The sequence below is a fragment of the Dysidea avara genome, chromosome 2, assembly GCF_963678975.1.
Source record: "Dysidea avara chromosome 2, odDysAvar1.4, whole genome shotgun sequence".
NCBI classification, from domain to species: Eukaryota; Metazoa; Porifera; class Demospongiae; order Dictyoceratida; family Dysideidae; genus Dysidea; species Dysidea avara.
The window spans coordinates 51,265,332-51,379,564 of NC_089273.1; the positions used below are offsets into that span (position 1 = coordinate 51,265,332).

Here is a 114,233-nt window from a genome sequence, read left to right on the forward strand (position 1 = left end):
AGGAAAAGGGGGGGATTATCAAGAATGGCCTCAGAGAATGCCTTATTTTTGCAAGAGAAAGGACACTTGATTTCTAAAACATGACACTTACAATAGACTAGACCATCTGGTGAGGCACATGAATGGAAATTCTGGATCCAAAATAAGGCCACATTGTATCACCATAAATTGTTCATGACAAGCTTGCATTTTTTCTGTGTTTGCTACCCTGGCAATATCTTCATGCTTGCACTCATACTGACATGCAGAGGATGTAAACTCAGGATAGCATATGTGACTGGGCCTGCGATAATAGGGCATGTGGGCACATGATTTTTGCCTACTTTTCACATTTTCATCACTCATAATGTTTTGTACCATTATACTATGGCATTGAAAATTTCACCTCTTAGTAAGCATTTAAGTGGCATCATGATGCAAGTTACAGAATGGAAATATACTTTTCCAGTACAGAGATATGACCTGTAGAGCAATGGGATGTAGTTTGCGCCCACATGCCCTGTTTTCGCAGGCCCGGTCACATATGACTTTGATCAGAGAAACAGATGGTTGCTAGTGTGCAAGGCTTCATGCAACTTGGATACTGTTATCCTTCCCGCACATTGGTCAAACCAAGCGTGACATTTACTCTGATCTCTTGTATGCTCCTCCACCATAACTGCTTGGTTAATGTGAAAGATACAGACCCATAAATATGCTCATATTTGGTCAAAAGGTAATTGTATGTCAGTTCCATTGCTCTTGGATCATGCAGGTCTGTTAAAGGTTTAGATAAAACCCCAAATTCTGTTTGTGGGACATACAAGTCATTATAATCTGCCATCAATCACAGCACAACTGCTTTACCAGGCTAATACCAGCCCTTGAGACATTTCGTTACGAGAAGTGGCTAAATCAGAATCAGTAGACTTGTAGGAATAGAAAGCAGCTTCTTACCTTTTGTAGTGGGCTCTCCACAACCTTCAGTGACAGCTTGCTTGCACTTATGCTTTGGTGTAATGAAATCTATTTACTGATTTCAGAAAAGGGGACACTTCGAAAAGTGCCGCTCTGTTTAGGCCATCATTATTATATTGCTTGTTTCCCGTCACCCAATGGAACAAAAAACTGATGTGGGTGGGAGGTGATTAATTGATTATACACTTGATTCTTGTTATTTCAGTCTCTGACTGCTCTATTAGAGTATCTTGAAAGCAGCTGCATGCAAGACTGTACACCCATGCACCTGGCTGAACAAGAGTGGAGGGTCTTCTACCCTTCTGCTATGTTTATATGCACAGCTAATGCATTTACCTTAAAGCTTAGTCACTCTGTGCCTCCTTCTATCATGAAATAGTTCATACATGTGATCTATAATCAAATAATTAAATTTGGTGCGGCTATCTAAAAATTGATGTGGGCGGTGACGGGAAACAAGGAATTTAATAATGATGGCCTTAACTGAAACCCCATACCTTCAGGGTAAGGAAAGGCATTAAGAATGAGGCTTTTGCAAGTGCTGTAAACAAGAACTATGGATCTACTGACAGTGCAAACACTATCAATGCACTCACCCATCCGTTTACAACTTGAATGAAATCCTCTTGACTTTTTATAAGATTTTAGTGCTGGTCACTGTAAAGTGCTAATAATAAGGCCACTCCAATTGGTAATTATGTTTCTGGTCCTTTGAAAATCAGTTTTAGGTGCAGGCGGGCGGAATTCAGCAACAAAACAACAAGGAAGTGACTGCTTAATTAGTTTGTTTTTTATTTACCTACTGTTCTATTAGAGTATATCGATCCGTACTATGCACTCTGCCCATTTCTTGCAGGTTTTCACTGATAAAATACAAATTATGACACTTAGATAGTTAGATTTAGCATACTTGTTGCAGCCCAATGTTTGTTTCTGAAATCCAGGTTTTTCAAAAAGCTGATGCGGGAATTTTACCCATGTATTTCTGAAATTTCACATTCTCCAAAAAAGGATGCGGGCGGTAGACCAGAAACATAATTACCAATTGGAGTGGCCTAATAATAAATAATAATTTTAGCTGCTCGTGTGTATAAAGACTGGGTGTCAGTTTGAGGTAGTTATATACATCTCCATACAGTACATCTGGACGTTCATGCCCACTCAATAACTAGCGTTTCATTAAGGACAACAAATCAGCTTCAATTTATCGAGGTATGGAGTAGCTAAACTTCTTGATCCCACTAGTCGCAAGCGCATCAGTTGGTGGTATGTGATGACTACCCCTTGTTGCTGTTAAACTGATATACTGTAGCTAGTACCCCCTGCAAATGGCAATGCGCGTCTTGTGAGAGCTAGACACTTAGAAATAATTACCACACCCCCTGCTCAAGCTCTATAGCGATACTAACAACAACCCGATTATGATAACAATACCTAACACAAATTATTTACCAACGCAAAATATATAATTTGCAAAAAATATAGTTCACAAAATAAAGCCCTAAAATTATTGAATATACCAAATGATTATATTGAATATACCAAATAATTCATTGCACATACCAAATAATTCATTGCACATACCAAATAATTCATTGCACATACCAAATAATTCATTGCACATATCAAATAATCATTTTGAAACAAATGGCCTACCATAGGTAACACTAATTATGGCCAAAATTAGTGACAGACTGAGAAGTGGCAGTTTGCACCAACTAATGTGCTATCTCTCTACAGAGTGATTTTTTCTATCTGATTTCTCTACAGCATGATTTAATCTTTCTATAGGGTGACTTGTTTCTAGCTGATTTCTCTATGGGGTGGATTGTCTCTAGCTGATCTTTCACAGGGTGACTTGTTTCTAGTCGAACTCTCTATAGGGTAACTTGATTTCTATTCAATCTCTCTACAGGGTAACTTGTTTCTAAGTAATCTTTCTGTGGGGTGATTCGTTTCAAATTGGTCTTTCCACAGGGTGATTACTGATCTTGCTACAATCAGCCTATATACCAAGAGATTTATTTGTAGATGAACTCTCCACAGGGTGACTTGAAATGTAGTTGGAAACCCTACAGGATGATTTGATCAAGCTGATTTCTCCACAAGGTGCCTTGTTTCCAGTTGATCTCTCTACAGCATGATTTGTTTCTAGCTGACTTGTTTCTAACTGAACTGTTTACAGGGTGACTTGATTCTATCTGATCTCTACAAGATGACTTATTTCTTTCTTTCTTATTTCTATGGGGTGATTTATTCAAGCTGATTCTTCTAAAGGATGATTTGAAATGTAGCTGATTTCACTACAGGATGCCTTGTTTCTAGCTAGCTTATCTCTACAGGGTGACTTCTTTCTGGCTGATTTCTCTATACAGGGTGACTTCCTTTCTGACTGTACTCTCTACAGGGTGACTTGCTTCTACCAGATTTCTCTACAAGGTGATCTGTTTTGAGTTGATCTTTCTACAGGGTGATTTGAAATGTAGCTGATCCCTTTACAGGGACCTCTCTACTGGGTGACTTCAAATGTAGTTGAACTCTGCAGTATAACTTGCTTCTAGCTGGTCTCTCTACTGAGCGATCTGTTTGTAGCTGAAATTTTCACAGGGTGGCTTATTTCTAGCTGTAACACAAAATGTAGCTGAACTTTCTATAGGGTGACTTGTTTCTACCTGAGACTCTGCAGAATGACTTAATTGCTTTCAGCAGAGCTCTCTAAAGGGTAACTTGTTTCTAGCTGCAGCTGATCTCTATACGGGGTGATGTTTTTCTACAGGGTGCCTTGATTCTAGCTGAACATTGTACAGGGTGATTTGTTTCTAGCTGATCTCTCTCTTTATGGTGACTTGCTTAAATAGCTGCACGAACTCTCTATCCATAGTGACTACAAAGCAGCTTGTTTCTACTGAACTCTGTATAGGCTGACTTGAAATGTAGCTGAATTCTCTGCAGGGTGATTTGCCTCTACAATTAGAGTAGCAATAATTGTCCTAAGAAACGTTTTATTGGCATATGTACAGACAACATTCAAGCTGAATTCTCATCCATAAACCAAGTTCTGAGACAAGCTGATTAAAAGATTCAGTGGATCTGCCTGTGTCAAATTCTACACTGCCAATTTTATCTTCAATGACAGATATGCGAACAGGAGTGCCCCTCCTAGAGGAACAGACAGTATGTTCATGAGATTTGTTATAAATACTGATTTTACAACAATTATACACCAATAAGTGCTATAATAATAGCTATTGTGATTAACAGTATCATGAGTATTTGTACATTTGTAGTATTATTTAGCAACTATTCCGAAAGGAAGACGTAGACAGGAAGTCCTAAACCAGGTCCAAAGGCAAAAAAGCTGGCAATCAGAGAAAAGTTCTAACCTATAACATATGCAAGAACCTATAGCACGCCATTATGTATAGTCAATGGTGACAGTCTATAACATGCAGTGTCATGTATTTGGATTCTCGCCTGGATTCTATATGTATACCATACATTATCTTCCCTACCTGTGCAACTCATGTGTATGCTAACTTGGGGATTGATGTTAATAGTTAAATCTTGGCCATACTGATTGACAGTGACAATCACCGGGGTAGCTCAGCTAACAGCAACTTAAGGAAAGTACCCTTGTACAGGACATAGATATACTATAACACCAGGTTAATATATCTATGGCCTGGGGTTAGTATATCTACGCACAGGCTAGGAATATTGGTGCCAACTTGTCATTTTGAAAAATAAAACCAGCTTGAAAACCTAATTCTTTGTACTAGAAACTCTTATTATGAGTCAGGTACAACATCGTAGCTAGCAAAGATTTAAAAAGTTAACATACAGGTAAAAAATCCATCCATTACCCAGAGGGATGGTTGGAAGTAGCTAGTGCATCACATACGTGGCCTCACTAGTGAGTCCCCATTGAAAACAATCAGTTCTGGCTTTTTAGGTACATAAATTTTCAATAACATCCTGGTATCAGTACTATATAATCATTTGTGACCGGGCCTGCGAAAACAGGGCATGTGGGCACAAACTACACTATGTCACTCTACAGGTCATATCTCAGTTCTGGAACAGAATATTTATATTTTGTTACTTGTATCAAGAGTTAATAATAGTAGGGAGGGAGAGTGTCTAACACTCAATAGGCCTGTATAAAATGAGCGCGTAGAGCACCCCGCTTATTATCGTATACCTTTGTAATTTCCTATAGTGTTGATGACCGCAATAAACACGTTATGTCACATTTTGTATGGCCTTGCAAAATCGATAGTTGGTGAGAAAGCAGTGATGCGAAGGTGGCTACTCCAGTGAGTGATGGGAGAACCAGAGAGAAATCGTTCATAACTTTCATCTGGCGGTTTTTCTTAGGTTGGGATTCTCCAGGCTGTGTTTCATCGGCGCCGCTTCTTTTCCTTGCCATTGCTTTCGTTTGACACTTCTTGGTTACTTCCGGCTCATCACTCCTTGACTGACGCCTCTTCTTGGGCGTTACCTCGGGACGTGGCTGAACGGTAGATTCGTGATGCAATTCTACCTGTGCTTCCGAGCGTGCTTCATCTCCGCTTTTCTTCATTGATCTTCTCTGACGCTTCTTCTTGCTAGGCTGAACTGTTTCTGCTTCAATTTCGGCCAGTACCGAGGGCTGTTCATCACAAATCGACATGTTTGATTGCACACGCTACCTCGCACGTTGCTCACGAGACTGATTCGTGAACAGCTAGTAGTATCGATAACGTCCTTCTGCGGCGTGCCTCATTTCACATCTCCCTTCATGCAATCAACATGTCTGGCCAAGAAGCCAGATTGTCTTACGCGCTCATTTTATACAGGCCTATTGAGCGTTAGACACTCTCCCTCCCTACTATTATTAACTCTTGCTTGTATCATAAAGCCAATTAAATTCTTACTAGATGCTCAAAATTGCATTGCCATACCATACTGGTACAAAATGTTATGAGTGATGAAAGTTTGAAAAAGTAGGCAAAAATCATGTGCCCACATGCCCTATTTTCGCAGGCCCGGTCACATTTGATGAATCATTGGAATCACTTGGAATCTTTTACAGAATTGAGGAATCAGTAGAATCAAATGGAATCAAGTGGAATCATAGGAATCTGGAGAATCTTAATGGAATCACACAGAATCTGAGGATTCCAAGGTAGGAATCGAGGAATTGCCAGGCTGATTCTGAATCACGTTGACCAAAAACTTAAAATTTTGACGTGGTGAATCCCTCGATGTTTATTCGACTGTAGTTAGAGGTGTCTTAAATTTAAGATAGGGTCCTAAAAGACTGCAAAATAAATCAGCAATTAGCATAGGAAACATTATTACCGATGAGCGCACGTATGGAAATTAACTCACCACTTTCCAGAAAACCTGCAAGTCATAATCCAGTAAAACTACTCCATATGTTTAATCACATATCAAAGATTGTCCCATGAAGCGCAAGAGTAAATGAATCAAACTTGAGAAATCGCTTATGGTAGCTCTCGCAAGAGAGGTGAAGTTCCAAGATTTGTACTGAAGAAACTTAATTGGCCAAAGAACTTGTGATAGCAAATCCAAGGTTGTAGAACTATCACGGTCTAAGATATAAGAGTAAAAAATAGACAACTCGTGCTAACGAGTATGCAAAGGAGAAGAATACAACGTTTTCAGCAAAATTTCATGTGATGTTACTAAAATATAGTAGGGATTGCTTACTTAGTAATACACTTATATAACAATATACCAAAGGTTTTGTTGTATTGCAAAGTTTTTTTTACAAAAGTATGGTTTTAAAGGTAGGTTTTAGGTGTGTATTTTATTAGAGTTAGTAGTTTGTGTAAGTAACTTACGGTAGTCACATGTCCTACTTTCCTTGGCAGCGTGACTCACCACCATGAATCTAGATTCTTATAGTACGTAGGGCTGAAAACAGCGAAAAAGTTTGATTAGTCTAATAGAATAGTCTAGCACTCCATAAAATATGTGCTCCAAAAGTGGTGTCAGTAAAGGGAAAACATCACTGCTACTGAGAGTCAAACTTCCACTCTTCAGATAAGATCTGTATCTCTTACCACTTTCTCAGCTGCTACAAACAACTGTAGAGACTTTAACTTTACACAGACATGTAACACCTATAATGTTTCCAATACAGTTTTAAAACTTGCCTGTTTTGAATGAATTGGTATTTCATTAAAAATGCTTCAAATTACATTTAAAATAATATGTGACCGGATTTGCAAAAAGGTACCTTTTTCACACACAAAATGTGACCCATTTTTTGAACTTTAAAGCTTCATAACATTTTGATCATGGCATATACTTGCTTGCAATTTTCACTGAATGTGGCTACAGTATCTGGCTACAATTTGATACTAAGAGCAAGTTAATCAGTGTAAGGAGTCAAGCGTTACATCATTTTGTTTGCTGGTATGTCAAATGCGTGGAAAAGGTACCTTTTTGCAAATCCGGTCACATATTATACTTGAGACATCATGAAAGCTAAAATAGTGGACTGCAGCTGTGCTATAGTGATGTGCGATATATCGAAAAAAATATCGATTTCGCGATAATTTTGTCGATATCGTTATCGTATCAATTTTCGATACTACCTTAGCAGATTTCGATATTTATCGAAAAGGTAATATTTTGCGATAATTATCGAAATATCGAAGAATATTTCGATAAATCTACAGTATTATTTTAGTGTGTGATTGCGCAATCACGCTAGAAATGAAGGTTGGTTCTGTACTATCTAGCCACTTTAAAAACTTGTCTGCCGGTTTTCTAGGTTTATTATTAGTTTTATGCAATATTTTGTGTGCAAATTGTATTTCAAGCATATTTATAAATATCGGCCGCCCACGCAATTACACCACCCACACAATTAAGAATTATCGAAAATCGTATCGAAATTTCGATATTTCCCCAATATCGTATCGATATAATATCGAAATAAAAATCCTGATATCGCACACCACTACTGTGCTACCCAGACCCCTGCTGCCACTGATTCTATACTCTGGTCAGCCCCCTCACCTCAGCTACATAATATGCCCTCTGCCACCAGTTTACCCAACTTGTAGCTAGATGCTATACTTCTGTTCCTATACGTATTTGTGAAATGGCAGAATTTCCTAGGAAGACCGTACCATCAGATTTGAGACATGAGCAATACAATCTTTGCCTCATGTCTGTTTACAGAGATGACTGATACAATCACTACATCATGCGTGGCACAAAACAATTAAAGCGATGCAATCTAATCATGATGCAATGCAATGTGCAAAATAGTTACCGTAATGTTATTAGTGACCTGCTGAGCAAAAATTAACCACCAAAATTTGCTATAAAAATTAACTGGGTATGTTATGCATGCCACATAAAAATTTTATGGACATTTTAATCACTTCAGTATGCAGTACAGCTCAAATAAAAAAAATAATATTAAAATAAATTTAATTAAAAAAAAAAAAACAAAAAAAAAAAATCGTGTTATTGGATTTGACTGTTCACAGAGAGTACAAATATCTTTGTTTCGTTTTCATACAACACAAGCATGCATGAAGTATGTACGTTTGGTTACGATGCAACAGAAACAGAATTTATCACCATCATTCCAGTGCTGAAATTCCCTTCTTCTTTGTACACACGGAAGAATACAGGAAAACCACTATACCTTGATGAATTTGCCACTTTATAGTCAGCAAATTGAGAAAAATCTCATCTTCGTAGCTTGTTTCAGTCACGAATTTAGAGTTACAAAGCGTTTGTAATCGATTTGCTGTATTTTTGCTATAAAATCAAATGTCTTGCTGCAAGAGGGTGTCACCTAGTACTCACTGTAGGTCAGTACATGACTCTTCACCAGGTAAAAATTTACTGTGACTTGTGACATAAAAAGTTTTCTTTGCATTTGCGCTTGTAACTTAGTATTAAAAATTCTTGGGTCATATATACTACCACTAGACACAACCACTATGCTACACATACAATAATACAAATTTACTGAGAGGCAACCTCCTTGTTCCCAACTTTTTCTATGGTCCCTAATCAAACTTAAAATTCCTAATTTCTTGTTTGTTTACTATTTTGTAGCATTATTATGACTGGTGAACCTGCATATACCACATAAAAAGAAAGAATGGTGCCAGAGTTAATGTTTTCATCTGAACGTGCGCCCCCACTATCAATTACTGACTCAAATGTGAAGTGGCCATTATGCTTCGCTTTCAGCTATGTTCAGCCCATTACACAGCACTACAAACACAAAAAGTGCGAGAAGTGCCTCTGCAATCAATCCAGTTACCAATTAAATCATTTACAAATGTAAGAATGCCATCATGTGCTATCACGACTAGGCTGTCAGCAAAAAGAACTGGAACACAAAGGAGGACAAAGGTAAGTCCATGATGTGTGTATTGCATGTACTGTGGTTTTCCAAAAGGCACCTCTACTCTGGCTGAAGCGATCTACTCTGGCTGAATCGGTTACCTAACCAATACTGCCAAGGTGCCAGGAAGTATTGTGAAGCTGGGTTTTGGGTGATATATTTTGGCCAGAAAAGCTCAAACCTCTGTGATCCCTAATAATCATACAGTAGTACCATACAGTATGATAAAAACCTATCAATCGATAAATCGAACTTACTGGTGTTCATGTACCTATCATTTTCAAGCCCCACCCCTTCGCACGCCTAGTGGGGATTTGACATCTACATCTTGCCCCACCTCTGGGCTTTTGACGGTGGCAGTTTGCTGAAACAAAAAAACCAAATCCCCAACAGAAAACTCTCTTTCGAGGTGGGGACATAGTGGGGTTTTGACAAGCTTCTTTAGTCCCAGTAAACTTACTGGGGAATTTGACACTAGATTTCGTATTTCCCCACCCCACCCGAGGGCATGACTTTGATAGTCGCATAATAGCCAGCTAATATGTACTCACTAGATTTTCCATCCGGTACAACCCTGAAAGGGTTTTACTCTTTTCACCACCTTTCATAACCCTTACGTAATATTAAGCTCAAAAGCATCCAGACTTCCTACTGTAGTTGTTGCTCTCTCTCTTCGACTTTAGGGCACGCATCTAGTAGTTGCCGCGAGTAGTCGACTTTAGGGGATGCGTCCAGTAGTTGCCGCGAGTAGTAGACTTTAGGGGAAGCGTCCAGTAGTTGCCACGAGTAGTAGACTTTAGGGGAAGCGTCTAGTAGCGTTAGCGTTAGGGTTAGGGTTAGAGTTCAGCTTTGGTTTCTTCTTCACCTTTAGGGTTAGGTTCTTCTTACTATATACAGCTTATTTCATTAGTCACATTTATAAGATACAAAAGAAGGGAAACAAGGGAGCTAGCAGCGGTAGCATAATCGGTAGCACACTGGACCATCGCACTGGGATCCTGGGTTCGATCCCCCTTCAAGACTGCAATTTTTTTTTCGCCTTTTTGGTTCACCGTTTTTCGTCTAAGTTTTGTAGGGTTATGAAATAGGGTGAAAAGAGTGATACCCAACACTGAAAGAGACGGCCATCACTGTTCACAAACATGTGTTTTCTACGAATTTTGTTATACGCAGAAATCCTACAACCTTTGCACTCCGGTAAGCTTAGAGAAAACACGTGATCACCACACAACCGTTGTAGCGGTGCGTTTCTCTGCGTATAGCTACAGTTGATTGTAAACTTCTTGAAAAAAATATAGCTATGCCTTACCGTGCCAGAGTGCGGTTTCCGTATAAGCCAGTAGCCATTAGAGACAGAATGTTATCCGTAACGCGGATAATAGGATTTTACTAGTAGACTACTAATAATTCTAACCACCTTGTCCTGTCTATATAGTCTATAGTGACTAACCTGTCTGTATAGTCTATAGTGTCTAACCTGTCTATATAGTCTATAGTGTCTAACCTGTCTACACAGTCTATAGTGACTAACCCATCTATACAGTCTATAATGACTAACCTGTCTATATAGTCTATAGTGACTAACCTGTCTATATAGTCTATAGTGACTAACCTACCTACACAGTCTATAGTGACTAACCTGTCTATAGCTATAGTCTATATGACTAACCTGTCTATATAGTCTATAGTAACTAACCTGTCTACACAGTCTATAGTGACTTACCTGTCTATAAAGTCCATAGTGACTAACCTGTCTATTTAGTCTATAGTAACTAACATGTCTACAGTGGCGGATCTAGGAATTTATAAAGGGGGTTTCCAGTTTAGAAGGTGGAGATATATATTGACATGAGATACGCAAACGTTTGCACTACATCGTCTGGTTTGGTAAGGTGAGACCAAAAAAAAAAAAAAAAAAAAAAAGGTCACAGCCTAGTAATAGTACATAAAATATATTAAAAACTTCCTACACACTACTTTAGTAGCTACTGTGACTGCTCTAATTACAGTATCTCGATCGAGACGCACGCCGCGATAATTAAAACATTTAATTGTTACGCAATCATTTTTCAAAGGGGGTTTCCGTGGAAACCAATGAAACCCCCCTGGATCCGCCACTGGTCTATATAGTCTATAGTGACTAACCTGTCTATATAGTCTAGAGTGACTAACCTGTCTACACAGTCTATAGTGACTAACCCATCTATACAGTCTATAGTGACTAACCTGTCATTAGTCTATAGTTACTAACCTGTCTATATAGTCTATAGTGTCTAACCTGTCTATATAGACTATAGTGACTAACCTGTCTATATAGTCTATAGTGTCTAACCTGTCTATATAGTCTATAGTGGCTAACCTGTCTATATAGTCTATAGTGACTAACCTGTCATTAGTCTATAGTTACTAACCTGTATTATATAGACTATAGTGACTAACCTGTCTATATAGTCTATAGTGACTAACCTGTCTATATAGTCTATAGTGACTAACCTGTCTATATAGTCTATAGTGGCTAACCAGTCTATAGCGACTAACCTGTCTATATAGTCTATATTGGCTAACCTGTCTGTATAGTCTATAGTGACTAACCTGTCTATGTAGTCTATAGTGGCTAACCTGACTATATAGTCCATAGTGACTAACGTGTCTAAATAGTCTATAGTGACTAACCTGTCTATATGGTTTATAGTGACTAACCTGTCTACATAGTCTATAGTGGCTAACCTTTCTATAGTCTATAGTGACTAACCTGTCTATAGTGTCTAATCTGTCTATAATACTAACCTGACTATACAGTCTACAGTGGCTAACCTGTCTAATATATAGTCTATAGTGTATGACTAACCTGTCTATATAGTCTATAGTGTCTAACCTTTCTATAGCTATAGTCTATATGACTAACCTGTCTATATAGTCTATAGTGACTAACCTGTCTACACAGTCTATAGTGACTAACCTGTCTATATAGTCTATAGTGGCTAACATGTCTATTTAGTCTATAGTAACTAACATGTCTATATAGTCTATAGTGACTAACCTGTCTTTATAGTCTATAGTGACTAACCTGTCTATATAGTCTATAGTGCCTAACCTGTCTATATATAGTCTACAGTGACTAACCTGTCTATATAACCTATAGTGACTAAAATGTCTATATAGTCTATAGTGTCTAACCTGTCTATACAGTCTATAGTGACTAACGTGTCTATATAGTCTATAGTATCTAACTTGTCTATATAGTCTATAGTGCCTAACCTGTCTATATAGTCTAACCTGTCTATATAGTCTATAGTGACTAACCTGTCTATATAGTCTATAGTGACTAACCTGTCTATATAGTCTATAGTGTCTAACCTGTCTATATAGTCTATAGTGACTAACCTGTCTATATACTATTAGTCTATAGTGTCTAACCTGTCTGTATAGTCTATAGTGACTAACCTGTCTATACAGTCTATAGTGACTAACCTGTCGATATAGTCTATAGTGACTAACCTGTCTATATAGTCTATAGTGACTAACCTGTCTATATAGCCTATATTGACTAACCTGTCTATATAGTCTATAGTGACTAACCTGTCAATATAGTCTATAGTGACTAACGTGTCTATATAGTCTATAGTGACTAACCTGTCTATATAGTCTATAGTGACTAACCTGTCTATATAGCCTATATTGACTAACCTGTCTATATGTGACCGAATTTGACAAAACAAGGCTTCCACACACATCCAGTTTTCTGACATTAACCAACTGTAACTTGACTATTCAGCAAGCTATTGACCTAAATGTTTCACACAATTCTTACATAGCATGGTAAATTACCAGGTTAAAGTTTGGCACTAATGGCATACTCCTATAATGAGTTATGGTGCTTCAAAGTTATAGAAGTGGATGTGTGTGGAAGCCTTGTTTTGTCAAATTCGGTCACATATAGTCTATAGTAACTAACCTGTCTATATAGCCTATATTGACTAACTTGTCTATATAGTCTATAGTGGCTAACCTGTCTATGTAGCCTATATTGACTAACCTGTCTATATAGTCTATAGTGACTAACGTGTCTATATAGTCTATAGTATCTAACTTGTCTATATAGTCTATAGTGCCTAACCTGTCTATATAGTCTAACCTGTCTATATAGTCTATAGTGACTAACCTGTCTATATAGTCTATAGTGACTAACCTGTCTATATAGCCTATATTGACTAACCTGTCTATATAGTCTATAGTGACTAACCTGTCTATATAGTCTATATAGTCTAAAGTGACTAACCTGTCCATATAGTCTATAGTGGCTAACCTGTCAATATAGTCTATAGTGACTAACCGGTCTATAGTGACTATCCTGTCTAAATACTCAATAGTGGCTAACATGTCTATAAAGTCTATAGTGCATAACCTGTATATATAGTCTATAGTGGCTAACCTGTCTATATAGTCTATAGTGACTGACCTGTCTATATAGTCTATAGTGACTAACCTATTTATATAGTCTATAGTGGCTAACCTGTCTATAGTGACTAACTTGTCTACACATTCTATAGTGACTAACGCATAACCTGTCTATAAAGTCTATAGTGACTAACCTGTTTATATAGTCTATAGTGTCTAACCTGTCTATATAGTCTATAGTGACTAACCTGTCTATATAGTCTATAGTGACTAACCTGTCTGTATAGTCTATTGTGTCTAACCTGTCTATATAGTCTATAGTGCCTAACCTGTCTATGTAGAGTGTTTAGACAGGTTAGCCATATAGACTATATAGACAGGTCTGTCACTATAGACTATATAGACTGATTAGTCACTTTAGACTGTATAGACAGGTTAGTCACTATAGACTATATAGACAGGTTAGTCACTATAGACTATATAGACAGGTTAGCAACTATAGACTATAATAGACACGTTAGTCACTATGGACTATATAGTCAGGTTAGCCACTATAGACTATATAGACAGGTTAGACACTATGGATTATATAGACAGGTTAGTCACTATAGACTATATAGACAGGTTAGGCACTATAGACTATATAGACAGGTTAGTCACTATAGACTATATAGACAGGTTAGCAACTATAGACTATATAGACACGTTAGTCACTATGGACTATATAGACAGGTTAGACACTATAGACTATATAGACAGGTTAGACACTATAGACTATATAGACAGGTTAGACACTATGGACTATATAGACAGGTTAGTCACTATAGACTATATAGACAGGTTAGGCACTATAGACTATATAGACAGGTCAGCCACTATAGACTATATAGGCAAGTTAGAAACTATAGACTATATAGACACTATAGACTATATAGACAGGTTAGCCATTATAGACTATTTAGACAGGTTTGCCACTATAGGCTATACAGACAGGTTAGTCACTGTAGACTATATAGACAGCTTAGCCACTATAGACTTTATAGACAGGTTAGCAACTATAGACTATATAGACACGTTTGTCACTATGGACTATATAGTCAGGTTAGCCACTATAGACTATATAGACAGGTTAAACACTATGGACTATATAGACAGGTTAGTCACTATAGACTATATAGACAGGTTAGGCACTATAGACTATATAGACAGGAGACTATATAGACAGGTTAGGCACTATAGATTATATAGACAGGTTAGCCACTATAGACTATATAGACAGGTTAGCAACTATAGACTATATAGACACATTAGACACTATAGACTATATAGACAGGTTAGTCACTATAGACTATATAGGCAAGTTAGAAAGTATAGACTATATAGACACTATAGACTATATAGACAGGTTAGCCACTATAGACTATATAGACAGGTTTGTCACTATAGACTATATAGACAGGTTAGGCACTATAGACTATATAGACAGGAGACTATATAGACAGGTTAGGCACTATAGATTATATAGACAGGTTAGCCACTATAGACTATATAGACAGGTTAGTCACTATAGACTATATAGGCAAGTTAGAAACTATAGACTATATAGCCACTATAGACTATATAGACAGGTTAGCCACTATAGACTATACAGACAGGTTTGTCACTATAGACTATATAGACAGGTTAGTCACTATAGACTATATAGACAGGTTAGGCACTATAGACTATATAGACAGGTCAGTCACTATAGACTATATAGACAGGCTAGACTGACACTATAGACTATATAGACAGGTTAGGCACTATAGATTATATAGACATGTAAGCCACTATAGACTATATAGACAGGTTAGCAACTATAGACTATATAGACACGTTATTCACTATGTACTATATAGTCAGGTGAGCCACTATAGACTATATAGACAGGTTAGACACTATAGACTATATAGACAGGCTAGACTGACACTATAGACTATATAGACAGGTTAGGCACTATAGATTATATAGACAGGTAAGCCACTATAGACTATATAGACAGGTTAGCAACTATAGACTATATAGACACGTTATTCACTATGTACTATATAGTCAGGTGAGCCACTATAGACTATATAGACAGGTTAGTCACTATAGACTATATAGACAGGCTAGACTGACACTATAGACTATATAGACAGGTTAGGCACTATAGATTATATAGACAGGGTAGCCACTATAGACTATATAGACAGGTTAGCAACTATAGACTATATAGACACGTTAGACACTATAGACTATATAGACAGGTTAGTCACTATAGACTATATAGACAGGTTAGCAACTATAGACTATATAGACACGTTATTCACTATGTACTATATAGTCAGGTTAGCCACTATAGACTATATAGACAGGTTAGACACTATGGACTATATAGACAGGTTAGTCACTATAGACTATATAGACAGGCTAGACTGACACTATAGACTATATAGACAGGTTAGGCACTATAGATTAATAGACAGGTTAGCCACTATAGACTATATAGACAGGTTAGCAACTATAGACTATATAGACACGTTAGACACTATAGACTATATAGACAGGTTAGTCACTATAGACTATATAGGCAAGTTAGAAACTATAGACTATATAGACAGGTTAGTCACTATAGACTATATAGACAGGTTAGACACTATGGACTATATAGACAGGTTAGTCACTATAGACTATATAGACAGGCTAGACTGACACTATAGACTATATAGACAGGTTAGGCACTATAGATTAATAGACAGGTTAGCCACTATAGACTATATAGACAGGTTAGCAACTATAGACTATATAGACACGTTAGACACTATAGACTATATAGACAGGTTAGTCACTATAGACTATATAGGCAAGTTAGAAACTATAGACTATATAGACAGGTTAGCCACTATAGACTATATAGACAGGTTAGTCACTATAGACTATATAGAGAGGCTAGACTGACACTATAGACTATATAGACAGGTTAGTCACTATAGACTATATAGGCAAGTTAGAAACTATAGACTATATAGACAGGTTTGTCACTATAGACTATATAGACAGGTTAGCCACTATAGACTATATAGACAGGTTTGTCACTATAGACTATATAGACAGGTTAGTCACTATAGACTATATAGACAGGCTAGACTGACACTATAGACTATATAGACAGGTTAGGCACTATAGATTATATAGACAGGTTAGCCACTATAGACTATATAGACAGGTTAGCAACTATAGACTATATAGACAGGTTAGTCACTATGTACTATATAGTCAGGTTAGCCACTATAGACTATATAGACAGGTTAGACACTATGGACTATATAGACAGGTTAGTCACTATAGACTATATAGACAGGCTAGACTGACACTATAGACTATATAGACAGGTTAGCCACTATAGACTATATAGACAGGTTAGCAACTATAGACTATATAGACACGTTAGACACTATAGACTATATAGACAGGTTAGTCACTATAGACTATATAGGCAAGTTAGAAACTATAGACTATATAGACAGGTTAGCCACTATAGACTATATAGACAGGTTAGTCACTATAGACTATATAGAGAGGCTAGACTGACACTATAGACTATATAGACAGGTTAGTCACTATAGACTATATAGGCAAGTTAGAAACTATAGACTATATAGACAGGTTTGTCACTATAGACTATATAGACAGGTTAGCCACTATAGACTATATAGACAGGTTTGTCACTATAGACTATATAGACAGGTTAGTCACTATAGACTATATAGACAGGTTAGACTGACACTATAGACTATATAGACAGGTTAGGCACTATAGATTATATAGACAGGTTAGCCACTATAGACTATATAGACAGGTTAGCAACTATAGACTATATAGACAGGTTAGTCACTATGTACTATATAGTCAGGTTAGCCACTATAGACTATATAGACAGGTTAGACACTATGGACTATATAGACAGGTTAGTCACTATAGACTATATAGACAGGCTAGACTGACACTATAGACTATATAGACAGGTTAGGCACTATAGATTATATAGACAGGTTAGCCACTATAGACTATATAGACAGGTTAGCAACTATAGACTATATAGACACGTTAGACACTATAGACTATATAGACAGGTTAGTCACTATAGACTATATAGGCAAGTTAGAAACTATAGACTATATAGACAGGTTAGCCACTATAGACTATATAGACAGGTTAGGCACTATAGATTATATAGACAGGTTAGCCACTATAGACTATATAGACAGGTTAGCAACTATAGACTATATAGACACGTTAGACACTATAGACTATATAGACAGGTTTGTCACTATAGACTATATAGACAGGTTAGTCACTATAGACTATATAGATAGGTTAGGCACTATAGACTATATAGATAGGTTAGTCACTATAGACTATATAGACAGGCTAGACTGACACTATAGACTATATAGACAGGTTAGGCACTATAGATTATATAGACAGGTTAGCCACTATAGACTATATAGACAGGTTAGCAACTATAGACTATATAGACACGTTAGTCACTATGGACTATATAGTCAGGTTAGCCACTATAGACTATATAGACAGGTTAGACACTATGGACTATATAGACAGGTTAGTCACTATAGACTATATAGACAGGTTAGTCACTATAGACTATATAGACAGGTTAGACACTATAGACCATATAGACAGGTTAGTCACTATAGACTATATAGACAGGTTAGACACTATAGACCATATAGACAGGTTAGACACTATAGACCATATAGACAGGTTAGACACTATAGACCATATAGACGGGTTAGTCACGATTGACCGATTAGTCCCCTATATGTCGGTTACTATAGCGCATTAATAAGAATTCCGTTTTTAGTAGTATATTAGTTCCGTGTTACGGATAACATCCTGTCTTTAACGCCATTTGTATAAGGCTGTTCATCCAGGCTGAGTCCATATGAGGTCATAATTTAAAGATCTACAAACCACATGCTACCTGCTTGCCACGCCGTCACTTTTATTCAGTAAGAATTATAAATGATTGGAATGGACTGACATGATTCAGTTAATGTAAATTCAACCAATTTGTTTAAGACGCACCTAGATAGATTTTATTATGATTACCAGTATGATATTGTATAGTTATTTTTGTACTAGTAGTAGGCATTCCAGTATCCGAGATTTTTTAATAAAAAAATTCTCCGTATATTCCCCAATAGAACCCTGGCACAAAATAACAACTCGTGTTTAACTTGGAATTGCTCCGTCGTCCGAGCTCCAATGAGTATGAAAATCGCTGTGGGGTTTGTCCACATGCTGATCATCATGAAAATCTTAGTTTTATCGTGCGCGTTACATATAAGTAAGTTTTGTGTTGTTTTGTAATCTTTTCAAGCCTTGTAATGTATGTAGAATACTTTAAAACTTTAAAAAATGTACGGTCGGGTGGAAGGTAGTCACTGGTGCTTACTTTAAAGTGCGTAGTTACTTCGCTCGGGTTAGCGATTTTCAGCTCCAGAGCATTTTTCTGGTGGCTGTGTCATCAGCTCAAAAGTATAAACCACTTCAAAGTAGGCACAACAATGCCATAATTGAAACCACAACTCCACCTTAGGTATTGTTGCATCATTGTGGCACCTCCACTTTAGTTGTTTGCTTTTATAAGTTGTTAACTTGATGTTTTTACTTACTTGAGATAGCCACTTGCCTATGGGTATACACCATTGTACTGACAAGTGTGCAGTAGGTGAAACATAATTGCTCACCACAAAGCATACAATGGTTGCTGAGATCCAATAAGATCTGAAGTTACTCTCATTACATGTACAAACTTGTAGCTAGAAGCAACTGCAGTTTCAAGATAGTCCAGATTACTAGATGGCTTCCTGATTCAATTGTGCCATTTTCCCTTTAAAATGTATGGGGAGCCCTGGAGAAAATTTTTACCTTTTTTCAATTTTTAAGCACTGTGCATGCCAAAGTAGCTAATTCCAACCCAACAAACTATATATTTCTGAGATCGGCAATCAATACTCTATCTATTGAGCATATAAAAAGCCCATTTTTCCAAATTTTAAAAATTGGGCTGGAATGCCTACTAGTAGTTTGATTGTTTAGATCTGGTTTTTACAGGCTTTGCCTTCTTACCTGTACCCCCAGTAATAATAAGCCCCTCATAAAAATAATTACGTAAATAGCCGACGTATAGCTCGATATATAGCTAGCTACGAGTCAGCATTATTATTAAAACCGGTAATATAGCGATTTTGTGACATCATGAAGAGCAAGAGCAGAAGTGAAAATAAGCCGACATTGTTTGTGGTATAGCTAATGTGTTCACTTGTATTACCAAGTATATAGCTGCTGAAAGTTAGTGTTTTTCCTGTTTCTTGTCTACCACTGGGAATAGTATGAACAGAACAAGGCTTGCAATTCTTACAAGTGACCAACATTAGGGCTTGGAAATTATTAGGTTCCGAGTACAACATAGTGTACTGCTGTTAGGCCATACAGGCAAACTTGATACTTGTTTCTCAACCATGGCATAGTGGGAGGGAGGTCATTTGTGACCGGATTTGTAAAAAGGTACCTTTTCCACACAGTTGATATACCAGCAAACAAAATGATGTAACACTTGACTCCTTATACTGATAAACTTGCTCTTAGTATCAAAATGTAGCCAGATACTGTAGCTACATTCCAGCATTGAACATTTCAAGCAATTATATGCCATGATCAAAAATTTTAGTAATGAAGCTTTAAAGCTCAAAAAATGAGTCAAATTGTGTTTGTGAAAAAGGTATCTCTTTGCAAAACCAGTCACATATTTTATATGTACACCTATCAATGCCAACCCTGTACTGCTCAGTATAGGCAGCTAGGGTGGTGATCAAGTGGGTATTTAACAGATTAAAGCAAATGCTATCTGCTGGAATACTGCCGCTACCTGTAAACTGACATTAAACCATTGCAAATTGGGAAAATTTATTGCAGTGGCCTACACCTGGCAGGATATTTTATTGGTAAATCTCACCTAGCCTGTGCTGGGGTTACAAATGATAGGTACATTATTCATTGTTAAGCACAATACTCACAAACCACTGCAAAAGCAGGTGGTTATCCACTATGCAGAAATCAAAATTATTAAAAAGCCAATATTGAATATTAACAAGCCAATATTGTACTGTACATATATGCACATATCCTTGTACATACAACATATGTATCCATTTTTGCTTAAAATAATTATATGCATGCCAAAATGATTTGGAGAGTAACAATGAGGTGAAAATTGAGAAAATTGTTTTAGTTTTTTGTAGAATGTATTAGCAAAAAGTGCAATGTCAGTAAATTTGATTCAGAAATATAGGTCACCTATTCTAATAGAACAGTCAGTGGATTGATTGACTGATTATTTTAAATCACAATACTCTGTATACTCAGCAAAGCTGTTCTTCCATACTGGAGTACACATAACATTACAAACACATACATAGCAACATTGTAATATAAAAAGCTACACACAAAATAAAAACTATTACAACTGTAACAAAAATAACAATAGGATATTTCTTTACTGCCAATAGGCTATTTCATTTTTATTAGCTTTGTAGGGATTCTTAATTGACAGCTGGAGTACGTTTTTGACCAAACACAACCTCAATAGACTGCTACATTTTAAAATTCTGTGGTTGTATAACCATACTATATGTAATAGTTATACCCCAGCTGTGAATGATTTCACTGATATATGTGACCGGGCCTGCGAAAACAGGGCATGTGGGCACAAACTACACCCAATCACTCTACAGGTGATATCTTAGTACTGGAAAAGTATATTTCCATTCTGTAACTTGCATCATGATGCCAATTAAATGCTTACTACACGCTGAAAATTGCAATGCCATAGCATAATGGTACTAAAAGTTATGAGTGATGAAAATGTGAAAAAGTAGGCAAAAATCATGTGCCCACATGCCCTATTATCGCAGGCCCGGTCACATATACGCCTGAAACACAAGGGGTAAGGGTGTATATATCAGCAAAACCTGATGCAGTCGTGGTATAAGTGATACATATCACTCTAGGTACACTCACCTGATAGGTGAAAGAACTACAGAGCACTCAGTGTCTCATGGTCAATAGTGGGTTTAATAGAGTGGGCAAATAGCCATTAGAACATTGTTCACATACATCGACAGAAAAAATGCAATTGTGGAATCCAGTTTTTTAAAGTCTTACCATTCTGTACTACATTAACCCTACTAGCTAACTGCTATTGGGACAGTAAATAAGTTGGACTATTATCAATCTAGTTGTCCTCTGTGTTGTAGTGTGGTCTACTCAGTGGCTGACATGATGGGTAGAAATGTACATCCACACATTTCCCAAATGATTATTTTTAGTAATCATTTGTTGTTTAGTATATAACTGTCAACTAGTTGAAACTTAAATTAGCAACTAACCCAAACCCATAATTAATCGCTCTGTGTCACTCAATACAAAGTGCATTGTATCGTATCTTTGAACTGGTTGGGCATCAAAGCTTCAATGAGCAAAGCACATTTTTTGGGAAATACAATTTTTTACTACATACAATGACTGCTCTATTAGGAATCTTTGTATTTCAGTGGATAGCCACAACATTCAGCTACCTGTAGAAAAAATTGGAATAGAAAAGCATATTCTGTGATGTTTTTATAACTAGATACTGCATGAAAGAATAGGAATACAAATAGCCATTATATTGCCTGAAGGAATAAACAAGATCCTTTTAAGGAAATTTCTATTTCTAACCTGTGCTTAGAGGTTACTAACCAAATAAAAGCCAGTAGTTTAAAGGAAGCATCTACTCAGAAACAGTTTACCAGAAAGTACAAAAAATGTATGGAAAAAAGGTGCTGGGAAACTAAGGGTTAACCTACTAAACACTGTTCTGGTAAATATATAGACCAAAGGCTATCCTACATGTTGGCTGCCACTGGCAGGTGGTGGTCTGGGACTAATCTGTAAACTGAGTAGTGAAACAATAAAAGTGACATTAGTTCGTGGTCATAAGGCACTACTGATACTCTACTTGGTGTAGTCCTCTCTGGATGAAGTCCACCATTAGTGTCTTCTGCACAGAAAACAAGGACTACATAACTTTGCTCGAAGCTCTTTAAGTCGGGCAATTCTTGGTAAAGGTACTATTCAACAGTTAATGAAAGAAGTTCACCACAAGTATATGTCAGTAAGCCCACAATTTGTACTTTCAACACTTAGTATTATAGTGCAAGACGTTAGAAATGACCAAAACACGAACCCCCACAAACAATTTAGAATAACTCCAGCTGTGATTAATAAAAATCCACCAAATTTTCACCTGCCATACTACTTGAAAACATAGTGAAGATCAACAACTTTTCAAATCAAAATTCTAACCCCCCTAAATTTTGGGGGAGCGTAATGTATGCTTTATTAGAGTATTGTGTTTTGTAACTTTTTTAGAAATTTGGTTTAACCTACTGGCTCTTAATTTGCAGTGAAGGTTCCTTTTGTTAAGACCTACACTTTTGTAAGACAGATTTTTAGATTTTAATTTCATTCTGTATTTATAGAGAAAAATGCAAAAATACTGAGTGCACTTTTTCTCAGCAACCATGCAGAGTAATGCCTCATATTTTGGTGCAGAAACATGTCACAAGATAGGTGAAAATTTGGTAAGACAGATTTCTTAAAATCAAATCTAAAAATCATTTATGATGACATTCGTATTTTAGCTACCGCCCATGCAATACTAAATTAATTGTATCTCTTAATATGTCCATATATGGAACCACTCTCACTAAGTTTATGCATGTCCTAATGGGTTATGTTGAGGTCACACCATTACAATGCAGAAGTTTTAACATAAATTGTCATGATTTTTTTCATTTTTGGTCATTTCTAACGTCTCGCACTATATACCCACTCAACAACTACAAAGTTATGGAGCTACACTAAAAATTAAAGGAAGGACTACCACTGCAATTACAAGGAGTTAACAATACATTAAAAATTAATTTCATGTGCCCATTTGGCAATAGCATTTGCTCTTTGGAGTAAGGTATAAGCTTAGTTATAAGATGTGCCTACAAAATTAATAATCATCTGCAAATAGCTAATCACTTAGTATTATGTTTAACAAATCATACAATGGGCCAAGAAATGTACCCCTGCAGGACACCAGAAAACACTATAGTGCAAAGGAAGACTCAGCTTATTTGTACAAATAGTTTGATACATTCCACTATTGCTATAATAGTCAACAACGTGGTACAGTATTGAAGTCTTTGAAAAAGTCCATCAAAATCACTGTTTGAAACATAGTCATCATGGTTTGCAACAAGATCTCATAAACTAAAGAAATTAACTTACTCTCCCAAGAGTGTATGCTGTCGATAACCATGCTGGCAGCTGTATAGAATACTAGACACTTTCTAGTGTTACAGTAGATGTACTGCAACATTATGCTTGGATGCTATACTGGTCGGTGGATGATGATTATTTGGCTGACTTGAACATGTTCCAAACTAAACAAGAAGCCAAAATGTTAAGTTGTGACAAGCTTTTCTCAAAAATACAACACATTTGTGACCCGATTTTGGAAAATCAGTCTTAATGTCACATTTGACAACTAAAATATTTATGACCAAAATTAAGCATTCCAACCAATTAATCAGCTTTACAATGGTTACAATTGTTAGTCAGTACCTTGAATTACTACAAATTCTGACAATAATCCAACAACTGAATGTGTTACTGTATAATACTTTCAATAGCAGCTTGACGTATTATATTGAAATATGTCAAGCGATTAGCCAATAGAATTAGTATTATTACACTTGTTTGTCAAGGTCTCTTGACAAAAATCTATAATACTAATTTGATTGGTGTGGTGTGAAGTAAATGTCCGACTTGACAACTATTGTTACCATAGTGATAGATGCCCCAAGGTATAACACAATATGGTTACTTAGCAATGGTTGCTAGGTAACCGTTGCCAATGTAAAAGTCAGTTGAGACCATAGCAACGGTTGCTAGGCAACGGTTGCTAAGTGTGATTGGTCTTTTGCAACGGTTATTTTTCAATTAGCAACAGTTTCTATGGTTGTCGGATTAATTTGCAATAGGATGGATGGCCGTGGTATTCAGGATTAATAGTTCTCGCATTGTAAACTGGAAGGAAATAGTACTCGACTTCACCTCGCACTATTTTGCTCCTTCCTGTTTATAATGCTCGCACTATTAATCCTGAATACCACAGCCATCCATCCTATTACATATACTAATACCATACCTGTTTCACTGCCCATACAAAAGTCTCAATAGTAGCAGTGAAATTTATCCCGTATTTCACTGACAGCAGTGAAAAAGTTGTAATTGCAATTTCATTGGCTATAATTTATGTTAACAATGTAGCGCCAATTAGTGTCGACGCGTGTTTAGTACATAGCCGCAAATTGCGTACATGGCAATGCTAATGTACAGCATGCGTATATGCAGCGAGTATGGTATTAACTGGGAATAGCATGGGTAGCAGTGAAATTTGGGATAAATACCACTCTTGTTGTATTGGAAATGGTAAATTCCACTCGGCTTCGCCTCGTGAAATTTATCCCCATTTCCAATACAACACTCGTGATATTTATCCCAAATTTCACTGCTACCCATGCTATTACTAGTACTAATCTAACAAGTGCCAAACTGTCTTAATGGTAACACAGTGAATTGTGAATTTCTAATTATTTCATGTGTGACTGATTTTCCAAAATCGGGTCACATCTTATGTGATGTACCAAAATTTACCCTTGTGTAAGAAGCATGGTTCCTACACATGTATAATTATTAAGAAATTTAGTAGGAAATATTCCCACACTGTTGAATTTTGTAAGAAAGATCCCTACATATGGCACAATGTGTAAGACATTTTAAGAATAATTCCTACAAATTCCTACACTTTTAGGAATTATTCCTACACCGCAAGAAAATGTCTTACACTTTGCTCAATGTGTAGGAATCTTTCTTACAAAACCTACAAAATTCTCAATAAAGCTCTGCACATGTAGGAACCATGTTCCTACACAAGTGTAAAATTCCTTCCTGCACTTTACATCAAAATTTTGATTTCTTATTTAATTTTGAGGCTGGCCACCTTTAGAGAGACGGGTAATATTGGCTGTCTTCCAGTTGGTTGGAATTGTATTGTCAAGAGATAAGATTCAACACTGGGCAATAATATCATGCAATTCTTTTAAACTCTTGCACTGATTCCAATCTGGGCCAGAATGAACACTTAGATTTTTGTAAATTCCAGGAAGAGGTTCATCTGGTTCATAGGTGAGAACTAATTCAAATTGTCTATCAGGGTTTCAGATTTCTGAGCATCTGCATCAGTGAGTTATGCATTTTGGTGGATAGTGAGGGCCAGGAAGGGTTTTGAACCCCCAACTGTTAACTTGAACTGCCAAGTACATTTTATTATAGACAATGAATAAGCAGCAGCAGCAGGTGCCAAAGTAGCTATCTTTTAAGAGGCAACACTTTATAATACTAACTGCTTTATTAGAGTGTTTTAATATCTTTGAGTATACAACTGTGTATGAGTTATCAGGCTGCAGCTGATTGATTAGTTAACAGCCAACTCTTTTAGCTAAAATAAATAAATTTTATTGCTGCCAATCAATCAGTCTGACAGTTACATACTCAAAAATACTCTAATAGAGCAGTCAGTATTATATTATTACACAAACACCAGGAATGACATTAAGCCAATCAAACCACATAATTATGTGACCAAACTTAATTGCAAATAGGGTCTTCTAAAATCACTCATGTGAAATAATTAGAATTTTCATGTTTAGTGGGTTGCCAATAAGAGCAGGGCACAGTTTTGAAAATATTTCAATAATTTCCTTGTAATTTAAAGTATTGAGAGAATGGCTTAAAACCATTAACAAGTAGATTTGCACTATAAAGTTTGTGATTTGATCATTAAATGTTTTTAGGTGTCAAATGCACCCACATGGATGATTTTGCAAAATTTAGTCACATTTTAGTAGTTGGGTAATGAATTGCCATTCTGTTGAAATTTGGTTAGTGGTGAGCAGTGAGCACCACCATAATAATAATATATAATATAGATGGAAAAATAATATTAAGTGGTGTATGTGCCGCACTTGAAAACACAATTATAATCTCCTTGTATGCAAGTACAGCTGTACAATAATGTATTCCCTGCCAATTTCAAACTTCTATGATTCAATGAATTGAGTCTTTAAACTACTGAACATTATTTGATGTTAGTGATTTCAATGGTAATATCCATAACAATTATATGCAGTAAAAGCACATCATTTCTTTTAACATCTGGATGATTACACAGCACAATGGCTACACTCACTGCCACCAAAGTTCTCCCCCATAATAATTATTAAAAATTATATGGGACAAACTCTTAACACGCACATCAGTATTAGTGTACAAATAATTATCATAGTATTAGTAGAATTATTATTATTATGGTATTATGCAATGAAATAATTGTAAATACAATTCAAATATGAAATGCAAAAATATGTACATGTAACTGCATACACAAATACTATGTTACAAAACTACAGTGGTTACTATAGTAACCAGTTTCACATGGTGTATGTTGGCAACACCTCATTGGCTGGGACCATCTGTTCAGCTTGATGGAATGAGTCTACAATATTTCTGATTGCTGCTTCTTTGTCAGGTGATCTGTGTTTACTAACACTGCTAGGGGAAACCCCTGCGTAACGTTGTCTAACTCCTAGAGGATCATGCAACATTCTATTGGCTGAATTAGCTGTTGATGATGACATCATAGTGAAGCCAAATAAGTTACTGCTATTTGTGATATCAGCAAATGATATGGCATTGTTAGTAATTGGGGGCTGTTGTTGTGATGTGGGACCACAATGAGTGGTAGGCTGGTAGGTAGTAGTATCCAGTGAAGCTTGTACTTCATTGAGGATATCAGATACTGACACATCACTGAGGTCGTATGTTGCCAGGTTGCTATTGGTCATGAGCATGTCATCAAGGTTACCATCTCCTAATAGTAACGGGTCATCTTTGATGCTGTTCAAACTGTTACCATGGTGACGCTCCAAACTATTACTGTTGTGACTATCCAAACTGCTACCACAGTAACCACGTTTACAACCAATCATATCAGGAGACAATGCTGGTTGACTATCAGGTGACAGCAACAATTCCCCTCCAGCAATATTAGTGTGATGTAGTGAAGTCATATGAGTATCCTCAGTAGGGCTATAGCTACCTCCACGGCCAGCCGAATCAGTTGGACTAGGAGTGGGGTACTTGTATCCATCAGCAACTACAGGCAACAATAGATCATCTAGTGTAGTGGTAGTGTTGGATATGGCCCCTAGTGAGAGGGGTGCCATCTTCAGTGTGGTCTTCATTGACATGATTGAGTGATGTAATGGTTTGTCATGATGTGCACTAATTGGAGTAGCAGCTTTATGACATGAAGTGTTGCTGCTATTCAATGGAGTACATGGTGGAGTGTTGATGGGTAAGTCTTGTTTGATTATGCCAGCCTGTAAAAACAAGAACAATTGTTACATCAGTAACGTTGTATAAGCTGTATTGTAGCAAAATGCAGTTCACAAACATCATAAAATATAGCATCTCATTAGGAACCACACAAAGGCTAGTCTCATAGACAGACCCTTTTGTTAATACAACACTATGGAGTTGGGACTTGTGTCATTGTGTTCACCATGAAATGGATCAAGGTACAAGTTTTGGCCTGTATCAAGTCATGCTTTGAAGTAAGAAAGTTTTGTTTTGGAGATCAGAAAATCATTTTATCACAATGTAAACAAACACATAACTCATGCTCACTTCATGGTACAGAGCTAATTATCCACTGTAAAAACAAAACTATGCAAACTAATCAGGTTGCTCAGCAGTGTCATGATTTCTAATTGATAGGTAGTATGCAGTCTGGATATAAGAATTATTACTTGATTGTATAGAAACCCTTAAAATGAACCTTGCGATTATACTACAGCACTCAGTATTGTAGGCTACTGATCTCTCCAGCTCACCCACTCAGTTTTCCATACAAGAGCACTTGTGTTACTAATGCTATTATCTCAACTACAAGGCTACACTGTTCCCTCAAGCACTGTATAGTTTCCACTCCACAATCAAACTATTAGCCAATCAAAATGAAACCTCAGTGATATGATGAGAACAGAATCACAGCAATTACAAAACTGATATGGCTTCCTTGACCACAATTAATCACATGACCCACAACACTACACACTAACTACATTACCCAACACACAACAGAGCCCAGCTAATATAATAGCTACTGTGATAGGATGAAATCACATGATAAATGGAACATGATGGTACCAGCCATGTTAGGTGTGTACTGATGAAATAATCCTCAGTGAAAACAATAGGAAAAGTGACTTGTTAAACTATAAGAATAGTGACTTGAAATAGGATTGAATTGTTATTAAAATAGGATTTATGCTGACTACTGCATATTTTAAAAGTGTTTCCAAATTCTTCAATTCTTATAGTAGCGCCATCTCTTTGTGAGTTCAAACGTTATGTAAGAAACTGTGTTAATTTCAATTCCTTGAGATATTTATGTAATTCACTGTTGCTATCACTAAATAATTTTATTGCTAAGCGATACGTTTGTGTTCTCACTGATAAAGTTACCTCGGATTATATCTGACCACAGCTCCTATAGGAACCATGCTAAAGTTTAACGACAAGATTACAATTCACTCAGGCTGCTAAGTTATGATTGAGTATTGGTGACTGACTTCTAGAAGGCAGTACAACAACAGTCGTCATGTCATCTATTAACAATTCTTAACTATCACACTGTCACTATTACAAGGGTGAATGCTTTGTGTCAGGGCATGGTCTCACTACACACACAGAGACCATGCAAACAAAGTGCAGTAATGCTTCATTGCCATTAATGTGAGCAAAAATACATTTAGGTTCGGCATGAAAGGACGTAATGTAAGATAAGGGATTTTGGGAAAAACTACAAATCTATTCTGTTGTGAACTTTTAGAAACTTTGTTTCCTAAAAGATTCCAGTATTCATTCTGTGTATTATAGGTATTAGCCTACTCACAGGAGGTCAACGTGTTATTGATCACATATACTCTACTATATATGTAGCTAAGGAACACAACTGAAATTCTGGGAGTAAAATAATATATTTTAGCATTTAACGCCTACCCCATTAGCCAACCAATGCTGTCCAACTAGGTCATTAGTGGCTAACTACAATATTATTTCAACAGATCAATATTATAGTTGGTACACAGTATAATCTAATGGACATGTTACATGAGATCATGTTCACACCAATACAATCACATGATGGAGTAGCTGATACTAGTATCCTGATTAAGATAATTGGTGGATCATATGATCATGTGATCAATTGATCATCATGTATTCCATAAGTGTTCTATTACCAAACAAGTTATAAACAATAACACAAGTGAGAAATAATAACATTCCCTAGACATAACCTTATAAGGACTTCCTCTAAACACTATGGATTAATCTATACATTGAACCTGTATAATATGACCAACCAATAGTGTCCTGATTATCAAGGTGTCCTGATTATCAAGATGTCCTGATTATCAAGGTGTCCTGATTATCAAGGTGTCCTGATTATCAAGATGTCCTGATTATCAAGGTGTCCTGATTATCAAGGTGTCCTGATTATCAAGATGTCCTGATTATCAAGATGTCCTGATTATCAAGATGTCCTGATTATCAAGATGTCCTGATTATCAAGGTGTCCTGATTATCAAGATGTCCTGATTATCAAGATGTCCTGATTATCAAGGTGTCCTGATTATCAGGATGTCTTGATTATCAAGATGTCCTGATTATCAAGATGTCCTGATTATCAAGGTGTCCTGATTATCAAGGTGTCCTGATTATCAAGGTGTCCTGATTTTCCAGGTCAGTTTATGTACTAAGGGATACTTTGGGACCTTAACTAAGTGTCTGGATTATGTAGGTGTCCTCACGTGTCCACATTAACAGGTTCCAGTGTAAACAACTAGTAGTGTCCTGTTTATCAAGGTTAATAAGGGAATAAACGTTATCAGATATCAACACTCAAGCCACCATTACAACATTAATTTCCCGTATTTGGTTAGGGAGAATACCTTGTTATCATAACTAGTAACCATCTGCGGATAATTGTTTCCTGTGAGGTCATTCAGTTAAATTTGCTTATCACAACTCCGCTATGCTATCAGGTAATTATATCAGGATATGGTCAGTAATAACCATATTAGAAAACCATACAATTCATAGTAATTTATTACATGGGTAATGTTACCATAACAAAGTGTGCAGTGTGGTGAAAAATGGTGATAAGGAATAAGATGGTATAACTGCATCATTTTACTACAAAAGCGCTGAAGGGTAAACACAATTCTTATTTGAGGTCTGGGAAATCACAACCCTAAACTAAGTAGTAATATATTTGATTACCAGGACAAGGTTATAATTGTTACCGGATCTGTGAAAACCGACACAATCCCACAAGCCTAAATTTACAGCATAAAGCATTGAATACAATGGGTGAAATACTTGCATATTATTGAAAAAAATCCCGTAAAACTTTTGAACACCTTTTTCTTAGTGAAGGAAGGGACTAACAATAAAAACTTGGATATCATCTTATTTACTTACTCAAGAGGAGTTGGAAAATCTTCCATTTTGTTGCAGTAGACTGAAGTACACATATGTTATGGGCATTTTTTACATCATGTCAAAGCGATTTAAGCGATTGATCTTTCTACATAAATTTCACCTTTGTATGAAGAAAGATGATAAAAGGAAACACTTACCCAGTAATTGATTCCCCTATCAATAGTGAACACGATGGTGCAAATTTCAACTCCGTACGTCATTCAGTTAATATGTTACAACCGTTTTAGTAAGCACCTGTAATTTATTGTCCCAATACTTGCTGTACAAATCAATCATTTTGTTGATGCTACTTTGTAGGGCTGCAAATTTGAAAGTTATTGCCAGATCCGGTCACAATTTCTTGGCTAACAGCTGTTCTGCATTACATCTGTGTATGTAGTCTGTATGCATGATGTTTGTGTGCATGGAGTAGTGTGTTAGAGAAGACTGTTTATAAGAATAGTGTATTTGTTATAGTAGAGCAACTTTTTTAATATTAACATCTAAACAATTAATAATAGTAGACCAAGCAATTCTTAATATTTAGGTCATAGTTGTACAACAATTAATAAAATGACCAGGCTCATCAGAAGAGATCTTGAAAGCAAATCCTGCTGATAACTGGTTTACAAAGGTATTTTCATTTTTAATAAATTATGATAAAACATTTTAGATGTGTGTCTGTGTGTTTGATCACAGTTTTACACACTGTAGTCATGTAGCTGTGGGGGAAATGTTTTAAAAGCAATTACCATTATTTCAGCAGCACATACATTACAAAGAACCTCTGCAATCAATCAAAGTCACTACGGAAAAGACAGACAAAGTGAGAGAAGCTATCACGTGCTAGTTACAGTGAATTGATACCTTGCACTGTCAGCGAAGATAAACGAGGCACAAAGGAAAAGCACTTGTCGGGCTGAAACGATGTTAAACAGTGAAAATCAAGCTCAAAGCCTTGGTCGTGATTGAGTTACATGCGCTTTTCTGAAGGCATCAGTCGGTCAATCAGCAGAAAATGTCACTAAACGATAGAAAATGTACGACTTATTGGAATAGTTTCAGGTTGTGCTGAGGCACTTTTGGGCTTGGTTATACCTAACCAATATTGCCAAGGCACCATGAAGGTTTTTGTGAGGCTGATTTCTGGTCAATATTTTTCGTGATCCCTAATATACAGTACTACCATACTGTATGATACAAGCAATTGAGTGAATTGCCTACTCCACCAATGTTGAAACAATGCTAGTCTCTGTACTATCACTAACTCAACTAACTTAACACAGTGTTTACACTCTCTACCCGGTAGCTATCGGTTACCAGTTGTAACAGAAATTCCTCCAGCTCAACAAGTCATTCATATTCAATATGTCAGTGTTCATATCCACAAACAAAACTAAAGGACTTCATCACTAATTTCATAGACTGTGATAATAAAATGTACTTGTTTCTCATCAGCTTCTCATAGAATAACAGATGCGGGCGGGCGGGTTATCTCATTATTTGTAAGTCACATAAAAACTTCATACAGTAGCTGACACATAAAGAAAAATTGTATAATACACTATTACAAAAGCAGTATGATCTATTTTTTTATTTTAGGTTTTTGGCAGTGTGCACATTGAGGGTAAAACGCTGAGTCCAAATCAACTTCAACTTCTTCAGCACAGTAAATACATATTGGAGTATAGCCTGCTGAATAGTACAGCTTCTCAATAGGGTCATAGCAATTGATATTGCGCACATATACTTCTGAAAAGGGCTCTGGAAGTTCCATATCCTGTAATGAAGAGCCACATGTATAAGAATAGTTGTCAAGCAATGACTCCAGTGATGTGCGTTGTGTTTTCTTTAACTTTGTTTTACAGTACAACAGACGCCACATATCACATTCCTCACACAACATCATCATGTCAACATTCTTTACATGTTGCACACTTGCAGAAAATGGTAGTGTTTTTTTAGGTGTCTTGACATGGAGAGATGGTCGATGTTCTTCAGTGGTAACTTGACCAAATATCTGGCTGAAACTTAAATAATGGTTGTCACTTCCAGGTGTAGGATCTGGCAATGAATTAAGTTGTTTAAATATTTCTTCAGATAATCGAGGTGGCTTACATATATTACATTCTAAAGAGCCACATTTACGGATCTCAAAAAAGTAATGCCGCTTCCTGCAGCAATGTTGCATGAACTTTTTTCAAGTTTGGGTGATCAGGCAGGGATTTTTTGTTAATAGATGTATTAATTATTGTGTCATCAATTTGCTTTAGCACAGTCAAAGACTGGTCCATAGCTTCTGCAGTAGCAGCATTAAAAACATTAAAACTTTCTTGTTTTAGTTGAAGTCTTGATAGGACTTGTGCAAGACAGATTTTTGGACCAGCAACTGAATAAATTATGGCCTCTCTCAGTGTGGGATGCTTAGCAGCTGCAGCTCTAATTTCCTTCATATTTCCAGCTTTTCCCAATAACTGTTCGCTGTCATCATCCATTCCATTCCGTGCGAGTCCAACACATTGCAGTCCCAGGTTGATGACTGACATAATGCGCTCCACTGGATTTCTCCATGAATGGTAAGGGGCTGTCCTGGCTGCACAAAGATAATCTAGATCTAATTGTAGAAATAATGAAATCAGAGATAACTGAACTGCAATAAAAGTAAGCCGGTGGTCAGGACCCCCATCAGTATATAAAAACAAAATAGGCTTTGACTGAATAATTAGCATCGAAGAAAAAGAAATAACGATCAAAGAAATAAGTTCAGAAGCATGCCTTATTGGGCAGGATGGCTCAAAAGTACCTTCTTTTAAACTAATATGGACTTTACCTGAATACCAAGAGCCAGAAATATCATCTGGGATAGCAACTTTAAAAAAGACTGATGGTATAAAGCTGAGCTTTGTAAAGTCATGATCAGCCACCAAAAACTCTGAGCCAGGTGCTGTGAATACACGACGCCCTCGCTCAGCTGCTGCTACTGGGACATTGGGCTCGCCAATTTTTATCCTATGTTTGTCATCGAGGCAATAAAATAAGCAGTGTTCCCTAAAAAGAACTGCATATTCTCTTAAATATCGAAAAACACCAGCTGCGTAATGACAATCTGGGTGATCTTTTCTGAACTGACGCTGTTGAACTTTGAAGCGTACTTTAAAACGGCCTGTGTGGTGGAGGGCTCTTAGAGAATTGGGTGCTTTGGGCCAAAACTGTAATCTATTCCATTCTACACTTGGAATTTTAGTGTCTGCTGGACATCTTGCTGCTACTTGATCTCTAAAGTCACGGATTGATATTGCACTTGCAATGTGTGTAATATTTGTATGACGACGATCATCCACAGCTGTACCAACTGATTCTTCAAGTAATTTACTGTACTACATTCATCCCAAAACACGTCATATTGAGACTTCATGCCAGAATTATTACGCCGGAGGTCCATTACTATAGATGGATCTTCCATTTCAATTGCTTGCTTCACTCGTTCGTCAATTTCGGCCTGATCAGTCGTGTCACTACTGGAGCAGTCACCTGTAAGATCTTTATAAAAATATCTTAAAACTGCTGGCTTAACTGTATGTGTTACCCGCCCAAACTTTTGAATAAATTCTTGAATCATCATCCTTGTGTGATAAACTGGAATATGCTTTTTAATTTCTTCAATGACCACTTGGCTGTTTTTGAGTGCTTGATCAAGACAATTGTCTGGTACATGCCAAACAAAATATGCATTTCCACAATTATTACCACTTGAGTAGATGAGTAATAATGCAGAAACAGATAAGCCAGCTTTAAGCTTCTTAACCATGTAATACTTTTCCTGGTTATCAGAGGGTAGATAAGAATGCAAATCAATTAGGGAATAAGGGCCTGCCTTTGAGAGCTGTTCACAGATATCTTGAAGCTCAGTGCAAACACTCCCAATTGGCTTTAAATACAAAATATCCATACTTTTGTCAATGGATCTCCAGGGTGTACCAGATGAATGAATAGTTTTCATGACTTTGCTTTTATCTTGAATTTCACATGCATAAAGATGCAAGGTGTTTGCCAGCAGTTCACAACTTTGCCTCATAGATGCCCAATTTTCTCTTGAAAAATATTTAGCTTGCAATAATCTAAATAATTTTGTACTCAAGCTTTGAATGATATCAGCAGACATATTACCTGCTGAGCGTTTGCGATGTTTTGATAATTCAGGAGCATTGAATCCCTGAAAATCTTTAAAACAAGCAGGAATTTGATATCCACGAGCAGAAATGGTACTTTGATGCCCGTCTATGTACCATAAAACCTCACACAGTGATTTTACAAAATTGGTTCCTGATGAATTTACCTCATTAGAATTCCAATGAAGTTTTTTCAATTCTAGGTAATATATGATTTCATTATATAACTTATCCTTTTTGTTTCTCTCTTGAATACATGATGGAACCTTTTTCCTTGATATTTCTAGCTGAGATTGTTTCAAAATGTCAAATGCATTTGGACGTTGAACTTCCACCACACATACATCTTCTGAAGTATCAACAAAAAACTTGATAAACTTTCCAAACTCTTTTGCTACTGAATTTACTGCTAAATCGGGGTTAGCCTTTAAAGATAAGAATTCCTTGCTGTTGCCAACAAATACTTCTGCAATCTGTGAATTGAAAATCTTAATAAAAAAGTAGCTAATTTGCAATATATATTTATGCCCATATTCAACAAAATCCACCTAACCAGAGCAAAAAGTTTTATTAATGCCATGCAGTAAAAGATTTTCGTTCTATATGGCCATTATAGTATAAAAAGCATCAAATAATCAAGTCTGCTTATGCATCATGGCAGCCATAATGTATGCCCTTTTCAGTATAAGCGCCCCTGGTATGTTTTGGGTTCTTTTGAGGCCACTGGGTTGGCTAGACATGGCTGGGTGGATCAATAAAATGCCATGTATTCAAGTGATTTCAATATCCCATAAACTAAACCCCACCTGGATTTTGTGGCTTTGAGAATAGCTACAAAGACCATATTTGTAACCTAATACAATATACACTGTATACTTTCCCTATACCATATTCTCCATCTTAGCTCCAGTGTCCTTTAATATCATACAATATAGCTTTTAGGCTCCTTGGCTATGGGTAAACACCTCGAACAGGCTCTGCCTTCTGTGTCCACCCTCCAGTGCCTAACTGGTAAAGTAGATAAGAAGTAAGAAGAAGCTAGAAGCAACCATAGATCGACACTGTATAAAAGGGCCACCTATAGACAATACGGCTACTGAAGTTTTTATAGGCTCTTTATAATGATTGCATGCAGTAAATTATTAAACTTCAACAGTGGCGACCATGCATATGATCATTTCAATTCCAAAATACGCTCATATTTTTAAAACAATATAGCTAGCTAGCTAGAACTCACCTGTGGTGCTTCAGTGGTGGTTGATGAGCTAGACAGCTTCGGAACCAACACAGAATTGAAAAATTCACGAAAGGTAGCTGTATCCGAATGGGATTGAACGATTTCCCAAGGAAGCAGCGATTTTCTACGAGATAAATCCACTACCGTCACACACAAGAGAGCCATGCTGTTAATACCAACCTTATCACGTGCGATAATGGGTGCGCATGTGCATAACTAAAAATTTGATGCGGGCGGTTGATGAGAAACAAGTTATCTCATTGCAGTGGCCTAATGTACTGATCTTTAAGACTAAAGTAGATGTATTTTTATATGACCGCGGGTTTGATTTTATTTAGATGTATTTGAGATTGGTTTTTATAAGACTTTGTCTTCCTTGTACCAATTAACAAATAATAATCCCATCCAAAAACAGCTTATAGCTGTAAAAAAAGTGCGCGTCCAAGTAAAGCAGAGTTAACTGCGACAAAAAGTAATGATATCATAATGCGGCCATGTGCGAGGTGTGCAAGTTGTAAAATTAATATTAGCTAATCAGATAATACAATGTTATTGTTAAAGTGTTAATAAGAACTATGTGATGCTGCTAGTTTTTAAGTGTGTGAGCATCTTCACAAATACCACATAAATTTAATTCTCAATAAAGCAATGTGTATAGATTCTCTGATAGAAATAGTTTGAGTTTGGCCACCTTTCCTTTGTTCGTAGCATTGCTGTATACAGGAAAGGCGGTCAAACTCAAACTATTTATTACTATCAGAGAATCTATACACATTGCTTTATTGAGAATTAAATTTATGTGGCATTTATGAAGATGCTCACACACTTAAAAACTAGCAGCATCACATAGTTCTTATTAACACTTTAACAATAACATTGTATTATCTGATTAGCTAATATTAATTTTACAACTTGCACACCTCGCACATGGCCGCATTATGATATCATTACTTTTTGTCGCAGTTAACTCTGCTTTACTTGGACGCACACTTTTTTTACAGCTATAAGCTGTTTTTGGATGGGATTTCAATACTTTTTGTTAGAATAAGCAATGCACTGTTGATAACAGTAGGTGAGTTTCCATGGTTTTGACAGAAACCCCAGATTACAGTGACAGAATATTAAAATATAACTGTAATTTTAGTGGCCAGGGCCGCCTACATTGGGGGTAACTGGGGTATTTTGCCCCCTACCACAGCCCGAAAGGGGCCACTTGAATACCTGTTTAAAGAAAGATCGATATACTCTAATAGAGCAGTCAGGATCTAGACCCTTCCTTGCCCCTGGGCCCCTCTTTAACTCTTTTCCCTGGGCCCTCTAATTTCTCTGGACGGCCCTGTTAGTGGCATGCAACTGCAGTCAACTAACACCCATTTAAACTAGTAAACCCTTAACAACACTTTGCCTTTCATCTTGTACTGCATTGAAACGATCAAGATACTCTATTAGAGCAGTCACAAAACAGCTGTAACACAGCAATCAATATTTAGCATAGTTACAACTTCTGCTTAGCATCGGATTGTATAGTTTAAATTACTAGCTACTTACAGACTTTACAATATAAAAATATGGCACTTGTAGAAATGTGACTGTTCTATTAGAGTATCTCGATCTACTTCAAGCATTGACTAATTCAAGTGAAGAAGCTACGCCCTTGCCAAGAGATCTTGTGAAATGAAATGCGAATAGTAAAAAAAAAGGCAAGTATGAACAGAGACAATAGAGGGGCGCGTAATTATGTCCTGTTGTAAATAAACGCCTTTAAAATTTATATTACTACTAAATAAACGCACCAGAATAGGCTTGTGGTGCTGTTGTCTCCAAGGTCGTCTCATTACTTGTCTTTTCGTGTTGAAGGGATTTAGTCGCAATTGGTGAGTTTAACTATACATGTATTTGTGTTGTAAAACTTAATTGTAAAAAGGCGATTAGCACATATCATGATAAACATGGATTTGTCACAGTAGAGTCTCTCACGAAGTTACGATTATTACGAGACATTGGACTAGGGTAAAAAATTTACTGCTATACTTAGAGGTTGTAGCGTTTGTATATCTTAGTATCTTAATAAATAATCCTCCATGATCACTAATCACTAATAGTACAGTGAAAACTGGTCATTATTCAGGCCGTAGGGACAAAATTTTCTAACCTTGCCTTTTAAAGAGGTGGCTGCATTATACGGCCTTAAAAAAAGGTAAGAAGCATGCTGTTCTAACTGGCTATAGAGATGGATTTAGTGTATGACAGCGTATGAGACAGTGAGTGCTGGCAGCAAGGGGGCAGCCAATCTGTTATATAGAGCACCAAAAGCACTGCTTCAGACATAGGCAGTTGACTGTCAGCCCCAAGTGTAAAAAGTTTCACTATTGGTCCTTATAAGCTCCTGATGAAGAAAGTGATGAAGTCATTATCCATAGGATATATTTTTCAGATTATCCATTTCAGTTCTACAATATAGTAGCCAAGCATAAGATGAACATAACACAGCATTCCAGTAGTTTAGTGGTGACCACAACACTGCCTGAGTTAAACTGTGGTGAGATTTGAGACTACCAGAAGCCCTGGAATGTCTTCAACACATGAAATACCAAATATCTAATGCCTGGCTTTCATCCACAGTGGACCTGTCTTGGTGGCCACTTGTACAGAAGGGAAACAGCTGCCACACAGTCTTGCGAGCGAAACAGCTAGTTGCCACACCCCTTAATTATCAATTTGTAAAATCTTTAGCAAAATTGTGTGTGCGAGCAAGTGCGATGTGGCAGTGCCGTGTATATGGTTGCTGCCTAGCAGTGACACATCACGAGTATTGAAGTCACAATGCGTTACTGTATCATCCATCTAAATACAATCTCTGAATGTGTCATTTTGTGTAGAGAGCAATCTTCCACAAGAAGTGACCTGCAAGTTTCAGTGTATATTGTTAACAATATTGTGAACTATATGTACAGTGAAACCTCACTTAGTGGCCACCTCTTTGATAAGACCACCTCATTATATTGGCCACCTCTAGTAGGTCCCAAATATAGCTAAGCATTACTTATGACCTCATTAATAAGGCCACCTTGTTATTTAAGCCAATTTTTTTGGTCCCACAGCCTGCCATATTAATGAGGTTTCATTGTACTTATGTGAATTTTTATTTTCGTAACTTTTCTTCAGGTTTACTGATGGGCACCATTAAGCATTGTTGACTGGTACGTGTATAATGTGGTGACTTGAAATGCTAAAACAGTAAGTAGCATGTCTTGTATGTACATGTAATGTGTTGTAATGTGTCCACACATCCACACATCTTAGAAATAAATATAATTGTATTCTCTATAAATAGTCAGTTCCATTGTGCCACTGGGTCATAAGTTGGTTGAGTATGGATCATCCAGGGCACTTGAGTCACATTTTGTCCTGGCCAAGTGGATTTCATCCACTGACAGAATATACAGGATCAGATCACGTGTATAAATTACGGTGGAACTTGTTTATTGCCACCTTCACTCATTCAGCAGGTAACAGTGTATAAATTCTCAATTGGAATTGGCTTTTCAAGAGTGGTTGTCTTTCTATGCTAGTGGCCATTAAGATAGGTTGTACTGATAGAGTGTACATACTAGAGATGCAACAATATCCTCCACTTAGTGTCGTTTGATAGTGATGCAATGGAGACTATGTATTATTGCTATACTATTATATTGCAACTCTAGCACGTATTTATAACAGGAATGTTTGTTAACTGTTTAGATGTACTGGAGCCACACCCACTCATCTGGATTCTACAAATGGAGTCATACCAACTTGTTGTCATCATACTTACTCGTTACTCCCATTGTGTTTGGATGAATATACATGCCGTCATTTGAGACTTGCTACCATGGCGGGCCACTGGAAAACATTTGCATAGCAGTTATATTACAGTCATTATTGTACAATTCTTACATTATTGTTGTGAAAAGTGTTTGGTATTCATGTGTCTCCTCTGTATGTTGTAATTACATGTGTAATTTTGTGTGGGGGTGCTATAAAATGCAATAATGCATGGTGACAATTGTATTAGGCGATTTTGCACACTTCCTTTTAAGCTAGCTACATGTGCTAATTACTCACAGCTTGTGTCAACAAATGGTAACCGCAGTTGTACTCTTGTGCCATTCTTTAAGCCGCGCCCATAGAGGACAAATTATGTGGGGGCGACTAATTTCAAAACGAAGGATGGTATGCAGCACCATAGATTATATCTATGGACTATAATCTATGGCAGCACACTTCTTGGTGGCTATATGTACTGATTAACTACATAGAGCGCCAGTTCATCAATACCCAGTGACCGCAGTTGTGCTCTGCGTCATTCTTTAAATTCCGAGTAAAATTCTTAGAGAGCAAATGACGTGGGGGCGACTAAATTCAAATTTCAAACTAGCCATTCTCGAAAACAAATGTTTCAATCTGAACGAAACTTTCAGAACAGTTTAAAGACACATTGCTAGGGTCCGCAATGCGAAAAATCGATATCCTCCAATCAACTACCTAACTATTGTCACGTGCTAGACTAAGTGTAACTTGAATAACACCAGCGTGGCAGCCAAGTTTGTTACATTCTTCTGGTAGAAAACGATACAAATGTCTTAAAATCACGTGATTTTTCGCTGCAGCGGTTCGTAGGGTTCTATGTATGCCACGATATTCACTCTCAACATTGTTCAAGTAGTCTATCATCAACTCAAAGTATTGGTGGTTTGATTTTATTGGTCAGTTTCTGGTGGCAGCACGATCTGTGCAGCTTTTTGACGACAGACAAAATGTTTCTTCCTCTGGAGCACAGGACAAGCAGAGCAGCAACTGCGCCGTGGGTCAGCAATGACCAGTACTAGGTAAAGTACCTGCATGCGGAGTATGGTTATAATTGAAGCTTGTTAGCCATCTGGCTGAGCCATCTATATGCTGAAATTCGGCCAAAATGACGCGATTTTTGCAAACAAATACCAGAATGGTTGATAGCCCTACATCAGTGAAACAGTCTCCAACAGCAAGGATACGAAGCTTATAAACACCTAACAATACGGCTATCTCGCCCAGTAAACGCATAGAGCAGTTCAATGCATGAAATAGGCACTCACGTGATTGATATTCAAATCTCCGAAAATACAACTATAATCTATTCCAATGACCTTAAAATCACTTGGAATCAAGTGACAATCAGTTTGTGTGCGTTAGGTTCAGCATCTCGACTAGCCCAGCAGTCTAAGACTCTTCCTACGATACCATCATAGTACAAAACACACCTGCACTGTCCCAGACCACGCCTGAGTGAACAATTAACACAAATATTTACAAAAGGAGCACATTGCATGGTTCCTATTCAGAAATGAAAGCGATTTCATGGGTATATCCGCAATTTGAATTTCAATCACGTGAGTGCCTATTTCATGCACAGGATTGCTCTATGCGTTTACTGGGCGAGATAGCCGTATTGTTAGGTGTTTATAAGCTTCGTATCCTTGCTGTTGGAGACTGTCTCACTGATGTATCAACCATTCTGGTATTTGTTCGCAAAAATCGCGTCATTTTGGCCGAATTTCAGCATATAGATGGCTCAGCCAGATGGCTAACAAGCTTCAATTATAACCATACTCCGCATGCAGGTACTTTACCTAGTACTGGTCATTGCTGACCCACGGCGCAGTTGCTGCTCTGCTTGTCCTGTGCTCCAGAGTTAGAAACATTTTGTCTGTCGTCAATAAGCTGCACAGATCGTGCTGCCACCAGAAACTGACCAATAAAATCAAACCACCAATACTTTGAATTGATGATAGACTACTTGAACAATGTTGAGAGTGAATATCGTGGCATACGAAGAACCCTACGAATCGCTGCAGCGAAAAATCACGTGATTTTAAGACATTTGTATCGTTTTCTACCAGAAGAATGTAACAAACTTGGCTGCCACACTGGTGTTATTCAAGTTACACTTAGCCTAACACATGACAACAGTTAGGTAGTTGATTGGAGGATATCGATTTTTCGCGTTGCGGACCCTAACATTGCCCTACATGCCAAGCGAGTTTTGCGGAAAACAACAATCTGGGATTTGTATTTGGCCTCTAGGTCGATTGAGGACGACTGAAATGTACTTCTTTCAAAGAAGCCTCCGCTGGATTGTGTAAGGCCTTGGCCTCTGTGTCTCGCTACCTTTGTACATCCCCAGTAAAGGACCCTGCAGCCTTGATACCCTTTGTGGCCTGCAGATTGATTCCCTTAGACAAACGTCCTGGTGTCCGCCCCATAGGTATTGGGGATGTTCCCCGAAGAATTATAGCAAAGGCAATACTGTTTGTAATTGGTGAGGATGTTATCTCTGCTGCTGGTCCTTTGCAGACTTGTGCTGGTCATGCTGCTGGCTCTGAGGCAGCTGTTCATGCAATGAAGGAAATGTTCGAGAATGGTAATTGCGAGGCTGCTCTCCTTGTTGATGCTTCCAATGCTTTTAATTGTGTTAATCGCCAGGCTGCACTTCACAACATCTCAGTTCTTTGTCCATCTTTTGCAACCGTCTTGCACAATACTTATGGTGCACCTGTTCGTTTGTTTGTAGTGGGTGAGGGGGAAATTCAATCAACTGAGGGTACAACTCAGGGAGACCCCCTTGCAATGGCCATGTATGCTTTGGCAATTGTACCTTTGATTAGACATCTCCGTACAACAGTGCCCGATGTCTCTCAGGCATGGTTTGCGGATGATGCTACTGCTGTTGGATCACTCTCAAAACTTTTTTCCTGGTGACAGTGTTCTATACCATATGCGTATTTTGTTATTATTATTATTATTATTATTATTGTTTACTGAGCAGTCAGCCCTGCTGGTGTGCTCAGGAATCACATAAACAAATACATTAGGTACAATAATATGATTGGAGTCTAGCTGTAAATAGATCAGTATCTGCAATTTCAATTGTGTCAGTTGGTAGTATGTTCCACTCGTTTATTGTTCTTGAGAAATAGCTGTTTTGGTATGCCGTGGTGGATGAGGTAGGTAAAATATAGTGAAGATGGTGGTATTGTCTTGTTGGTCGTGTTTTTGGTAAGTAATAATGAGGAATTTGGAGTGATAACTGTTGGTAGTGTATCTTATGCAATATTTGTAACCTAGATAATTTCCGACGAATTTGTAATGTAGGCCATTTCAGCTGATCCAACATTAGAGAAACTGAACTGAATCTGCCATAGTCATTCAACACCCAGCGCGTACCATACTCGTATGGTACATACCATATGCGTATACGCGTACGGTACAACCATACGCGTATGGTACGGAAAATCGTACCATCTGAGTATAGCTAACCTGGTATGCGTACAATATCAAGCAGAAGGTTTTTGCACTGCCGCACCTATTGACTACGCCTGATGGCACTCTGCTTTCATTTCTGTTCGGGGAAGAGGGAGGGGGAGGAGCTAGTCTTTCTGTTCAGTGAAGATCGAGATACTCTAATAGAGCAATCATATATTTTGTTATTATTATATAATTGCAAGACCTCGCACAGCGAGTATAAATGCAATATACAAATCAAAATATGTAGCTACAGCTAACTAATTACAATTTTACAGTTCATTTATAAAGTTGTTAAACACGGTGATATAGATGAGCTTCAAAAGTCTCTGGTTGCAAGTTGTTCCATATAGCAGTGGAAGGAAAAAAGCTGAATTTATATGTGTCAATTCTAGTGAATGGCAGGGTAAGTTGATCTGATTATAGCTATTCTATTCTCTAGAGCTAAGATCAATTTAGCTTTACTGCGATTAAGATATAGATTACTTTACTGCATGATGCAAACCTATTTAAAATAAAGCATTCCTTAAAATAAAAGAATAACATGATATCTTGCATGACTATATATAAGTGATGAAACTGACATCTTGATTTAGGACAATATATGATAAAAACAATCATGAATTCATCACACTGTTGGCAGATCCAGTCTTGAATTGTGTTAAGTCCTGCTGATCTGGTAGGATCTGATGAAATTCTACATTGTCAAAACTAATAAAGGTCAATCATCTGGGTTGGAAGCTTTACGAAAAACATGATAACACCTAGCTGCAATGGATCATGAATGGATCATGAATCCGCTTATTGGATTCATGATCCATTGTTGATAAAATAAAAATTCAAAAACTAGGCCATTATTACAAATGCTAATCCTCCTTCATATCTATAATAGAGTTAATGATGTAATGTAATGATGTGACATGATGTAATATAATGTAATTTATGCATACCTGTAACATTAATATTGTGTACTGTAGTTGTAAGAGTTAGTTGTTATTGTGTACTTTCAGTTATTGATTAATAATATTATATACAGTAGTCTGTTTTGCCTATAAATGGTCTGCCTACACTTCCCTATTAGAACAATACCCACACATAATATTTATGTGTTTACAAATACTCCTGAAGATAGCCAAAGATTAGTACAATAATTAAAAGCTGTATATATAGAGCGATATTACCCAAAACTCTACTAGGGGTTTCTCTATGCTTGTATATATGAACTTTGTAAAAATGTGTTTGGGTTTAAAGATGCCCAATTATCCCTTCAACATAAAACAAGAGCAGTATGCTCCTTGTCTTACTCAGAAACTGAAATTGAAGTTTGATCTTCTAAAGCATTATTTAGGGCAAAAGACATTGATTTCTTTTAGGCTGTAGAATTGTGCCAGCATATTGATATTCACGATTTTTCAATGAATATAACTGGAATGCATAGTGATATAAACGCTAAGCCAGTAGAGGTAACATTGTAGCTAAATATAAACATAAGATTTTGATATAATTATCCATATACTACATTCTGATTGCATGGTTACAACATAGCAACCATATTAAATAATTTGCATCCATTGGCAAATAGCTTCCACTTAAAAATGGATATTTTTGCCTGGTGGCACTAAAGGTGTGTCACAGTTGAGCAGACAATTTTAATGAGATGAGCTCGAGAAGTACAATGTATAATGATTGCTCAAACAGAGGAAGACCTGGAGAATGCTGATACAATAACATTGAGGGAGGTAGCAAAGAGATATAACTGTAGAGAAAGTAATGTTTTTAGTTTGCAAATCTGCATGGCTGTAGCTTATAGCAATATTAGACATGCTATACAATAAGACTGATGTGCATAGTAATTAATTGTGCAATAAATTTTTTAAAACTGTAGTTCTGTTCGCTGAATCTTTGCTATTGAATGAAGCATGTTCATTGCCTGCTGAGATGAAGTAGGAAAACATAACATGACAGAGATTATATGGTGAGTTTATGAGTTCTAATGTATAGTTCAGTAATGAATGTATATTAAATAGCATTGTTTTATTATTGTTAAGTACGTTGTATATAGCTACTCGCTACTTATTGTCATGCTTGTGGATGGGAAGACAATGTGTTTAGTTACTCTTATCTGAATGTACTCTTTAAAGTTAACAACATCCACATTAATTTGTGCTGTAGGTCCAGTGTGATGAATATACTATTTACAGTATGTATAAACAAGAAAAGTAAGTAAACAAGAAATTGGATCCTCAAAAGAAGAAGAGTGTACATATAGTATATAAAAATGCAAATACAGTGAGGAGCCATGTTGCACAACTGATGACACTTACGAAGTTCATTTTTCCAGTTATTAGCTTTGCACAAGCAGTATAATTATGTATAATTCAGTTAGAACTTACTAGCTACCTACCATGCATGTTGTAATTGCTCTCCTTGCTTATTTACCCAATTCTGTTGTAAATTGTCAGTTATCCACACTTATATAATTGAGTATATTATATAAGACCATCTGCATGCTTCTGATAGCTAATGTATAAAGTAGTATGCATGCACAGTACCATTTATGTAAAGTTCTGCAGACAGAGTGAGATCATGTACATAAGATTTAGGTACATTAGTATAGGACTATAGTGGGTATTGCATGGGCATGGCAAGCTATAGGATAAAATGCATGTGTGTGCTGATGAATAAATTTATAGTTACAGCTCAGTAGTAAGCAGATTATTGTGTTGTGTTCTAAGTTTGCTCAGCTAGAAATACTTGTAAAGACAGCCCATTGTAGCTAGGTGATGGCAAAGCTAGAAGATACTGAGAAAAGGCATAATACGCATATGGTACGTACCATACGCGTATGTCTATACCGTACGCGTATGGTACGGAAAATCATACCGTACGCGTATGGTATGTACCATACGCGTATGGTACATAGACTACCATACGCGTACGGTACAAAATACGCATATGGTATAGAACAGCAGCATCTCTCTTCTGTTGGACCTGATTATGGTTATTTTACAAATGCTACCAAGACAGTCCTAATTGTGAAGCCAGAACATCTATCCACTGCACAATTTATTTTTGCTGATTCTAATATACAGATCACTGCTCGTGGCCAGCGACACCTTGGTGCGGCTCTGGGTAGAAGAGACTTCGCTGAAGAATACGTGGCTTCAAAGGTTGAGTCTTGGACTGCTGAGGTGTCTGCCTTGGCTGGAATTGCAAGTAGTCGGCCACATGCTGCATATTGTGCTTTTACCCACGGTATGATGGGCCGCTGGGTCTACCTGATGAGAACCATTCCAAACATTAGTTCTTTACTTCAGCCATTAGAGGATGCTATCAGACTCAAACTTTTTCCTTCTATCACTGGACATGTTGCATGCGCCACCGGTGAACGTGAGTTGTTCTCTCTGCCATGTCGTTTCGGTGGGCTCGGTATGGGTGACCCTGCAGCTTTCTGTGAATCTCAGTTTGATGCTTCCCTGCGAATTACTGCACCATTAAAAGACTTGATTATTAGTCAGGTAGCACATGCTCATCCCCCAGATACTCGATCCATCAAGGCTCAGGTTCACCAACACCGGCGTGAGGCTTCTAAGAAACGGGCTCTTGAGATCAGAAATGGTCTCTCTTCACAGCTTCAAAGAGCTATTGATCTGAATAGTGAACCTGGAGCCTCTTCTTGGCTTCTGGCTTTACCACTGCAAGACCAGGGTTACCATCTGACAAAGCAGGAGTTCTGGGATGCTCTTCACCTGCGTTATGGATGGACTTTACTGAATACTCCTAGCCACTGTGTGTGTGGCTCGCCTTTCACTGCTGATCATGCAATGATCTGTCGACATGGTGGTTTTGTTCTATACCATATGCGTATTTTGTACCATACGCGTATGGTACATACCATATGCGTATACGCGTACGGTACAACCATACGCGTATGGTACGGAAAATCGTACCATCTGAGTATAGCTAACCTGGTATGCGTATAACATCAAGCAGAAGGTTTTTGCACTGCCGTACCTATTGGCTATGCCGGATGGAACTCTGCTTTCATTTCTTTTCGGGAAAGAGGGAGGGGGAGGCGCTAGTCTCGCTTAGCGGTTTCTGTTCAGTGAAGATCGAGATATTCTAATAGAGCAATCATATTTAGCTATTCTATTCTCTAGAGCTGAGATGTATTTAGCTTACTGCGATTAAGATATAATTTGCTTTACTGCATGATGCAAATTAACCACCTTGTTGATATCCCAGCAAATCCATTTCTGACACCCATATCCACTCATAGTACCAGAGGTCATAATATGAGATTTATGCAACCAATGACATGGATTGATTCTTATATGTACTCCTTTTCCCCTTCAGCAATTAAAATCTGGAATGATCTACCCCAAAATGTGATTGACTCCAATTATATTGATCAGTTCAAACAAAAACTAGCAATTATTTAATTTGTACTTGTATGTATGTTGTGACCTGTGCACTAGACTCTAGTATAGAGGTCTACACAGTATTACCAATAATAATAATAATAAACCTATTTAAAATAAAGCATTCCTTAAAATAAAAGAATATTGATGGCATATCTTGCATGACTATATATAAGTGATGAAACTGACATCTTTATTTATGATAAAAACAATCATGAATTCATCACACTGTTAGCAGATCCAGTCTTGAATTGTGTTAAGTCCTGCTGATCTGGTAGGATCTGATGGAATTCTACATAGTCAAAATTAATAAAGGTCAATCGTCTGGGTTGGAAGCTTTACGAAAACATGATAACACCTAGCTACATACAGTATAAGTCTGAAAAGTATAAATCAAAGGAAGGGGATTAAATATAATATGTCTTGATTTATACATAGTCATTGGTGCATAATCTATAACAATGTATCTCGTTGTCTGTTTAACGTTTCATTTCATCAAAGTATCTGACAGTTCCACTAAATACAATAGTGCCATCACCCATACAATTATGATGGTTTATGTAAGCACCTGCACTGTAAAAAATACCAAAAAATGACAAAAAGCATACGTTGTTTCAGCAGAACTGTTAATTGCTGTTTTAACATTCTAGATGTTTTAACAAAAAGTGACTGTTAGTGTAACAACAATTTTTTACTTTAACAAGGAAATGATGTTACAACAACAAAAATTCCCTGTTGTTATTTTAATAAATGAAGTGTTTGCTGTTTTTTGCAGCAGGGATAACAAGTTCTTTGTTAAAATGAAAAATCCTTTTTTACAGTGTGTAGATTATTTTCTTGATGTCTTCTGACTTTTGTACATATTGATTTATTGGCTTATCCAGCTGTCTACTGCCTTATTTGTCATGGATTTTCATCTCACATTTTTATAACAAATGACTTCATTTCTCCATAGCGGAAATGCTATTGATTTGAAAATACACAAGCTGGCATGCTGTACGTTCTTTAGAATAGTTGTGTTAAAATGACCAGATTTGTGAAAAGGTACCTTTTCCACACATTTTACATACCATCAAATAAAATGGTGTAACACTTGATTCCTTACACTGATAAACTTGCTCTTAGTATCAAAATGCTGCTAGATGCTATAGGAGCTACTGTACACTCATGGATAATTATAAGGTATATGTTCAAAAACTTATGAAACCCCGAAGTTCATGGGTTAAATTTTGTGTGTGGAAAGGTACATTTTTGCAAATCCAGTCACAAATTATCTAGCTGTTGCATAGCAACTGCACACACTGACAACATAATTATGGTAAATTTTATTTTTGTTTCTTCTTCCACACAGTACATTTTGGCTGCAATTGCTACACACATGTTGCTTCCTATTGGATTCGTGGTCCATTGTTTAATTGATATAATGAAAATTCAAAAACTAGGCCATTATTACATAATGCTATGTAGAGTTAATGATGTAATGTAATGATGTGACATGATGTAATATAATGTAATATATGCATATATACCTGTAATATTAATATTGTGTACTGTAGTTGTAAGAGTTAGTTGTTATTGTGTACTTTCAGTTATTGATTAATAATATTATACAGTGGTCTGTTTTGCCTATAAACGGTCTGCCCAAGAGCCTATGTTTCCCTACAATTAGAACAATACCCACACATATGTGTTTACAAATACACCTGAAGATAGTCAAAGATTAGTACAATAATAATTAAAGACTATACAGCGATATTACCCAAAAAACTCTACTAGGGCTTCTCTATACTTGTATATATGAACTTTGTAAAAATGTGTTTGGGTTTAAAGGTGCCCAATTATCCTTTCAACATAAAACAAGAGCAGCATGCTCCTTGCCTTACTCAGAAACTGAAATTTGAAGTTTGATCTTCTAAAGCATTATTTAGGACAAAAGACATTGATTTCTGTTAGGCTTTAGAATTGTGCCAGCATATTGGTATTCACGATTTTTCAATGAATATAACAGGAATGCAAGGTGATATAAACACTAAGCCTGCAGTAGAGGTAGCATTGTAGCTAAATATAAACATAAGATTTTGATATAATTATCCATATAAATACACATTAAAATACTACATTCTGATTGGTTAAAACATAGCAACCATATTAAATAAATTAATTTACATCCATAGGCAAATCAAACTAATTTTTTCAGGGAATATATATATATGCATATTATTTCATTAAATATTGTATTTTATTGTTGCTACATATAATCTATTGTTTACCTTTAATTTGTTACTTAAAAATGGATATTTATGCCTGGTGGCACTAAAGGAGTGTTGAGCAGACAATTACAATCAGATGAGCTCAAGAAGTACATTGTAATGATTGCTCAAACAGAGGAAGACCTGGAGAATGCTGCATTGAGGGAGGTAGGAAAGAGATAATAACTGTAGAGAAAGTAATGTTTCAGTTTGCAAATTAATGTAAACCTACATGGCTGTAACGTATAGCAATATTAGACATGCTATACTCTAAGACTGATGTGCATAGCAATTAATTGTGCAATATTTTTTTAAAACTGCAGTTTGCTGAATCTTTGCTATTGAATGAGGCATGCACACTGCCTAATGACATGAAGAACATAACATGGCAAAGATTTTATGGTGAGTTTATGAGTTCTAATGAATAATTCAGTAATGAATGTATATTATCTAGCATTGTTTAATTGTTATAAGTGTGTTGTATAGCTACTCACTACTTACTGTCATGCTTGTGGATGGGAAGACAATGTGTTTAGCTACTCTTATCTGAATGTACTCTTTAACATCCACATTAATTTTTGCTGTAGGTCCAGTGTGATGAATGTGAGTGGTGCAAGGTACTATTTACAGTATGTATAATCAAGAAAAGTACGTAAACAAGAAATTGAATCCTCAAAAGAAGAGTGTACATAGTATATCAAAATGCAAATACAGTGAGGAGCCATGCATGGCATGTTGCATAACTGATGACACTTAATTACTAAGTTCATTTTTCAAGTTATTAGCTTTGCACAAGCAGTATATGTATAATTCAGTTAGAACCTACTAGCTACCATGCACATTGCAATTGCTCTCCTCGCTTATTTACCTAATTGTGTTGTAAATTGTCATGCAGTTATCCACATTTATAATTGAGTATGAGACCATCTGCATGTTTCTGATAGCTATAAAGTAGCATACATACACAGTACCATTCATGTGAAGTTCTGCAGACAAAGTGAGATCATGTACATAAGATTTAGGTACATCAGTGTAGGACTATATAGTGGGAAATGCATGGGCATGGCAAGGATAAAATGCATGTGTGTGCTGATGAATAAATCTACATAGTTACAGCTCAGTAGTAAGCAGATTATTATGTTGTGTTCTAAGTTTACTCAGCTAGAAATACTTGTAAAGACAGCCCATTGTAGCTAGGTGATGGCAAGGCTAGAAGACACTGAGAAAAGGCATAATACGCATGTGGTACGTACCATACGCGTATGTCCATACCGTACGCGTATGGTACGGGAAATCGTACCGTACGCGTATGGTATGTACCATACGCGTATGGTACATACCATACGCGTACGGTACAAAATACGCATATGGTATAGAACAGTTTGACCTTTGTTCGCCACAATGACCTGCGTGATACAACTGCTGAATTACTTTCAAATGTTTGTATTAATGTTGCAATTGAGCCACCACTTCAATCCCTGAGTGGCGAAGAACTTACCCCTCGATCAGCTAACTGCCAAGATGATGCCAGGGCTGACATCATGCACGCGGATTTTGGGGGCGGCGGCAAAGTGCCTTTTTCGATGTAAGGGTTTTTCACCCAAACGCACAAAGCTACCGCAATGTTTCGATACCATCTGTGTATAGGCGTCATGGTGACCGTGTCCGTGAGGTGGAGTTTGCATCTTTTACTCCATTGGTGTTTGCCACAACTGGGGGCATGGGGAAGGAAGCCATCACATTTTATCGCCGGCTTGCTGAGCTCCTTTCCAAACGTAGTGCTTTATCGTACAGTAGTACTTTGGCGTGGATTCGCTGTACCCTGTCTTTCTCTCTGTTGAGGTCAGCGACGATGTGCATCCGTGGAAGCCGCTCCATCTCGTTTAGATCACCAGATGCTTCCCCGGAAATGGGCCTAACAAATGGCCCTAGGGACTTTTAGATGTCCCGCTTTTCAGTTCTTGTCCAGCACGTTTGCCTCTTGTGCTGGGGGTGGTAGGAAAGGGCATTACATCTAGCCCGGGAAAAAAATAAAATTTAAAAAAAATAGCTAGCAAGCTATCAGTATAGTATCGAACTGCATGAGTAGCTACGTCAGATAAAACGAGAGTAAGTAGTTTGGATGCCTATTGCGACAGCTACTGTAGCAAAACCATGCTTGAGTAACACTGAAACTTCGTTTGGTGCTGAAATCACGACTGTAGGGTAATCATGTATGGTGAAATCGATGATGTGAATCTTGAGGTGATTGAGTGAATACTGAAGCGATAACAGGGCGATCAATGTTCGGAATGCACAAAGGAACGCAAGGCATACACCTGCGGTTGCGTCTAACCGCATGCGATAAAAAATAAAAAATAAAATGAAATGAAACTTCCCCTTTGATGTCGGCAACCTCGATCACGGAACAATCGACATGGATTTGCTTCACTGCTTGTGTGGTAATTACTAGTGACACGATGAGTTCAACTCCAGAGTTTCAGAGGGATAGCGTAAGTGACGGGTGGATTACAGGAAGGCCGAATTTGACAACGTTCGTTCTTGTAAAATCCTCACGTAGTGGTCGCGTCATTTATTGTCTGAGGCGCGCGTTTCTGCTTCACTGGCCGCGCGACTCACTACCGTGAGTCTTGATAATAATAATAATAAATACCGTAAAAAATAATTATCCGTAATTTAGTCAAAAAAAACCCGGCTAATTTTGCGGTCAAGATACTGTACTACAGATCGTAAAGTCGACACTGACAATCTCATTGATTGTGAAGTGTGACTGCTGCAAGCAAAGAATTCTACAAGAGAGTGGAACAGGTATTGCTAGATTGATAGTGGTAAGTACGTAGATAATGAAATAGCTAAACTTCGGTGTCACAGTGAATTTAAAGTTACTAATAACTATATGTCTCTTGTGTGTATATAACAAAAAGCTGTATCAACTTCAGAAGATTACCCAATTCAATGAGATCATATTAATCTTGTAGCTAGTTTCCCGTCAGTTTCCCCGAAAGACGCTCAAGCCTTATCCATTTGTGACATTTTCGACAAACCGATCCAAATCGCACATCAGGCAAACTGAATCAGTGGATAGCGACTACCATACTATTAGTTTTGACCCTCAACATTGGCTTCACAGACATAGTCTCTGGGTGGTGTTAGTCTCGCGCGCCAGCCGGACGGTTAAGGTGGGGGCGGCAAAAATAAACCGTTTGTCACTGTTGTACAGTTTCCTCATGTTTCCCGTGAAATCACTAACATATCAAGACATTGAGGCTAAAAAAGGAAATATACGAACTGAGCAACTACCTTACAAATAACACTGTGAATTTCACAAACCAATCAGCAGAGTAATTTCACAATGCTTTTGTTTCTTTGAATCACTAATGTTCTGAGGATTAATGGGTGTCAAGACATCAGAATGCCACTGGAGCTTTCCCATACAATTATCCGCCATTCATTTTGCCATAGAACAAGAAAGTAATTTTCAACCTTAAAATGACGGGTGATATTTCCTCTGAAAACCTTGTACTATAGCTCATTTAAATCGCCATTCACTGCTCTTTCGAAATCTAGCCGTGAATCTGATGTATCTATCACGTGTCACGGGTTATTATGCCATATATTAAATGACCCCGAATTGCCCAATACAAAATGTATGGGGAAATTTGCTACACTGGGTCGGTTTAGGCCATTTTGACGTGCAAAAATTTCCGTAAATTGGGATTCTTCTGGCATCATTTAACTCGCAGAGAGTTACTCTACACGTATCACGCCGTGAAAATTGTTAATTGGACTCGAGGTAGGCGGTACACAATAATTTGTTTCATTTTAAATAGTTTTTCCGATGTGAATGTATTGGACATGCCTGTGACAGCTATCATTTTGCCACAGAACAAATGTACAGCAAATTTCCGAAATGTCTTAATATGAATGCAATTAGGGTTTTTACGCCAAGAATGATGTGATAATCGGGGATTTGACATTTATAAGAGCTAATATAAAGCCCCACAACTGAGGCACAAGCACAAACCTAATCCCCTCCACTCTATGGTCAGGTGCTTGGAGATACACATAATCCAACTGTTGTAACATTAAACAGTGTGTTAAAAGTCCCACTGCTGGGGCGCAATTTGTAATAATAATTCCCCTATGAATCCTGTACTGGGAGTTACAAATGATAGGCGCAATATACTCAACCAATTCAGAAGTGACTATGCAATGGGGATTACAGGGTCACTTCTGAATTGGTTGAGGGATTTTCTGACCAATCGTCATCAATAGGTGGTGGTGAATGGCTGCTACTCTGATTGGTTACCAGTTCTCTCGGGGATGCCCCAAGGTTCAGTTCTTGGACCGCTACTGTTCCTCTTGTACATCAATGATTTACATGAAGTCATATCTCACTCTGAGCTTAATGTATTTGCTGATGATGTAGCACTGTATAAAGAGATTAAGTCCAGTAGTGACTGCAATCTACTGCAAGAGGATTGAATAATGTCTTTTCTGGTCAGAACACTGACAACTTCAGCTTGGTCCACCTAAATGTGAGGCTCTGTGCATCTCAAACAAGCATTCTCCAATTACTACTACTTACTCTGTGAATGATATTCCACTTCGGTGGTCCACTTCAGTATGCTATTTGGGGCTTCATATTACTACTAATTTATGTTGGTCTAAACATTGTAAAATTATTGCTGCTGAGGCTACCAAATGTTTGAATTATTTATGCCACACTCTGTGGGGTGCCCCTCCACAGGTTAAATCTACTGCCTATAGATGCGTTGTTTGCCCTTTGTTGGAGTATGGATGTCAGCTATGGAATCCTTTTACTCAAAAGAACATTCAGCTTTTGGAAAACATCCAACGTCATGCTGCTCGTTGGGTATGTTGTAGTAGGTGGGATCCCTCTGTTTTTCCATGGACCAAGTCATCAGATCAATGTTTGGAACAGTTGAGATTGCCATCTTTAAAATCTCGCAGTGATTATCTTTCAGTCAATCTCCTTTATGGTATTATTAACAATAAAATTGCTGTCAAATTTAGTGACTTTTGTTCTTTTGTGTCCTCTTGTATGAGACGGCATTCACTTTCCATTCTCCCACAGCAGTCTACCATCAATGCCCTCCGGTATTTATATGGAACAATATTCCTTTTGACATTTTATCGTCGTCAAATCGTACTGCTTTTCGTCATGCTGTAAAAAGCACTACTTTTTGATTCTGTGTAATCTGTTAGTTTGATAATAAAAAAAATAAAAAAATAAATAAACTTTTAAAAAACTGGTAACATCTCGGTGATGAATTTGAAACATTGTTGAAGGTCTGACAATTCTGCTGTTTCACAAATCCATTATGAACCATATTCCTTCCTTTACTAATGCATTTAAAAGCCCTGTACTGGGAGAACTAAGATACTAAGCCCATGCCATTGTTAAAATTTCATAAAACCAGTTTGTAGTATAGATTCAGTCCTTCATTACACTAAGATTTAGCGTTTGTTTCATCATAAAGTCTGCAAAGCAATCTGAATGGCTCTGCCAAAACTCTGACGAAATGTGAGCAAAAAAGCTCAATGGCCAGATGTTTTGTTTGCTGCCCCCACACAATCCATATTGCATGCTAGACTATGGTAGTGTGGCAAGTTCATAATGGGGGTTTCTGGTTTTATTTGGCAGGAAACTCTACAAGAAGCTACAAGTACTTTGATCTGAATGTAATAAATTGATGTATCTCTTTCATACATATGCTTGCTTACCTTAACAAGATATAATTTCTTTAAAACCATTTACCTTGAAACTTCTAATGTGCGATTTGGATGGTTTTTCCAAAATCCAGTTGCATTTTCTGTATACACAGGAAAAGCGCATCGAAAGAACGAACCAACATTTGTGATAGTAACAGTCCGCTTACTTGGATAACATCTAGACCAGACGTTCGCCGTTTCGCCAGCTACTGACGGAGCCATTTAATTTCAGTAGTGACACAAAAACCACACGGAGTGGCAGTATAGCTGGAAGTAACACTCGGCTTCACTGGCCATTGGTTCTCTGTGACTAGCAACATTCTCAAAAGAATCTGGGGTACTTCAGTCTCCACTTTGTTTACCAGTTTTACGCTTCTAATGCTTTAAAGCGATAATTCAATTTAATGCGCATAGATATACATGAACTAGAATATATTACAGTGTTTAACACTTGAAAATTCTCTGTGAAAGTTAAGCTTTGTCCTCCAATGTAACTGAAGAAGTACCATGCCATTCCATAACCTAAAAATAAATACCATAAATAACACCACCAAGTGTAATTTTTAACCTTACATTGTCCGTTGGCTATATCAACATTCCACTTAGAAAATTATGAGGGTGAACTTGAAATCTGTTGCCTTACAGGTTTCATCAACTGTCGTCACTCTACCTGGAGAACTAACTCGAGGTTGCCATGATGAACTTCAAACAGTTGCCTAATATTAAATCACACTAATAAACCATAGCAACATGAAATAATCACTACATTACCTGCCATGTGTTCATCAACTGTCATTATTCAACTCTGGGTGGTCACAATGAACCTCAGTCAGCTAATTTTAAATTACACTAATAAAATAGCAACACAAAACAATCACTCTGTTACCTTCCATATTTCGACTGTCGTCATTCAATCCGGGAACTAACTCAAGGTTGCCACGACCAACCTCAAACAGTTGGCTAATATTACACAATAAAAGTAAAATAACAACATTAAATAATCACTTGTCACCTTCAATTGTTCGACAACTGCTGTCATTCAACCTGTAGAACTAACTCAGTGTTGCCACAATGAACTTCAAACAGTCAAAAATCACCATCACCTCCCATTGTTCATCGACTGCTGTCATTCAAACCTAAGAACTAACTCAGGGTTGCCATGATCAACTTCAAACAGTTGGCTAATTTTACATAACACAAATAAAACAAGAACATTAAATAATCACTCCTGTTACCTTCCACTGTTAAACAACTGCTGTCATTCAACCTGGAGAAGTAACTCTGGGTTGCCACAATGAAATTTAAACAGTCAGAAAATCACCCGGTCATCTTCCATTGTTCATCAACTGCTGTCATTCAAACCGAAGAACTAATTCAGGGTTGCCACGATCAACTTCAAACAGTTGCCTAATATAGCACAATATAAATAAAACAACAGCAATAAATAATCACTCGTCACCTTCAATTGTTCATCAACCACTGTCTTTAAACTGGGAGAACTAACTCAGGGTTGCCACAATCAACTTGAAACAGTGGGCTAATAATTATAGCACAATAAAAATAAAATAGCAACATTAAATAATCACTCTTCACCTTCAATTGTTCATTGACGGCTGTCTTTAAACTGGGAGAACTAACTCAAAGTTGCCACAATGAATCAACTTCAAACAGTTGGCTAATATAGCACAATAAAAATAAAATAACAACATCAAATAATCACTTGTCCCTTCCATTGTTCATTGACTGCTGTCATTCAAACTGGAGAACTAACTCACGGTTTCCACCATCAACTAAACAGTTGGCTAATATAGCACAATAAAAATAAAATAATAACATTAAATAATCACTCGTCACCTTCAATTGTTCATCAACTGCTGTCTTTAAACTGGGAGAACTAACTCAGGGTTGCCACAATGAATTTCGAACAGTCAGAGAATCAGTCTGTCACCATCCATTCTTCATTGACTGTCATCATTCAATCTGGAGAACTAACTCAGGATTGCCATGACAAACTACAAACAGTTGGCTAATACAGATATAATGGACAAGACTAAATAATCACTCCTGTTACCTTCTATTGTTCAACAACTGCTGTCACCAACCTTGAAAACTAACTTGGGTTTATCATGATCAACATCAAACAGTTGGATAACCATTCATCACTTTCAAATGTTCATCGACCATTGTCATTCAACCTAGAGAACAAACTCAGGGTTGCCACGATGAACTTCAGACAGTCAGGTAATCACCCTGTCACCGTCCAATATTTATCGACCATCGTCATTCAATCTGGAGAACCAACTCAGGATTGCCACACTCAACTTCAAACAGTTGGCTAATACTACATAATACAAATTAAATAAATATATTAAATAATCACTTGTCACCTTTAATTGTTCACTAACTGTTGCCATCCAACCTTGAGAGTTAACTCGGGTTTACCATGAACAACTTCAAATCGTTCTGTCACCTCCCACTGTTCATCGACTGTGGTTGTTCAATTGGGAGAAGCAACTCAGGGTTGCCACAATCAATTTCAAACTGTTGGCTAACACTACATAATACAAATTAAATAACAATATTAAATAATCACTTGTCACCTTGAATTGTTCATTGATTGTTGTCATCCAACCTTGAGAGCTAACTCAGGTTTACCATGATCAGCTACAAACAGTTGGATAATTACTCTGTCACCTCCCACTGTTCATCAACTATTGTTGTTCGGTATGGAGAACTCAAAAGAGTTGTCACAATCATCTTCAAACAGCCGGCAAATATTACATAGCACTAATAAAATAACATTACATAATTGCTCTTGTCACCTTCTGTTGTTCATTGACTGTTGTCATTCAACTTCAAGAACTAACATTACCACTTCAAACAGTCAGAAAATCACCATCACCTTCCATTGTTCATTGACTGACTTCATTCAAACAGAAGTTGCTGCAATACACTTGTAGTCAGCAATAACTCCATCATTAAATTAATAATCTGTTACCTTCCAATGCTCATTAACAGGATTATATTCATTCAACCCGCAGAACTAACTCAGGGTTGCCACAATGAAGTATCACTCTGTCACTTTCCATTGTTCAACTTTCAACGTTCAAGCTGGTGATTTAACTCAGGATGTAGAACGCAATAAGAGTATTAATCGCTGTCATCTTTCATACTGACTTGGGGTTGTCACGATGAACACTTGACACTGCTGCAATGTTTTCTAGTCATAAACAACGCTGCTTTTGTGCACAACTCGTGGCAGCTGATGAACAATCACTGATTCACACCATAGTCACACAATATCCGAGCAACATACCGCCATTTTTTAACACGAGGCACACTACACAATGTCACATGACAATAAATTATGAGGTGTGCTTTTTCTGGAGATGCAGTCCAGTGCATGACGACTAGTGTACACGTTTCTCAGACACTTCATTGCTTCGCCCGCATTAGCAGCTAGCATCAGATGTTATTTGTTTATTTCCAAGGACGAAGAATGCCAAAGGTAGGCATGTGCTGTATTTAAACGGGTTGCTTGCTGTTTGCATGTAGAGAAATCAGTAGGTTCCTTCACCACCTAACCGCTCTTGTACAGGGTAGGGTTGGCATGGTGTAACCTTGACCAACTGACCGCTCTTGTACACGGTAGGGTTGGCATGGCGTAACCTTGACCAACTGACTGCTCTTGTACGCGATAGGGTTGGCATGGTGTAACCTTGACCAACTGACCGCTCTTGTACATGGTAAGGTTGGCAGTTGACCAATGACCGCTCTTGTACGCGGTAGGGTTCGCTCTTGATCATATCATCACTCTTGTACATGGTAGGGTTGGCATGGCGTAACCTTCACCATAGATAATATATACTACGTACTATGCCTTGACTGACTGACCGCTCTTGTACGCAATAGAGTTGGCTCTTGACCAATTGATCGCTCTTGTATGTGGTAGGGTTGGCAGGGCTGTAACCAGTTGACCACTTTTAACATCTGCATTTAATGTGACTGTTTTGTTGTTGTAGGTCTATTGTGATCACACCATGGCAGCCAACATATTGATTGATTTATTAATTTATTAAACTCACAGTGCTCAACAAAGCTGTTCTTCTGTACTGAACTCCTTCAACACATAATATAATTCTTTAATAATGCATTCAATTTTGTGTCAATTTGAAGGAGTGAAAGTGAATCTACTGTAAAGGCTGACATCCATTGAGAAGAGAAGCTGCGAAGGCTGATTCTTTACAAGAAAGTGAACTTGTGAAGGCCATTTCATCATATATCTTTAAAGCACTACAAATGTAGATGTTCATGACCAAAGACTGCATTACGTACATGTACTAGTGTTGCACCGATATAACATTTTGCCGATATTCCGATAACCGATATTAGATATTATTTTCAAGCCGATAAATGTAGCCGATCCGATATAGTACATAATACCTATTTTCAGCAAATTTTAGTAAAAAGTTTGAATATAAAGGGCCAATTTACCTTGTTTTTAGTGGAAGTAGTGTTACAACAATTGCTGACAGTAGTAACAGCAACATTTTAAAGCAAAAATGCGACTTGATGCATTTGTAAACTTTATTTAGTGCACATGAGCATGTATTTATGATTAAATACATATATCTGTATCTGCTGCTTTTTCTGTCATGGTGCCGATCCAATACCGATATGCAAAAAAGTAGCCGATATGTGCAACACTAACATGTACTGTCTGCATACATGTACTGTCTTATCAAGAACTTGTGAACTATTGATTTGTAGTGTGACCGTGCATGTGGTTGCTAGGGTGGATATATGGGATGTCATGGTCCCCTGGTTTGACCCAAGTGTGATCCTATAGCTATACCTATTGTTGTATTATGCTATTGTGACGGCATGAGGTTATGTTTGGTCACCATTAAAGGTATGGTCCACATCATGAACATCTGGTTGCTAGTGTGAAAGTTGTGGTCTCTAGTAGCCTAGTGTAAAATGTAGTCACTGGTGTCCATTATTTGGTATTTTCTGACACGGTGTATATGCGAGGTTCATATTGTGAACATCTTCCAATCAGGTTTGTTTCGAAATCACAGTACCAGAAACCTCTCTGATGCAGGAATTTCTATCTCCGCTTCAAGGAAAGTATTTTAGCCAGGGACTGAACTCACAATAGCTAAATAATGCTTTTAATTACATCTCTTGTAATTTCCATTGCCATGCCCACTTTTGGTAATTGTCTATACGTGGTCGCGTGAATACGTGGACGCACTAAATTTCATTTATATAATTCATGACTGTCCATACATCATTAAGATAGTTTTCTCTCACTATTCCGAAGAGCGTATGATAACTGGTATTTAAATTTCAAGTTAGGCACATCAATGTGTTGTTAAGTATCATTATAATGAACGCGCTTAATACAGATTCAATGGACTACGTATGGCCTTTGTGTTACTGAGTATTCGACGACACGGAGCAAAACTAGAGCAGTTTGCACTGGATCACCGTGCTACTGACCGTTAGCTTGGAGATTACCGAACATTCGTGTGGCTCCGTTACACTCCATATCGTCGTACTGGTTTTCCTGTGATAGTGGTACTCATCCAGCCAACGTATTCAGGCTATTCGTCCGGCACTCACCCATCACAACTCAAAGTATCAAGCACACTAGTCGTATGTAGGTAAGTTTTTGGTGAGTTCAAGGCACGCTAGGGTTATAACAAGTGTCTGGGTGAAGCTACCAACCTAGCTCGCATCAAACTGACCAAAAACTTTCCTTCATAAATACAAAAATTATGCTTAACAAGTGTAGTACTTGGTATAACACCACCAAAATAATACTCAAGCAACTAACAGTTAACTTTAATGATACCAGACTGAATAATGTACAACACAGCAAGACTTTTAAACAAGATACAGGATATTAACAAACTGAGTGACATCATATAATTATACACTGTAAATATATTCATAATAATATTATGTTATTACATCAGCATTGTGTGTATACATACAAGTCAGTTCAAAACATTGCACATCATTACACAAGCAAACCAAAAGTTAGAGTTAAGGTCAGATTCAGCTTTGGTGTCTTCTCCACCCAGGTGTAGCTATAGTTTCTTCTTACTATATATAACTTACTCGTCATAAAATACAAAGGTAGGAAATGTGGGTAGCTAGCGATGGTAGCACAGCTGGAACCACACTGAACTTACACACCACAGTTCAGGGTTTGAGTCTTGGAAGTTTTGCTTTTTTGCTTCATTTTGGCAACCTATCATGCAGTACAAAAGTACTGTATATTAGGGATCATAAAGGTTTGGGCTTTTCTTGCCAGCCTCACAATACCTTCATAGCACTTCTTGGCAGTATTGGTTCGGTATAACCAAGCTATAAAGTGCCTTCAGTGTTACTCAAATGCTTCCAAAAAGTTGCTACAAAATAATTTTTAAATTTTTTTATTTATAGCGATTTTCTACTAACTGACTGATAATGACTGACTGACTGACTGACTGACTGACTGACTGACTGACTGACTGACTGACTGACTGACTGACTGACTGACTGACTGACTGACTGACTGACTGACTGACTGACTGACTGACTGACTGACTGACTGACTGACTGACTGACTGACTACTAACTGACTGATTTTCTACTAACTGGCTTCAGACAAGCACTGGCTGAGGCTGCGGACTTGATTTTTTGACTGTTTGATGCCACTTCAGTCCGACTGGTGCCTTTTCAGTACATACAATGCATGCTTCGTGGAATTACCTTTGTCCCATTTGACTGTGAAAATTGTTGATTTGTGGTAGCACCGCATGATGGTTTCCCTTCTAAAATATCGTCCAAGTTTTCCATTGTGACTGGGTTGGTTGCAGAGCTGTGCCCTTAACAAAAAATACAATATACAACATACACAAATACATACATAAACAGTCATGGGTATAGGCTGAATTAGAGATTAAATGTCCACTAGTATATATCTTCTCCATTGTTTCACAGCTTTTTGTCTCTATATAATTATGTATTATGATCCCTAATCGAGCTTTAAATTCTTAATGTTTCCTTAAACTTAAGTTGTACAGAACCGGACGAATAGTCCCTTTGTATTGATTACTGATACTGATGCAAATCCATGCACATTGCCAGCTACTAGGTACATGTCAATGATGATCATATCTAGATCTATACAGTTGGTCCCATAATGTTATTTAGGCCTACAAGTCTCCAAATCTCCAGTAAATCTGTAAACTATCTTGATCAACATAAAATGTGATACTAGACTGCCATATAAGAGTAGCTGTAATCTAATCTTTTTGTTTGCTCATTAATGTACATCAACATTACAATCAATAAACCACCTACAAGTGCTAAGTGTACTAGGATGGCATCATGTCTTTACCTCTACAGCAGTATTAATAGTCTACCATAATCTCTTGGTACATAGTACGCATACATACATACATACCATATAGCAGAAAATTTTGGTGGGAAAAGTTTTTGGCAAATTTGCATGGAATCACCAAAATTTTACTTGCCATTTTTCTAAACATTGGAAGTGTACATAATAGATGCTTTTCTTCATAAGTAAATATTATTACAGCAATGAGGGGTTAGTCTTCCGCAAGTATCCCATTGAATACAGTATGGTTTTAGACTAGGTAATAGCTCAGGCAGATGGGCAATTCAACCGCCCATGCACGTGCCTCCCCACGCACATTCCAGTCTTGATTACTGACATAGCAAGCTCAGTAGTGCATGTTGTTTTTTGGTTATCGATATGTAGTTATTTACAATAGAACAGCACGTCGATTCGAATAAGCAGCCTTGAACTGTAGTACTTCGTCTGTAGACATCGCAGAGCTTCTTTGCCAAAGCTGTTAGATTAAAATCACGTGGGAAAAGTGATGTGATGCATTTATCAAAATATTATTTGCTGATTTCTGTCAATAATCAATTCGCCAAAATTTTCTCCCACCAAAATTTTCCTCTATACGGTAAAGGATTGTGGGAGAGACTACCACAATTGGTGGTGAATACCCTAGATAAAAAATTTAAGGATGGAGGACCTCTGTGGGTTATACATTTAGCTAGCATTTCTGGATGCACTAGCTGCATCATACCGTCTACATTACCTGATACATGCATGCAGTGCATTAAATGGCAACTTGAAGCGTTTTACTCAAATTATACATATAGCCAGTATTCAATGACTCAAACCTTGAGATAGTACAATATAAGAAACCTTATAGCAAAGTTAGCCTTATTGCTCAAATCCAAGTGTGTATAAAAGGCTGATAGTCACTGTTAACAGTATTTCTATAAAGTTTAACAATATTATAGACAGAGCTGGATTCTTCAAAGACATTATTATTATTGTAACTGACCAAATGCATTTCAAAACATTTAAATATGTTATGTGTAATCTTCAAGACTATGAATATGACTATGATGTCATTGCTCTTGCACTTCATTGGCAAATGATTCTTTAATTCATAGTCACTTACACTTCCTTTATTATATTCATGAAGTGCATCATTGCTTTGTGATTAACTCTTATCTCCTTTCAACCAAGTACAGGTTATTTTATTGTAGTAATCAGTACCATTGATCTTTACATGGTAATCATTACCACAAATCCAGGTATGTCCTTTACAGTGTTGGGAGTAACGCGTTACTTATGTAGCGCGTTATGTAATATTATTACTTTTGTAGTAACTAAGTAATATAACGAAATACGCTATAAAAACAGGTAATATAACTCAAGTTACTTTACTTACAAATGTAACACGTTACCTAAGTAATATAGTTGTTGTAACGAGTCTAATATTACGTAACATTATTACTACAAGTAACGAAGTTACTAATCTCGTTAGTAATCGACTGAGTAACGTCTAGCCACAACGAAGTAACGAAGCCTACTGAATGAAGCTTATTCACCAGCTTCTTAGTTATAACCAATATTTGCACATTGTCCAACAATGCAATTATGTCACGTGATAAGGTGGTAGCTTCACATGTGACAGCTTAAGGCTGTGGACACAAAGTAATATAATATGTAATATTATTATAGTTACTTTATTTTATGGGTAATATGTAATTCTAACTAAATAGTTCAGTTGCAAGTAATATGTAACTAGTTACTTTTAAAAGTAGCTTGCCCAACACTGGTCCTTTATTATATTCATGAAGTGCATCATTACTTTGTGATTAACTCTTATCTCCTGGCAACCAAGTGTAAGTTATTTTGTTGTAGTAATCAGCACCATTGATCTTTACATGGTAATCATTACCACAAATCCAGCTTTGTCTTTGTAGTATACCATAATGTGTGCAATATTTTGACATATGTACCCATGCAGGATACGATATGTGTTGACTGTTATATAGTTGAAAGCCTAAAGGGAAGAGTATCATTACTGTATGCCATAGCTGTTTTCTGTAGCACAGTATACAGTAACTGAGAAATACAGTGTAGTTGATTTAAACACAATTCTGGCATCATACATTTAAAAGCTTCCTTAGTATAACAATTCATATACTGCTAAAAAGTCACTGAAATGTATAAATCAGCAGCATAATACGAGTTGCAGTCTTACATAGCTATCGTTGTAGAGATGCCCTTGTGTTGGCGGTGCCAAAATTTTTATCCATAGTAATAATATGATATGTTGAAAACCTTTGAAAACCTATATGTTGAGTACCAAGTGTTGGCTCAGTATTAAACTTAGCTTATGTATATGAAACCTACAGTATCTAGTTACCTTAATTAGTCAACAGCTGCATTTTCACTAGTCATGAATGTGGTGAAAATCAAAACATACATTTTATATCCATTTCTTGTAAATGTTAAAACAATTTACTGCAATATGACACTCACTAACAGAAAATTGTACAGAAATTTTTCAAAAACATTTCCTGCATGCTAACACAAATAGGAAATTATTTAATGTATGTTGGAATGATGATTGTCCTTTTATATAGAAATCACACTTTATTGAAGATTATGGCAACATCAGCACTTCAGGTGATAAAGTTTTGCTATCATACATTGGTAGCCTCATTGCCATTGGAAGATATCAATTTCTTAGCAGTGTTAGAAAAGCACAATCTGCTTGGAGATGCCAAAAGTTCAGTAGAATCAATGCCTACACGTGAAGAGAGAGCATCATATTTCCTTGATAATCTAATGAAACAAGAGCTAGAAAAAAACAATGTTACAGGCTTTTATAATCTTATAACTATCATGGCTAATAGTAAATCTGATAGTCTCACAAAGTTGGCAGCCGACATATCTTCTGCTGTAAAAGTCAAACATGAAGTAATTACAAATCGTAGTAAGTTTTCATGTTGTTACACTTAATCTTGTAATAGTTGTAACACGGGAATGAAGGCTTTGCCTGATATGTATGCCCGACAGCTCGAGGGCTGCAGGCCTGAAGGCTGAGGGCATACAGATTAGGCAAAAGCCTGAATTCCCTGTAATATCTAACACATAGAAGGTTAATATTCCGCACCAGGCATTAGATTACCCAAGCTGATATGGATGGTGCAACCACTGGATTATTTACATGCCTGAAAAATTCAATTATGACACCAGCTTGCTACGATTAATTATGATGAATGGACAAACCCTAGAGATAATTTCAGTTACACAACGCCGCAGATAATTTCAGTTTTCAGTTTCCATTATTGTGCTTCCACAAACATCCAATTTACCAACTTTGACAATTCATAACTTCAATGTGGGAAAAGTTATTGCCTTGAAATTTGGTCAGTAGTGTGTACCAACATAGTTTAATGGATGGTGAAAATTTCAGGCTTGTATCTTTTGAACACAAAGTTATGGTCTTACAAGTTCATAGAATTGGATGTGTGTGGAAGATCCCTTTTCGCAAATCTGGTCACAAGTTTGGTTTAATGTTTTGATCAGTGCTATTGAATTGTTTGATCATTTATGGCACAATAATATATTACAGAGTTTACTAAAGGCCTAGATGGATAAGCTTGCTTGTAGAGTGGTTATTTGTGATTGAATTTTAGAAAAAAGTTCCTAATCGCACATTAGAAGTTTCAAGATAAATGGTTTTAAATAATTCAAGTCAACATAACTTGCCAAGGGTAGCAAGTACGTGTATGAAATTTACACAAGAGATGTATCAAGCTATTACCTTTCGGACCACTTCCAGTATTTGTAGCTACTTGTAGAATTTCCCACCAAATAAAATAGAAAATTGAGCAGTTGGATGAGTTAAGTAGTATTGCAAGTGCTCACAAAGGGGAGGAGAGTGGGGGTGGCAAGGTGGGCAAGAGATAGAGTTCAAAATGGACGCAGACCACAATTTCAATCCAGACACAAGATTACAGGGCTGTGCTGGCTTCTTAGTGGCTGATATGCAGCAAAATCAACAGAAAATAAACAACATTATCAGGCCACCCACCAGTAAACCACTGATTCTTACCAAGCCAAGCCCTTCACAAGGCCTGAAATCGCCATTTGGACTGTCCACACCACCCAGAAAAGACATTTGTTAAAACCAGCCTCAAGTACGTAGTTTGAGTAGTACTGAGGATCAAAACTAGTAGTACAGTAGTGTACGTAGCCGGTGGTGTTAGTTTGATTTTGCCTGATGTGCGATTTGGAATGGTTTTTTTAAATCTGGTCAAATTTCATGTTGAGTGGTAATTCCATGTTATGTGGGTATGTCCCACATTCAAAAACATGCAGAAATGCGTGTGAATAAGCTATAGCACTAGTTCTCACCTTAGCCCAATCATGTGATTAATATGAACGACTTGGATTTGGCTATGAAAATTACTCTGACAGAAAGCATTTTGTTATTCTTGCTATCCTCTGAGTTGAAAAACACTGAGTATTAATCAATCCCCACAATCGATTTTGGTAGCAATGTTGATATAAGCTGACCAGTTGTATCCTAGGCTACATTCAGATGTAACCCAGTCAAGATGCGAACTGTGCTACAATGCAAATGAAGCCTGGGTGTTGCCCTTGATCTGAGGTGTGAAACTGCTACATGGGTCATTCCATGTAAAATCACCGAGAAGTTGTAGGGTCACCTCTCAGATTTCGATGAAACTTGGTGTGTTTGTAGTACCTATGGTGTTCATCATCCATAAAAATATTTAGCCTCATACACCACATAGTTTCTGATTTATGACCACAAATATTTTGAATATTTCATGAAAAATAGGTTCATCTTGAGTTACAAAATCAACTGTAGCTCACCACTGTGCTAATATTTTTAAATAAAAGTTTCAGCGATTAAAGACTGTTAATTGATCTTTCCAGTAATCCATAAACTATGGGATATCAATTTAATTAAGGTTCAAAAAGGCTCCATTAAAAACTTTAATCCTTAATATTTCAAAAAGTGTTGCTTCAAATTCTTTGAATTTTTTAGTAAATAATAATTAGTTTATGGTCTATTGTTGGTAAATTTTTTGTGGTGGGGCCACAATGGTTTCAAGAGATATAATTAAATATGTTGTGGTATGTAGTGAAATTTTGTAGTCTATTATTGCTACACCTCTAATAACCACTGCTGATAAGGCCATGCCAACTTTTTCTCTCACAATGAAGGTGTCTAAGTACAGTGAAACCTGTGTTAGCGACCACCTGTATTGAAAGACCACCTTTGTGCTGCAATTTATATAGTTGTACAGTTTTCAAATGCAGCCAGCTTATATAGCTTGCAAAGGCAGTACAATGACCAACTAATGACACCACGTCAGTTGTTCAACTGAGCATGTAGCAACATACTTGCTGCTTACTTTGGGTATTGTAACAATGAAGATTGTTCAAGACAACAAGGGCATTGCTTTCAACTCTCACGTACAATCTATGGTACAAGAAAATTGCACTCTTTTGTGCCAATCTCAGATAGCAGAGTGGAAATAAAATTTTACTCATAATCTGATGTTTTCAGGAAAGAGAGAGTTGTTCTAGCAAAGAATGAAGCTTCACCAGAATTGATTGCTGGATTTGTCACTTGTTTACAAGAAGAGAATCGGTAGTTAGCTTGTGTGCTTGAAGTTTGCAGTGACACTAAGGAAGTGAGCTTACGTTTCTGTATCCACACTCATTCAAGTACCCAGAGCCCCAGAATATCCACACTATGCCAATGGTTGACATTCTAACTCTCATAGACCCAAGGACAAGAAGTGGTTGTGTGTACTCTGGCAAAAAAGAAATGACTTTTGCTACCAAACAGCATCACACAGTATAACCACAGTAACAAACTCTTATTACATGCCTTTGTCACAATCTGTTTATATATGCATGCATTTAACTTGCAGTTGAATCAAAGAGTCTTGTGTGTCTGCAAACCTAAATCAGCAGAATGGGCTTCAAGGTATGCAATACTGCATGTCATATCTACTATAACACCACAAACACCACTAGCTACCTACAGTATCTCAGAATCCCATAGAGACCCCAAGCTGAAACGTTTGCAACTAATAGGTGAATGTTTGACAAATATCCATACAAATTCTAATCAGCACTTTTTGGTAGAGCAAAGGTCAAACAAAGATTAGGAGACATTGTTAATTATCAACATCATCAAATTAAGCTGTTAAATACACTAAACGAAAGCTTTTTCTTTGAGCTTGAAAGTGGTGCAATTCATTTTAAAAACACCCAAGTTATGATACTTTGAATGGTCACAAGTACAGCAAAAATAGAATACTAAATAAGCCATTTCTGGGAAGCCGTACAAGCAATGAGTGAAGGGACGCATGACCACTTTGAATACCCACACACCAAATTTCGTCCAATTCTGAGGGGGCCATGTGCAAAACTTTGGTGAACTGATATGGAATTATCCATGCAGTAAATCGGACTAAATAAATTGCAGTACAAAGGTGGTCTTTCAATACAGGTGGTCACCATTACAGGTTGCACTGTACTTGGACACCTTCATTGGGAGAAATAAAGTTGGCATGGCCTTATCAGCAGTGGTTATTAGAGGTGTACAGTGTACACTCCCATATAGCAATAATAGACTACAAAATTCCACTACATACCTCAACATATTTAATTATGTATCTTGAACCCATTGTGGCCCCACCACAAAAAATTTACCAACAATCGACCATAAACTAATTATTATTTACTGAAAAATTCAAAGAATTTGAAGCAGCACTTTTTGAAATATTAAGGATTAAAGTTTTTAATGGAGCCTTAATTAAATTGATATCCCATAGTTTATGGATTACTTGAAAGATCAATTAACAGTCTTTAATCGCTGAAAACTTTATTTTAAAATATTAACGCAGTGGTGAGCTACAGTTGATTTTGTAACTCAAGACGAACCAATTTTTCATGTAATATTCAAATATTTGTGGTCACAAATCAGAAACTATGTGGTCTATGAAGTTAAAAATTGGTATGGATGATGAGCACCATAGGTACTACAAACACACCATGTTTCGTCAAAATCCGAGAGGTGACCCTACAATTTCTCGGTGATTTGACATGGAATGACCCACATGTAATAGCTGTAACACAGGCATGAGGGCTTTGCCTGATATGTATGCCCAACAACCAAGGCCATAGGCCCATGGGCTGAGGGTATACAGATCAAGCAAATTCCATGTTACAGTAACACTATCAATTCATATCAGGTTAATATATAGCCTGATAAGAATCGGGCATATTAAACAATATGCTATAATCATATTAGCATAATGTTTTCTTGCTCTTGCAGGCCTAGCCTTTTGGTGCCATCCCTTCGAATTTGGATAAATTAGATAATAAATAGCCTGAAGAGCAGGTGATCAATCACCCAAACCAATATGAGTGTAACCACTAGATGTATTATATGCATATACGTATATGCCCAAAGGATTCAATTATGGGTCAGCGGCTTGATGTTCTGGCTACATTTTGTCATAATGAACGGACAAATCCTAGAGATATCACAGGGAATTTTCAATTGGTTACATGAGTATAATATTTTAATCAGTGCTGTGGAATCGTTCATATGGAATAATTACAGCATTTGCTAAAGGCCAAGCTTGCTTGTAGAGTGGTTATATTGTGTAGAGTGGTAATTTCATGATGGGGTGTGGTCCGTATTTGAAAATGTATGGAAACTCTTGGTGATAAACGATAGCACTAGTTTTTATCTTAACCCAATGTTTTTCAACTCGTAGGGTAGCGAGGATAACAAAATGCTTTCTATCTGAGTGGAAATCCAAGTCATTCATACTAATCACATTAGTATTATTCAATGCCTACAATCATTTTTGGCCTTAACATCTATATAATTGCTGCCCAGTTATGGCCTGGGCTACATTCAGACGTAGCTCCAGCAGTTGCCAACTGGGCTACATTGTGGATGTGGATGTAGCAATGTAGCCCAGTCAGCTCTTTTGGTCTGAGGTTTGAAAATGATATATGTAATATTTTTATAATACAATCATTTGCTATTTTCCACTTACTAATATCTTGTATTGTGTACCAAAATTGTATACTATGAATATTTATTATAAAGGTTTGTATGACTATTTTCACTGTATTGTTTAACCACGGCCAGACATTTAAAGCAATTTTTTATTCCTTGATCTATTAAATTTTATTATAAAACCCAAATGTAAAACTCCTAAACTACATATGGTACAGCTCAAGGACAACTTGATCTCTGCAAGTTTACCCGCAGGGTATCCTTAGCAGATATTGTTTTACAACATGGTATTGTTTTACAACATGCTCAGTTTGTACTGCTAAATACCATTAGGAATCCGCATGATATTGTACTGTGGCAATCAAAACCATGATGGGATACCCCACAGGCTTACCCTTATGATCGTCATTAAATACATAAGCCATCTTATTATAAGTCATGTCAACGTGTACATATATACAATGAATACAGGTGGTTTCCTCACCTTGTTTCCAGCTTACCTTTCATATTCCCAAGCGCATTTTCAATGTTCGTATATATTGTTACCAAGTACTTCTTAAATTAATTCCTACTGGTAATTAGAAAAATTTAATGTTTACTAAATACTTTCGACTAGTAAAGCGCATTAAAGTTGGGCAGAAATAATATGCTACTTTCTTATCCTATATGTACATACAGTAGGACCTCGTTTATCCGGACCTCAAACATCCGAACACTTGGTTAACCAAATGGGTCTGAAGTACTTATGTGACTAATAATTAAAGGAAAGTGATTGCAGTTATTAGCTTGCCAGCTGGAGTCAAAGACATTGGCATGTAATTAGATGGTTTGATGGTGGTTTGTGGTGATCATTGGTTAATTAATTTTGTTGATAGTTTGGTGGTGACCACAGACCAAACCTGTAACCTACTTGTATTGAAGTGCTAAGTACCCTTATTTACATGGTGACCTTTAGTAGCATTGAGTACCATCCGGGTTGGTGTAAAACATTTACTGTGGACTATGGACTGTACTGTGGACTGAGTATAAAAGATCCCATTTCACCCATTTACATACCCTAGACCAGACCCTATTTTTGGGGGCACTTATAAGTGACTAGAATTGGGTCAGCGGCACCAGACCAGTGAACAACTGTCATTTTCAGCCTCAACAGTGATGCTGTGAAAGATACCCACTTGAGAATTACCATACTAACAGTTGATTTCTTTACACATTGTAATTGAGCTTATATACTAGTAGATTGAGCTGATCAGTTTAAACAAATGTACTCAAGAGCATACAAAACCACAAAGGGATAATTTTTAAACTTCAAACATTGCTCACACACCATTTGATGATAGTATGCAGTTGGTTCCATGTCCACATCCAGTAGCCACTATGTATTGCTACAGTGTATATAATGCACAGCGACCAGGTGCGTGCCCACAGCCAGCCTTCATGTACCTGGTTTACTCATGCCAGACAAATTCAGTCATTTTGTACCTAGACTGGCTATGCGGCACTTATGGGCTCCAAGCTAGCCAATGTAACGTTCAGGCCATTTCCAGTCCACAGAATTAGCTATAGCATTTTTGCACATTGAAATATGGCAGAAGTTGTTCAGATGATTTCCAGTTCCTAACTTTGCTATCCCTTAGTTGCACCATACAGTGGGATTAGGCACAAGTTTCAGCTTTCTTTACTAAGAACTCAAACATTTTCATTAGCTATGCAGTCCATAGTCCAGTCCATAGTCCACAGTCAATATTTTACACCATCCCTCATGTAACAGGTATATAGTGAATAAGTGACTGCATTTATGCATGCACTAATAGATGATTCAAAGTTACAGATGATACAAAGTTATGAACAGGGTTTGGCCCCAGCAGGTTTGGGGTACAGTACACTATTCTAGGGATACAGTAAACGAGGTTTCACTGAACCCTCAGCAAGCTACAGATGCATATTTATTTACATATTACTGTAGTTATAATGGGTTAACTTGAGAGCTAACCCACTGAAGGTATATACCTGTGATGGGTATAATTCATGTCTGATACAGGCCAAAAGATTTCTGCTCTGTACCGTATACCACACTAGGTACCTGGATTTCCATCACAACATTATAGCTGAGTCACACACGTGCAGGAATCAAGTTGCCCTCAAGCTGTACCATATTATTTAAAACTTGAACCTTCCCATATTGGAGACTGGCTTAATCTGTGTAATTTGTAATTACTGTACTTAAAAATATGTGACTGGATCTGCAAGAATCCCATATGCTTGTGCAAGCCTAATGTTACAATAAATTAATGCGATGGGTGAAATAATAGAAATAAATTACTGAACTCTTGTTTTGCAATGAAGGAAGCATTAATGGCATAAACCTTCCTAAAAAGCAAGAAGAATTCAAAAATCATCTTTATTTTGTATCATTGCTCTCATGGAAGCAGAAAATATACAATATGTATGAGTGTTAGTCTGCTCACATTGAACAAGCATTCACCATCATTTTTTCTTAGGGTTGGTTTTTCTCATGTTTTTGCCTTCACCCTGGTTGTAGGGAGGACATGGAAGACAAAACGTACCCAGCAATAGATTTGCCTGGTTATGGAGAACATGATGGTATAAGTTGCAACTTGGTAGAGAACAGCATTCATGCCCATTTAGTAAAGTGCTATAGTTCATTTTCAGTATTTTCACTGTTCAAATCGATTGTTACCACTTTATACCACTATAACTTTGAAGGTTCATGGCTGCTAGAGTTAAACCTTTTAGCTGATTATTCCTTTGGTTATCTAGATTTTAAAATGCATAAATGGAACTCAAAAAATAAACATTTGGGGTTCTTGCAGATCCTGTCACATACGTATGTAATTATAAACAATGATTTATAAAATTTCTAGATAATGCTACTGTTTTGGGGAGGCTGAAAAATGGAGATAAATCTGTGAAGTTGGCTGACATCCAATTATGCAGTGAAGCAAAAGGTAATCTTTTGTGTTGAGGATTTGGTGTATCCATATTGCATGTGACAAAGAGGTCAAGTGGACTACTAAAGTTTCAACCCAATTATGTCGAATAGTCTTGCAGTTATCACAGTAGCAAGAAATTTGATTTTGTACATCAACTGTGATGAACAATGACATAGCGATCCAAGTGAAACAAACTATGATCGATGGCATTATGACATAGCTCTGTGGGAAGATCCCTAGATTGTCATAACAATTAATTTGCTCAATGCTAATAAAGTAGGGATTTTTCCATGTAGCTATGTCACAATGCCATCATTCATCTCTTGTTTCACTACTTTGATACCTACTTCATTTTAAATACACTAGTTAGATTTTTCTTTTACCATTTAGCTATGATATGCATCTGTGGCTATTCTATTAGAATATCTAACATGGATGTTGTATTAGAGTGACTACTTTATTAGAGTACCTTGAGTGAGCCTCAGATAACTGGCCTATGCAATATAAGAGGCGCGATCAAAATGATAAGTATGGCCAGGATATTAAGGGGCATGTCACTGTAGTTGACGGTTGTTGGTACAGCTAGATTGTAAAGAGGCATAATCAGTCCTGTTGTTCAGTTTGCACAAGCATACTTTAAAGATAATGAAATTTAAAATAATACGTAGGTGCTGCCACAAAGAACAAATATGCAAGTTTTAATCAAGCTGTTACATAGGAAAGCAAATCACAAATCAGTGAAATGATGGAATAATATATCTATACTGCCATATCGCAATAAACAAGATAGTGATACAGGTATCAATACAATTTTTTTGATATATCAATAAATCATGTATCACAATATACATATCCAGTGTATTAACTTGAACATTACATACATACATACATACTAGATAAAGTTTTTTAAATAATTTATTGTAATGCAGATGCCAGTTTGCAATCAAAAATATTTGAGTTAGTATTGCCACAGAATTAGATTAGATAAGATATTCTGTCTGTCTTGGCATATGCACTGCTTTGTAGTATCGCAGTATATCATTGTGTCATAATATTTTTGAGGCAATATATCGATACTTTCATAATACTGTACCATCCCATCTCTACAAGTAAAGCTCTTACTTGCCTGCTCATGGAGAATAAAAATATCTTTGTTTCATTTTTGTTTCCCCAAAGGTATGAGTGTCATGTGCATTTGTTTACAATAAATGCCTTAATACTTGTATTCGTATATTATATGCAAGTTATACTAGTGGTTAATTTTTCAACTCTGTCATCTCACGAGAGTGTGAGCAATTTAAAAAACTCACTAATTATAGGGCATGGTGTGACAGACTGACTTATATAGTATTGTACGTATGCATACATTGTCCTGTACCTATTCCTATATGTATGGTATGCTATACTTGTGATAAAGTTGTGCACATGCCAACATTGCACATGGTGTCAGAAGTGGGATGACTGATGGTGAACGTTCCGTAGAGATGGCTTTGATGAATTTATAGTTGCCAAACCCCTTTTGTTTTAAGAAGATGGGAGAATGGCCTAAATGGAAGTGCCGCTTTGAACAATACTGTTTGGCGTCCGGGTTGGCAGGCAGAGACGAAAAACGGCAAGTGAGCACCTTCCTATATTGCCTGGCAGAGGATGCAGAAGACGTGTTAGATACCAAAAGAATCAGCTCTGGTGATAAGAATAAATGTGACAAAGTAGTAGAAGCCTTCGATAATTATTTCAAGGTGTACAAAAATATTATCTTTGAGAGAGCCCGTTTCAACAAGAGGAACCAATTTCTCAACGAATCAGTTGAACAGTTCATTACTGAAATACATAGGATGGTGGAAAACTGCAAATTCGGCGGGATGAAAGATGAACTCATTTGTGACAGACTTGTGGTTGGAATACATGGCGAGAGCTTATCTGAGCATTTGCAGATGGAGGCAGAACTCACACTGGACAGAGCCAAATGATTTATCCGACAATGGGACGCTGTTAGAAAGCAGCAGAAAGCACTGGAAACCCCACTGAAGGCACCCATGCAGGAAGAGACATCATTAGATTCAGTTGTTAGCAGAGCTCCTAGAAGGAAACTACCAACACTACTCCCTTACTCAACGAGACAACTAACTCAAACCTGTTGGAAATGTGGAAAGGGGTCTCATCCCAGACAGTCTCATCCAGCAAAAGAAGTGACATGTTTCTTTTCCAACAGAGAAGGCCACTACAGTAGTCAGTGTCAATCTACCACTGTTGCCAAACCCAAACGGAACTTAAGTGAGTTGACAATATGTAGGCTTGAGTACATATGCTTTTAAAATGACCTATTTTTCTTTCTGGCAATTCTTTTTGTTCACCTATTATTCCCAAAATTATTCCCAAATATTTCCTGGAGTAATTCCTGGAATTGTGAATGCCAATAGGATATTCTTCTCTTGCAAGCATATAAACTATACTCCAAGATCAAGATACTCTAATATAGCAGTCACAACTAACTTGCCTGACTGTTTTATTAGGGTAAGTGACTACTCTATTAGAGTATCTCAATCTTTTTACCCGATTTTGTGCTTGCAATGTTTGTGGATGTTCCTTTACAAAATTTCTGCTATACTACCATGAAAAGTATTTGAATTCTGGTTAATTATTCCTGAAGATCAACGAAATGCTGTGGCTGTAGCAAAACTGCCCATGTCCATATGCTGATGCATCTGCACTGACTTTGGTAGTTGCCTCTGTATCATGCAAAGCCAAGACTCAGAGAACATATCTCTTCTTTAACTAATGGAATGCATCACTGTGTATGGCAGTCCATATCCACTCTGCCTTGGAATTCAGTAACTCCCTAAGAGGCTTTGATATTCTGGTGACTTTTGGAGAAAATTTACACATCTGGTTCACCATAACCATAAATCGTCTTAGTTCCATTACTGAGGAGGGTTGGATCATCTCTTTAATTGCAGCAATCTTTCTTGGGTCAGGTGAAATTCTGTTTGCGTCAAATACATTAATTAGGAAAGTAACACATGGCTGGTAAAACTGACATTTACCTTCATTGAGTGTAATTCCAGCTGATTGAATTCTCTTCAGTGTGGCCTGCAATCTGGATTCATGTTCAGCAGCATCTCCTCCATACACTAGAATGTCATCAAAACATTTATACGTTGACATGGCTGAAGCATGGAGTCCAGACTTGTCGACATTTATCCAATCCAGGAGGTACGGATTGTAGACCAAATGGCAAACATAGTAATAACCATGCCAGCATATTCCTACTAGATTTCAGTCATCAGGGTGAAGGGGTATGAGCCCAAAAAGGTTTTTTCAGATCGATGCTACTGAGTAGTGTGCCTAATCCAAGGCTATTGACTATAACATATGCATCATAGACTGTGCAGTAAGTGTTCTGTAATGGGGTCTATGAAGTCATTGATGCTGTAGCCTAAGGTGCAGATAAATGATAAACACTGCAGTTTTCCACCCTCTTTAGTACAATGCCCAAACCTGAGCGCCTTAGGTTGGGTAAGGAGGGAGTAGTGAACAGACCTAATGTACAACTCTGAGTGTAGAGCATCATCCAAAATGGATGGGTTAACGAAAAAGGATTGCAGTTGTATATGTGAATTGTGGGCCAGTGTAACAAATGCTGTGCCCTTGTCTAAGGTCTGATAGAAGTGGCTAAGCAAAAGCTTTGTCTGGGTGATTATGTAGTTCGTACTCAAGAACAAGTGGTCATAATGGTTTACACAGGCCCTAATTATCAGTGGATACCCCATAAGTGGGTGGAGCAAGGGAACCTTGGATGTGGTCCTCCGCATCTCTCACAAATGTGACGGAACCTGCATTGAGGTCTTGGGAAAGAGCCACTGTTGTTGTAGTCTCTACATAGGGTGTTAGCAATTGTGGTTGGTGGGCAGGCTTAAGTCTATTATAAGCCAAAATTTTCTGATTATTCTTTCTGGCAATTCTTTTTCTCGCCTATCATTCCTAACATTATGCTCACAACTCCTATCATTCCCCAAATTATACTCACAATTTACACACTATTATAATATCAAACGGTACGGTTGTACCATTTAAGTAGGGATTACAGTGAAACTTTCCTGCACTGCCCAAAATTCCACTATGACAAAACACTTACAGGTGGCTGGATATAGATTTTTTTACAAATCGCCAAAATTCAAATTTTAGTCTCACTGACTGCCTTACTGCCTCACTGACCACAGTCACAAGGCTAGAGGCCAAATGAAGCAGCACATGGCCACCATTTTATGCCACAATAACAAACTCACCAGTGGGATGTGCCTTTTGGGGTTCCAACAAATGTAGGCCCTCTGCACCTTGTCTTTTCTTTTATCTTCAATCAGGCTGCTTGTCTTCTTCATCCAACAAAACCATATTGAGGCATTAATTTTCTGCATTAATGCTTTCTTTCAGCAGCACTTTTAGACGCTACAGAATTATTTCAGAGCTGGATTTCAGAAGTGCTTCAGTGCCGACACTACTATAAGAGTTACACTTGCTAGACATCTGCAACTTCACAATTGGGATCCAGTTCACTTGTGACCACGCCTCCAAATAAAGATAATAGCGAAGGAGTAGACGACCTCTTAACAATCTAGCTGTTTGCTTATCAAAATCAACAAGATCACCTCACTCCTTATTGGTCTAGCTAGCTACACACCCCTTGGCTGACTGCAGATATACTCTAATACAACAGTCTCTCTAATACACACAGTCATGTATGATGGAACAGTTACAAGTTATATTGTTCTGGAAGACATAATTATTTTTATAAGGAAAAGAAGCAAGCACAATATAAAATTAGTTCTAAATGAGAGAGGTATTCCTCACCAACAGCAAGGTTGACGGCTGGAGGCATACAGGGACACTTGCATCTAGAAAGGGCGCTCCCCTAATTTTCATTATTGAAGAGTGCAGCAAGGAGAACCACAAACTACAGCATAACCACAGAATATGAGGAACTCACTTCTCACTGAGCAAATGGGCAAGATGCTTATAAGTGATGGTATTTGTCTTTCCCATACCTACAGATGTGGAGTACAAGTGGACTAATACAAGTTACACTGTAGCTAGCTGTGCCAGTACAAAAAAACTAAACAAACTAGTATTTTAAAAATTGTTAATTTAAAAATGAAGTAGGGATCCAGGGCAATAAAAAGTAGTGAAACAAGGGATGAATGACGGTGTTACATGCAGTATAGCTCAGTGGAAAGTCCCTACTTTGGCACATTAGCTTTTACTATTTTGTTCAATGCCAAAGTAGGGATTTTCCACTGAGCTATGCTGTAACACCATCATTCATCTCTTGTTTCACTACGTTTTATTGCACTAGATCCCTACTTCATTTTTAAATTAACAATTTTAATATATTATATAAAGTTCACTGCTTAAAATGCTGTTTTAAAGCCATAGTGTATCTACTCAATGCTGGAGTGTATAATAGATTATAATACATGGTATTACACTGGTCACACACAATGTACTGACTAATGATTGTTATACCGTAAGTGTAGAAATTTTCGTGGTGCATAAAGTTTCGTGGATTTCATGATTTGCAATTGATCTGCAAAAATTAATCCACATAAAGCTGATCCATGAAAATTAATCCATTTAGAAACTGATGTCTCAGCTCGAGCAGACCTATTAATTGTTGCCACCAATAGACTTTCCTTATACAGGCTTATACTATTAACATGCATAATATATTAATTCTATTTAATGTGCGACGTATGACCTGATGACGACATGTGCACCTGTTCACCACATGAATAAATACTGATGGCCTTGTTCAAGTATCTAAGACTTGTTTCCTCTGATTCCAGCAGGCAAGATTTTTTTGTGGTGAGTCAACCCCAAAAAATGGTTTGCTTAGTCTCAGATAAGTACACCAGCATAAATGGCATAGCCAAACTGTTCAGCTGTAACTTTAAATGCAACCTTAAAGTATGAATTTTGCTCCCCGCGGCTCCTCGAGAAAACAAACTGGCTTGTTGACATTACCACAAAAATTATACCCATGAAATTTAATACTGATTTCTTGGGCAAGCCATGAAAATTTTACCTATGAAATTTAATACCCTTACGGTATCTTAACATTATAGATACTTAATGTAATCCTGGAAAGACTGTTTCTGTTAGTCTCCAAATCCAGAATCAAGTATAGTGAAAAGACACATTCAACAGTGGTGGTAGAGGATGGGTGTACCAGTAAGATTTTTCACTACACCACCAGGTTGGCAGACTTGTTTCTTGGTTTTTCTACCAGGAAAGTTTATCTACGGTATCATCAAGATCTTCAGCTTTAGCAAGATACGTAAGCTGGAAGCTCAGCCTTTACATTAGTTATTTCATCAGCAGTAAAAAAGGGAAAGATTTTAAATGGTCTACTGTTGAAGCTTCTGTATTGAAAATCTCTTAAAGCAAGGTAACTGAAAATCTCTTGAAGCCAGCATAACTCTCCAAGGATAGCAACCACGCGTATGAAATTTACACAAAAGATGCATCAATCTGTTACCTTTCAGGCCACTTCCAGTACTTGTAGTTGCCTGTAGAGTTTCCCGCCAAATAAGATAGAAAATCTGAGCAGTTGGACGAGCGAAGTAGTATCACGAGTGCTCACAAAGGGGTGGAGGGTGGGGGGTGGGGGGTGGCGGGGAGGGCAAGAGATAGACCTCAAAATGGAGGCAGACCACGATTGGAGTCCAGACACGAGATTACAGGGCTGTGCTGGCTCCTTAGTGGCTGATATGTAGCAAAATCAACAGGGAACACGTCTGGCCAACATTATAAGGCTGTCCACCAGTAAACCACTGATTCTTGCCAAGCCAGGTCCTTCACAAGGCCTGAAACTGCCATTTGAGCACTCCACACCACCCAGAAAAGACGTCTGTTAAAACTAGCCTCGTGTAGTTTGAGTAGTACTGAGGGTCAAAACTAGTAGTACGATAGTGTAGCTATCCACTGGTGGTGTTAGTTTGATTTTGCCTGATGTGCGATTTGGATCGGTTTTGTAAAATCTGGTCACATATAGTAATGGGAGAGAGTGTCCAACTGTCAATATACCCTGTACAAACACACTGTGTTAAGGTTCTCTTTGATTAAATCAATACCTGTACTGGTGATAGAGAACTGTTGATTAGTGTTAATTGATGCTGATAAGGTCAAGTCTTTATTCTTTGAACAGAGTCAGGTGTAACTTAACACAGTGTGTTCCATGGAAGTATTTCAGTTAGACACTCTCCCCCACTACTATATTATGAACTCTTGGTGACACTATACCGAATCCTCTGGTATCAGAGCCTTCTCTAGGAAAAGGTTTTCTTTTTCGCATTTTCAATGCGTCCATTAAGTCGTCATTATCACTTGACTCCGTACCCTTGTCACTTTCACTAAGCTTTATTACGTTTCAAGGTGGACTGTTGAGATTCTTCACGTAACCGTTAGCCTCGGCCGCTTCATCACTAGTATCTGGCTCGGATTCACTGTAAATGGCGCTCACAAGCACCCATGGTTTGATAAACAGATCTTCAGTTACCGTGCTGTCGTCATAATCAGCACCCCTTCTGTGGCTCGTCTTTTCTCTTCCCATTCCCGCCATAATTCAACGCCAAATTTTAGATCACAAGACTTGAAATTAAGTGTCACCATATATGGCAAGTCATTTAGACTCCTGTTCGAGATAATGGAACCCCCTTTGCCAAAGCGGTGCCAACCAAGTGAAAAGTATTGTGTGTACTGTAAGCAGATTGTTTCGTATAAGACGTTCAAAGCACAAATATAGCAGACTCTACTATGACTGTGATATTGATTCATGGACTATCAGATCAGATCTCGTTCATCACAGTGACTTGAAGCCTCTTGTTTGAGTAACCTTCCAATGCTCCAAAGCCAACCACTAGGGAGAACAGAAGAGTATGAAATAGAAAATGATATCCCGCCCGCACCTAGCTCCTGAGGATTTTACTTGTGATGCCGGCCAGTGTTGAGAGTGCACCTGTCTACATACTATCCCAGTAACATACAAGTTAATTCAACCTACAAGCAATATACATCAGTTGTCGTAAATGGAAAATCTCTTGGAAGTTACAACAGCAAATCCCAAAGTTCCAGCATTATTCTTGCAGAATACCATGGTGAAGTTCATCCTGATATTTTGTTGCTGTATCACTGGTTTCTGGTGATGAACAGATGAACAAAATTTTGGTTTGTCTAAGGTGGCGCTGAACCGATTAAGGGCAGCCACACAAAGTTAATTGTACAGCATGTTTGTGGTAATGTGCGAACAAATGTGGAAATTCATAAACCACAGCAAAGCATCTCAGTTGACTAACAGAACAAGCTCTGTCAGACCACCCAGCTACTTTTATGATACAACTAACGTTATTCATGTTTTAAAACTATTAGCTTGTCACAACTCTGGTTAATTCACTGGCGAACGGCACCAGCTGCCATCGCGTGATTACTGTTATACAGACCACGCCCTGATTAGCCACACCGTCTCCTTTCTCGCTAAATAATTTCAAAATTGTGCACCAAAGACCATCAAAATTTGGTACAGGCATTGGGTAAGCGATACTCTACAATAGTACGCTTCGAATTTTTGTGATTCGGGCTTGATGGAGCTGTTAGCCAATGTTTTGCCCACGGGTGTGTGTTTTCACTACTTTCCATGTTGTTATCAGTGAAAAGGAAAGCGTAGAATTGTTCTACAAGGTGAGAAACGGTTGGAACCGAAGTGGCTTAGCGCTAGGTTGTTCATTGGCCAAGTTATTTTAAAAATCGGGTTAAGACTTCAGAGTTTTATAGGCGAAAAATGAAGGCGTGTTATTTCATGAAACTTTGTATGCTAAACTAAAGCATCACAGGCTATCACAACAGCTTTTAAGGCATAGATTAAGTTGTACACTAGCAAAGTTTTGGGTCACCCTATAATAGCTCATTAAGCGCTTGGGTTGAAACAAATTGTTTTGTGCGGCTGGACTTAATCGGTTCGGCGCCACCTTAAGTTGGTTTCAGCACCATGATCAAAAAGATAGGTGTGGAAAACCTGTCACTATATGGGAACACAATCTCTTTGATATATAGTACAGCATTTTTGCAGTTAGTGCTGTTAGATCTAGAACTGTATCTCTCATTGACAATTATTGGATGATGACCACGGACATGTGTTATTTGTGTCTCCTTACAATTAAGGAACTGATTATGCATATTGCATGATTTGGCAATTATGTACATCAATAATCTCTTTACAATAATAATTACAATAATATTGGAGTATTAGTTTATTATGTTCTACAATAATAATTGCGTGATGTATTAACAGCTGCCACATGTTCGTATATAAGATAGGTGAACATATCATATATCACACAAACTATCTAATAGTAAGTACACATGAGTTATCTACTGGATAGGATATGTAAAAGAAATGTGGTGTGTACACACCCATGTAACACAGGATAGGTACATCTGAACTATCCTGGTATGTATCCTTGGCCTAATAATGAAGGATATATAAGTTTTTGTCCAGTGTCAGTTGCTGTGCAATTATCAAGCCAAAAATCAAATGAACAGCTGAACAACAGGGAAATGCTTTGCATTGTATTGAACTCATTGAAATACTTGGTGAGACAGGGTTTGGCAATTAGAGGCCACGATTATGAAAGTGGCAATCTAAGACAACTATTGGAGTGCCGTTCTGCAGATGTAAAAGGTCTTAAATCATGGATTTCAAAAAAGCAGTGCTTATCACATGATATTATAGATGAACAGATTAAAATTATGGCAGTCTGTTTGTTGGACAGGATATTGGTAAAGATACACAAAGCACAATACTTTTCCATAATAGGAGATGAGACAAGAGATATCAGTGGTAAAGAACAGTTTGCTGTTTCTATTAGATACAGTATGTTGAGGATGATTACACAACTAATGAAGATATCATAGCTTTAGTTGACGTAGACGAACTGATAGTGCAACTCTGACTGCTGAGTTGAAGAAAGTACTCAGTAAAATTTGGATGTTGATTCAAATGGTTGCGGTCAGGCATATGATGGGGCCTCAAATATGTCTGGCCACCTAAATGGAGTTGCTGCAAGAATACAGGCATCTGAAAAGAAGACTCACTGTACTGCCCACTGTTTGACTCTTTGTCTGCAGGATTGTGGGAGGAATTGTACAGTTATACAAGATGCTTTGACAGTGGCTACTGAACTGGCCACAATTATTCATGGCTCACCAAAGCATCTAGCACAATTCAAGTGCTTACAAGAAGAAATTTCAAAAGGATTGCCTGGATTGAAACCTTTATGTCCAACAAGGTGGACAGTGCGTACTGGAGCTATACATGCAGTGATAAGTAATTATTCAATTATATATTTGGAACTGAAGAAAATTGGAACTGAAGCTAGTTCAGAAGGAAGTCGAAAAGCCATTGGGATAATAGCAGTAATGGAAAAGTTTGCAACATATTTTGGCTTGAAATTATGTTATCTCATCCTTACAACTATGAAACAATTATCAAAAACACTGCAATATACAGATATCCACACAAAAACAGCCAAGCTGTGAAAAAATGGCGCGGCCTTAAAAAGCCTGGGTGAAAAAAGTTGTGAAATCAAAGGTGGCGGCCAAGAAATGGCTGCAATGATGTTAATGCTAAAAAGTTTAATAATGGCTGTGCATTGTTAAGATTTATTAGCATTAACATCATTGCAGCCATTTCTTGGCCGCCACCTTTGATTTCACAACTTTTTTCACCTGGGCTTTTTAAGGCCGCACCATTTTTTCACAGCTTGGCTGTTTTTGTGTGCATTTCTTCTTTTCTATGTATATACAATGATGATTATTGAAGGCAGACTTATAAATGTACTTCATTGCATGATTTAATTCAATATTATTGTAATACTCTAATAGAGTGTACATTTTTTGAGGACCTCTAATAGTACATAGAATGTTCCAGAACAATCTAGTACTTCCATTGGTAGATCTATGAAATTACAAACGTTTGATTATAAGCAGGTTTTAACTAGAAATTTCATTTATGAAGCAGAAATTAAGTGAGGTGATCAGTCAAGGTAGCAGTAGTTCAGTGATTAAGGATGCAGGTGTTAGGTATGGAGGTCCCCGGTTCGAACTCTAGTAAGGTTTTTTTTCGACATTTTTTGCACACATTTTTTACCCCGTGGTGACTGCTCTATTAGAGTATCTCGATCCCGTGATTTTACACTTGCTTAGTTTTTGCCTTATAACTTTGTTGCTGTAACTCTATTGCTATTCAAACTATCAAAAGGCACTGCTACAATGATCAGCCTATCTACACACCAATTTTCAAGTTATTTCTATACTTGGTTTACCCTGTAGCCATGACAGAAGTTTGATCTTTTTTTATGTGAATAAACGTCCATAACTCCTTGAATATTACTCAGATTTACAACAAACGTGGTACGTGAACCCACCATTACACGTTCTTCATTTGTGCCAAAGATCGAGGCAACTGAGTTACACCTTTGCATTTTATAGCAATTTTTGCAAAGTGTGCGAAAAGAAATCAAAGCCCCCGTAGCCCCCCGTACAGCATAAGAAGAAAAAAACGAAGAAATTAAAACAAAAATTTGAATGCCCATATCTCGCAAATGGCTGTTGCGAATTTAATTAAAATTAATGCATGGTGTACCCTACCTGGGGGACAGCTATAATGCAAAAATGATGTGCTTTGGAGAACGGGCCATGGAGCTATGCATGGGTGAATGAGATCACACAGAGATTCAGCCAACCAACTTTTTTGATCATACAGGAAATGGAAAACTATTGATAGATTCATGCAATGGTAAAACACCCATTATATCCACAAATTTTGAGTGCTTATATGGTAACTCCTTAGATATTCCTAAGCTTAAAGTTCAATTGCCTTTGCTAATGATTTCCTCAAAACAGGAAATATTGAACACAAAATGGGAATTAAAACAGTGACAAGTATTAGCACCGTGCGTCGATTATTTGAAACCTGCAAATTTTCAAAGATCATGCTTGAGGAAGTGCATAATTTGTTGAAACTCTACCTCTGCATTCCAGTGTCATCTGCTACAGCAGAAAAAACATTTTCAGCTCTATGAAGAGTTAAGTCTTATTTACGATCCGCTATGACACAAGAGAGGTTAAATCATTTGATACTGTTGAATACTCACAAGGATTTACTTGATGAAATAAGTATAGAACATATTGCAAAAGACTTTGTTTCTAAGAATGATACTAGAAGGAACTACTTTGGTTATTTTTAAAACTGCTATATTCTTGTCTTGTAGCTTTGTACTTCAAGTAGTAGCTATTTTTTAATAAAAGTTTATAGTCAATTCACATTGCAACTTTACACTTTTACAACTTATTATTCTTTGAAAAGGCCACCAGATTCAATGTCAAAGCATAAAATGTTCTAAAATTTCCTGGGGTGGGCATGCCCTCAGACCCCCTAGGCTGGCATGCTTTGCATGCTAGTGTGCGAATAAGTATTTCCCACCTCCAAACAATTAGGCATACAGTTGTATAAAGATTTAATAAAAGCCTCACCCCCCCCCCAAAAAAAAATTTGCTTCCTCTGCCCCTGCATGTATATAACTAATTTGAGTTTATACATACATATGTAACTGGATCTGCAAAAGCCCAGCACAAGCTTAAATATAATGCATTGATTGAATACAATGGGTGAAACACTTGCATATTAGTAAAAAATTTGTACACTTTGTTCTTAGTAAAGAAAGGGTCTAAAATTAAAAACTTAGATATCATCTTATTTGCTTACTCAAAAGGAGTTCAAAACTCTTTGTTTCATTGCAATACACCAAAGGATACTTAAGTTATGGGTATTTGTTTACATCATGTCGAAGTGATAGTACACCATCAATCTTTCTTCACTGATTTTACCTTTGTACATATGTAGTAAAGAAAGGTGATACAGTGCTCCCTCAATTATCCGAAACTTTTGGGACCAAGACGTGTCCAGATAATCCAGAAATTTGGATAATCGAAGTCCATTTATGTATATACAGAGCCATGTTGAAATACTCTAATAGGACATACATTTGAGACAAAATACTCTAATAGAGCAGTCATTTCCACTGTTCAGATAACCAAGTGCTTGCATAACAGAAGTTCAGATAATGGAGGGAGCACTGTACAAGAATAAAGTTACATGGCAATTGATTTACGGTGAGCACAAGGGTGCAAATTTTAACTCCGTGTGTCATTATGTTTGTAAGTTACAATCATTTTAGTGAACGCCTGTACTTTTTCCTATACTTACATCTTTTTGTTGTTTGCTACTTTGTAAAGCTGTAACTCTTAAAGTTATTTGAATATAAGGCTGAAACTTTGCCAGCATTCTTGTAATAACAATGATATGATATACCCCAGTAATAGGATGTAATTTATTATGTTGTGATGTTTGTTTTTATTTAGATTCAAGGCCAGAATTAAAGCATCTACATAACCTTGTTTCTCCTTACTATGCTGCAAGCTGGAGAAAAATAGGACATTACTTAGGTCTGGAAGATGGAAGACTGGATATAATTGATCATGATTATCACCACAGAGCTGAAGAGTGCTGTGATGCAGTATTAAAAGAATGGCTTGATACTGATCCAACTGGAAAATGGAATAAGGTAATTAACGCTATCGACTCTCCAGTAGTGCTATTGTCTACTGTTACTAATCAATTGCAACAATATTATGTAAATGATAAAAGTTCGGGCTCATCAGATAATTGGCCATTTCACCAACCAGACAACTTTACCAGCGTAGCTCTTATCCACCACAAACATAAAAGAACAGTCAGAGAAGTAATTGCTGTAGCAAGTGTAATGCACAAAGGTAAGGTTACCATTAACAATGACTCGAAACAATTAACAAGTCACACAAAATATCTTGCTGGCTGTCAAACAAACAAAGATCTTTCAGAGCTTTTTTGTTCATTGAAAGTTGACAAAGAAGTTATTCCAACAAGAATATTGATTGAAGGAGCGCCTGGAATTGGTAAAACTATCTTATCAAAACAAATTGCTTTTGAATGGGCAACCTCCAAATTATTAATGGAAAAAGAATTGTTGTTCTTAATAATTTTGCGTGATCCAAATGTGCAAAAAATTAAAACACTAGAGCAGTTTGTTTTCTATGCTATAAAGGCTTCTGAAATTAGCAGCACAGTTAAAAGTGTCGCACAATACCTTGAAGATACATCTGGAGAACACTGTACAATTGTGTTTGATGGGTATGATGAGCTGTCTGAAGAAAGGAGAAGTGATTCATTTGTGGCTAAGATAATAAAACATGAAATTTTAAAACTCTGTAGTGTCGTGATCACATCACGTCATAGTGCATCATCAAGTCTCCATGGTGATGTTGATTGTAGAGTAGAGATATTGGGATTTACCAAAGAAAAGAGAGATGAATACATATATCTAAGTTTAAGGGATGACCACGATAGAATTAAAAAAATTAAGGATTATTTAATGGTTAATCCATTCATTGATGGCCTGTGTTACATTCCTCTAAATATGGCAATTTTAATATGCCTTATCTTAGAATCTGATACTGCTGATCTCCCAAACAATCAAACAGAAATTAATGATCAGTTTACGGTTGTAGCAATTTCAAGGTACTTGAAAAAAGAACATAATATAGAATATCCTGAAAGAACACTTCAAAGTTTGCCTGAACAGTTCAAGGAGCAATTTGAGTATTTGTGCGAGTTAGCATACATTTTTCTTGGTAAAGACAAAATTGTTTTTGATGACAATGATATCAGAAAACACTGCCCAAAACTTTGTGGAAAATGGAGTACTTTAGGCCTGCTAAATACAGTAAAATATCATGGCTTTATGAAAGGTACTCCTCTTACTTCGTATAATTTTTTGCACTTCTCCATTCAAGAATTTTTGGCTGCGTACCATATATATTCTTTGAATGATAAAAAAGAAATCAAGATTTTAAAAAGCAACTTTTGGAATCCACGTTATCTTAATGCTTCAGTTATGTATGTTGGATTAACAAAAGGAAATGGTTTTGCATTGCAACACTTTTTATCTGGTCATAAATTTCCTATTGTCACTAAGCTTTTCGGGAGTAAACGTATAGCAGCTAATACAACCAATAACAAACTGAAGTGCCTTCACTTGTTGCAGTGCTTCTCAGAAGCAGGTAATGACAAGCTTATACAGCAACTAGGAAGCTTGTCAGATGACAAAACTATTGATCTGAGTGGTTATGCTTTATTGGCTAAAGACATACAGACACTAAGTTTCTTTTTTGCAAGATCAACTGCCAATAGCTGGGAAGTATTAAATCTCTCAAAGTGCTACATGGGTGACAATACTTTTGATTTGTTTTGCAAGATGTTATCCGATTTTAGTGAGAAGAAAGTTATCATTTTGTTTGTAGACCTTTCATATAATCATTTCACACATGCTTCTTTGATAGGAATTGTTGATCTAATTTACTGTTTTAATGTAAAATGTTTGAGTATTCATGATAATAGCATAGACAAAGACTCATTTGATGATGCATTGTATACTGTCAGTCTTGAAAGAAAAACAAGTGTTGTGCTACAAGTTGATGATTATGATCATTACTTTATCAATCACGTATTCAGTGAGGAAATAAGTATTTTCCCAGGCTTTCAGTCAAATTTACTGTGTAATTATCATTTTTGGAATTGCACTTTTCATCTTAAATATCTTCATAGCATTGTTGAATCTTCACTTTCATGCATTAACTCCTTGAGTGTATACAATAAGTTTGTAAACGATGCAGATGTTGCTAAAACTTCACAGAAGCTTGCACATTTGGACCAGATTAAAAAAGTTGAATATGTATTACAATCACATAACAGGTTGCATGCTTCTAACACCAGTATGGTTAAGACTATGCAAGCATTCAATGAATTTTTAGCCAATCATCAAGAGGTCCAGGCAGATGACAGCTATGGAAGAGAACAATGGAAAATTGTCAGTTTTTGTTGCTGCATAAACAATGATAAGCCAATAATTGGTGCATTGAAATATTGCTTTCAACAATGTACACTTTACATTGATACGCTGACAATTTCAGAGTGCCAGGTGGTAACTACAGACACCATATTTGAAATACTCAGATATTCCATCGTTAAAAATCTAATAGTAATGAACAATGAAATAGATCAACATATGTTATCCAATGTTATGTTAAATGACGTTATAGGAGAGAGTCAGTTGCTAAATTTTAAGTTTGGAGTGCCACTCATCATTGCAAATAATTTTGATCTGACAGATGAAAGAGCACAATCACAATGGCACATTACCAAGTATTTTGTTAACTGCAGACTTGATGATTCATTTGAAACAACTATCAATTGTGAAGATTCATCCTTTACGTATGAGTTGATAATTTCTAACTGTGGCTTTAATGAAGATAAAATAGAAACGGTTTTATTGCTCAGTGAAAATCCCTATATGCACATAACAATGTGTGAAAGGAAAATCAAAGATGAAGTTGGATTTAAACTTTTAAAGCATTTCCACAAAGGCAACAAAGATAAGCACAGATGTATTTTCATTTCTGATGTAAAACTGATGGCTTATGGAGTTACAGAATTGCAAATTAATAAAATATTTGATAGTACAATGAGCGTAAACTCTGCCATTCTTTTAAATTGCAGTTTAACTGAATTAGCCATGTTTAAAGTCATACCTGAATATTGGGACATAATTGACTTGTCAGGATCTAACATAGGAGATAGAGGTATTGAAAAACTTTGTGAGCATTTTTCATGTTGCGCCAAAAGAGTGTTAGTAAAGCATTTCAACGTTTCAAATAATAGTCTAACTTCATCACCATTAACAAATCTACTCCAGTTCTGCATTGTTGAAAATTTAATTGTATCACACAATAATTTTACAATGGATGACGATGAACAATATAGTTTTAATGAAACACTTCAATGTGCTCAATGCATTCTAGGCAACATTTGCCTAAATTTTTTACAAGAAATTCCATTGGTAGTCACTGACACAGCTCAAAACTATATATACTTAACAATGTCTCCAATTGATTTAACAACTATCCAAGACTCAATATGCAAGAGTTGGCAGCATTGTAGCATTTTTTATTTTGTTAAACACCTACCTGAACGACTGTACATTAATTGTACACATCAAGAAATTAAGCATTGTGTAACTTTAAGTTATACTAATTCAGTACTAAACTTCAAAACCGTAAAAGTTAAATCTAATGATAAAGTGACTAAAACAGTAATTTCAATCCTGCTAGGTGGATTATTAGAGTCTGGTCACACTATAAGCTCCATTGATCTTTTTAATTGCGGACTTGAAGATAGTGTATGCAGTTTGCTATGTAAATCAATTTTTAATGATAAATTTAAATTAGATTGTATCGAAGAACTGGACTTATCTAGTAACCGAACCACTGAATACTTCATTGATTCAATCATTGAATCTTTTCGTTACTGTATTATTAAAAAGTTGATAGTTTCGTTCAGCAATTTTACAGTCTTAGATGGATTTGCAAAGGATTTATTTACTGCCTACTCCACACAAAAAAGACTGCTCAATGTTATTCATGGAGTTCCTTTCTCAGTAATTAACCACCGAGAGGTAAATGAACCTACACCATTTTCTGAATCAGTGATCAACTTTGAAGAGGATGAAGAAGATCTGTATTCTTGCTTTGATAATGACATTGGTGATCAAACATGGGAAAGTCATATCATTACATTCTTTGTAAATTGCAGAATTGATTCAGACACAATTAAAAAAGGAGTATTGTGTGATTTGCAAACAGATCTAAAATTTACTAAACTATACAAGTTCCATATTTATGATAGCTTTAAGAAAAGTAGCAATCCTCTGGAGGAACTTGTGTCTATTTTGAGTCTACAAATAGTTAATAATCTTGTAATACATGAGGTAAACTTGCCGGACAGGCTGGTTAGGGAGACTCTAAATATCCTCATTCAGTTGGGTGGTGGAATTTGTTATGTTTTAACATCGAAGACAATGATACATGCATATAATGCTAGCATTTACCAAATTTTAGCAGCTGTCCAACAGATTTCATTTATCAACTCAATGCAGCCTGTTCTTATAGAGCAGCCAGTCTATATGAACAATGCTTCACCAACAAATATTTCGTGTCATTGGCAATGTATTGATTTGAATAACTGCAACATTACTGATGAAGAACTTTATAAATTGCACACTTACTTTTGCAATGATACTATTAGGTTACTGAATCTTTCTAACAACAATTTATCATTACCTGCTATATTTAGCTTTATTCTAAATTGTAGATTTGTACAAAACCTGCATTTTGATGGACGTTACAGTGAGTTTCATCTTTGTGAAACTCTTTTTGGTTTGTTCCCTAGTTCAATATTTACAAGGGATTTGCAAATAGAAGTTAGATTCAAAAAATCAACTGCTTTCATTTTGTGTGGATCTCAATTGTGTGAATCACATTCTTGCATTGATGATTTCTTGGCCACTGCTATTGCCTCATCTGAATCAATTCATTTTTTGATGATTAATTGTAGTTTTCATATGCAAGATAATAATTTTATACATGTATTACATGGATTCAGTTTAGCTAGCAATTTATCCAGTCTTCATATACACAATGCTTCCTTGCAGTTTCATCACCTACTCAGTGTAATTGAAATTCTTCTCCATGTTAAACTGTTCATTGTAGAAAAGGATTTTGTGTTCACAAACAATAATTATTCAGAAAATTATCACAATCATGTAAAAAATTTCTTTTCAGGAGAGTGTGCTAGAGTTGAAATAACATGGCACAGTGCATATGAAGGAGTTACTGCATTCATATTTAAAGAAATGACATTGTTTAAGGATGCAATGAAGATGACAAGTATATTGAAGGGAACTGCAAGCATTCACAGGTTTAGCATTTCAAATGTATATGTGAATGATGACCTAGCTGAAGATGTCGCCATGCTAATCAGTATGGATACTCTTTCTGTTGTAAAATTGGCAAACCTTAGTTTGAGTGGCCAGCAGATGATGCTAATTCACAAAAGTTTAGAATTTTCAACTTCACTGATCCACCTTGAAATAAACCACACCAATGCTGTAAACTACTATCAAGATGAACTTTTTTCTATAGTTGCTAAGAAACAAAATACAAACTTTCTTATTATTGAAAAAGAGCTTGTATTTACAAACTACTCACACACAAAGTCATTCTTTGCACAAAAGGGTATCAGATTTGAAGTACAGCCAGTACATTTCACTGTATCCATAATACGAGAGATGGCGACAATTAACTATGCAATAAAAATGAAAACTCTATTAAAAGAAACCAAAACGCTTTCAAGTTTTAGTATTTTGAATGCCTGTATGACTGATGATCAAGCTGAAGATGTTGCATTGCTTCTTTCCACTGAATCAGATAATTTGACTAAAGTAGAATTAATGAAACTGAACTTGAGTGGCAAGCAATTAATGATAATACTAACAAGTTTGCAGGATACTAATTCCTTAAGCCATTTAGTAATAAATTCCATCAATGTTGTAAACCATTGTCAAGATGAGCTGTTTTCTATAATTGCTGGAAATGAGAATTTATCTCACCTTGAGATCTCAAATTGCAATCTCAAAGAAGCAACAGTTATCAAGATAACTGAAGCAATATTCATAATTTCGGAATCTCTAAGATGTTTAATTTTAAGTTGTAATAACATTTCTGATATAGCAGCAGCAAAATTGGCTACTACATTGAGAAAGACAAATTTTCTCATACACCTTGATCTGTCAAGCACTAACCTGCAAGCACAAGGTATTACTAGTATTGCACAAAGCTTAAGACAAAATACCTGGTTATACAGCTTTTGTATTAGCAATTGTAACCTACCCAAGCAAACAGTTGAAGATATTGTTTCATGTGTACTAGATGACTCAAAGTCACTCAGTTGCTTAGAAATGTCAAACTGTAAATTAGAAGAGACCCTAATTCTTGATATCACAACAGCGTTAACTAAAATATCATCACTACATACACTAGATCTCAGTTTGAATAAAATAACTGATATTGCAGCTGCTAATCTTGCTGCAGTGATTACCTGGAATCAAAATATCGAGTGTTTAAGACTATCCATGAATGGTTTGAATGAAACAAGTGTTTTTAATGTTTTAACATCATGTAAAGTGTTGTCAAAATTAACTTGTGTTGATTTGGATTTTGCTCACGTAAGTGCACCAGTATCTGAAGGCAGCTCAAATATATACCTTTCGATTGATGATATTATTGAGGGAGTTGCTATTAACAATAACGATTGTGATGGTACATACGAATATATTACTCTAATGAATGACATTAGACAGTTGACCCATCTTACACTAAGCAACTGTAGCTATATGGAAATGTTTAGTGCTCTCGTAGCATTATCATCATTAGAGCACTTGGATGTGAACTCGAGCAAGATTCCTTTTACAGCGATTTCAACTACCATTGAAAATAATACAAGTTTGAAGCACATAAACATTTCGAATTGTTCCTTACAAGACCACATGTTTCATGAAATAGCTAAAGCTATGTCAACCCTCACTGAGTTAAGGCATCTTAACATAAGTGGCATTAGAATAGCTAACAAAGCAGCAGGTTTTGTAGCAGCTACCATCACCAGAAACCCTGCAATATATCATCTTGATTTATCCAAATGTCAACTACAGTCCAATGGGCTTATGAAAATTGTCAAACAGCTGATAAACTTAAGGCAGTTATCTTATCTTGATGTAAGTTATAATTACTTCACTGCAGAAGCTGCTAATGAATTAGCTAGCACATTCACTAGAAGTTTTGAACTTGAACACTTGTGTTTGAGTCACTGCAACTTGTGTGAGCAATCATTTCTTTCCATTGTCAAGTCTCTTGCAAGTATGAATGCCATAAGGCATCTAAACTTGAGCAGCAACATCATTAACTCTGAAACTACTATTGTACTAAGTGGCTGTATTGCAAATAATTCAAACTTAGAATATTTGGATTTGAGCAATTGTTACAGTACTGTATCTGAAAATTACATTGAAAAAGTTACTTCCAGTCTGAAGCTTCTTAGTTCCATTAAACATTTGAATATTAGTTCAACTAATTTAAATGATAGTGCTGTAGATGATTTGGCATTTGCAATTAACAACAACACTGGACTGGAATGCATTAATTTTTCCAATTGCAAAGTACAGGGAAATGGTATGCTTAAAATATTACAAAAATTGCTACAGGCATACACACTGAAATGTATAAATTTACAAGGGAGTACCATTCATACTAAGCAGGTCAACACAAGGAGTTCTAAAAATTTGGTTACAATATTGGTTCGGATAATTACTAATAATAAATCACTTGAACACATTAACATGTCCAACTGTGAACTGTCTACACTAGAAGTGAAATCTATTATGAAAGCTCACAGTGTATTGTCGAATTTGATTCATATTAAAATTTCTCAGAATAGTGTAAATACTAAAGCAGCAGATGAAATAGCATCTGTTATCACAAACAACAAATCATTGGAAGTTTTAGATTTTAGTTGCTGTGATATGGGTGGAGACAGCATGACTACAGTTGTGGATACTCTTGCACAGTGCATGCACCTTAGGGTGGTCAATCTTAGCAATAATATTATCACTGAAGAAACTACAACAAAATTAGCTTTGAGCTTGTGCAATAATGCTACGTTGGAACACCTTGATGTTTCCTGTTGCTCTTTGGAATGCTCTCAATTTTTTGCAACTCTAAGTACAAGTGCACAATTTTATTTTAAACTTAAACATCTAAATCTAAGTTCAAATAAGATAACATATAGAGCATCATGTGATTTACATTCTTTCCTTGCCGTTAGTGGCATGACTGAACATCTCGATTTGTCTGATTGTTCTTTAACAGAAAATGATGATGAAGATGGTTTATATATTGTACTATCTGCACTCCAAAACAGTAATTCTTTGAAACATCTTAATTTACAATCAAATAAATTTACAGAAAAGGCAGCATGTGCTCTTTACAATGTAGTCTGCGTAAATCAAAACCTTGATTTTCTTAATTTGAACCAATGTGACGTACCTGAATTCTTGCTTGGTGACATCCTTAAGCAGTGTAGATTATTGACATTGTTAGATATTGGTCACAATGTAGTTACAGATGAAACTGCATATTTACTTTCTTGTGCTGTTAGTAATGGAATACTGAAGTATTTAAATATAGAGGACTGTATTTTACAAGAAGATGGTACTGAAATCCTTGTTGATGCAATGACATATGGTACTAATATGGAATATATAGTTGCTGAGGAATATATGGAACATACCACAACAGGAGCTGTGATCAGTGATATAAGTATTTTAATATTTAAATTTGGTATTAGTAGCTACAATCCTTTAGCTGGAAAGATAGATTCAGTAGTGGTAAAACCTGTTTACTATTTTAAATTAACTTCAGATTGCCTTTTAGAGGATATGATAGATATCATTGAATCAGTTTTCGATATGGAAAGTATAGAATATTTCAATGTTTCTTGCTGTGATTTAAGAGACCACAATTTCTATTTAATACTACAAGCCATGAAGAATAGCTCTACATTGAAGTATCTACAGTTGAAGTCCAGTTCAATTCCAGATGAAGGCCTGTCCAGCATAGTTTCTGCTATTTCCAGTAGCACAATAGTGCATACTGACTTTTCAGATTGTAATCTGCTTGAGTCACAAGTTTCACTTGTTGTTAAAGGTTTGGTGACACTATCTAATTTAAAGTATTTGAATGTTTCTGACAATAAAATATCCATAGAAGCAACCAATGATATAGCAGAAGTTATTACCAATAACAAATCACTGCAATACTTAAGCCTAAACAATTGTGGCATAGGTGATGCTGGAATTCAAATAATTTGTAATGCTCTATCAAATATCACATCTCTACTTTCCCTTGACATTAGTAACAATTGTATTGGAAACAATTCAGCAGTTCGTATTGCCAATGTTCTGTATAGCAACAATGAACTTCAGCATCTTAATCTCACCAACTGTTTTGCAGAATGTTTCTTTACAATTTCTCATGTTGATTCTCAAATGCAAGCAATAAAGAACTTGTCTTTAGAGAATAATCAAATTGATGATCATGCAGCAGAAATAATTAAATATGTTTTTATTTGTAATTCCACAGTCGAATATCTTAATCTATCACACTGTAACATGACAGAAACAGGATTATTATCAATACTCTCTGCTCTTGAAACTGTAAAAAGTTTACAGTTCCTTAACTTAACATCAAACAATTTCACTAAATCAGTTTTGCGAAAATTGCTGTCTGTTATACAAACAAACATAAATATAAAGAAGCTTGTTTTTTCTAACTGTAAATTACCACAGAAGGATTTGATCACTTATATCAACTTGGCACTTAGTGACACCAGTTTAGTTCAGTACATCGATTTTAGTTGCAACAGTTGTGATGCTGCTGAGCAAGATCATGAAACTTCAGATTTATGTGTAGAACATATAGTCACCGTCAATGAATCATTAGAGTATTTCAACTTATCCCACTGCAATCTGTCTGATGTGATAATGCACGAGATTGTGTTAGTATTACAGAAGTGTACATCACTAACTACTTTACGCTTATGCTCTAGCACTATTTCCAGTGGGTCATTACTTGGATCTGTCATCACCAATAACCAAAGCCTAGAATATTTAGATTTATCTAATTGTAAACTTCAACAAGAAGACATTAAAACAATAGCTGACGGTTTGAAAAAGACAAACTCATGTCGTTTTCTCCTGTTAAACTCCAATACGATTAATGACACTGCAGCAAAGGTATTAGCATCAACTATCAGTACTAGTTTGTCTCTTACACTAAACCAGCTGTCTCTGTCTAATTGCAAGCTAGATGACAAAGGAATACTGTACATAGCTGATGCTTTGCAATGGATTTCATCATTGCAACATCTTGATTTAAGCTACAATGCAATCACTGATGATGCAGCAGCCAAAATTTCAACAGGTCTATCTTGTAACACTGCTCTTGAGTATTTAAACATGAGTTACTGTACTTGGTCAAGCAATGGGCTTAAAATAATTCATAAACAGCTAGATCTTGAAAATTTTACAAACCTACGTGAAGTTGATTTTTCAAATGATGGTTGATCTTGCACGCTACAGTGTACTTACTACACTTTTGCATAAAATACTGCTTATCACTTTCACTTTCCTTTCATTTTATTGCATTGTATTTAGTGTAACCTACTTTATTATCCTATAGCTGCTAAATGTATACTGCATACATTTTTACATTATGTTACTTTTTCTACATGTGGCATACAATGATCATTGTTTTATTAAAATTAGAAGCATTATAATTCTTGTTGATTGAATATTGAAAACTACCCAGCCCATTTATGATTCAGCGAAAAACACACTTTAATATTTTATGCCATTGTAGACTAAGCTATAAATGCTAACCCACAAAAGACGAAGTTAGGGAAGATTTTTCACAAACTCTGCATAATATTGCATAATTTGCATTCTTCTTAAGACTGTCCTAGATGTGGGTTTCATCCAAGTATTGACTATTGCCTACATCAGTAGCTTCAGCAGTGTTTGCATTTGTTACAACCCCTTGGCACTACAAAATGTTTGACTGGCTACCTAAGTCCTGTCCAGCTCACCCCCCTTAGAAAAATCCTAGATTTGCCTGTTGTGAGTCATGGTTTTGTGCCACCTGCAAGAGTCCCTATATTGTGGATATTATCACACTGACAGTACAAGAGGGTGGCACTCCTGGATGTATCCTGTACTCTGATCTTTGTCCTCGGTCAAAGTCAAAAAAATAAGCCGTGACTTTTGCTAAAATCCACACTTGACTCTTGGTCAAATTCTTACACATTTTTGTAAAAAAAAAGGATATTTTGTAGTTATAATTCAATTGTGGTACCAGTATATATACACTGTACAAATGAAGCTTGTCTTTTGACCTACTGCAAATCTTTTGCTTGACGTTTCAAGGATGAAGATCAAAGTTACTCAGTAAAGGATATAAATTCTTAAAGTGTCACCCCCTTGCATTATGATAGTACTGCATATTAGAGTTTGGGCTTTCTTGCCATATACGTACATTACCCTAAAACCAGCCTCATAAAATCTTCAAAGTGCCTTGGCAGTATTGGTAGGGCATAACCAAGTGCAAAAGTACCTTCAGTATGACCCAAAATGCTTCCAAAGAGTTGCTATAAAAATAAATTTTATGTATGGGCTTGATTTTTTCACTGTTTGATGTCACTTCAGCCCCACTGGCGCCTTTTTTGCATACCACAGTACATACAATGCACGCTTCATGGACTAACCAGTGTCCTCCTTTGTGTCCCACTTCTTTGCTGACAATGCGAGGTGTCGATTTGCAGTAGCACCACACGATGGCTTCCCTACCGGAGTATCATCCAAGTTTTCCATTGTAAATGGAAGGATTGTGCAGAGGTCCTTTTTGTGGCGTTCTTCATTTGTAACACTGTGTAACAGGTTGAAAGCTGAAAATGAAGTGTAATTACCACTTCGCTATTTCAGATTGTTGAGTCAGATGAAAATAGTCATTCTTTCTTCTAATGCGGTTTGTACGGGTTCACCAGTTATAACCATGCTACAAAAAAAAACAAATAAGTATAAGGAAAATTATGAATCTTGCTGATCAGCTACTTGCAGAGTGAATACAATTGAGGTAAGTAATTGTGAAAAGATATGGTAGAGTTGAAACTGGGTCAGGTCATTCAGGCCACATTTTGTCCAGGTCATTCCAACTTATCGGTAGGTATGCATGATCTATGTCTATTGAGTTTTCATGGAGCCTCGTCCAATAGTCAATTCTTTGATATGCAAATCAATGTAATTACAGTTATTGCTAGTCTTGCTGCAGGCCAGCTTTTTTGTCAGCCATGCGCACTTACTAAGAACATGTGATATTGTGTGTAGACATGAAACAATGCTGGTAAGGGGTGATAAAGTTTGTCTATGCACAAAGTCACACCTATTACTCTGTAGATTTACTTGAATCAATGCCCATTGACTGATCATAAAATTTACTGTATACCCGTGTAGTTGTTGTATAACTACCTGTGAACATCCAAATATAGTTCTTGGGTCATGCGTCCTTTTAATTTATTTCAGGTTAGTGGGTTATTGGGGTCAGCAAAAGTGACACAGTTTCAATGCTGACTGTGACAGACTATTATGCATGCATACAAGTGATATACCGTACGACAGAAAAATTTGATGAATCCAGTTCTCCAGCATAGTTAAGTGCCTCTAAAATTTTAGAAGTTACTGGACTCACCTGTTGTTACACATGTAAACTCATGCTGCTTCTCGCCGCACTTGTGACGATGTTCAAATTTATAATCTGCTCTGCTATTCAAGGACACCATGTGTATGGGCATGGACACCTTGAAAATGTAGCTGTAAAGTACTGCAAAATAAATATTCTTCATGTAGGTTAAAACTAAAAGTAAAGTCTCACTTCACACCTCGATCTTGAATTGCTGCTACATGCATATATAAGCACTCACTTAGCGCGCAAAAATTAGTAGAGAGGCGCATGTTCAGTAGAACTTTAATGGGTTAAATATTGATAACATAAACAATTTGTCAAATTTTGCACATCAAATTTCCTGTCGTATGCCGACCTACCTACCTCACTCTTCAGAGTGAAACAGCTAACCAAGTTGAACAGACATATATGTATTTTATTTTGTTTATGACATCCACTGTTGTGCCTGCACAGGTGTCATCTCTTGATCCCTCACAAGTGAAAGAGATTCTGACTCAAAGAGTAGTTATGCAACAGTAGCCACTATAGAGATCTTCGGCAGTAGAATGGGACATCACTGTGTGTAACTAGTAAAATACAAGACGTACTTTGCACAGTACACAGGAACTGCTTGCGGTGATGTTAATGCCTTCAGTACCCTCTCATAACTAAATCAGCATATATGACAAGTACTATTCCTTAACAATGTAAACGTATAGTAAATAGTGAATTTGTTACATAAATGGTAAGCTCAACTACACTGCCACTGAATAGTAACCAATTATGTGTTGATGGTTCCTCTTCTAATTACACAGCATTAAGAAATATTGTTGCATTACAGTGCTCTGTGTTGCAGTCCACTTGACTTTGTTGAGAGAGAGCTGCTCCTACAGTATATAGCATGAAAAAGACAACATCAAAGTAGTGAATATATTTAGAACATGAATGACATCATTTTAAAATGGTCTTGTTGGCTACAAACCACTCAGCACATTTCCCAGGCTGCATAAGTTCATGGGGATATGGCATAAGTGTGATCACTGCTTAAAGGTGCTTAGTTTACTAATTTGCTAAGCTGCTTTACTGTAGTTGTACCCACTTATACTGATAGTAAAATGTCAGTAACTTTAAGTATATGGAACATAATTGTCTTACTAAGTTTTTAACTCTCAGTAAAACATCAGTGAATACAAGTTTACTGAAAAACTACTAAAATACCAAACAATTAATTGTTCCATATACTGGGGATATACCACTCTAGTAAACAAAGAAGTTTCAAGCAGTGGATGTACTTGCACATACGAGTAACTCTCTAGGGTTTGTGTGATGAGTTACCGGTGTACAATTAAGCAGTGGCTAATAAAGACTCATCAAGTTAACTATGTGCAGCAATTAATGAAACCTCACTAAAGTATATATAGGTAATAAGGATAATAGAGGTGACATGGATAACAGACGTAACATCGGCAACAAGGGTAACAGAGGTAACATTATTAACAAAAGTAATAATGGTAATACAGGTGACATCAGTAACAAGGGTAACAGAGGTAACATGAGCAACGAAGGTAACAAAGGCAAAAGAGGTAGTATGAGAAACAGAGATAACATGGGTAACAAATGTAACAAGGATAACAAAGGTAACACAGAAAACATGGGTAACGGGAATAACAAGGGTAACTGAAGTAACAGAGGTAACATTAGTAACTAAGGTAATAAGGGTAACTGAGGTAACATGGGTAACAACGGTAACAGGTAACATTAATCACAAAGGTAATATGGGTAGTAGAGGTAACAGAGGTAACATTAGTACCAAAAGTAATAATGGTAATACAGGCAATAAGGGTAACAGAGGTAACATGGGAAATGAAGGTAACAAAAATAAAAGAGGTAATATGAGTAACAGAGATAACATGGGTAACAATGGTAACAATAGATAATCCTTATTGGTGCACAAGTCCTAATATGGATATTTTTGGGCATGTTACCTCCATTACCCATATTACCTTTGTTACTAATGTTACCTCTGCCTTGTTACCCATATTACCTCATCTTACCTCTATTACCCTTATTACCTTTGTTACTAATGCTGCCTCTGTTATCTGTATTACCATTATTACTTTTTTACCTCATGTTAACTCTGTTACCCTTGTTACATATGTTTTCTCTATTACCTCTTTTACCCTTGTTATCTTCGTTACCCATGTTATCTCTTTTACCTTTGCTACCTTTGTTACTCATGTTACCTGTGTTTCCCATGTTACCTCTGTTACCCTTGTAAACCCTCCCCCTCCCCCCTAGAACTTTGCCTGCCTCTTAGCTAGTGCACAGTTACATACAGTTGCTACACTTAGCAGCTACACACATCCAATTATTATAACATCATATGTGACTGAATTTGACAAAACCCGGCTTCGACGCACAAAACTTCGTTAGGAGATATGGCGATTTTAAGTAATCATTGTGTAATAACTTCCCAGTGCCTACAGCTGTGCAAACAAAATTTGCACCAAGTATGCATCTATTTACTAGCTATCACTGAGTGGGTGTATACATTTCTGATATCCAAAATTAGCCCTGTTTTGGGCAGCTTTTCTCGAGTGGGTAATAATATCACAGGTGATAGTAATAGGGTGGGAGGGTGGGGGTGGATAGTAATAGGGTGGGAGGGTGGGGGTGGATAGTAATAGGGTGGGAGGGTGGGGGTGGATAGTAATAGGGTGGGAGGGTGGGGGTGGATGGTGGTCTTAATATACGGGTACAAAATGGAGTAAGAAGACGATTGGAATCCAGAGGCCAAGTTTGGGCTCTCCATGGCCCTCAAATCACTCCAAATTGACCGAGAACACTATTGGTGAGCTCTCTGTGAAGTCCCAGCTCACTACGCACCATCATCACAAAGCCATGGCCATTCAATGGCGCCAATCTCCCACTCGTGGCTTTGACAGGGTCGGAAGAAAGCTGCCACAGAAACCAGACTTGCCAGTCCCGAAGGAAGTACAGTGTGGAATGTGATAGTGTATTAGGCCAGCAATCCATTTCTGGTAAAAACGTAAGTTTGATTTTGTGTGTGTGGAAGCCTTGTTATGTGAAATCCGGTCACATATACCCATACAGAGATTGCATGTGTGTTCAGTATATTAGGAAAGAGAAATAGTTGTGTTATTTGCACATGATTACTAGCTGTACAATTATTTAAAACTTTTGCCTACAATGATACTACAACAACTATGCAACTATGGATGAGACATCACTGTACAAATATTTGACTAGGCCTGTGAAAATAGGGCATGTGGGCACATAAAATTTGACTGGTTTTAGCGGTTCATGAATCATAAATTTTTAAGCTAATTATGTTATGGCCATGCAATTTTCATCACTTATTAAACATTTAATTGGCTTTATAATTCAAGCTACAGAATGCGTATATTCCATTCCAATACTGAGATATGATCCGTAATGTAATGGGGTGTAGTTTGTGCCCACATGCCCTGTTTATGCAGGCCCAGTCACATTATGAAGTTTACATACATGTATTTAGTCACATTAGAGTACAAAGCTAGCCAGCCAATCCAAGTGTCAGTAGCTGATATGTTCTCATCAGTCTTCACTGCTCCATAACATCCATCCTCAATCTCCATAATTATTTAGAACAATTATGACATCCGGTATTACGTGTGCATGAGCCTCACCATACTGTACTAGTGTGATCAATTTTTTTTTTTGAGATAGTAACTCTGTTTATCATTATTATGAATGAGTGGATGGAATGTGATGGTTGATATTGTGTTCACACATCTGTACGCAGCATAAATGGTAGAAAATCACAATCAAAGGGTGGGTAATTATACTGGAACCAAGAGTAAATAATAGTATTGCAGAGTTATTGGTGTGTTGGGCCTTAATAAATGATCGCATGAAATAGCACAGATACTTCATTGATTTTCTTTGAAATGCATATGTGACCCAGTCTGGGTAAACCGGGCTTATCGCCTATTTAAAAGTATCGAGAAATGCCGGTTTTAAGTATTTAGTGTGTTGTAGCTCGCCAATGGTTGAAGCTATGTGTACCAAATTTTCACACGTTTTACACCAATTCCTTACCTTCCAGAGCATCCACTGTGCAAGTAGCCAACAACTAAGTTTCCCGCCATTTAAGATAGTTTTAAAACTGAGGTTGACTGTATCAGGCGAGCTGCAGATTGGGTGGGAGGTGGGGGCCCTGGAAGGCAAGCAAGATGGTGTTCAAAAATTGAAAAAGAGGGCCAAGGGATGTATTAGCGCAAGGGATGTATTAGGCCAAGTTTTGGGCCATTGAGGTCTCAAAACTGGCTAAATTGAAAGGAAATTCACAGCAAAACTACTTATTCAACACCACAGAGCTGTACAGCCACATACAGTCATCCCCAGCCACCCCAGGCTGACCAGAGCTCCATTAAGGCCCCACACCACACGTACGGTTTGCCACTGGGCTTGGGGAAAGCAGCCAGCAAAACCAGACTACTCAAGTCTAGCTGATTTTGATTGTGAAATTAGATAGTTTATTCATGTAGCTTTGTATTCTGGGTGAAAAATCGAATCTGCTGACATGGGCGATAAGACCGGTTTCCTCAGACTGGGTCACATGTGTCAACAGATCTTCGTTCACCAGTGGGTTATTCAACATCTTTTGTACATGTAAGGTGTAGTATAGTAAGGACCTGATGTAACTCCAGCTTACTAATACATGGTGGCCTAAACAAGTATATAGTTACATCTTTGGGATCTATTTGGCAGTTCTAGAACTCTAACTATAGTAATTTTCATTAATGATATCATATTTTTACTTGGCATACTGGCCGAAATGGCTAAATACACCAACTAGTAAATTAAGGCAACCCAAACAAACAATTACTTGAATATCTGTGTTACGTACTCCACACTATCATCAAGACACACGATAGTGTGTCGTGCGGCCCAAGAAGCCGGCGCGCCACACTGTCGGTATATTGACAGGAAGAAAGAAAACGTCATTTTCACACTTTTGTATCTCAGTGATCTCTTATCCGATTGGAACCAAATTTGCTACAGAGTTGCCCGCCAGCCAGGGGAGTCTACATACCAAATTTGAAGGAACTGGCTGGAGCCATTTCCGAGATACGAGCTGCCAAAGTTTCATTTTTTTTCTTCGTTTTTTTTTTCTTTCTTCTTGTGTTCGCACACTTGCAAAAATTGCTATAAAACGCAAATGCATACTCCGATCGCCTTGAAATTTGGCACATAGAAAGGGAGTCCAAAGGCGAATGCTAGTATCAAATGTGGTGCAAATTCAATGAATGGTTCGGGAGTTATGACCGATTATTCGCGTAAAACGAAATCGATTTGTTGTCACGCCTACAGAGTAAACCGCTTCATGGAATGAGTTGAAAATCGCTATGTAGATGGAGTAACCATCGTTGGAGTGCCTTTTGGTGGTTTGAAAGGAATCGAGATAAAGACCATGGAGATATGACACAAAACCCAACCTGTGTCACAATTACGCGATCGATTTTTATGAATAACAAAAGTATTAGTGTTTACGCCTAATAGGCAAACCGCTTAAAACAATGAGCTGAAAATCGGTGTATAGCTGGAATAATCTTCATAGAAAGTCCTTGCCGTAGTACAGAAGAATCGGATTACAAACCACTGAGATATGATTCGAAAGCCAACTCCGTGTAGCAAATGCGAGATCGAGATACTCTAATAGAACAGTCACCCTAATAAAGCATTTAGCTAATTTATTTACTCCATTATAGAATACTATAACATTTATTCTGTAGGGTGTTCAGCTGCAAACAGTTAATCTTATAGACAGTTCAGCTACAAACAAATCACCCTGTAGAGAATTCAGCTGCAAACAAATCGCCCTGTAGAGAGATCAGCTAGAAGAAGTCACCTTGTAGAGAGTTAAGCTACAAAAAACCACCCTGTACGGAGTTCAGCTGCAAACAAATCACCTTGTAGAGAGTTCAGCTGTAAACAAGTCACCCTGTAGAGAGATAAGCTACAAAGAAACCATCCTGTAGAGAGTTCAGCTACAAACAAGTTTCCCTATAGAGAGATCAGCTAGAAACAAATTATATTGTAGAGAGTTCAGCTACAAACAAATCACCCTGTAGAGAGTTCAGCTACGGAAAGATCACTGTGTAGATAAGATAATTCAGCTATAAGAAGTCACCTTGTAGAGAGTTCAGCTACAAACAAACCACCATGTAGAGAGTTCAGCTGCAAACAAACCACCCTGCAGAGAATTCAGCTACAAATAAATCACCCTGTAGAAAGATCAGCTAGAAGAAGTTACCTTGTAGAGAATTCAGCTACAAAGAAACCATCATGTAGAGACTTCAGCTACAAACAAACAAGTCACCCTGTAGGGATATCAGCTAGATACAAGTCACCTTATAAGGATCAGCTACAAACAAATCATCCTGTAAAAATATGTGTTGGAAACAAATCACCATGTAGAGAGTTCAGCTAGAAACAAGTCACTCTGAAAAGAGTTCAGCCACAAACAATGGGAGTTTCAGCTACAGTTCAGTTATGTATAAGAAGTCACCTTATTACCTACAGTATGATTATCTTTCATTGTTAAATATACAAATATTTTTAATCAGACAAAAAACTGTACACAACATTTCTTCACAATTCTTGCAGAAAAGAAAAAAAAACAAGTTAGAAGGAAGCACCAAAGCCAGTTAATGGCCGGCTTTGTGGCTTGCAATACAAAAAGAAGCGATATCTAAACCAAAACAGCCAAGCTGTAAAAAAAGAGTGTGGCCCAAAAAGGCCAGGATGAAAAAAGATGTGAAATCCAAGGTGGCGGCCAAGAAATGGCTGTGATGGTAGGTTAATGGTAAAAGATTTAATTACGACAATTCAGGTGAATTTGGTGCTGAATCCTAGTGGAGGAGGAAATGCAAATTCACCTGAATTGTTGTAATAAAATTTTTGCTATTAACCTAACATCACAGCCATTTCCTGGCTGCCACCATGGATTTCACATCTTTTTTCACCTTGGCCTTTTGGGGGCCGCACTCTTTTTTTACAGCTTGGCTGTTTTGGTTTAGATTTATTATATAAGCTAAATCACTCTTGGTAAGTAAGTCTTACACATCACCATAAAATTTTTTAAATCGTTCACTAAGTTCCTGGTGTTCATAGTTGATAAAATTGATCATCCATACTTATACTGCTAAATATCCAGTGCCTTCTGTCATTCTTTCAGTTTCAAATAATTATTTTGCTCAAGTGAGTGTGGACAGACACATATACGTATTAAGTAATTTTCCCAAAGCAACTTCATGTCAATCATGTGAACCTACAGCCAGCTACACACCCACACACAGTCCAGCTGTTAGCATGTATGTTCCAAATGGGAAGGTACAAACAGTGTACTGGACCACTGATTTTTGGTTTTTAATTTAACTGGACTGGTGATTTTTGGTTTTTAATTTCACTTTTTGTAATCTTTAATTGTCAGGGTACAGGAATATGTTGTTGTTAGTTGTTGTGTTAATGAAAACATATTGCTCAGAAATGCCTATGTAAAGCATCAGATCTGCATAGCATGACATATAAAGTTGAATGTGTACATTGATAGCAAACATTTTAATACCCATTTTATTTCCCAAATGCAGACAGTACAAAAATGAGATATTCTGCATTTGCACAAAGATAAACATTTTCAGGGGCTTGGGATGAAATGATCTAGCTTTACATTACAGTACCGCCCAGCTACAACTTGACATTGGCACGCGATTTCACTACTAGTTACACGCGGTTTCAACTGGCATGAACTACTGTGCTCACGCAGACCACACGCGTTTCTCTGCATACAGTATTAAACTAATTACATCTGTACATGGTAGCTGCTGCATTGTGTAGTATAGTAGCAAGTTGTAATACTTTGTACTGTGTGATGTACCATTTAATTGACTACTGTGTTTATGTACGCGTTAGTTGGCTTAGTATCATTGTACGTAAGCGCATAGTATGTACTATGTTGTTTGCAAATTTGGTATAGTAGACACCAAGTAGGCATTTCTGATATTTTACCCATACGATACACTACAGTTTTGGGACATGTCAAAGGAAACATGTCGCAACTGTGTTGAAGAAAGTATAATAGCCAATGTGCTTAACAAAAAGTGTTGAAAAATGAATTATGAAGCAAAAAATGCCAGTCCAGTAGTACATTCCAGTGTTTGTACCTTCCCATTCCAAACAGATGATTTCATTATACTAACAGGATTTTTACTCAGTAGTATAGACTCCAGTGTGGAAGAGTACCTGCTTGCCATGAACACCTAATATGGAGAGGAACATACTTCATAATAACACCAATTCCAAGTCTAAACCTGCATTAGATGCCACAAGTGATGCACTTTGAATAGGGCACACCCACCTGTAGTAAATGATACAATGCGTGTAACAGCTTAAAACAATGTAAGTTAATATTCTAAATAGTGGTGAAATCTTACAAAGAATATTTTCAGTAAGTTTTCACTGCCTTCTAAAATCTGAGATTCATAAGTCAATTAGAGTAGAAATTATTTATTCACCTTAAGTGATGGATATGCTACTATTCGACCCAACCGGATCTGCAAAACTGCACTTACTGCAGACTGCAACAGAGCACTCAAATGTATATTGATACACTCCAATAGAGTAGTCACTCTGTAGTGAAATACTCTAATAGAGAATGCATTGATTAAAATTTTCCAAGATAGTTATAAGAAATATTGTTAACCTAGGAGCATAATGCAAGCATAATGGGAACACTGAAGAGCACAATACATGAAAATTTTTTGAAAGCATTTTGGGCAAAATTTTGAGCATTTTAGACTCAGGCCTAATCATGATCATAATAAAACAATGTCCATTTGGTTCCACTTGGGGTACTTAGAGATAATAAGTCACTTTCTAGGGTTCCTATGGATACCAATACATGAAAATAGTAAAAAGAAAATATCCTGACCGCCTGGCAGACTCCTGTAAGCGTTCGAGCGCTAATCGGATGGCTGCAGGTTCGAGGCTGCCCAGGTCCAGTCATGGATTTTTTCTTCTTTCTCTAACTTTTCAAACATACTTAGTGCAGGTAATATAAACATCTTAGGCCTTTATAAGGCCTTCTGGTATACAGGCTCTACCTTTACCAGGTACTTTAATCATAATCACAATGTGATGATGTTCAACTATTACCTGAACAGTCAGTAATAAGATTATGTACCTACACTATACAGGCTTCTGCCAGACTACATGTACATGTAAGAAGTACTTTAACCCATCAAATTTAGAGGTGTATAATTATTATGATTCTGCATGTTGAAGCCTGCAGCTATACATCCTAGCAGGGGTGCATTTGCTGACAAGATTACAAAATCTAAGGTAGCACTACTATGGGGGTGAGGTCCATACTGAGATTGAGGCATTGCAAATTAAAAAATTTGAAACAATGGTTTACGGTATCTAACCACATATTGAGCAGCTACAGAGAATACTATAGCTAAGCCGATAATTGCTTTCAGACGTGCTTAACACACTTCAAGGCACAAGGGAAGTAATTGTATGCACTGTATAGCGCAACAATTTCATGAGGAAAAATTTTTGACAAATCAGATGATCAAACACTTTGGCCAAACAGTTTGACAAGTAAAATTTTGATGAAATACTACAATATTGAATAAGAGAATATGAAAACTTTCAATGTAGCTATAAAACCAAGTTTATTATTAAAAAGATAGCCTCTAGTAGTCAAATTACCAAATTTTAATAGGGAAAGTTTTGATAAATGTGACAATATGATTTGCATTGTACTTTGTCAAAATTTTCCCACTCAAAATTTTGTATTAGTGCTATGTTTACGATTTTTTATAAAGCTATCTAGTTTCTGGAATAGAACTGTGCTCGCTTCTTAGCTAGTGCACAGTTACATACAGTTGCTACACTTAGCAGCTATATACACACATCCAATTATATAACATCATCCCATACAGAGATTGCATGTGTGTTCAGTATATTAGGAAGGAGAAATAGTTGCGTTATTTGTACATGATCACTAGCTGTACAATTATTTAAAACTTTTGCCTACAATGATATTTAGCTACTTCACATGAAAACGTTTGCAGACATTTGGTATACGTCGTGCATGGCAAAAATACCTGTAGCTGGGACAGACATGTCCAACACATTCCTATGAAAAACTAGCTACCTGATAAGTGTTCAATGATAAAACTGGAGACTGACCAAAAAACACCTTCATAACACTGTTTAACTCTTAACCTTATCGTCATTAAACAGTAAGGAATGTATCCAAAGCAGCTACAAATAGAAACAAAGCCAAAAGCTAGTATTAATTTTAGAGGCGCTTACTATGGACAACGAAGCTGTTCCCTGAGCTGTTTTTGAAGTGAAAGACAGGTTAGCTAGATAAGTGTTGTTGCTGTCTGTTGTTGCCATTAACGTAATGCCAAGTATTGCATATTAATCACTTTTAATATTTTGTTGTTTCAGCCAAAAAGTGGTGAGGCTCTAACCTCACTGGTCACACCTACTCTGACGCCCTTGATGTAGAGCAACTCTCTGCAAACACAATAACTCTAGAAGAAGCCCAATTCATAGACATTTGGTACCCTACACCAACCTATGTAGCAAATTTCTCAATTTTTGTATTGGGTGTTTCAGGGCCATGTGATAAATGGCATACTAACCCATGACACATAATATAGATTCCTTATTAAGATTCCTGACCAGATTTGGAAAGAGCAGCAAATGGCAACTTCAATAACTATAACAGAAAGATATCAGAGAAAATTTAAGCACAAAAATTAAGATTACAAATCACTTTCTTATTCATGGTGAATTGAAAGGTGATATTTGGAAGGAACGATCCCAGGCCTGTAGCCTGGGGGGGTTCAGGGGGTTCTGAAGAACTGCCCTCTTGGAAAAAAGGTCCACAATTTCAGTAAAAAGGTCCACAATTTTAGCAAAGAGGTCCATAATTTAACCAAAAAGGTCCACAATTTAGTATAAAAGTCCAAATTTTCAGGAGCAAAAGTCCATTAGCTACAGTTTACAACTAATAAGAAGCTAAATTAAGTGCTCCGAGTAACTCATTCAGTGCTTGTATTAAATGCAATGCAAGATCGATATACTCTAATAGAGCAGTCAACCACTCTAACAGAACAATCACTCTAATAGAACAGTCACAATTACATTTTCTTTTAAAAGCTACTTAATTTACATGTACATTAAAACCGAGTTTTCATTAAAATATAAGACTTTGGTGGACAAGCCCCTCCATGCAGAGCCCACAATAGCATCCATGCTTCAACTTCATGCAATATGTAAATTTCATTGTTTAAGACACCCTTTGTTCTGCTCCACTTCCCCTGTTGATCATGGCAGAGTGCTCAATCTTTCTCATTCTTATTCACTGTGACATTCCAGTATATTATATTTAGACACATACATGTGCAGATAGTATAATTACAGTAACAGTAGAGATATTTTTCCAGATATCATCCATACAGCTGGTCTTCAGCTTACCTAAAAAATTGTTACTTTTATTGACTGAAATGCCATTAAATTCAACCGTTTAGTATCTATTTTCAAAAAATTTCCTGGGGGGGAGGGGGGATGCCCCCAGACCCCCCTAGTTTCGTACACCATAATATAATCTGAATCATGTCATATAAAAAGGTCCACTTTTCTTCTAAAAGAACCTACCCAGATAAAAGTCTGGCTACGGCCCTAGATCCATGGCACTCTCCAACATCTTAGTACTCATTAACCCTCACTACATTAGTGCTACAATGAAACAAAACATTGTGAAATTAGCTCTGCAGGTTAGTTTGTGAAATTTACAGTGTTCATAATGAAGCACAATAATATTCATTTTTAAAGCACAATAATATAATTCAGTTTTTAAAGCAAACTTCTCCATAATTTTTATGGAGCTAGACCATAGGCCCACACTTAGAAGCATCTCTTAATGTACATTGTGTGCTGGCTAGCTAAACAGCTATCCATAATTAGGTACATTCATATTGGAAAAGTCAACCAAGTATTTATGGCTGTGTAATGACCAAGTAGTGCCTTCTGTAGCTACCACCTAACGCACCTATAAATGTTTTGCCTGAACATGGGCAGAGGTAGGGATTAGTTGGGGAATTGGCTGCTAACCGGCTTACCCCAGGTGGTTGGGGTATTTGACCAAAAGCTGATATCTTGTTGAGCTTCGCTATTTTTATTCAAACTAATTTCTCTCATCAAGGTTGCTTTATTCCAGTAATGCTTACATACTGTCTAATAGATCCAATGCGCAGGAAAGTTGTTAAAAAAGACACATTGATAGTCCAGCGGCACACACCCCTTTGCAAAAAGTAAGGGTCTGGTGAAATACAAAATCATTTCAAAAGGAATTCAATTAGATAGCGCACGTAACTGTTTGTTACGTCAGATGATTGCCCTTCAATTTGAACAAAAGCATTGTGTTGCCAAGGCAATTTTTGTGTGAACATAATTGGCACATTAATTGGCTACCGCCAAATCTGGGCAGTAGAAATGATTTAGCATCTGTATTTCACTAGACCCTTACTTTTTGCGAAGGTGTGGGCGGCACTAGACTAACACATTGGCATGACTGAAGCTAAGAAGTGTATTAGGTAGCTTGTACACCTCCTGGCATTGAAACGAGAGTTATATTCTTATTGGGGGGAGGGGAGGGGGAATGGTAGGGGATTTGGCATGGAAAATGGTCCCAGGTAGTGTAGATTAGAGACTTA

The 114,233-nt window shown here is 36.9% G+C and overlaps 4 protein-coding genes and 1 long non-coding RNA gene across 5 annotated transcripts; 3 read left to right on the plus strand and 2 right to left on the minus strand.

Annotated features, from left to right (window-relative positions):
• Positions 1 to 27,293: 27,293 nt before the first annotated feature.
• On the minus strand, positions 27,294 to 31,854 carry LOC136247596 (uncharacterized). The gene is made up of 2 exons (XM_066039358.1): positions 31,717 to 31,854; positions 27,294 to 28,389 (listed from the first exon to the last, which is right to left on the minus strand). Exons 1-2 carry the CDS (start codon positions 31,777 to 31,779, stop codon positions 27,439 to 27,441), a joined length of 1,014 nt encoding a protein of 337 aa, XP_065895430.1. The 5' UTR covers positions 31,780 to 31,854; the 3' UTR covers positions 27,294 to 27,438.
• Positions 31,855 to 33,143: 1,289 nt separating this feature from the next.
• Positions 33,144 to 35,507, minus strand: LOC136248216 (uncharacterized). Its single transcript, XM_066040027.1, has 3 exons — positions 35,004 to 35,507; positions 33,754 to 34,935; positions 33,144 to 33,671 (listed from the first exon to the last, which is right to left on the minus strand). Exons 1-3 carry the CDS (start codon positions 35,505 to 35,507, stop codon positions 33,144 to 33,146), a joined length of 2,214 nt encoding a protein of 737 aa, XP_065896099.1.
• Positions 35,508 to 38,740: 3,233 nt separating this feature from the next.
• LOC136246256 (uncharacterized) lies at positions 38,741 to 41,035 on the plus strand. Its single transcript, XR_010696339.1, has 3 exons — positions 38,741 to 38,838; positions 40,130 to 40,201; positions 40,706 to 41,035. It is a non-coding gene; the product is annotated as an uncharacterized lncRNA (long non-coding RNA).
• A 12,612-nt stretch (positions 41,036 to 53,647) lies between these two features.
• Positions 53,648 to 91,902, plus strand: LOC136248217 (uncharacterized). The gene is made up of 5 exons (XM_066040028.1): positions 53,648 to 53,782; positions 66,669 to 67,021; positions 74,998 to 75,081; positions 88,537 to 91,851; positions 91,895 to 91,902. The coding sequence occupies exons 2-5, from the start codon at positions 66,691 to 66,693 to the stop codon at positions 91,900 to 91,902; spliced, it is 3,738 nt and encodes a 1,245-aa protein (XP_065896100.1). The 5' UTR covers positions 53,648 to 53,782; positions 66,669 to 66,690.
• A 197-nt stretch (positions 91,903 to 92,099) lies between these two features.
• On the plus strand, positions 92,100 to 99,480 carry LOC136247597 (uncharacterized). Its single transcript, XM_066039359.1, has one exon. The coding sequence runs from the start codon at positions 92,148 to 92,150 to the stop codon at positions 99,279 to 99,281; it is 7,134 nt and encodes a 2,377-aa protein (XP_065895431.1). The 5' UTR covers positions 92,100 to 92,147; the 3' UTR covers positions 99,282 to 99,480.
• The last annotated feature ends 14,753 nt before the right edge of the window (positions 99,481 to 114,233 follow it).

Bases quoted from the DNA above. Each gene is read 5' to 3' on its own strand.
- LOC136247596 (XM_066039358.1), bottom strand. From the start codon at position 31,779: ATGACGTACGGAGTTGAAATTTGCACCATCGTGTTCACTATTGATAGG. The intron at 28,390-31,716 runs GTAAGTGTTTCC...TTGTTTTTACAG, and splicing joins ATAGGGGAATCAATTACTGG to GCTGGCATAATCAAACAAGA.
- LOC136248216 (XM_066040027.1), bottom strand. From the start codon at position 35,507: ATGGATATTTTGTATTTAAAGCCAATTGGGAGTGTTTGCACTGAGCTT. The intron at 34,936-35,003 runs GTAATGGACCTC...GGATGAATGTAG, and splicing joins AAATGGAAGATCCATCTATA to TACAGTAAATTACTTGAAGA. The intron at 33,672-33,753 runs GTTCATGCAACA...AATATATGTAAG, and splicing joins ATCACCCAAACTTGAAAAAA to CCACCTCGATTATCTGAAGA.
- LOC136248217 (XM_066040028.1), top strand. From the start codon at position 66,691: ATGGCAACATCAGCACTTCAGGTGATAAAGTTTTGCTATCATACATTG. The intron at 67,022-74,997 runs GTAAGTTTTCAT...TAAAATTTCTAG, and splicing joins TGAAGTAATTACAAATCGTA to ATAATGCTACTGTTTTGGGG. The intron at 75,082-88,536 runs GTAATCTTTTGT...GTTTTTATTTAG, and splicing joins ATTATGCAGTGAAGCAAAAG to ATTCAAGGCCAGAATTAAAG.
- LOC136247597 (XM_066039359.1), top strand. From the start codon at position 92,148: ATGTCTCCAATTGATTTAACAACTATCCAAGACTCAATATGCAAGAGT.